Source organism: Amblyraja radiata, chromosome 20 (assembly GCF_010909765.2).
Source record: "Amblyraja radiata isolate CabotCenter1 chromosome 20, sAmbRad1.1.pri, whole genome shotgun sequence".
In the NCBI taxonomy this organism is placed as follows: Eukaryota; Metazoa; Chordata; class Chondrichthyes; order Rajiformes; family Rajidae; genus Amblyraja; species Amblyraja radiata.
In genome coordinates, this window is record NC_045975.1 from 38072498 (window position 1) to 38197332 (window position 124835).

Consider the following 124835-nt stretch of genomic DNA (forward strand, 5'->3'; position numbering starts at 1 on the left):
GACCCGGAGCGGGGCCTTACATCGCCCGGCGCGGCTTTAATGGCTGCGGGACATTCCAGTGCCTGCCGGGGGCTCCAACTTTGTGACATTTAGACCTGGAGCGGGGCCGTACATCGCCCCGCGCGGCTTTGAATGGCCGTGGGACTTACCATCGCCCGCCTGGAGGTTCAACGTCGGGAGAAAAATGGTGCAGGGGAGAGAAAAGACTTTGCCTTCCATCACAGTGAGGAGGAGATTCACTGTGATGGATGTTTGTGTGAATTGAATTATTTGTGTGTCTTGTAGGAATTGTTTTGTTTGTGTGGCTGCAGAAACGGAGTTTCGTTTGAGCCTCACTGAGGTTCAAATGACATGGAATAAATATTTAATTGAATTGAATTGATGACCGATGAAGGCAAGTGTGAATAATTATGTACTTTTATCCTTAGGTCTCCCTGTTCCACAACAACCTCCAGGGCCCTCCCACACACTGTGTAAGTACTGTCATGGTTTAACTTCCCAAAATGTAATACTTTACACTGTTCAACTTGCATTCCTTGGCCCACTTTCCAGATAGTGAGTGTCCCGCTATAATTTTCCAAAATATATAGATTTTGGAAAACATCCTATGATTTGGAGGGGAGCATTATTTAAGAGAGGAGGCAAAGAGAAAACACAGAGAACTCTTGACCTGTTAGCCTTACACCAGTGGTAGAAATAATTACAGATCTAAAGGACAATAGGATTGAGCAGAAACTGCATGAATGTCTTTTCAAGCTGTGTCTAATGAATTCAATAAAGGGGAATCAGTGCTGGTGTATTTGGATCTGTGGAAGATTTCACAGAGAAATGACCAATACATGGAATGGTGGGTACTGTACTTAAATAAATTGGGAATTGGTTATAAAAAGGAAACAATGAAAGGGAATAAATAATCCTCCTCCGGTTACCAGGCTGCGACTCGTGGGGATAAATGCTTGGGCAACAAATACAATTTTTTAATCAATAATTTGGCTGAGGGGACTAAATATCATGTTTCTAATTTTGCTGACCAAGCTAAACCAAGTGGGATTGTGAAAGATGTAGTGGTGTGGGAGCTGATCCATTTTGATGCACGAAACAGAAATGCAAACTATTCAGGAAAACGGTGAAAGATTGGGTGGTGTTGATATTCAAAGGGATCTAGGTTTTCTACACAAGTCACTGCCAGCCAACATGCAGGTGCGGTAGGTGACGGATGATAATTGGCATGTTGGCCTTCATTACAAAAATGGAGTTAAGTACAGGAATAATCTAATGGCCTCAGTATTGTGCATAATAGGTTTCCTTTCTCCATGCTGCTGTGGGAGTGCAGCAAATAATCACTAAATTGTTCTAGGGATGGCGGGTTTCCTGCATGAGGAAAGATTGAGTAGACTGGAACTACACTCAAGAAGTTAGAAGAATGGCAGTAGTTCTCTTTGAAATTTACAAACTCATATACGGTTCACCAGGCTGAATGCAGGGATGGAGTTACCCAATGTCAAGGAGTCTAGAAATAGAGGGCAGAGTCTCAGAATAAGGGATGGGCCATCTCAGGAGATGAAGAGACATTTCTTCACAGAGAGTAGTTGCTCTTTGGCTCTCTCTACCCAGGCGGCTGTGGACGCTCCATCATTAAGTTCAAGTTCAAGTGAGTTTATTGTCATGTGTCCCTGTGTAGGACAATGAAATTCTTGCTTTGCTTCAGCACACAGAACATAGTAGGCATTTACTACAAAACAGATAAGTGTGTCCATATAACATAATATAAATATATACACACATGAATAAATAAACTGATAAAGTGCAGATAATGGGTTATTAATAATCAGAGTTTTGTCCGAGCCAGGTTTAATAGCCTGATGGCTGTGGGGAAGTAGCTATTCCTGAACCTGGTTGTTGCAGTCTTCAGGCTCCTGTACCTTCTACCTGAAGGTAGTAGGGAGATGAGTGTGTGGCCAGGATGGTGTGGGTCTTTGATGATACTGCCAGCCTTTTTGAGGCAGCGACTGCGATAAATCCCCTCGATAGAAGGAAGGTCAGAGCCGATGATGGATTGGGCAGTGTTTACTACTTTTTGTAGTCTTTTCCTCTCCAGGGCGCTCAAATTGCCGAACCAAGCCACGATGCAACCGGTCAGCAAGTTCATTCATTTCTGAATATAGATGGAATAGAGGGGTTGGTGATAGTGGAGGGAAATGGTGCTGCAGTAGAAAATCATCCATTACCTTGCTGAATGCTGGAACGAGCTCAAAGTGCTGGATGGCCGACTCCTACTCCAATTCCCTATGCTCCAACATTCCTGATGGGCAGCAGGTGAAGTGAGGGAGTGCTGCCCAGTACATGCTGCTGCCTCTGCACACGTTATCCCTGTCTTCGTTCTCTGACATGGTTCGGATTCAGATTAACATTGTTTTTTTCCATCCTTACACAATTTGGATAGATCCGAAGTCTGAGCTGACTTCTGTTGGAGATGGGGCCATTTTGAGTATTAGCCTCAGGCTCCCAGGTTTGGGAAGGGGGTAGTCATGCAATGTCAGCTTTCCAGAAAGATCACTCAAGATGGTGGCAACCATAGAGTCATATGAAGCATAGAAATAGGCCCTTCGGCACTGCTTGTCCTTGCCGACCAAGATGTTTCCCTGAGTTAGTCTCATTGGTTGCATTCATACCAAGTCAATAAATAAATGGGGACCTGCTCAATAGAGCAATAGAGCCACTAATAGCAACAAGGATTGCACATGTAATGAGCCTTCACTGTGCATTGCAAGTGTTATTGAACAAAGTTCAACGAGACAGAGGCAATGTTGGGATATGGGGATATTGGGTTAGCCTTGGACAAAGGTAGAGTTAGAAAGGAGGTAGAGGAGCAGAGAGATTGGGAGTGAATTCCAAAGCTTAGGGACATAGCACTAAAAGGACCCACTGCCTATGGTGGAGTGTTAGATGATTAAAATACTGGAACTAGGAAAGTGGATGTTGGGAGAAGAGAGCTGGATGTGATTCTAGAGTCATGGAAGATGAGAGTGTAAGGAATTCAGGAACAATGAAAGCCCACAGTGATCAGAAGCAAGTATTGGATCCAAATACTGAATACTAGACTGGGAGGAGAAGAGGAAAGGGAGGAAAGAGGAAGAGAGGAAAAGGAAAGGGGAAGAATGAGGATGGGGAAAAGGAGGGTACTCAATCTATCCTCAAGATACCAAAATATTATCAGCTTGTCTCTTGCACCACTGGGCAACAGAACACCCTCAACCACTGCCACACATCCATAAAAAATGCCTGCCACTCCATTCCTGGCCACATTTCAGGAACATCTGATCATCTAGCTGTTCTTCTACTCCCTGCTTACAAACAGAGACTGAAGCTGAAAGATCTGGTACAGAAAGTCATTCAATGTTGGTCTGAGGACATGGATGACGTCCTACGCGGGGCTGCTGCTTTGGTCCATTTTGAGGGAATCTGCGGCCAACCTGAATGAGTACGCTACTGCTGTGACAGACTTCATTAGTAGGTGTGTAGAGGAATGCAACCGGAAACCATGGATTAACCGTGAGGTACATTCCCAGGTGAAGGCCAAGACCACTGGCAATCAGGAATGCCAAGACCACTGCCAATCAGGAATGCCAAGAGACAATATCAAGACAAACTTGAGTCCCAGCATAACCACTCAAACACCCGTTGACTATGGCAAGAGTTGAATACTTTAACAGGCTACAAAATGGTCAGGCAGCCTCGCTTTTGATAGTACAGCCCTCTCTGATGAAAAATGCATTCTATGCTCGCCTTGTGTTGGAGGCAAACATGGCGATGACATGAGTCCCGACAGACTCGAGTGTGCCTGTTCCCACAGTCACTGTTGCAGAAGTAAGTTCAACCTTCCTGAGAAAAGCCTCCCATGGAAAGCAATAGGCCCAGATGGAGTCCAAATCCATGTCCTCAGGAACTGCACAGAACAACCAGCAGGAGTGTTCACGGACATATTTAATCTTTGCCCACTCTGTTCTGAGGAACCCAGCTGTGGAAATACCAGGATGATAGAAGACCACTATCAATCTGGTGCCAGTTCTCATGCTTTAATGACTACTGTCCAGTGGCCTTGACATCCACTGTCATAAAATGCTTTGCGAGTTTGGTTATGGCACATTTTAACTCAAGCCTACTAAGCAGCCTTGACCCACTGCAGTTTGCCCACCGTCACAACAGGTCAATGGTTGATGCCATCTCCCTGGCACTTACACTCATCTCTGGAACACATGGATAAGAAGGACACCAACGTCAGACTCCAATTAATCGATTATATCTCTGCTTTCAATACAATTATCCCAACCAAGCTCATCTCCAAACTCATGGAATTTGTAGTCAGCACACCCCTATGCAACTGAATCCTTGGCTTCCTGTCCAACAGACAATCAGTGGAGGTTGGTGTCAAAACATTCTCCATGATAATTCTCAAAACTGGTGTCATGCAAGGTTGTGTTCTCAGCCCTATACTATACCCCTTATGCACTCACGACTGTGCAGTCAAATACCAATTGAACTCAATCTACAAGTTTGCAGATGACACCACCGTAGTGAGCTGGATGTCGCATAATGATGAGGTGGAGTACAAAATGGAGATTGAGAACCTGCATCTTGGTGCCAAGCCAGCAACCTCTCCTTCAATGTCAGCAAGACAAAGGATCTTGTGATTGATTATAGGAAGCGAAACAGTACGCACACAACAGCTTACATTGACCAAAGTAGAGATGGTCGAACGCTTCAAGTCCCTAGGAGTAAATATCACCGGCAATTTGTCCTGGAGCAGCCACCTTAAAGCTACGGCCAAGAAAAAACACCATGCATCTACTTCCTTAGAAGGATTAGGAAGCTTGGCATGTCCCCAACAACCCTCACTAACTTCTACAGATGAGCTGTAGAAAGCGCCTTATTGGGGTCACAACCTAGTTTTGGAACAGCTCCTTCCAAGATTGCAAGAAATTGTAGAGAGCTGTGGACGGTGCTCAGACCATCATACAGACCAACCTCCCTTCCATTGATTGCATCTATACCATGCCATCTCAGCCAAGCTGCCCGAATGATCAAGGACCATTCTCACCCTGGTTCTCACTTCCCTTTCCTATAAGGCAAGAGGTACAGAAGTTTGAAAATGCATACCTTCATATTCAGGAACAGTCTCTTCCCAACTGTTATCAGACAAGTTGAGCACTCCTCTCATTAGTAGGGTACGGTCCTGACCTTCCATCTGCCTTATTGGAGACTTTTGAACTATCTTTAATCGGACTTTATCAGTTTTCAATTTTAGTGGACTTCAATCTGGCACTAAATGTTGTACTCTTTATCCTTAATCACTGCACTGTGGATTGCTTGATTATATTAATGTACTAGACTAAGTGGGACCCGTTGGGTCCCAGCATCACACTGGAGGGCTGGTTACCTACGCAATATTCCACATCTCCACCAATTCCAATTCTGCTCACGTGGGGGGGGGGCTGTCTGTGGCGCTAGTATGGGTGTTGCGGGCCGAAGGTACTGCTTTCCAGAGGGCTAGTATAGACATTGTGGGCCGTATGGATGCTTGGGCAGGCATCCAACTGTTGCAACAATTTTAAAAGCCAAGCCAAGGCAAACAATTGGGCTGCAGATACCCGACAACCAAAATTCATTTTGTGAACACAAACTTGTTAAAAGAGGCGAAGCAAACAATTGGGCTGCAGACACCCGACAACCAAAATTCATTTTGTGAACACAAACTTTAAAAAAAAAGGCGAGGCAAACAATTGGACTGCAGACATCCGACAACCAAAATTCATTTTGTGAACACAAACTTGTTAAAAAAGGCGAGGCAAACAATTGGGCTGCAGACACCTGACAACCAAAATTCATTTTGTGAACACAAACTTTAAAAAAAGGGCTGCAGCCACTTTGCAGCTGCATCGAGGGGACTCACCGTGTAGTAGACGTGCGTTCAGTGTTATTCGCAGCTCAGAGAGCCATGACCCTCTCGCTTCCTGGGTCTGGCAGAGACTGAGTGAGGCACGACACTTCCTGGTTTTATAGTCCCTCCCCCTGCCGCCAGCGGGGGCAGCAGAGAGAATGGGGAATTTTGTAAAAACATTAATATCTCTCTCATTTTTAATCAACGGAAAAAATCCTCTGCACTCATATGGCGGAGGGGGGCTCTGAGCGAGGTGGCCAAAAATGACGGCCGTAGGTGGCGGCGTTCTCTCGGAAATCACAGCACAGTCGGCCAAAAGCGGTCAAGATCATATTTAGTAATATAGTCTTTTCCTTGACTGGATAGAATGCAAACAAAAAGCTTTTCAATGTACCTCAGTTCATGAGAAAATAAACAACTAAACTAAACTAAAAAGTGGAAGTAAAGGAGAGGGGTTTGGGACAAGAGTGGATAAGAATCATGCTTGTGAATTCTTGTTGAACCATAGATAGGGATACTGTGAGACGATAGTTGAAATTTGGTTTGCATCATTGAGGGGTACAGATGGGTTATGGCATTGTGACAGGGACTGGGTAAGGTGATGCAGGACACAAGGGGTTAACAGTGAGGTGATGTGTGCGCAGGTAGAATGCAAATATCTTGGCCACGAGAAGTTGAAGTAAGCTTCTGGGGAAAGGTGATTAAGAGGGAGAGGAACTAAATGCTTTTAATAATCCTGATTTCAGAGAATACAGCTTCTGACAAAGCCACAGGAGCCAGAAACTTCCTGTAAAGTGCAGAACTTGGGGTGTGGGTTTCTGAACAAAGGAGAAGAGCCTGGGAGCTGAGCTGCTCTCAGACAAAGCGGCTGGGAGTGTGGTGAACCTGAAGAATGAGGGACGCAGGAATACACTGCAGTCAGAACACACGCCACCCCAGTCAGGTGTGGGGCCAGGGCTGACATCTTCCCCTGTGCCCCCGCACTGGAGGAACAAGATTACAAGCACCTTAAGTAGGAGGAGGCCATTTGGCCCATCACACCTGTGTCATTCAATAGGATTATGCCTGAACTTTAATCTCACTGCACCTTTTCCTGGACTAACCCTGTAGCCCTGAAAAATCTGTCAATTTGTTGAATATACTATTGATGGGAGTGCCCACAGCCCTTGCAGGCAGTGACTTTAGGACTGAGATGAGAATTGCTTCTCATCTCAATGTTGAATGCCCATTCAACTTAATTTGAGACTGTGACCTCTGATTGTGGATATCCCAGGCCAGGGAAACATCACTGCTATCCTACCCTGACAAGCCAAGAAAGATTTGGCATGTTTTAGAACACCTCTGAACTTCAGAGTTCAGGTGTAGGCTGCTAACCTCACCTCATATGACAACCTCATGGAACTATGACACTTGGTTCCATTCCCAACTATCTGGTCAGGTGAGGGATTGCCAGGAGTACCTTCCTCTTTCCCCACCTACGCTGCTGCCACTGGCATTCCGCAGGATCTACCATTGGTGCCCTTCTCTTTCTCAACACCTTGCCAAACCTTGAGAAGATCATCTGAAAACTTGTCAGTGTTCCTACATTGTCAGACCATGTGCCTGATCTTCAGTACTGGGTCAGCAGTAACTCCATGGAGCTTCATTGACCCTAAATGTCACCCATTCCTTTTCTCCAGAGATGCTGCCTGACCCGCTGAGTTGCTCCAGCATTTTGTGTCTATCTTCGGTGTAAACCAGCATCTGCAGTTCCTTCCTACAAATATTCCAACAGACACCTGTCCAACCTCCTTCTTATTGCTTAAATAAGCTCACCTGTCATTGTTGATCATGTCCCAACTCCCACCACATTCCATCCACCCTCAACTCTGTGTTCCTAGTTGGGCAACCTCCACCACAACCACCCATTTTCAAACCCTGCTACCTTTCCCCTCCATATCCCTGCAACCACCTCCCCGTTTAATATGTTTGCACTCATCCAAACTCTACACACGCTCCTACCCAAAGTTAATCACTCCACCATCAGGTCTAAAACAGGCCATTCAGTCCACCACATCCACATCCACATCCACATTGACCAATCGGCACCCAACCATATTAATACCACCTTCCAGCATTTTGTCCATAGCTTTCTGTACGTGAGTGATTTAAGGTCACATCAGGTAGACAAAAATGCTGGAGAAACTCAGCGGGTGCGGCAGCATCTATGGAGCGAAGTATTAGGCAACGTTTCGGGCTGAAACTCTTCTTCAGAAACCCTTCCATCAGTCTGAAGAAGGGTTTTGGCCTGAAACGTTGCCTATTTCCTTCGCTCCATAGATGCTGCCGCACCCGCTGAGTTTCTCCAGCATTTTTGTCTACCTTCGATTTTCCAGCATCAGCAGTTCCTTCTTGAACATAAGGTCACATCTGGGCACTTCTTAAATGCTGTCAGTGACTGCTTCCATCAGTAGTGTATCCCTGGTACTTACCACTCTCTGTGCGAAAAAGGTCTCCACAGGCCCCTTCTGAATCTCTTACCCCTTCCCCAATATCGATGTCCTTCAGTTTTATCTGCTACGAGCAATAGGTCCCTGTAGTCTATCCTATTTATACCTTCTTAATGTTATATACATCAGTCATGTTCCCTATTAGCTTCCTCTGCTCCAAGCCTGCCTAGTCGCTCCTCATATCTGTAATGTTCCATTGTAGGCAATGTCCTGGTGAATCTCCTCCATGTAGTGTCCATCACTAGGGAATGTGGGTCTAGCTGCCATTGCTCTGTGCCCCAGAATTCCCACCCTACCACCGAACCTCTCTAAACCTACCTCCCCCCCACATCCTTAACACTTGTTACTGACCAAGCTTTTGGCCTGGTTTAATATCTCTTTATGGGATGGGATCTCTGTCTGTTAATTGTGCGGGAACTCTGTCTTGTGTGGGAACATTAATAGAGTGAAGTTGCTAAATACTAGGAAGTTGCTTCTTTTGGGATTCCAATAGTTAAGGGAGCTCACGAACACAACGTAGACATTGAAAATTCTCTGGTTGTGTTTATCAGCTTTTAATGACTGCTCAGGTAAGCACATGTGCAAGCTTACCCAAAGTGACTAAAGCAAACTAAGAACTTCACTCTCATGGAGCTGGGAAGCATTGCATCGTGCCTGACACCTTTCCATGTTCACTCAGAGAATGGCACATTAAGGGTGTAATAGGACAGGTTAGAAGCTTAGCTTTCACATTGGAGAGGCACTTGGCAACAATAGGTAGAGCAGGAATGTCGGGCCTTCTCAAGGTATGGCAGCGATGGCCTGCACTCATCAGCCGCCTTGGGCTCTATCAGTGGCCCGGCATCCAAGACAAATTGCAAGATCGTTACCCCCGCTTTGGACATCTCGTGATCAACAGTGCCACTGGAGGGACTGCGAATTGATCCTATGCTCAAGTGTCTGCCGTCCACAAGGAGGGCTGGGTCCTGAGGATGAGTCAAAGCAAGAAAAGGGCTGTTTCAGGCAATGAGGTGACTAGTTCAATCACAGAAGTGGAGAGTTGGCTGAAGTGGGACATTAGGCCACATGGTGCAGTGGCATAGAAGCAGTGGCAGACATTGAAATGCATGCTTCATGATCCTTAAATTAAAGACAGAATTACTTCAGAATGGGTAACTAATTAAAGAATACTGACCCGAACATTGTCCATTCATTTTCCTCCACAGATGCTGTCTGACCCAAGTTAAAGTTAGTATCAGTTTGAAAGAAAAATCAAAAGAATTGTGGAAAAATCCAGAAAAGTACGAGGAAAATAAAATTGCTAAAGAGGTGAAAATACCATAGGAGTGTGAGAGAACAGAAAGGAAATGCACTCACAGAGGCAGAGTATGAGGAACTGTGAGGAGTGATCATTGCAACATTAACCTGGGACAGAATTGGCAGTCATTTGGATTGACCCAAGGAGACCAGCAAGCACTTGTTGAAGGCAAATCCTGTGGAATTTGTTTTGATGAATCAACAGAGAGAGTCAGTGAGAGAAATGGGGTTGAAGTGGTTTATATGGACTCGAACACCCAGGAATGGAGAAGATTGCAAAAGTGGTGAAAACTGCCCAGTATTTCACGAATACAGACCTCCCCACCATCAAAGGGATCCAAAATCTTGACTTGACTCTCTTGACGCATGGATTTCAAAAAGGCTTTTTATAAGTTGCCAGAGATACCAAAGGTGCCAAAGGCAATGGAACAAAAATGGAAAATAGTCTCAGTAATAACAAACAGTGCAGGATGTTTTGGGATGGGCAGGCAAGTGTGCAACTGGACTTTCACAGGAGGCAGGACCAAAGACCACATATTAATGACAGAGCCAAGTCCAAGAAGGCAGACTCTAACCCTGCACTGAGACAAACCTAGAGGCATCCGAACGTGAGGAGGATAGTGATCATCTTCTAGGGGATAAAGATAAGCAGGTGGGATGGGCAGTTCAGTGGCAGATGCAATTCAACACTGAGACATGTGAAGAGTTATTTTTTGGCAGGAAGAATGAGAATTCTTGAGGTGGCAATTCTGAAAGGGATACAAGAACAGAGGCCTTAAGATACTTTGTTGATGGTGGAGGACAGGATGAGAAAGTGGTTAAAAAGTGAATAGATCCTCAACTTTGTATTTTACTGGACTAAGTGGGACCCATTGGGTCCCAGTCACAAGGGAGGCCTGGTCCCCCAACGCAACCCATTGCCCAATGCAATATTCCGCCACTCACCCATTCCCCCAACGCAATATTCCACCACTCACCCATAGCCCCTAACTGCGCAGACGCGGCTCAAATTGTTTTTGTGTAAATAGAATAACCACCAAACCGGAAGATAACAAGATCAGAGTTTTAGTTATGTATAGATTTACTTTGGACAGTATTTATTGACTATTCCTGATTGCCATATAACCAGTGCTGTTGGGAAGAGACTCCAGGAGCTGGACCCAACCACATTGAAGAAGTGGCAATGTGTTTCAAAAACAGCCTGGTGTGATGGGGTGTTGCAGGTGGTGGAGTTTCCCTGTCTCTGCTGTGCATGTCCTTCTTGGTGTTAAAAGTCATGAGTGTGGAATGTGCAGTTGGGATAGCCTGGGGAGAAACTGCAGTGGTCTATGTAGATGACGTACACCAGCCACTGCACACCTTCCACTGCACAACAGCCACTGCATACCAGCCACTGCACACCTTTCACTGCAATCCAGTGGTGGGTGGAATGAATGTTTAGGGTGGTGGATGGGGTGCCATGCAAGCTAATGCTTTATCATTTGGTCATAAAAAGCTCGAGTAACTCAACGGGTCAGGCGGCATCTCCGGAGAAAAGGAATAGGTGACGTTTCGGGTCACACATTTTGTTCGATGCTACTCATTTTGTCAAGGGTGGTGTTGAGCTTCTTGAGAGCTGTTGCAGCTGCTGCACTCATCCAGCACTGTGGAGGATGCTCGATCACACTCCCGACTTGTAGATTGTGGGGAGACCTTGGGGAGTCAAGGATGTTAGTCACTCCCGACAGGATGCCTAGTCTCTGCTTTGCTCCTATGGCTGAATCAGTTGTGGTTATAAAAAGAGGCACAGGGTAAAAGAGTAAGGATGTCATGATGAACATTCATTTAAACAAATACAAAGTGCTGGAGTAATTAAACCCCAAAGCAGGGTCCTGACCTGAAACACTGACTGTTCATGTTTTCCAGAGATACTGCCAGACACGTTGAGTTACTCCAGCACTTTGCATCTTTTTTTGTAAACCCGCATCTGCATTTCCATGTGAGAATATTCATAAATGTTGTTTTTGGGCCACAGTGGTGGTTTTGTCTTTATTTCCAGGCACTACACCTTGGAAAGGGTGTGAGGACTTTGGAGAGGGCATGGGAGAGTTGATGGCTGTGAAAGAATATAGTCACTGGCTTGTTCTTCAACCCAGGGGGACGTTGCAAGGGTGTTCGATTCAAGTACTTAAATCACGAGGGGTGGAGAGAGATTAAACAGAGTGAAGAGGTCAGTGGTGCAGGACTAACAAAGTTGCTGTTACATAGAACTGGACTAATGTGCGATAGACTCATTGGACCAAACGGCCTCCTGCCTTTTATTGTGATTCTCTGATTCTACAGAAAGAAAGTGAGTGGCAACAGTTAATGTGGGTCCCTTAGAAGCTGAGGTAGGGGAATTAGTGAAGGAAATTGGGAAGACATTAAACAAATATTTTATCTGCCTTTTACAGCACAAGGCAGTAAAAACATACCAAAAATAGCAGGTAACCGAGACACAAACGAGAATGGGGAACTTTAAATCCGATCACATCAGAAAATGTGCTAGGCAAATTAATGGAACCGCGGGCTGACTAAACCCCAGAACTGAGGCTTTGTATCTGGGTTAGAAGGAGTTGGCTGCAGAGAGAGTAGATGCATGTGTTGGCATTTTCCAATATACTTTGATTCTGGAGAATTGCAGCTGATGGAAATGCAGCAAATACAACACTTCCACTGAATAAAGTGCAAAAATATAGGGTCACCTGTTCAAAACAGATGAGGTGTTTTTTTTTCTCTCAAGGTTGTGAAACTCTCTTCCTCCCAGGGTAATGGAAGCAGACTGAATAGTTTTAAGGCAGAGGTAAACACAGGGTGAAAGACTATAAGACTATCACAGTTGAGAGGTTTGCAGGTTAAGGTTAGTATTGGATCACCCATTCTCTTATGAATTAAATGTTGCAACATAAAATTAGTAGTTGGGGAGGGGGGGGGGGGGGGGTTTTGATTTTTTAACAGGCTCTGGTAAAAATGCAAGGTGCTGTCGAAAATCTATCTAACCCTGAATAGAGAAATGTTTATATATTTCCAAGTCTTTTAAAGCCTCTCAGGAAATTTATCTTCTCGTTCTCAATGTTAAACGCCTCCAAATTACATCAGCAGTTCAGAACGAACAAGAATAATTCCCGTTTGCATATGAAGATGTGGAGCAGGTTGTGATTGGAGTCATTGGAGTCTGGAAGAATGAGTGGGGATCTCACTGAAACAAGTAAAACTCTGGTTCTACATTTCAATCTCCTATAAGATGGCGCCGGAGCATGGCCATTCTGCCTGCTGGTCTCAAAAGAAGATCTACAATCATTCACTGCATCTCTCCCACTTTTTATCAGGGTTTCTAAAAGTATTAACAGTATTCTCTTTAATCTGCCTTCAGGTCTGGCAATCTTACGACCTCTGGGATCAAACGATTTCCCGGACCGGCTACTGGATCCAAAAGGACATGACTAGTAGTAAGGCTAGAAATATTAGCAGGTGGAAAACATTTGTGCCTTCCTACCTGTTCCATGTCCAGTAAGATTATGGGTGAACTTTTACCTCAGCTATACTTTCCTGCACAACTTCATATCCCTTTGATTCCCTTAGTATCTAATAATCCACCAATCCCTGCCCTAAACATACTCAGGCACTGAACCTACATGGTCCCCTTGGGCTGAGGATTCCAAAAAGTTACCACATTGTGGATGAAGAAAGTTCTTCTCAAGTCAGTCCTGAAAGGTCAATCCCTCGTTCTGTAATTAGCCTATTCAAACAGTTGAAGATTCCTCAGCCAAGGTACACATCTTCTCTGCTTCTACAGTGCCAAGCCCCAAAAGACTCTTGCATGTTTCAATGTAATCACCTCTCATTCTTCCAAACTCCAGAGAATGGACCCAGGCTGCTTAAATAACTCCCCATTTGACAATCTTACCATCTCAGGAATTAATGTAATGCACTCCCATTATCAATAGCAGTATTTTTAGGTAGGAAAACCAGAGCTGTGCACAAGATCCTAAGCAGCTGTACATCTTTTTCCTTGTACTCAAATCCCTCCACCACATGTATTTGCTTTTTCAATAATTTGCAGTATCTGAGCATTATCTTTCAATAGTTCCAGCACAAACATACCCAGTTCCTCTCAACACCAACAATTGGCAATCCCCAATACTACTGCAATGGTAGTCCACAGTTCTCTGGAAGCTGCACCATCTCTCTTTCAATCTTGCCAGAGAGGATGAAGTTTGAGCCAGAGTGTCAACAACCTCACTTAAATGGAGCAACAGAGGTCAGAAACAGACCCCACAGCACACCTTCCCCACATGACCATCTACGCTGAACTCACTAGTAAATGCAAATCCAAATAAAAACTGCAAGAGATGCATGTTCGAAATGAAAACAAAAAAACATTGCAAAAACTCAGCAGTTCAGGAAGTATCTGCGAGAAGAGAAACGGGTGACGTTCAGGTCAGGAAACCTTCATCAGAACTGGGAAGGAGGGAGAGAAGTAAATGTAACATCAACCATTAGCTCTGTTTCTTTCTCCATACACAGATAGAGCTGCAGGGCATTTTCATCCTTGTTAATGTTGGTTCTGGGGATGGGGTGGGCTGGGGGATTGGCGGGAAGCTGGAATGGGATGGGTTTCAGGATCAGGTGTGGGAGGATGTGCTAGCCACCTTCAGTTGCAGGTGACAAGGAAGGACAGCAGTGGGCTGTGGGCTGCAGAGCAGTGGCCCTATGATGAATAAGGCCATGGGCAGGGCAGGATCTCGATCTGATGGTTTCAGCGAGATGCCAAAGGGCAGGAGTCATGCGATGAGCAACTGCCTCAGTTCCCGTTTCACCCAGTAAGTTGCAGCAGGTTGTGCCATATCTTGGGACAGTGGGTATGGTATGGAACTGCTGAACTAAAATCCACAACAATGCTCGGAGTCCTCACACCAGTCTGGGAAACCACTAAATGCTAGAGTGTATGGAGTGTATTAAGAGTGAGCTGTGCAGTCTCCACAACCTTACTCAAAGCAAAACTTTCAGTTCCCATGTGTGGGATTGGGGAGCGTGTTTTTCACTGGATGAAACTCACCAGCAAAAACTCTCAAGGGCATTCAGCCAGTTTCTTTTTAGGACAAAGGGCTTCTCCTATTCCACTGTTCCTTCAACTTCCTCACCAAAGTCATGTCAAACTGGCGACCATGTTCCAATTTAGACTTCAAGCCCTGCGGAGCTTGCTGGGGGTGTGATGTGAGAGGCTCCATCTCGCTAACTGGACCAGCACAAAGTATCATGAAAACCTGCAGTGAGACTGCAATAGGGTGACTACTATAATACTGGAGCAATAGCACAGAGAGAGTCAGAGTCATATGGCGTGGAAACAGGCCGTCCCGCCCACTTTCCCACGCCGACCAACATGCCCCATCTACACTTATCCCAACTGCCCGTCCTTGGCCCAAATCCCTCTATTCCAGCAGCTGATGGGCAGTTATGGGAAGAGATGTAACACCAGACTAACTGCGATAAAGGAAAGGTTGTATAAAAGGTTGTGTCCATGGGAGGAATAAAAGGAAGATTGCGTTCATCGGATACAGGATTTTAAACTACAGGATTATTAACCAACAAGTACATTGCATCATAATTCTGTTAGCAGGACCATGATTGTTAAAATGTCGAAACCAATTCTAACGGTGCATTAACAGATAGACAATAATACAACAGTAATGTTAAAAGCAGGTAAATGCAGGAGCGTTACAGGTTGAGTACAACAGCAAGAGACTGTGACAAGGCAATGGACAGGTAACTGGCGACTTGTAACAAGCGAATGGGAATCATTTAATCATGATTTCAGCAAGTAAATTGTAGCAGCTCTCATGTCGGGATAATTTTAGTATCAGGAGCACAGTACAGAGATGGTAATAATAACAAAAGTGCAACATAATCAGACGCTGAATGAGTGGGGAAGTGCGACTTTGCTAAACCGCAGCAATTGGTAACCGGAGGGACTTAAATGGGAGGATTAGTGACAACGGTCGTCCGGACTGGTGATGAATAGTTTCGTATGAACAAAGTTACAGTGCGTAGCCTGACGTCCACTGGAAGGCTAGTCAGAGAAATATAACAAGCAGGAACACGGTCACGGGAGGTTATCCAGTATTGGGTTGATGACAATGTGTGGAGAATGATTTCAATAAGGGCCATATTACATTATAGAACACGCTTGGTACAAAAGCCCGCTCCAGCAACGAGGGAATTGTGCAAGTGGAAGGAGTGTTGTGAAAGAAAGTGGCATTGAGACTAGTTTCTGCAGGCAACGTGGTGTGTGTATTTTTGTGATATGGTCAGCATTCGGGGGAGTGTAGTAACGGGGAGAATGACAAGGAGTAACATGGCAGAGAGGGTAATAACGGGTGTAGAGTAACGATGGACAATTACTACACAACAAAGGAAAAGTGTGTGGAACTTTGGTCAGAGAGGAGGCTGTGAGAAGGAGTTGTGGATGATTGGACGTTTGCAGCAACAGTTCCAGGAACACAATGACCAGTTTGTTAAATGAAGCAGTGTAAAGATAAGCCAGTGTAAGGAGCAGTTTTGGTCAGTGTTCCGCTCCAACCACTGGACGAGAGCGATCACTCCGGCGGCATCATTGCCTCGTCAGACCCAATGGAACCATCACATGTCTCCGTCTTCACAGACGCTGCTCGCCCCGCTGAGCATTTCCAACACTTTCTGTTTCAAAACAAAAAAAACCTTCTCTCCCAGAGTGCCACCAAACAATTCTCTCTACATCCACATTTCACAAAGTGTCCTCTTTGCACACATTAGCAGCGCGGTTCCCACAAGCTAAAAGGGAAGGGGTGCATTGCGCTGAATAGTCAGGTACACAGTGAGGACGCGAATAGTGCCACAGAAGCGCAGCATCTTGCCTCGGCCAAAGCTTCTTGACCGTCACCCAACACACTCTTGATGGCACTGGGGGGGGGGGGGGGGGGGGGGGTGGGGGGACAGTGGGAACACCAAACTGTTCCAGCCAGCTCTCCCGGTGCGGACACCCAAGGGACCCCTTGTCCATATGAAGAGGGCTTATGGAGAGGAGGTCACTGTCTCTGGTGACCCTTCCCCCCCCCGCGTTGCCCGCAGCAGGTCCCAGGGTGGACCTCCTCAAGGGCTGGGCTGGGCTGGGCCGGCAGTCACTGCCTCTGAGCCCAGGGGTGGAGTCTGTGGCAGAAGGCCGACCGGGAGGTTCCTGTTTATCTGCCGTCGATGCTGACCCCAGTGTCAGACGCTGATCATCCGTCTCGCCGGCCTGGGCTATCTGTCTCCCAGCCCAACGCGCTGGAATAGGCGTGCGCTCAACCCGACAACGTCCAGGTGTTGGAGGAAGTTGGGTGATGTTAGTGGCGGCCTGAAGGACGTCCCGCTCCGGCCCACATCGCTGCCCCGTCCTGTGACCAGAGGGGGGAGAGCTATGGAGGGCTACCTCATTGCTCCGGTAAGCATCCCCTTGACTTGTCCTGCACGGGTTGGTCCTGGCAAGGTGCTGGTGAGAGGTGACAAGTGAGCCTGTCTCTTTCAATTGCAGTATCCCGAGGAAATGGTCACCTATGACAGCGATGTGTATAGGCAGCCGGAATACTACACCTACCTGAGTAGCGATGGGGAGAGCCATGGTGGTGAGTTGCTGCTTCACTCAGTGCGTGGTCACCTCGCATACCCAGGGGCGTGGGGGGGGGGGGGGGGGGGGGGGGGGGGGTCTGGCGAGGCGATTTCCTGCATGGACACTGACCCCGGGCACGTTTTATTTCTGGAGTATTGTGTACAGTTTTGGTCTCCTAATCTGAGGAAAGACATTCTTGCCATAGAGGGAGTACAGGGAAGGTTCACCAGACTGTTTCCTGGGATGTCAGGACTTTCATATGAAGAAAGACTGGATAGACTCGGCTAGTCCTCGCTAGAATTTAGAAGATTGAGGGGGGATCTTATAGAAACTTACAAAATTCTTAAGGGGTTGGACAGCCTAGATGCAGGAAGATTATTCCCGATGTTAGGGAAGTCCATAACAAGGGGGTCACAGTTTGAGGATAAGGGGGAAGTCTTTTAGGACCGAGATGAGAAAAACATTTTTCACACCGAGAGTGGTGAATCTCTGGAATTCTCTGCCACAGAAGGTAGTTGAGGCCAGTTCATTGGCTATATTTAAGAGGGAGTTAGATGCGGCCCTTGTGGCTAAAGGGATCAGGGGGTATGGAGAGAAGGCAGGTACAGGATACTGAGTTGGATGATCAGCCATGATCATATTGAATGGCGGTGCAGGCTCGAAGGGCCGAATGGCCTACTCCTGTACCTATTTTCTATGTATCTATGTAAATAAGATGTCAGTAGGAACTGGGACCTCAGAATGGTTATTGGGTGAGGGCGAGGAGAATTAACCACGGCGGGAAGAAATGCTATTTAAGTTATAAAAGAAAAGGATGTTTCTGATGTTGAAAGAGAGCACACTTTAATCAGTGAACCCAGGAGTGTGGGACAGGGCGAGGAGTCGGGGGGGGGGGGGGGGGGGGGAGGGGGACTCTTCCACAATCGTCTAGACTTTACAAACCATACCCATGACTTGTCGAGGTTGGCAGTTTCTGTCTGCCATGAGTTGGTGACTAATAATTACCCCGCAATGTAACCACGCTTCTGTGGGCCTGAGTCTGAGGCTGCACAGTCTGAAGAAGGGTCTAGACCCGAAACGTCACCCATCCCTTCTCTCCATAGATGCTGCCTGTCCCGCCGAGTCTTGTCATATGTGGGATCCTATTGCGCACAAACTAAACGCCGCCTTACCCATATAACATGAGGGGTTGGGTTGTCTTGATGTTGCGGCAGATACTACAGGAATATAATCCATCCTCAATAAAATAGATGTGGGGGGGGAGACCATTGGCCCTTCATACCTGTCCCACATTCAGTAACATCAGGGCTGGTCGTTCACCCCGTTTCCTGCACCAACCTCACATTCCTCTGATTCCCTAATATCTAAAGGTCAACAGAGATACCGGTCTGAAGTATTTGGTGGAAAGTTTAGAGGGGAGATGATGGAACATTTCTACACCTACAAGGTGGTGGGGGTCTGAATGTAGATGGAGAGGCGTTAGCTGCAGGGCTGTAGATGGACCCAGCGCTGGAGGGGAGATCAGACCGGAGCTCCCACTGACCCACCCAGACGCAGCAAGTCAAACGGCCTCATTATGTGTAATAGCTTTCCCGTGATTATCGAACTCCTGGTCAAAAATACAAACTAGTCCGAGTTACTGGGATGTAGAGACGTGACAAATATCTCCACATCACATACGGGAAGCCATCTCGAACCTACAAGTCCACGCAGGCTCACACAGCAAACACATTCCCGGGACTGTTCCCAGAATCACCGACACACCGGGGTCAACTCACTGAATGTGTCACTAACTCATGACTCCACAACACAGAAGCGAACGAAAGTGCAAGTGAAGGCTGGGTAAGACAGGCAGGGGCAGAGAAACAGGAAGCAAGCATTGTAAAAAAGGGCAATGTGACAGGGCAACGGAGCAGGAACGGACATGGCCACAAGATGGAAGAGGACAGAATTAACACGGGACATTACAATACGAGCAATACAACAGAGCAGGTAAAGAATTCCAGACAGGTAAGGCCAATACAAGACTGGATTACGGGATAGAACAGAAAAGAAGCATCACATGGGGCAGCAATGTTAAAAATACAGGCCAGGATCTTCTTCTTCTTGCGCATGGCGTGCACAGCCTAACGTTGTGGGTCAACTTGTTCTATTTCATCGTTTGTTTGTGCATGTCGGGTTAATTCCATTCGTCCAAACAGGATGGGCCACGTGAAGGTTGCAATCACCCATCCCAGGCCAGGATAGAGGAAGAACAATAGCCTGGCATAGAAGTCAAGACAAAAATATAGGGCAGAAAAATATTATTGGGCAGTGTAACAAATATAGGGTTGCAACCAGATTGGCAAGTGAACATACAGGGCAGGTTGGTGGTAGGGAGAGTGACCTTAGAGGGGAGGGCTACATTGAAGGGGAATTAATATTATAGAGTCATACTTAGTCATGGAGCTATGTAGCATAGAGATAGACCTTTCAGACCAACTCCCGCAAATCAACCTAGTTGCCGAACAGAGCTAGTCCAACTTGCCAGTGCCTGGCCCATTGTATCCATGTATATATATATAACATATAACAATTACAGCACGGAAACAGGCCATCTCGACCCTTCTATTCCGTGCCGAACACGTACTTTCTTATCCATGTACCTGTCTGTATCTTTTAAACATTGCTACCTGTGTAATTGTTATTATACGTACCTCTAGCCACTTCCTCTGCCAGCTCGTTTCATATATGCACCACCATCTGTGTAAAAAAGTTGCCCCTCAGGTTGCATTGAACATTCTCCCCTCTCACCTTAAGCCGATGCCCTCTAATTATAAACAGTTCTACCCTGGGGAAAAGACTGTGGCTCTTCACATTATCTATGCCGCATCATTTTATAGATCTCTATAAGGTCTCACCTCCGTTTCTTTCGCTACACGGAAAAAGGACCCAGCCCATCTGACCTGTTACACTCAAATCCCCCAGATCTGGTAATGTTCTTGTATATCTTTTCCTGCACCCTTTCCTGTGTAATAACATCCTCCCTGTTGCAGGATGAACACAAATGCACACAATCCTCCACATGTAGTCTCACCATAATCTTGTATAGTTTGAACATAATGTCCCAACTCCTGTACTCATAACCTTGACCGATGAAGGCAAGTGTGCCAAATGTCTTCATCGCCACCCTGTCTTCTTGTGTTGTTACCTTCATGGAACTATGTACCTAACCCCTTATATCTCTCTGTTGCACAATGCTCTCCAGGGTCCTACCATTCACTGTGTAAGTCCTGCCATGATTTTCATGACCAAAATGCAACGCCTCGCATTTATCTGAATCAAACTCCATTTATCATTCCTTGGCCCATTGGCCCAGTTGATCGGGATCCCGTTATAATCTTAGATCATATTCCTCATTGTTCACTATATCACCAATTGCAGTTTCATCAAAACCTACCAACAATGCCACCTATATTGGCATCCAACTCATTAATATAAATAACCAACACCAGTGGACCTAGGACCAATCCCTGTGGAACACCAGTTGTTACAGGCATCCAGTCTGAAAATCAGTCCTCTACCATCATGCTTTGTCTCCTACCTTCAAGCCAATATTGTATACACTTAGCTATCTCGCCCTGGATTCCATATGATCTAACCTTCTAGACCAGCCTGCTACGGTATATTGTGAAAGGCCTTGCTAAAGTCCATGTAGGCAACATTTACTGCCCAGTCCTCATCAAGGCCTCTTCAGAAAACAACCAAATTGGTGAAACACAATTTCCCAGGCACAAAGCTCTGTCTATATCTAATCAGTCCTTCCCTTTCCAAATTCATGTAGATCCTGTCTCTCAGAATTCCCTCCAATAACAACCACCACTGATGTTAGGCTTACCAGTCTGTCATTCCGAGGCTTGTCCTTGCAGCCTTCCTTAAATAGTGGTGAACATTGGCTATTGAAGATACAAATATCTCTGCCAGGAACCTTATCATTTCTTTGTGAGCTTCCCACAACATCTGAGGATACACCGATCAGGTCCTGGGGATTTATCTACTTATTTTAAACCTCCATCATCTCCTCCTCTGTAATGTCCATTCTTTACAAAACATCACAATTAACCTCCCCGAGTTCCATAGCATGGATGTTATTTTCAGTGGTAAAAGTGGATGAGAAATATTCATTTCACTTCTTGCCTGTGCTTCCACACATCAATATCCATGTTGAACCTTTTCAAATCAGACAAACATCCTCCACCACTTCCCTCTGCCTCCTCTCACATAGACAGTTTTTGAAACAATCAGCCAGCTTGCATTGGATCTCATGTGCCTTCTGTACCACCCTACCATGCAGGATAGTGTTAGATGCCTTACCCACATCCATGCCCTCATCAATCATCTTGCTTACCTCCGCAAAAACCTCAATCAAATTAACAGGTTTCATTTCTCTGATCAGCCCTTGCTTTTCCAAATGTACATATCCCTAGAATTTACCCCAACAATTTCCGCCACTAATGTAAGACTTGTCCTTGCTGCCTGCTGCCCTTCTTAAATAAAGGAACGAAGATGGAGAAATCAGTGAGGGCCCCAACTATCTTCCCCTTGCTTCTTACAGTGTCCTGGGAGAGACCTCATCTGGGCCCATATCCATTCTGTGACATCCAGCAACTCCCTCTGCTTATCATTAAGGAGAGGGCAACAGTATGGGGTGGGGAGGGGGCGGGAGTGCTACATTACAGGATGCTAAGGGTATATGCTAGCAAAAAACATTCGGCCATAATAGGACCGGCCAATATGGGAGTAGAACGATATAAGTGGGACATCAGTGTCAGGCAGAAAAACAGTATAGGTCAGAACAGCAGTGTAAGGTTGGGCAGGGCTGGAAATGGTGTAAGGTTGGATGACAGTGTAAGCAACAATGTCAGGTAGGACAAAGTCTAGGGCAGGACAAAATCCAGGCTACCTTTTTGCCCATCAACACAGATAGATAGATAGATAGATAGATAGATAGATAGATAGATAGATAGATAGATAGATAGATAGATAGATAGATAGATAGATAGATAGATAGATAGATAGATAGATAGATAGATAGATAGATAGATAGATAGATAGATAGATAGATAGATAGATAGATAGATAGATAGATAGATAGATAGATAGATAGATAGATAGATAGATAGATAGATAGATAGATAGATAGATAGATAGATAGATAGATAGATAGCCTTTATTGTCATTCAGACCGAAGTCTGAACGAAATTTCAGCAGTCATACATACAATACAATAAAAACAACAATAAACACATATTAACATCCACCACAGTGAGTCCACCCAGCATCTCCTCACTGTGATGGAGGCAAAAGTCTTAGGTCTGCAGTCTCTTTCCTCCTCTTCTCCCTCTGCGCTGAGGCGATACCCCCCGGGCGATGTTACAAATCAGTCCCGCGGCTCAAACACCCGGGGTGGTCGAAGCTGCCGCCCACCAGTCCTGCAGACGGTGGGCGGCATTAGCTTGCATTCAGTCAGCACCCTTCACTGCCTTGCTTATGTTGTGTCTGTCTGTTGTGTTGCGGCTGTCCAAATAACTGAAGCCTTACACCCTGATAAAGATCCAAAGACTTTATTGACGACATAGCCCAGGTAACTCCATGCTAGCACGTTTTTCTAATAATGCCGGAACCAGGCAGGGAGGGTTACTGTAAAGCTAGTGGGCGTAACTACAAAAGCATGATTCAAAACATGAGTGACACTGACCTACACCGTCTAAATACTTTTTCAACCTAGTCACTGTTTCCAATGCATGCAAGTTCCAGATATCATTCACTTTCATTATAAAAAGCTTACCCTTCAGATTCCTCTTAAAATTCATTGCTTTCACTTTAAACCTATTTCCTCTTTAAACCTATTTAATCGTGACTTTTTTGCATATCTTTCATTCATTGTTTTTTATCTCTCTACATCATCATCTATATCTCTTGTTTCCCTTATCCCTAATTAGTCTGAAGAAGGGTCTCGACCTGAAGTGTTACCCATTCCTTCTCTCCAGATATGCTGCCTGTCCCACTGAATTACTCCAGCATTTTGTGTCTATCTTCGGTTAAAACCAGCGTCTGCAGTTCCTTCCTACACATATGATTTAATGTGTTTGGCTCAGTCTATGTACCTATAGTCTGCTGCAAGCATGATTTTCCTCACAGCACTTGTGCCCATGACACTAAACTTGTCTTCACTTGACTTGTCTAGATTTGAGAAAGAGAGAGAAAGCAAGAAGGGGGAAGCATTTTTAGAAGGGACACATAAAGAAGACATAAGGGCAGGAACTAACAGGAGCACAGGAACACAGGACAAGAGCACACCTTCGGCAGGGCAGGTAGGACAAGGGACCACCAAACCTGACAGGACAGCGAGTTATTTAGGAAAAGATGGCAAAGCTGGGGTTTGGAAGGACATTGGACAAAAATGCAGGACAAAATGGCACAAGAATGTAAGACAAGGACATGAGATTGGAATTCCATATCAAACCAAATGTTATAAAAAAATACAGGAAGAGGCAACAATAGGGGGTAGGTCAAGAATTCTCCACCCAACATGACCTTTGGGAAGGTCTTCAATACAAGATACAAACAGGATCGAATACAAGCACACAACTTTCAAAACCCAATGTAGGCCAAATTGAAAGGCAAACGTCGCAAGTCAGGATAAAATACAGGACAGCACGAGATAGCAACACAAGCAGGAGCAACAATGTGCTGGATATGGAACAGCACTTCAATTTAGCACAAGGAAAGGCCAAAGGGGTTTACATGGAGGAAGGAACTGCAGATGCTGGTTGACACCGAAGGTAGACACAAAATGCTGGAGTAACTCGGCATCACTGGAGAAAAGGAAATAGTGATGTTTCAGGTCAGGCAGAGGTTTATTCTCAATCATCGGCAAAGTGGATAATCGATGATGCTATCAAGCTTCACCTGTTCACAGAAGCTCAAAGTCATTCATTATAACCTCACTATGGCCCATTATGGCCTTAGCCCAAACATGGATATTAGAACTGAAGCCCAGAGATGAAGTGAGAAGTACTGCTCTTGACATAAAGGCTGCATTTGATCAAGTATGGCCTCAAGAAGCCCTGGTTCAACTGGAGTCTATGGGAATTGGTGAGGGATGAGGGGGGAATCCTCCATTGGTTGGAATCACACCTGGCATAAAGGAAGATAGTTATGGCGGTCGCAGGTCAATCATTCCTGCCCCAGGACATCTCTGTAGGAGTTCCTCAGGATAGTGTGCTGGGGTAACCATCTTCAGTTGCATCAACAATGGCCTTCCTCCAGTCACGACAGAAGCTGGGTTGTTCGCTGATGATTGCACAATGTTCTGTGCTACTCATGACTCCTCAGATAATGAAGCAGTCCACATCCAAACACTACAAGACCTGGACAATATTCACGTCTGGGTGGATCGGCAACAAGTGACATTCATGTTATACAGCGCGGAAATAGGTCCTTCAGCCCACCGAGTCCACACCGACCAGCGATCCCTGCACACTAACACTATCCTACACACGCAAGACAATTTACATTTATACCAAACCAATGAACCTACAAACCTGTATGTCTTTGTGGTGTGGGAGGAAACCGAAGATCTCAGAGAAAACCCACACAGTTCACGGCGAGAATGTACAAACACCATACAGACAAGCACCCATAGTCAGGATCTGGCGCTGTAAGGCAGTAGCTCTACCGCTATGCCACCATGCTCCCCCCAACAATATCCAACAAGAGAAAATCCAGCTATCACCCTCTGACATTCAATAATAATAATAATAATACATTTTATTTGTATAGCGCTTTTCAAGGACTCAAACGCTTTACATGGTGAGTCAAGAACAAAACAAAATAGAGCAGTAAGAGAGATGCAAAGGGGAGGGGGACATGGGACTAAGGGTATGCAGAGGTGAAGAGATGGGTCTTGAGGCGGGACTTAAAGATGGTGAGGGACTCAGAAGTTCGGATCAATTGTGGGAGGGAGTTCCAGAGCCTGGGAGCTGCCCTGGAGAAGGCTCTGTCTCCAAAAGTGCAGAGGTTGGATTTCAGAATGGAGAGGAGACCGGCTGAAATGGATCTGAGGGACCATGAGGGTTGGTAGGGGGAGAGGAGGTCAGTGAGATAAGGGGGGGCCAAGTGGTTGACGGCTTTGTAGGTGAGGACCAGGATTTTGTAGATGATCCGGTGGGAAATGGGAAGCCAGTGAAGTTCTTTGAGGACTGGGGTGATGTGGTGCCAGGATTTGGTGTGGGTAATGAGTCGGGCGGCTGCATTCTGGACCAGTTGGAGTCGGTTGATGCTGCTGGAATTAATGCCAAAGAGAAGAGAGTTACAGTAGTCCAGTCGGGAGGAGATGAAGGCATGGATGAGTCTTTCAGCAGCGGGGGGTGTGAGAGAGATGACACTACCATCACTGAATTCCCCTCTGTCAATATCCTGGCCTCATCATTGACCAGAAACTGAATAGGAGTAGCCATATACACAATGTGGCTACAACAGCAGGTGAGATGCTAGGAATCTAGTGAGTAATTCCCTAGAAAAATACTCAGGGGGGGTCAGACAGCATCTCTGGAGAAAAGGAATAGGTGACGTTTTGAGTTGAGACCCTTCTTCAGACTGAGCGTCAGGGGAAAAATTCAGGTGAGTAAATCCCTTCTAAACGCCCCAAAGCCTGTCCACCATGCACAAGGCGATGGAATACCCCTCCTTGTGATGGAATACTCTCCACAGATGTTGCCTGACCCACTAGTTTCTCCAGTTTGTTTTATGCCCATAACGTAGCTGCCGTCCTCACCAGTAGAAGTTGTGATCACTGTAATACACAGCATTGTAAGGAATGATGATAAAGCACACACACCCAAATCCTATACTTCCAGCGGCGGAAGTCCGCAGGAAATGGAGGACAGAGATGTGTGGTGCACCCATCACTGTTCCCACTGGAAACCAGCACCACTGCGTTGCTAATGTTTTCAACGATGATGAATGAATGCAGCAGCTCACCAAGACTCCTTAAGCCCCTGTCCCACTTAGGAAACCTGAACGGAAACCTGGTGACTTTGCGCCCCACCCAAGGTTTCAGTGCGGTTCCCGGAGGTTGCAGGTGGTTGCCGGAGGTTGCAGGTAGTGGAAGCAGGTAGGGAGACTGACAAAAACCTCCAGGAACCTCCAGGGACCGCAGGGAAACCTTGGGTGGGGGGGGGCGCAAAGTCTCCGGAGGTTTCCGTTCAGGTTTCCTAAGTGGGACAGGGGCATTAGACACCACCTTCCAAACCCATAACCTCTCCCAGCTAGAAGGACAGGAGCAGCAAAATCCTCAGGATATCACCACCTGGAATTTGTACCTGTACTGCTAGATCCTTCATTCTACTATATCCCCCAAGGCTCTACCATTCACTGTGAAAGCCCTACCCTGATTCAACTTCTCAAAATGCAACACCTTACACTTTCGGAATTAAACTCATTTGCCATTAGACAAATTACTGATCCAGCTGATCTAGATCCTGCTATATTTCTCGATAACTTCTTCACTGTCTAATATACCAACTATTTTAGTAGCATCTGCAAACTTACCAATCAGGGCTTGCACATTCTCATCCAAATCATTGATATAGATGACAAACAACAATAGGCCTGGCACCAATCCCTGAGACACACCACGAGACATAGGCCTCTAGTTTGAAACACTGCTTCCTGTTAGCTAGCTCTACTTAGATCCTGTGTGATCTAACCTTCCAGAGCAATCTACCTTGCAGAACATTCTCAAATGTATGAGGTTCTGTGGGGTGAGGAGGTCGATACTGTGAAGACTTTTCCATGGGTTGGAGAATCCAGAAGGAAGGGGCATTTCTCAAGATAAAAGGTTACTCATTTCAGACTGGGATGAGGAGGATTTTTTATTGTTCGAGTTGAAATGTCTGGAAGGCAGTTATGATGCTGTCACTAAGCAAATCGAGGATGGGGTGGATAGACAATTGACAATAGACAATAGGTGCAGGAGCAGGCCATTCAGCCCTTCGAACCAGCACCGCCATTCAATGTGATCATGGCTGATCATCACCAATCAGTACCACGTTACTGCCGCCTCCCCATATCCCCTGCTTCCGCTATTTTTAAGAGCCCTATCTAGCTCTCTCTTGAAAGCATCCAGAGAACCTGCCTCCACCACCCTCTGAGGCAGAGAATTCCACAGACTCACCACTCTGAGAAAAAGTGTTTCCTCGTCTCCGTTCTAAATGGCTTACTCCTTATTCTTAAACTGTGGCCCCTGGTTCTGGATTCCCCCAACATCGGGAACATGTTTCCTGCCTCTATTGTGTCCAAGCCTGTTTCCTGCCTCTAGTGTGTCCAAGCCTGTTTCCTGCCTCTAGTGTGTCCAAACCACACACTAGGGGGAACAAAGGTCAAATACATCAGTTGGAAACACCTAGTTGATGCCAGATATCAGATTGGCCATGATCTTATTTAAAGGTGGGCAGGTTCAAAGGTCTGAATGGTCAAATATGCTTCTATTTATTCCATCCTTGTATAATGCAGAACATGAAACCAGCAAAGAACAAAATGAAGAGCAAACCAGATAAGATAATGACAGAGCACCTAAACAGGGGCAGAGAGAACATAGTGGTGACTTGACTGGTAGCCAGAGATATGTTCAGCACTCACTGTGGAATTTAAATTGCTAATTAAATAAATCAGTCAATAAGACAGTTGCATCTTATTCCTCTTAAGATGTAGCAGTAGTCGTTAATTTGATCTTATTTCTCTCTCTTTCTCTCTCTCTCTGCATTGTATCGATCTCTCCTAATCTCTCTCGATTTTCCTGCATTGATCCCTCCACTCCCTTCCACTTTCTCTCTCTCTTCCGCGACTCTCTCTCTCACTCCCCACCAACATTCTCTCCCAGCTCTCACTCTCTCTTCATCTCACACCCCAGCATGGCCATTCTGTCTAATCCTTGAGTCCTTTTCGGTTCCCACATTGCAAAAGTGACCACACTGAGTTATTTCTTTGACGGGGTGTTTTGGGACTTCCTGTTGCGATGAAAGATAACATGTATGCTTGAGGGTTTCTTTACTTTTGCCTCTCCCTTTCCCTTCCCACCTAGTTTCACCCCTTCTTTGTCCCTCTTCCTCTATTTCCCTCTTTGTTTACAGCATTCATTTTGACACACTCTGCTTTTCCTCCTCTCTCTATCGTTCTTCATCACCCTCTCTCCGCCATTCTCAGTTTTCAAGCCTCCCCCCCTGACACTCCCACTATCTCATTCTTTCTCTCCCTTGATCTTTTTACCACTTTCACACCTTATTGTCCCATCTCCTGCAGTTGCCCACCTCTCTCAATATGTACTGTAGGTAAACACAACATGCTGGAGTAACTCAGGCAGCATCTCTGGAGAGGAATAGGTGACGTTTCGGGGTCGAGACCTTCCTCAGACTGAATCCTCAGAGATGCTCGGATCTCGTCCTCTCTCAATATTGTAATCAGTGTTATTTCTCTGCCTCTCTCCTCTTCCAGTAGCGGACCATTTCTGGGATGACTCTGGCAACCACTTCTACAGGGACCTGGAGCCCTTCTCGGACAGTCACTTGACAGAGCTGCAGAGTGTGCAACCCCCACAGCTGCAACAGTTGTACCGCCACATGGAGATCCAACAACTGCACAACCTGGAGTCGCTGCCCATCGCAGGCAACCGCATTAGCGCGGCTGCTCATTACACCAAAACACAGCCGTCAGCAACCACCAGCTTCACCGCACCCCAGGTAGGACGAGGGCTGTTCTGGCGTAGTCAGTATCGAGAATAAGCTGCCCCTCTCTCAGTGCTGTGACTGAATGCCCCTACCCGTGGTACTGAGTGTATCCCTCAAGTAAAGGGCCTGTCCCACGAGCATGCGACTGCATGCGGCAAGCACGACCAAACCGGAAGTGGGGGCCGCGCGGAGGTCGAGTGATCCCGTACGAGTTGACGTGAAGTTTGAGCGAAGTCCGCGGGAAGTTCGCGTACGCGTCAAGATGCTGCGTACGGCGTTGAGACGTTGCGCACGCCCGTCGAGGCGGTGCGTACGGCCTCAATGCGGCCGCGGGCCGGCAGGCCGTTGCCGCGCGGAAATTTTGGACAGTGTCAGTTTTTCGGAGCCCCGCGCAATGTCGGGACCAGCTCCGCACAACTCCATACGGCTCCGGCGATCGAAGTGGGACCGGCCCCGCGAGGCCGTATGGCTCAAGCGACCACGTTAGGTCGCGCTTGCCGCATGCAGTCGCATGCTCATGGGACAGGTCCTTTAAGCCATGTTTTGTCATGTTTGAAGCGTAGCAGGAATAGTTCCAGCTGCTGGAGTCTCTCAGTGGTGTGTGTTGTGAGAGGCAGGAGTGGTGGGATTGAGAGGGCAGGCGTTTCCTTCAGCAACCGTCGGTTGCCCAAGGTCAGGAAGTGTTGCAGCCCAGACTCAGCTCAGGACATTGCAGAGCCCAGGAAGTGCTCACCAACGGTAAAAATATTTCCTCGGCTCGAATGTTTGGAACATGTCTGTGAAATACCAACATTGTGACACAACTCAGGCCAAATCGTCCTTCACCATCCCCGGAAACAAGCTGTTTAATCACATCTCACGTCTCCTTAGCTATTCAATAGTTTTTTTTTTAAATCACATCACACCTATCATTTCAGTTTGCTGTTCATCAGGACAAGGCTCCATTTCCAAAGCTTTCCATTTTTGCTTCACTACGCCAGACTGCATCTTTAGTGATTCTGCCCCTGACGTCACTCTCAGTCAAAGAGGACTGCAGCACGGAAACCAGTCCTTCGGCCCACTGTCCACACTGATCATCAAGCCCCCATTTACACCAATCCCACACTGATCCTATTTCATTATTTCCCATCAAATCTGCTTCCCCCCACCCCACAGATTTACACAACCATTACCTGTAGGTGCATTTTCCAATTATCCCACCAACCCTACATCTCTGGGATGTGTGAGGAAACCGGGACACCCGGAAGAATCCCACACAGTCACATGGAGAAGGTGCAAATGCCACACACACAGACAGGACAGGAGGTCAGCACTGGAGCTGGGAGGTCAGAGCCCCACTAGATGTGCCACTGAGCCACTCTTTTAACAAAAGGAGCCCAGTGAGCTGAATTGTTTTATACAGTTTCACTAATTTGGCGTGTTTTCAAAAATCTGCATCACAAAATAAATGTAACTTTTTTCCAGCTTCATTGGTCCTGCCCAACCTGCCGCACAAATCCCTAGATCCACCCCCAAAACAGAGTTTCCTCTTGTCGCCCACTTTGTTAATGTATTGCCTGAAGTAGAATTGGGTCAATTCTTAGCCAACTCCTTTGCCTTGTTCAGATCCTTTTTCCAGACTTTTTGGTCTTCTGGATAAATATCCATGTACCAAATGATGTAACCAGCTGCTAGACTGAACACAAGAAGTGAGTGAGCCCTGAAGTGATCCCCGTGAAACACGTTGTACACACTTCCACTCACTCTGACCAGTTGCCTGTAACACGCAGATTCCTCCTCGCTGCAGTTTCTGGTTGCCCATCTCATTCCACAGGCCTTATCTAGGAACTTTGTATCTGCCAATTTGTCAAAAGCCATTTGAAAGTCGGGACACTCTCCACCCAGTGCATTCCCTCGCCTCCTGCGTACACTGAAACATGGCCGTTCATGTCGCAACATCTTCCATTCATCCTTAATCGAACATCGCTCCTCCAATGTTTAGAGGGATTCCTGTGCTACTTTGTCATTGCTATCAACGTGGCCCCTTGAAGGAACTCTGACACACATCCATCTATAGTGCCACGCAGAACATCAGTAACATTGTCACAGAGGACTCCAGGATGTTTACCAGCCCTGTTGCCTTGTCTTCCTTTAACATCATAAACTTAAATAGGACACAATTCCAAGACACAAGAGACTGCAGATGCTGTAAACCTGATCAAAAAGCGAACTGCTGGAGTTCCTAGCAGGCAGTATCGGGCAGTCCTGTTATTCCCAAACATTGGCATTTTCAGTTTCTGGATGAACAAAACTTGGGTGAACGATACATACCTCACCCTGGCTGCACACAGCCGGCCCCAGTGCAGCTCCCCTTCAGCGCAGCTCTCCCAGTGCTGCCATCCCTCAGGTGTTACCCCCACCTCCCAGCCTTCTCTTTGGCTAAGTATCAGCAGCACACTAATGCCTCATGCCCACCCTTATCTGCACAGTACACATTCACAATGGTCCCTGCCCCTAACAATGCTCTCTGCCTTTGCAGAGGGCAGATTGGTGCCAGTCAGACTTACTTAGCCTGGTGTAGCGTGCCCTGGCCCAGTCCTGGTGAAGCCAGCCCCGGCCTGTCCCAGTTTAGCCAGCCCCATGCAGTCCTGGTGTAGCCTGCACCAGCCGTGGTGTAGCCAGCCCCATACTATCTCTTTAATCATCTTCAGCCCAGTAGCCTCATATAGTAGAACATGAATTCTTGATTTTGAGTATTTCTTGAGTATTTCCAGTATTTCTCTTTGTGTATTTTGAGTATATACTTATAATTTTGAGTATTTCTTGAGTACTTCTTGATTAGTACGGGAGTCAGAGGTTATGGGGGGGAAGGAAGGAGAATGGGGTTAAGAGGGAGAGATAGATCAGCCATGATTGAATGGCGGAGTGGACTTGATGGGCTGAATGGCCTAATTCTACTCATATTCCTTAGGTCCTTAAAATAGAAACAAGGCGCAGGGGTGTAGGCCATTCAGCCCTTTACACTGTTCCCTCACTGTGGCCAATCATCTAACTCTACATTGTTCCACTCTCTCCCTCACACTTCTTTTGTGTTAGCAAAACTCTCTACCTCCTCCTTAAGTAGATCCATTAATGGCCTCTGCGTCCCTCTGTAGCTGAGAATTTACCCTCCGAGTAAAGAAATATTTCTTCATCACAGTCATCAATGTCTTAACTGGTATCTTGGGACCGGTTTTAAACCTGCCAGCAAGACAAAGTATTCTCCTTGCTCTCCTGTGTTGAGCTTCGTAAGAATGTTGTAATTTTCAATGAAATTTCCTCTCTTAATCTCTTTGTGCTTAGGCCTAGCTGATCAACAGGCCCTTTAGTTTATAATGTCTGTGCAAAAACATGATGTCTAATTGAACTAACCTCCTCTGCCTACATTTGATCCATATCCCTCCATTCTCTGCATACCCTTGTGCCTAAAAGCCTCTTGAGCACAGCTATTGTTTCCTCTTTTACCGCCATCCCTGGCAAAGCATTCCAGACTCTCTATTAAACATTCCCCATCTCACCGTAAAGTTATGCCCTCTAGTATTTGGCATTCCCACCCTGCGAAAAAAAGTTCTAATTATTTACTCTGTAGGAAAGAACTGCAGACGCTGGTTTAAATCGGAGATAGGTCTACCTTCCAATTGTCTATCCTATCTATGTCTTTCATAATTATATAATTGTATCAATCCTCTGCCTTTCAGTTTTCCTACGTGTGAATAACTTCACATTTATCTGCCAAGTAGTGACCACACATTTGACTTCCTTAAACCTCCACCTTTCTCACGACTCACAAACCCACCCAGGTGTCTTTCAGCCTTCACACCCAAACCACGGCCTTGCACTGTGAACAGCTATGTCCCCAGCACTGGTGTTTGCAGTACCGCACTGATCTCTGCAGTACCATGCAACGCTGCACTGGTCTCTGCAGTACCCCACTGGTCTCTGCAGTACCCCACTGGTCATTGCAGTACCCCACTGGTCTCTGTGCTGCCTTGCCGTTTATTTCCTCTCCAATCTCCATGCTCTTCCAAATCTGGCTTATGCTCACCTCTGATTTCGAGGTCTTTGCCGTTTTGTCCCGGGGCTCTAGGTTTCTCATTAAACATGTCCCTTTCTCCACTTCCTTCAATGCTCCTTCAGCCTGGCACTTGACCTGCTGCCTGTGTGGCTTCCTGTCTACGCATTGCTTCAACTCCACTTTCAGAAGTGTTCCTACATTGGACGTGTTCATTCCATGTGGGCCATTGGTCTGACACTGGAATACAGGCCACATTCAGCGGCAAGGTGATGTTTTGAGGTGATCTCCTTGCAATGACTGCCCTCTCTGCCCCAGGTGCCCTATGTGCCGCACTGGTGCCCACAGTACACACACTCGGCTGAGCGCAGTTCCGATGAGGAGGACCTGGAGAGGCACAGTCCACCGCTGGAGGTGTCCGACGGAGAGACAGAAGCAACCGAGCACTCTGCTCAGATGGTTGGCGCAGACACAGGCAAGTACAAGATAGCACGGTGGAGCGGTAAGTGTGAGGGGTGAAGCAAGCAGGAATACTGCCACCCCAGGATTAGGAGGGGGGACAGCTGCAGGAAGGCTGTGTTGGTGGGAGGTGGGCAGTGGTGATGTTGATGTTGCATGGTGCATCCAGCATTATGACCAGTGTGGCCACAAAGCACAGGGTCGCGTTGGCTTTCCAGCGGCTCACTCCACTTGTACAAGGGCAGCAAGGTGACACAGCTGGTGGAGCCGCTGCCTCCAGTGATAGGAGCAGAATTAGGCCGTTTGGCCCATCAGGTTTACTCCAACATTCAATCATGGTTGATCTATCTTCCCCTCTCAACCCCATTCTCTGGCCTACTCCCCATAACCCCTGACACCCATACCAATCAAGAATCTATCTATCTCTGCCTTAAAAAATCTCCATTGACAGCGTCCTGTGGCAATGAATTCCACAGATTCACCACCCTCTGATTAAAGAAATTCTTCCTCATCTCCTTTCTAAAGGAATGCCTTTTTATTCTGAGGCTATGATCTCTGGTTCTAGATTCTCCCAATAGTGGAAACATCCTCTCCACATCCACTCTATCCAGGCTTTTCACTTTTCGGCATGTTTCAATGAGTTTCCCCCTCATCCTTCTAAACTGCCGTGAGTAAAGGCCCAGTTCATCATCCTGGAAACATCCTAATACTCATCCTAATATGAGAAGTCTTCACCATACTCTGCTTCCCGAGCCAGTGTGGGAGCCAGTGTGGGAGCCAGACTGTCTCTATCCCATTTAAAGCCAGGCAATTTAATTTTGCTCTATAGTCAAGTGTCACCATGTTAAATGTATGAAAGACCACATGCACAATAACAACATTTATCAATCGCGACTGCCATCACTTCACCAAATAGCATAACCATATAAGCAAGTTCAGTATTCCGACTGCGCATGGCCAGGTCATATGTCACCGGAGATAAACATTCTCAGCAGCTGAGCTGCTGCGTGTATACAGACCTGCGTTTCATCTGTAGTCAGGATCGAACCGGGCCTCTGGCACTGCAAGCGTTGATGAATAGTAATATTAAATGAGAATGAGAACTTACCAGTTTGAAGTTTGATCTTTATTTTATGAGGAGTAACGATGAGGGATTATGTGAAGAGCCCGCCAGCCCGCATGCGCGTCAATCTTCAAAGCAGTGGTGTGAAATCACAGATAACAGTTGTTGAACTGAATATAGGAAGATTCGAGAAACTAGAACTACAAGCTGACCTTTATGAGAGAGGGTTGGGAGCGGAGGGCACGTAATCCCTCATCGTAACTCCTCATAAAATAAAGATCAAACGTCAAACTGGTAAGTTCTCGTTTAATCTTACTATTTTACTTCGGAGTCACGTGAGTGACTACGTGAAGATTTCAAAGCTCTGTGATTTCATGCCGTGAACACGAGTCCATGCGTCACACACTGCATTAGTTGACCAAGGATGAGTGAAATGTAATAATGCATTCAGACATGACATAGATTTAAAACATCCTGATGCTTTTTAATGACCAAATGATAATAATAGTGATCCCACTCATCCGGGAGGAATTATAAAACAGAACCTAAAATAGAGTTGGCAAATACCCCTGGTCTGACAATGGGTTTGTTATAAAACATTTGGAAGTTCGCTCGTTTGACCATCCTGCAGCTGCTAGGATGTGGTCCAGCGGAACATCCATAACCCTCGCTGCTGATGTTGTTGCAGCCCTGGTGGAGTGAGATTTGATAACATCAGTGTTCACTCCTGCACAAGCCAAAACCCGTTTTAACCACCTGGAGATGGTCTGTACTGATACCTTCTTATGAGGTTTTTTGTAACTAACAAACATTGCTAGTTCAGAGCCTCTAAGGCTCTAGGTGACCTTAATGTACTGTTGTAGATGTGTGACCACACACAACCAAAGGTCCATGGGGTATGCCATGAAAACTAGTTTGAGACCTGACGCCCCCGGTCTTATTCTGCTAGACTAAGTCATAGGCACCGTTTCGGGCCGAAACCCTTCCTCAGACTGGACTACAATGAAAGCTTATTTGAAAGGGATGGAGTGCATGAGTTGCGATCCTTGTTGCAACTGTCCGGGATTTTGGTGAGACCACACCTGGAGCATTGTGTACAGCTCAGAAACTGTGGTATTTGAGGGGTTGCAGGAGGAATGGGGGAACGAGGGTATTGCAGAAGTGAGGTGAATGGTGTTGGGGGAAGGTGTGTTTTTAGTTTTTAGTTTTTAGTTTAGTTTAGAGCTACAGCACGGAACACAGAAACAAACCCTTTGGCCCACCGAGTCCGTATCGACCAGCGATCCCAGCACATTAACACTACCCTACACACACGAGGGACAATTTACACTTATACCAAGCCAATTAACCTACAAACCTGTACATCTTTGGAGTGTGGGAGGAAACCGAAGATCTCGGAGTAAATCCATGCAGTCACGGGGAGAATGTACAAACTCTGTACAGACAGCACCCATAGTCGGGATCAAACCCGGGTCTTTGGCACTGCAATGCTGTAAGGCAGTGCCACCCCTGCCGCCGTGTCATATGGTTATAGAGTCATCGGGCACAGAAACAGGCCCTTTGGCCCAACTCATCCATGCCAACCAAAATGCCCCCTCTAAACAAGTCACATTGGCATGTGTTTGGCCCTTTTTTCTCCAAGGGATGATTAACACCTTGGATACTGCAGCAAAGGTATCGTGCGATGACTCCTAGGATGAAGGATGGTCCGATATGTAGAAAGGGCCAGTTTTCTCTGGGGTTTAGAGGAATGAGTGGTGAACTGGTGAAAACACGTGAGATCCTGAGGATGCTACGTTTATGTTGCTCCTAATCAGAGGTCAGTTTCAGACTTCATGTATTAGTTCAGATGGACATGAGGAGGAATTTCTTCTGTCAGAGGATGATGAGTCTCTGGAATATCCCCCCCCCCCTACATAGCTGTTAACTCTCTGTTAATGAATATATTCAAGGTGAAGGTTGACAGTTTTTTGACTGCAGGGTCAGCAGGGGCTTGGGGCAGGAAGTGCAGAAAAAGCTACGATCTGATCAAGCTGAATGAGAGAGAAGGTTGGGCCAAGCTGGATGGTCCCAATGGCTAATACTCACTCTTTCTCAGATGTTCTACTATCTTGCCTAATTAAAACAGAGTAGTGTTACATATGCAACCCACTCTCCTGGAAAGCACTAATATTCAAGGTACGACTCTGATCTAACCCTCTGCAATTTCAACCCTCTTCTTGAATTTTTTTAAGAGGTTACTCGGGAAATTGATGAGGGTAAAGCAGTGGATGTTGTATATATGGACTTCAGTAAGGCCTTTGACAAGGTTCCTCATGGAAGGTTGGTTAAGAAGGTTCAATGGTTGGGTATTAATGGTGGAGTAGCAAGATGGATTCAACAGTGGCTGAATGGGAGATGCCAGAGAGTAATGGTGGATGGTTGTTTGTCAGGTTGGAGGCCAGTGACTAGTGCGGTGCCACAGGGATCTGTGTTGGGTCCACTGTTGTTTGTCATGTACATCAATGATCTGGATGATGGTGTGGTAAATTGGATTAGTAAGTATGCAGATGATACTAAGATAGGTGGGGTTGTGGATAATGAAGTAGATTTTCAAAGTCTACAGAGAGATTTATGCCAGTTGGAAGAGTGGACTGAAAGATGGCAGATGGAGTTTAATGCTGATAAGTGTGAGGTGCTACATCTTGGCAGGACAAATCAAAATAGGACGTACATGGTAAATGGTAGGGAATTGAAGAATGCAGGTGAACAGAGGGATCTGGGAATAACTGTGCACAGTTCCCTGAAAGTGGAATCTCATGTAGATAGGGTGGTAAAGAAAGCTTTTGGTGTGCTGGCCTTTATAAATCAGAGCATTGAGTATAGAAGTTGGGATGTAATGTTAAAATTGTACAAGGCATTGGTGAGGCCAATTCTGGAGTATGGGGTACAATTTTGGTCGCCTAATTATAGGAAGGATGTCAACAAAATAGAGAGAGTACAGAGGAGATTTACTAGAATGTTGCCTGGGTTTCAGCAACTAAGTTACAGAGAAAGGTTGAACAAGTTAGGGCTTTATTCTTTGGAGCGCAGAAGGTTAAGGGGGGACTTGATAGAGGTCTTTAAAATGATGAGAGGGATAGACAGAGTTGACGTGGATAAGCTTTTCCCACTGAGAGCAGGGAAGATTCAAACAAGGGGACATGACTTGAGAATTAAGGGACAGAAGTTTAGGGGTAACATGAGGGGGAACTCTTTACTCAGAGAGTGGTGGCTGTGTGGAATGAGCTTCCAGTGAAGGTGGTGGAGGCAGGTTCGTTTTTATTATTTAAAAATAAATTGGATAGTTATATGGACGGGAAAGGAATGGAGGGTTATGGTCTGAGCGCAGGTATATGGGACTAGGGGAGAATACGTGTTCGGCACGGACTAGAAGGGTCGAGATGGCCTGTTTCCGTGCTGTAATTGTTATATGGTTATATGGTTATAGGCGAGGAAGATTCTATCCGGTCCAGATGACCTTTCTTCTTTGAGGACAGCTGAACTTTAAAGCACTTCCTGTTTTTCACATCCCCATCCTTTATACTATATTGACAACATCTCCTTCTCTGGTTGAATATTATATTTTTAGCACAGCTTCAAAGTGCTTTACAAGAGTGATCAATGGCAACATTGAACTGGTGACCACAAGAGGAACTATTAGGACAAGTGAATAACAGCTTGGGGAATCGGTAGGTTCTGGCGGAGAGAGGAAAAGTGAGAAGGTCAGTGTTTGGGGAGGGAGGTCAGGAACCTAGGGTTTGGCAGCTGAAGATAGGGTTGGCAGTGGTGGAACATAAGATACTCCCTATAAGTTGTAGAAGTGAATGACAACAGAGATGAGAATCAAAAAAAGATATTGCAGATGCTGGAAAAAATGGAATAAAAGGAAAAAGAAATCTGAGAATGTCAATGTCAGGCAACATCTGTGGATCTTTGCTAGAATGTTCTGAAGAGGTGCCATCGATCTGAAAGATTAGGCGTGTCGAAGAACTATGAAAGGACATTAAAGTTCTGTTGTTCTCTCGACCAATGTATGAGTTGTTTGAGGCACATCACGCCATGCTTAGTGTCACAAGGGGTTGGTTTCCCTTCATTGTCCGCGCTCTGCGCTGGGCTCATTCATTGCCCACTCCTTTTGGCTGTGTTCCTGAGCCAGTCGAGGTCCTGTTTAGTGTTATGTGGAGGCCCTTCTTGGCCACATTAGCAGATAGTTTAGGATACACTGCTGCTCCTGTCATATCCTCATTTCTCAATCCCAAGCTGGAAAGGGTACAGAGAAGATTTACAAGGATGTTGCCAGGACTAGAAGATCTGAGCTATAGAGAGAGAGGTTGAGTAGGCTAGGTCTCTATTTCTTGGGGCGCAGGAGGATGAGGGGTGATCTTTTAGAGGTGTATAAAATCATGAAAGGAATAGATCGGGTAGATGCACAGTCTCTTGCCCAGAGTAGGTGAATCGATGACCAGATGACATATGTTTAAGGTGAAGGGGAAAAGATTTAACAGGAATCTGAAGGGTAACATTTTCACACAAAGGGTGGTGGGTGTATGGAACAAGCTGCCAGATGAGGTAGTTCAGGCTGGGACTATCCCAGGGGTGGGGAATCTTTTCATGTTCGAATGCCGCATTAAGTTAGCTGTAATCTAATAAGGCCGCATCCAAGAAACTTCAATTAGACATGTACATTATTTTGTTAATGTTAACCGTTATAATGGGTGACTTCAATCTACATATAGATTGGGTGAATCAAATTGGCAGGGGTGCTGAGGAAGAGGATTTCTTGGAATGTATGCGGGATAGTTATCTAAATCAACATGTAGAGGAACCAACGAGAGAGCAGGCTATTTTAGACTGGGTATTGAGTAATGAGGAAGGGTTAGTTAGCAGTCTTGTTGTACGTGCCCCCTTGGGCAAGAGTGACCATAATATGGTTGAGTTCTTCATTAGGATGGAGAGTGACATTGTTAATTCAGAAACAATGGTTCTGAACTTAAAGAAAGGTAACTTTGAGGGTATGAGACGTGAATTGGCCAAGATTGACTGGCAATTAATTCTAAAAGGGTTGACGGTGGATATGCAATGGAAGACATTTAAAGACTGCATGGATGAACTACAAAAATTGTTCATCCCAGTTTGGCAAAAGAATAATTCAGGGAAGGTAGTACATCCGTGGATAACAAGGGAAATCAGGGATAGTATCAAAGCGAAGGATGATGCGTACAAATTAGCCAGAAAAAGCAGCATACCGGAGGACTGGGAGAAATTCAGAGACCAGCAGAGGAGGACAAAGGGCTTAATTAGGAAAGGAAAAATAGATTATGAAAGAAAACTGGCAGGGAACATAAAAACTGATTGCAAAAGTTTTTATAGATATGTGAAAAGAAAGAGATTAGTTAAAACAAATGTAGGTCCCTTGCAGTCAGAAACAGGTGAGTTGATCATGGGGAACAAGGATATGGCGGACCAATTGAATAACTACTTTGGTTCCGTCTTCACTAAGGAAGACATAAATAATCTGCCGGAAATAGCAGGGGACCGCGGGTCAAAGGAGTTGGAGGAATTGAGTGAAATCCAGGTTAGCCGGGAAGTGGTGTTGGGTAAATTGAATGGATTAAAGGCCGATAAATCCCCAGGGCCAGATAGGCTGCATCCCAGAGTACTTAAGGAAGTAGCTCCAGAAATAGTGGATGCAATAGTAATAATCTTTCAAAACTCTTTAGATTCTGGAGTAGTTCCTGAGGATTGGCGGGTAGCAAACGTAACCCCACTTTTTAAGAAGGGAGGGAGAGAGAAAACGGGGAATTACAGACCAGTTAGTCTAACATCGGTAGTGGGGAAACTGCTAGAGTCAGTTATTAAAGATGGGATAGCAGCACATTTGGAAAGTGGTGAAATCATTGGACAAAGTCAGCATGGATTTACAAAAGGTAAATCATGTCTGACGAATCTTATAGAATTTTTCGAGGATGTAACTAGTAGCGTGGATAGGGGAGAACCAGTGGATGTGGTGTATCTGGACTTCCAGAAGGCTTTCGACAAGGTCCCACATAAGAGATTAGTATACAAACTTAAAGCACACGGCATTGGGGGTTCAGTATTGATGTGGATAGAGAACTGGCTGGCAAACAGGAAGCAAAGAGTAGGAGTAAACGGGTCCTTTTCACAATGGCAGGCAGTGACTAGTGGGGTACCGCAAGGCTCAGTGCTGGGACCCCAGCTATTTACAATATATATTAATGATCTGGATGAGGGAATTGAAGGCAATATCTCCAAGTTTGCGGATGACACTAAGCTGGGGGGCAGTGTTAGCTGTGAGGAGGATGCTAGGAGACTGCAAGGTGACTTGGATAGGCTGGGTGAGTGGGCAAATGTTTGGCAGATGCAGTATAATGTGGATAAATGTGAGGTTATCCATTTTGGTGGCAAAAACAGGAAAGCAGACTATTATCTAAATGGTGGCCGACTAGGAAAAGGGGAGATGCAGCGAGACCTGGGTGTCATGGTACACCAGTCATTGAAAGTGGGCATGCAGGTGCAGCAAGCAGTGAAGAAAGCGAATGGTATGTTAGCTTTCATAGCAAAAGGATTTGAGTATAGGAGCAGGGAGGTTCTACTGCAGTTGTACAGGGTCTTGGTGAGACCACACCTGGAGTATTGCGTACAGTTTTGGTCTCCAAATCTGAGGAAGGACATTATTGCCATAGAGGGAGTGCGGAGAAGGTTCACCAGACTGATTCCTGGGATGTCAGGACTGTCTTATGAAGAAAGACTGGATAGACTTGGTTTATACTCTCTAGAATTTAGGAGATTGAGAGGGGATCTTATAGAAACTTACAAAATTCTTAAGGGGTTGGACAGGCTAGATGCAGGAAGATTGCTCCCGATGTTGGGGAAGTCCAGGACAAGGGGTCACAGCTTAAGGATAAGGGGGAAATCCTTTAAAACCGAGATGAGAAGAACTTTTTTCACACAGAGAGTGGTGAATCTCTGGAACTCTCTGCCACAGAGGGTAGTCGAGGCCAGTTCATTGGCTATATTTAAGAGGGAGTTAGATGTGGCCCTTGTGGCTAAGGGGATCAGAGGGTATGGAGAGAAGGCAGGTACGGGATACTGAGTTGGATGATCAGCCATGGTCATATTGAATGGCGGTGCAGGCTCGAAGGGCCGAATGGCCTACTCCTGCACCTAATTTCTATGTTTCTATGTTTCTATGTTAAAATAGCCCTCATGACTTACTTTTTTTTATTGTGGCCGTCAGTTGGGGAGGATTATTTTGTTGAATCTTCTTTTAGTCTTTAGTATTTTAAATACGTTCATTTTAACATTAAAATAAAAAAGAATATAGAACAAACAAAAACATACTAATAAAAATAAAAGGATTTGTTCTACAAAATTTGGATTCATTCAAAAGGCCGCACTAAATGGTGTTAAGGCCGCAGGTTCCCCACCCCTGGACTATCCCAACCTTTAAGAAACAATAGACAATAGACAATAGGTGCAGGAGTAGGCCATTTGGCCTTTGAGGCAGCACCGCCATTCACTGCGATCATGGCTGATCATCCACAATCAGTACCCCGTTCCTGCCTTCTCCCCATATCCCCTGACTCCACTATTTTTCAGAGCCCTATCTAGCTCTCTCTTGAAAGCATCCAGAGAACCTGCCTCCACTGCCCTCTGAGGCAGAGAATTCCACAGACTCACCACTCTGTGAGAAAAAGTGTTTCCTAGTTAGACAGTTAGACAGGTGCATGGATAGGACAGGTTTGAAGGGATACGGGCCAAACGCTGGCTGGTGGGACTAGTGTAGCTGGGACATGTTGGCTGGTGTGGGCAAGTTGAGCCGAAGGGCCTGTTTCCATGCTGTATCACTCTATGACTCTATGAATCTGTCTCTACCCTGCCTCGTTCCGCAGTAGGAGTCAAGAAGAAGATCAGACTTTATCAGTTCCTGTTGGACCTGCTCCGGAGTGGCGAGATGAAGGACAGCATCTGGTGGGTGGACAAGGACAAGGGCGCCTTCCAGTTCTCCTCCAAACACAAAGAGGTGCTGGCGCACCGCTGGGGAGTGCAGAAGGGCAACCGGAAGAAAATGACCTACCAGAAAATGGCCAGGGCTCTGCGGAATTACGGCAAGACGGGCGAGGTGCGGAAGATCAAGAAGAAGCTGACCTACCAGTTCAGCGGAGAGGTGATGGGGAGAGGAGAGTGGAAACATTACACCCACTGAAGAGAGCCCGCCCACCACCTCCATCTCACAACCCTTCCTCTCTCATGCAGGACTAACCTGGCGCCCCTCCCTGTCCCCAACACAAAGCACGTCTACGTGAGCCCATGCAGAGTCAGTGGGGAGAGTCACAGGCTGGGCAAGGGGAAATACTCGTCCAGACCACCAGTTCATTATGCCCTCCTCCCCCTCTGCCCTCTCCTCCTCAGCCCTATCCCTCACCCTTCTCTTCCCTTCATCAGCCCAATATACACCATGGTCTTCCTGCTCTGTCCTCCCCCTAGCCCTGCCTGCTTCATCCTCTTCACCCCAGCCCATCTTTCCTCCCTCACCCTTCACCAGTCCCATCCTGCCCCCTTCAACACGTGCCCCATATCCGCACCCTCCTCTGCCCCTTTCCGTCCTCCCCATCACCCACCTAATTATCTCCCCTCTCCTCCTCCCCCTTCTGTGTTCTCCCGTTCCCCTTTGACCAGCCTGTGACGAGGCAGATGCTCCCGACTGTCACCCAAAGCACAGCTAACTCTTCTTGCTGGCACACGTCGGTGATGTGTGGAGTGGGATTGGTCTGTGTGCGGTAACGCATGGGACTGAGCCTGGGTCATGAGTGAGGGTGTGGATGGATTGTGTGGACCATGTGTTGGGGGTGGATTGCTTGGGGTTGTGTAAGGGGACATGAGTAGGGCTGTGTGTGAGGGTGTGTCGGGCTCTGCCTGGGGTTACGGATGGGTGCGGGCTGACTTCAGGTTTATGGTGGGGATGTGGGCTGATGGGTGGGGTGGGGTGGGGGGTGGTGAATAGTGCCTGGGGTTGTGCAGGGAGTTGTATGTAACAGAAACTGAGAGGTAGTGGGTGGGTGGATTTGGTGAAGTGCACAATGTGTGCAGGAGTGGATTGTGAGGGGTATTAGGACCTATTTGTGTGTATGTGTGTGTGTGTGTGCGTGGGTAGGTGTGTGTATATGAGTGTGTATTTGTCTATGTGTGTGTGTGGGGGGGGGGGGGGGGGATGAGGTGTAGATTGAGTGAGGGCCTGTGGTCATGTGTGTGATGGATGGGTGAATCCTGTGTTAGTGTGTGTCTGAGTTGCTTGGGTGAGTGATGGGTGGATTGTGTGTGGTCTCTTGAACTGTATGGGGTCTGTCCATTCCCTTGTTGCCTTCTGGCTGGTGCTGGGTTGGTGGGATCTCTGCTAACTTACGGTGTCTGGCAGTTTTTATGTGGAACAAAGCCCTTCCCCTGCATTGTAGATCCACCAACCAGTCACCTCCCACTCCCCCCGGCACTGTTCCACCTCTTGGGCCTGGGCTGGCATCTATCCTGGGCTACAGCTGGAGAGGGGCCCGGGCAGGGTCTCTCCTCCAGCTCGATGCAACCCAGCGCAGTGCCGGGGCTGAGTCCACCGCTCCTGATGGGACACCCACACCCCGAGGGTCCCTGCCTCACCCTCACTCTGCTGCGTGCGTCCTGCAGACTCTGCAGAGGGGCCACGGTCCCTGCCTATTTCAGCCCCTCCAAGCAGTAATCCTCCCCTCCCTCCCCAGCTCCGTTGGACAGAAGCTGCCAGCTGTTGCCGTCCAAAGCCCACCGGTTGAGGGTCTGGTGGGTGAGATGGTTCTGTGTGCAAGCTGGGATCCTTGCCATTCACCGAGAGCTCTGTTTAGCTTGTTTTCAATGTATTTATGGACACTTTCTGTTTTGAATAAACTATAGTTAACCGATGTGACCAAGGTGTGTCTATCTCAGGGTGGCAGGGGGTGAAATATTAACCTCCTGCCCCAGTGATATGTGATTAATGTACAACAAACAGCAACACCCCGTCAACAGCTCAGCCGGAAATAAATCCCCATAAGGTGCAGGAAGATGGAAGTGAAAAATAATAAATATACTGCTGTCCGTCGAGCATCTTTGGGGCTGCTCTCCTCCTGATTCTGCAAAGCTGTGATGGTGAGACAAGAGATTTGGCCGATGGTTCAGGTGATGTACTGACACAGTCTGGGAGAATATCAGAGCGTGGGACAGAGTGTGTACTCTAAACATGGCCATTGAATTTCTGAATGCACACAGTACCTCTGGCCTGTCAGGGAAAGAGCTTTTACATAAGGGCAGCACAGTGGCACAGGTTGGGCTGCAACCACACAGCTCCCGAGACCCGGGTTCACTCATGATCTCCGGTGCTGTCTGTGAGGAGTTGGCACGTTTTCCGTGTGACTGGGTGGATTCCTCTGGGTGCTTTAGTTTCTTCTCACATCTCAAAGATGTGCAGGGTCTGTAGGTCAATCAGCTGCAATCAGTGAATTGACCCTGGTATATGGGCGACTGGTAGAATCTGGGGCCGTTTACTGGGAGTTAAGGGGAGAATAAAATAGGATTAGTGTAAGTGGATGGTTAATGTGTGGCACAGGCTTGGTGGGCTGAAGGGCCTGTTTCCATGCCGTGTCTCTCTCATGACTCCAGAAGCAGCAAGACACTAGTCTGTGACCCTACCTCACATATCCTTTGCAATGGCTCCACTGAGCTTCAGAGTGTCCCTTAGTGCGGACAGCCAGGAATGTACCAGCGGGCACCACTCCACCCTCCTGCACGAGAGTCTTTTAGCTGATGGGCCAGTGGAAGATTCATTTTGTTTGTTTTCTTTTCCATCCCTCCCCCACCCGTCTCTGCGTGCGGCTGAGATCTTTCCTTCCCCTGGTTTTGGAATGAGCGGGGAGTTCCTCTTTCACAGGTCAGTCTCACTGAGCAAGGGCCTTGCAGAGTCAAAGGAAAAGTTTCTGAACAGCCATCTGAGAATTGTTCACTCACTTCCTTCTAAAGTGTGGAGTCTTCAAAATTCAGCAACATGCAGGCACAGCTATTTCAGTACTGCCAGATTTAGCTCACTTCCATACCAAAAAAGGCTGAGAGATGATCTGTGCGATTAAAAATGTTTCACAAGCAGCGAGCATAAATCGGTCAGGTCATAGGCAGGAGACAAACCCCAGGGTGTGCTGCAGACTAGAATATGATCAGTTTTTTGACTGACTTCTGTAGAGATCCACGTGTTTTCCCCCCCCCCCCCCCCCCCCTAAGATGTAGCAGTAGTCATGGGACGAGGAGGAGGAGGGAGGTCAGGCAATGAACAGCGGAACTGAAGGCTCCTGCTTGTCCTCACCAGTGCCAGGTCAGCCCATCCAAGCACCATTCTGGATGCACTCCCCCTTCTCCACATCAATACATCTTGTGATGAGCTTGATGCCCTCGTCTGGTGTCTGCTGTCTCAAAGCTTGGGAGCTGGAGTCTGAGTGCAGGTCTAGTGACCGGTGTCTGTGTCTGGTCCTGGGACTAGAGACTATTGTCTCCATCTGGTGTCTAGTGACTGTGGCTGGTCTTGGAGCCTACACTCTATGTCGACTAGACATTGGTGTCTTTGTTTGATCCTGGAGCCTAGGCTCTGTGTCTACTTCTGTTGACCGGTGTCTCAGACTCTATGTTTATGTCTGGTGACCTGTCTGTGTCTGGTACCGATGGCAGGTGTGTGTTGTCACTGTGTGGAGAATGGTGTCTAGGTCTGGTCACTGGTGTCTGCGTCTGGTTCTGGAGCCTAGGTTCTATGTCCACATTTGGCCACTGGTGTCTGTGTCTGTGTCTGTGTCTGGTATCTGGACTCTGTCTAGTGTCTGTGTCTGGGTTCTGGTAGCTGTTCTCCACTGCCCCCTTGTGGGAGAGGCTGGTTGTCCCTCCTGCTACCTGTGAGGTGGACGTCTGCTGCCGTTGTCTATGTCTGGTTCTGTTGACTGATGTCTGCATCTGTGTCTGTCCCTGGAGCCTAGATTTGGTCTTCTCCTGGTCGCCGTCTTGGTGCAGGAATTAGCCATGGGAGCGGTGGGAAGGAGACACTCGGGAATGTCAGAGATGGATAGAAGCATATAAAATGATGAGAGGCAGAGATAGGGCAGACAATCAGAGCCATTCTCCCAGAATGGAGATGTCGAAGACTAGAGGGCATATACCTTTAAGGTGAGAGGAAAATTGTGCTGGGGAAGACGTTTACTCCGAGAGTGGTGGGCACCTGAATGCACTGGTCGTGGAGGCAAGTGCAATGGTGCCATTTAGAAGACATTTAGATAGGCACATGGATATACAGGCAATGAATGAATATGGATCATGTGCAGGCAGAGGAGATTAGTTTAACTTGGCTTCATGTTTGACACACATTGTGGGGCCTGTTCCTATGCTGCACTGTACATAGAACATAGAACTATATACATGTGTATCCACGTATGTACTACATGATATACACGTCGATCTATGTATGTCCCATGAGACTCTTCTGGGAGCTCACCGTAACAGAACAGGAGGTGCAAATGAACTGAGGAAGAAATGCTCCTTTTACATTCTTGTTTTAGTTTGCACCCTCAATGTGGAGTTAACATTGGGAGCCGCACTGCCCGCTGAATGGTGGCGCACACTTAGTTTTAGTTTAGTTTAGAGATACAGCGTGGAAACAGGCTTCTCGGCCCACGCCAACCACGATCGCCCGTACGCTAGTTCGATCCTACACATCAGGGATAATTTACAGAAGACAATTAACCTACAAACCTGCACGTCTTCGGGATGTTGGACTAAACACAGGACACCTGGAGGAAACCCACGGGGTCACAGGGAGAATGTACAATCTCCATACAGACAGCACCCGTAGTCAGGATCGAACCCGGGCGCTGTAAGGCAGCAACTCTACCGCTGCGCCACCATGCTGTCCATGCTTGGTGAAGCCATTGACAGTCGGCCTGTCTCCCAGAGAGGAACAGGGTTAAGTTACAGAACGTTTATACAGGAGTCCCTCAACCCCAGGCAGTGAAGACCGGGAACCCGACGGGGCAGTGAATGATCAGGCGGAGTCTCGGGAACTCAGGACAATCCTTCACTATTGGGGGGAATTCCAGAATGATGGATGTGAGGATGAGGAGCATGGAGGGATGGGAAAACAGGAACAATGGGCTGTACAGTGAGCTGCATGTGGACAGGGGTCTGTGTCAAGGTAGCTGGTTGGATGATGGGCAAAGATATTGACTGGTTTGTTCGGTTGCTGTGCAGAATAGGGATGGAATCATCATCGACTCAATGGTTCATTGCAAGCTCACACATCGCATGCCGCCTCTCATATCAAGCAGGGAGCAGGGACCAGTCCGCACCAGCAGGGGGCAGCGCTAGCAGGTTCTTGGACAACACCAGCAGCGACCACACCAACACTAGCAGGGGATGGTCTACACCAGCAGGGGACAGCACCAGCAGGGGGCAGCACCAGCAGGGGACAGCACCAGCAGGGGACACCACCAACAGGGGCCAGTCCGCACCAGCAGGGGGCAGCACCAGCAGGGGACAGTACCAGCAGGGGACAGCACCAGCAGGGGGCAGCACTAGCAGGGTCTGGGACAACACCAGCAGCGACCACACCTACACTAGCAGGGGATGGTCTACACCAGCAGGGGTCCACGCGGCAGAGACCAACTCACAGGGGGGTGAGCAGGTGCTGGGACCACACCAGCAGAAGCTTGGACCACACCAGTGAGGTTACCCCTTTTAATGGGGGCTGGACACTCTCTGGGTGATGCTGTTGGAGTGGGTACCCTGGGTGCGGAGGGGGACGGGGCTTTTGGGTCGTGACCCTCAATCAGATTCCGGGGGTGCCTGCGCACCGCGGGCCCTGGGGGCGCCTCTTGATTTTTTCCCCCAAACCCAGTTGTAGGGGGCGGTGGGAGAGTACAGGAGCCTGGCCATTCACTGGCCGGCTCATCGCTGTCAGAGGTATCGGGACCCTCCCTCGACATTGACCCCGGGGGTAGGATCACGCTGGAGGAGGGGAAGTGTGATGTAGCCAGCTTGCGCAGTGGGACGAGCGAGTTGGCAGCCGGCTGCAGGCCTCCGAACTCAGACGAAGACCTTGAATGTAGTGAGGGGGAAGATGTTGCTTCAGGTGCCAGTGGGTTGGCAGAATGCCCGGATTCCAGTGCTGTGTCTCGAGGGACCGGTCTCTGGGAGATTCGGGAATTCCTGAAAGAATCCAAGGGCAGTAGGATTAAAGTCCAGTTAGCTGTCAAAAGGTGGCCGGGCCTGTCGGGACTTATCCGGACACTTGAGGCTTTCCTTCGCAGTAAGGATGGTGGTCTTCTGGGGTTTGAGAAGTGTTAGTTCGGGGACTTTTTAAAACTCCTAAGAGAGATGCGACCCCACTCCTATGAGGAGTGTGAGGAAAAAAGCCTAGTGTGTCTTCAACATGAAGATTACAGTTGCTAGCCTAAACATAAATGGTGGAAGGGGGGACCTTCGTAGATTTCACCATCTATCAGTCCTCAGAGAGGGGGAGTATGCAGTGAGCTTCCTGCAAGAGATGCATACAGTTGTCAGTGATGATCCCACCTGGTGACTGGAGTGGGAAGGGGGGGTCTACATGAGCCACCTCAGCACAAATTCGAGTGCGGTGGCCTTCCTGTTGGCCCCGACTTTTCAGCCAGAGATCCTGAAGTTGCAGGAAGTTGTGCCAGGCCATTTGCTCCATCTGGCCAGGAGCCTGGATGGCGTGCCATTACATTTCATTAACGTGTACACCCCCAGCACAGGCACGATGCAGGCCTGCCTACTTCAGGAGATGGCTGCTTTGCTGAACACTATTGATTGCGGAGAGTGTGTCTTCCTTGAGGGGGATTTCAATTGCACACTTGAGGTGCGAGATCGCTCTGGTTCTCAGTGTGCCCCTGCTGTAGCGAAGAAGTTGAGATGTTTGATTGATTCCTTTGAGCTGGTTGATGCGGTGGTGGAATCTAAACCCTGAGAGGTCTGAGTGGTTTCCGAATCGATCGCATGTACATCTCCGGAGCGTTTGTCTCTCATGTCTCGGCGGCCTCTATGCAGCCGGTGCTGTGCTCGGACCACTGCCTGGTGTGAGTGGATTTTATCCCAGCGTGCACAGGGGCAGGGTCCGCGTACTGGCACACTTAACCGGCTGCTGGAGGATCGCCGATTCCAGGATTCATTCAAATTTTTTGGGGGTGAAGTGGAGAGAGAGGAAGGGAAGGCTTCCCTTCCCTTAGGCAGTGGTGAGATGTGGGGAAAGGCTTGCATCCATCTCTTTTGTCTGGAGTATACGCGGGGGTCGACCAGAAGGCGGGACGTGCCGGTCGAGAGACTCGCGAGGGAGTTACTCGACGCAGAGTCTCGCTTGGGTCGGATTGGTGAGGACTCCTGTGAGTGGGGAGAGTATCAGGAGAGGAAGGAAACACTGAGGGACCTGCAGCTTGAGCGGTCCCGAGGCGCTTATGTGAGGTCGCGCGTCCAGATTCTGCATGATCTGGACCGAGGTTCACCTTTCTTTTTCTCTCTGGAGAAAAGGCTGATGATGGCTCCTCTGTCACTGATCCGGAGAGGATTAGTGCTTTAGCCCGGTCCTTTTATGGGTCCCTGTTCTCTGCAGATGGTTTCAATGGGGAGGCTCAGCGGGTCCTGTGGGAGGGTCTATCGACTGTAGATAGAAGGTGTTTGAACTCTTGATGACCGCTCATCACTGGAGGAGTTGACTGGTGCCCTGCACCAGCTCAGGAGGGGCAAGTCCCCTGGGCTGGATGTGCTGACGGTAGAGTTTGTTAGAGCCTTCTGCGATGTCCTGGGGGGTGACTATGGGAAGGTCCTGGGGGAGAGCCTGGCGACCAGGGAGATGCCCCTCTCGTGGCTTAGGCCAGTTATTGTCCTGCTGCCCAAGAAGGGTGAACTCCGCCTGTTGAAAAACTGCCGCCCGATGTCGCTCCTCTGTACAGAGTATAAAGTTTTTGCATGGGCGATGGAAATCGCCTGTACTCCGTGCTGTCCCAACTGATCCACCCAGACCAGTCCAGTACAGTCCCTGGCCAGTCTAGTCAAAATAATATCCACCTGGTTTCGGGTAGAGACCCTTCTTCAGACAATCACAAGTACTCTCACCGATGAGAGTTCAGTTCACTGAAGGGTCTCGACCCGATACGTCACCCATTCCTTCTCTCCAGAGATAATGCCTGTCCCACTGAGTTACTCCAGCATTTTGTGTCTATTTGTCAGTGTGAACCAGCATCTGCAATTCCTTCCCACATCGGATGCGAGGTCTGGACCAATCGCTGACAAGCCCCGCCCCCCCGGCGACATCATGTCCGTTATTTGGCTTTTTGGTGTTGTTTCCGTTCGGTTATTTGGCTTTTAGGCATCTCGCCCTTTCGGTTATTTGGCTTTTCAGCATCGTTTCCGTTCGGTTATTTGGCTTCCACTTGTTCTCTTCGGTATCTCGTGCTTAGACGTCATGTCCGGGTAACGGTATTCCTACCTCAGGGATCAGTCTGATGAACCTTTGCTGCACTCCCTTCACAACAAGAACATTCATCCTTGGATAAGGAGCCCAAAACAGCTATAATACTAAAAGAACAATCTCACCTAGGCCCTGTATAATTGCAGCTAGACGTCCCATCTTCAAAACTGAAATCATCTTCCTATGATGGCACATATCAAGTCCCATCTTGATCATCTGCTCCACCTGCACGTTTATCTTCAGCGATTGGTGCATTGGGTGGCGTGGTACGTCATCGGGTGGCACCGCGATCGCGGAGCCTGGGATCCTTTGCCGGGGATCGCGAGAAGGAGTGCTCCGATCACTGGCCCGTGGTCTTTAACATCATAAAGCCATGGTCTCCGGTAAGAAGCGGCCGATTCGGGAACTCCAAAGCGTGTGTTCTGATCCATCCCGATGGCGGAGTTTCGATCATCCCGACGAGATGGCTTGTACATCGGGCTGTCCGTAGCGGTGACTGCGAAGGGTTCAATTCCCGACCACGGATGAACAAATGGAGGAAGATTGACTGAACTTTATTGCCTTCCATCACAGTGAGGAACGTTGATTCCACTGTGGTGGATGTTTATGTTAATCTCTGTCGTGTGTTGTGTTCTATTTACTGGTTTGGCTGTACAGTAACTCAAATATCACTGGACCTTAATTGGTGCATGTGACAATAAATGTGAATGAACAAGGACACAGATTTTACGCATTTTACCTTTTGCCAACCTATTTTTGTTCAGATAATGAATTCCATTTCTGTTGCCACCAAAGTGGATCATCTCACATTCATCCACGTTACACTGCATCTGCCATGTATCTGCCCACTGCCTCAACCTCCCTCAACCTTGAGCTTCTCTGCATCCATCCCAGTGGTCTCCCTCCCATCCAGATTGGTGTTGTCTGCAAAGTTGGAGATATTATACTGAATATCCTCATCCAAATCATTAATCGATCCCATGGAGAGATGCGATCCCAACACTAATCCTTATGGCTGCCACACAGAAAAAGGCAGTGGTAGTCTACCCTTTGTTTCCTGTTGGCCAACTAGTTTTCTGTCCTTATTCTGCATTTTACTACCAACCACACATATATTAAGTTTGCATACTAATCTGTTCGATGGAACTTCATCAAAAATACCTCCCGAATGCAGGTACTTCAGAGCCACGTAACACAAGTCAAAAACCAGGTTCAGGTTCAAAAAAACAGTTTTAATAATTCATTGGAACACAAAACTCAAACCTGATTTAAACAACCCAGTCAGGGATATGGATAAACCGACAAACAATTTAACAATGCTCCAGCCAGCCACACCATGGGCCGTCGAACCGGAGATTCCAAAACCTGCCCAAAGAGATACAACCCTGAAACCAAAATACACAAAACTCTAAGGTCAGCCCTTATCCGTCCCAATACAATATCTGATAACACGGAATGGTGAAAATACACAAAGTTCTATGCCATGTGGTCCGGCTGCCTCGGCCCCCACCAACAGACTGCTCATCAGTCAGAGTCTACGACGAAGAGATGAATTCTGGGAAGCTCTGGTCTTTATACTCCAGATGAGTCACCCGTCACCTGACGCAGCTGGGCCAATCGGGTACAGGAGCCTTTAACCCCTCGATTCCAGACTCACAGCCACGAGGCCTGTACTTGGGATAGAAACAGAGAAGTAAGTACATAGCATTCACCAGGGGGGGGGGAAGCGCCTAACACCCCCACCCAAAGATACTGAATAAGTTTCTGAAAATGAACAAAAAAAACACCACCAAATTTCAGCAACTATTCAGTAACACAGACATCACTGGCGCGACAATGCATCAGCCAATACATCATCCTTGCCACGGATATGCCAGTCAAATGAGACAACCGCAAGGGAAGCGTCTCCAAAGCCTCAGAGTTACTCAGCTTTCCCTGCGTTACTGCCACAGACAACCGTGCCTCCCCCACATCACCACCCGTGTCAGGGGGCAGCACCACTGCAGCCAAAACATGCTTAGAAGGACTTAGCTCCGACCCATCAACCTCCACAGGCTCCTTCCTGTCGAACCAGTCCTTCATCCTAGACTGAGCAGAGGCAAGATTACCCATTGCCAGTTCGCATGCCCTCCTCAGTCTAGAGCGAAAAGTACAGACGTGGTCTAAAATACTTCGTTTTGTATCCTCCTGCAACCATTTCTCCTTCAGGACCCTCAACGGACCACGTACAGTATGCGCGAACACCAGGTCAGCAGGACTGAACCCTAAAGACTCCTGCACGACCTCACGCACCGCAAACATAACTGGATGAACCCCCTCATCCCAGTCTTTTTCAAACTCCAGGCAGTAAGTCCTCCACATAGATTTCAAAGTCTGGTGAAACCTCTCGAGAGCTCCCTGGCTCTCAGGATGATACGCACTGGAGTAACAATGCTCAATATCTAACAACTTCATTACCTGACTAAAAACCTTCGACATGAAGTTGGTACCTTGGTCACTTTGCACAACCTTGGGCAAACCGAACAACGAAAAAAACTTAGTGAGAGACTTAACAATAGCAGGGGCAGTAATTCTACGCAAAGGGACCACCTCCGGAAAGCGGGTAGTCGCACACATAATTGTTAATAAAAACTTGTTGCCCACCCTTGTCCGAGGTAGAGGGCCCACACAATCAACTAGAATCCGCTCAAACGGCTCACCGACCACAGGGATTGGATATAAAGGTGCAGGAACAATCGATTGGTTCGGCTTTCCTGCCACCTGGCAAATGTGACAACACCTGCAGTGCTGTTTCACGTCCTTTTTCAACCCTGGCCAAAAAAAATTCCGTAAGATGCGGTCATACGTCTTATTGACCCCCAAATGTCCACCCAGAGGACCATCATGAGCCAAACAGAGTATCTCGTCCCTATACCGACGAGGCATCACAATCTGATCAACCACGCTCCAATCATCATGCCCAGATATATCCAAGGGAGACCACTTTCGCATCAGTAAGCCATCCCTTAGAAAATACCCCTTTGCTGTGGACTCCATATCCCCCTCAGGCACTGCGCAGTCGCACAGATCAGATAAACCTGGATCACTCTTTTGCTCCTCAACCAGCCGGTCACGTGACAGTGACACCGGCACATTTCCAGACACTATCCCATCTTGAGATGGAGAAACACCCTTCACCACACAGGATCTATCATCCTGATCCCCAAAAATGCTCTCACTCAGGTCCACCACATCCTCAAACTTCGCCTGGCTCTTAGCCATAGCCCTCGTGACAGCACAAGCTGCGAAGACCTTTGGATGCTGCATAGCCAATCTATCAGGACTCTGCACCATCGGAACAGCCGTCACCTCAGGAGTGACTAAAACTCTACCTCCTGCCAAGTCATTCCCCAAAATCACAGAAACTCCCCCAACGGGAAAACACGGCCGTAACCCAACAGTTACCCGGCCTGAAACCAACTCGGACTCGAGACGCACGGTATGCAAAGGCACTACCATGTCATCCATCCCGAATCCTACCACTGGGACACTTGACCCAACCGATGATTCCCCAGAAAACGGCAGTACACCATCCAATATAAAGGACTGAGTAGCACCAGTATCACGCAAGATGGATACTGGAACTTTATCACCCCCATCCTCTAGAGAAACAAAACCATTCATGATGAACGCAGAATAATTCCTACACTCATCAGACTCAGGCACCTCAGGTACGACAGGTGCCTTCTGTGCACCCACCAAAGCCACAGGCTTTGCATTTTTCTGCTTCAGAACGGGACACGACTTTAACATGTGCCCTCTCCTTCTACAATAGTAGCACACAGGACCTTCATCAGTCCTTACATTTCCGTCAACCTTATCAGCTCGGACCTCCCCCTGTATCAACGTGCTGCATTTTGCAGGCACAGAAACAGCTTTGACACTGCCACCGGCGACACCACCACGATCAACCGGCCGTGCACCAATACTATAGGATCGCCCAACAAAATCAGATTTATGAGTCAATACATACTCATCTGCCAACACCGCAGCCTTAGACACCTCATTCACCTTCTGCTCATTAAGGTAAGTAGTAACCCTCTCAGGGAGACAGTTCTTAAAGTCTTCCATAATTATCAAGGCCCGCAGTAGCTCAAAATCCTTCACTCCTTGAGAAGCGCACCACCTGTCAAAAAGTGCCTCCTTCTCCCTAGCAAACTCCACATAAGTCTGACTATCAAACTTCCTAAAGCGCCGGAACTTCTGCCGGTACGCCTCTGGAACTAATTCATAAGCCCTTAATACTGTAGACTTCACACACTCATAGTCCAGACTGCTTTCAACAGATAAAGACGAGTACACCTCCCGTGCTTTACCCACAAAGACACACTGCAATAGCAAGGTCCACACGTCCCTAGGCCACTTCAAGGACAAAGCCACCCGTTCAAACACTGTGAAATACTTGTCCACATCCTCCTCACGAAATGGGGGAACCAGGCGGATGTTCTTGCTCATATCAAACTCCCGTTCCCTAGAAGAAACCCGGGAATTATCTATTTCTTTTGCCCGCAACTGAAATTCAGCCCTTTTGGTTTCCTCCTCAAGCCGTTTCATTTCAAGAACATGCATGAGCTCTTTCTCTTTTAACAAAGAGGCAATTCTCTGTGACTCAAGCTCCATCTCCTTCAGTTTAATGATGGCCTCCATGTTCTGAACTGGCTGAACAGAAGGTGGGGGACTGTCTGCACCACCAGGCAAAACCCCAGCCTCCACCAACGCAGCCCACAACTCCGATCTAATGGAGTGTTTCTTTGAATGCTTGTCAATAGGCACGGCATAGTTCTCAGCCAGCAAAATCAAATGCTCTTTCGTACATCTATCAAACAACTCCCGACTAGGAGCCTCAACAAATTCTTTCACCTTAAATTCCATTCTAAAGTAGCCCTAAACCACCAGCTAAAACCTGGGCACTAATGCTACCACAAACAGGGAAGAAAAAATTCCCTTTCAACACACAGACTTCCTCAGTCCAGAAGCCTACCAAAAATACCCCCTAAAAACGTCTAGGGTCCTCAAAACTTAGGACGAGCCCCCATTTTGTTACGACTCCCGAATGCAGGTACTTCAGAGCCACGTAACACAAGTCAAAAACCAGGTTCAGGTTCAAAAAAACAGTTTTAATAATTCATTGGAACACAAAACTCAAACCTGATTTAAACAACCCAGTCAGGGATATGGATAAACCGACAAACAATTTAACAATGCTCCAGCCAGCCACACCATGGGCCGTCGAACCGGAGATTCCAAAACCTGCCCAAAGAGATACAACCCTGAAACCAAAATACACAAAACTCTAAGGTCAGCCCTTATCCGTCCCAATACAATATCTGATAACACGGAATGGTGAAAATACACAAAGTTCTATGCCATGTGGTCCGGCTGCCTCGGCCCCCACCAACAGACTGCTCATCAGTCAGAGTCTACGACGAAGAGATGAATTCTGGGAAGCTCTGGTCTTTATACTCCAGATGAGTCACCCGTCACCTGACGCAGCTGGGCCAATCGGGTACAGGAGCCTTTAACCCCTCGATTCCAGACTCACAGCCACGAGGCCTGTACTTGGGATAGAAACAGAGAAGTAAGTACATAGCATTCACCAGGGGGGGAAGCGCCTAACAACCAACCACACATATATTAAGTTTGCATACTAATCTGTTCGATGGAACTTCATCAAAAGTTTTCCGAGTGTCCAAATACACCAAAGAGCATCGTAGAACAGTGCTGCACAAGCCTACCAAGTATGTGCCACCCTAAACTAATCCCATCTGCCTGCACAGAGTACTATCCCTCTATTCCCAGCTTATTTATGTGCTTTTCTAATGCCTCTTAAATGTTACCATCGTATCAGCTTCCACCGCCTCCCTCGGCAGTGAATTCCATGCATCTACCATTATCTATTTAAAAAAACTTGCTTCACAAATCTCCTTTGGACTATCCCCCTCGCATCATAATCCTATGCCCTTTAGCGTTTGTGATTTCCATCATTAGAGAAAGATTCCGATTGGCTACCCTGTCTCTGCTCCTCATAATTTGATCTATTTCTGTTAGGCCTTTGATGCTCCACAGAAAACAATCCAAGTTTGTCCACACTTTCCTGATGGGCGAGCGCTCTAATCCAGGCAACAACCTTTTCCGCAACCTCTCCAAAGCCTCGATACTCTTTTTGTAATGGGATAACCAGAACTGAACACAATACTCCAAATGCGACCTGTCCAAACGTTTGTACTTCTGCCTCTTCCAATCAATGCTCAATTGATGAAGACAAGCATTGCGTCCAGTTTATTTACCAGACCTTTGTTACATGGCGGCACAGTGGGGCAGTGGTAGAGCTGCTGCCTCATAGTGCCACAGCCCTGGGTTCGATCCTGAGCTTAGGTACTATCACCACCATTTCAAGAACACATTCCAGCTCATGGCAACTGACTGCTAAACTTGGTCCTTATCTCATTGTTCCTTGTGCTGGTTTTAAATTTCCACTCTCTCATTATTAATCCTATTAGAATCCCTTACTATGAAACTCCTCAACCCAGGGCAACACAGTGGTGCAGCTGCTAGAACTCCTGTCTGAAAGGTCAAGCAACTCGGGTTCAGTTATAACCTCCAGTTCTGACTGTGTGAAATTTGCATGTTCTCACGGTGAACGCATGTGTTTCCCCCGGGTGCTCCGGTTTCATCCGACATCACAAACACGTACGTACTTGAAGGTTAATTAGTGTGAATGGGTGATCAATGGTGAATGTGTACTTGGTGGGCTGAAGGGTCCTTTTCCATGCTTCACCTCTAAACTAAACTCAAGGGGCTGTCCCACTTGGGTGACCTAATCCGCGAGTTCTGGCGAGTTTGCCCTCGACTCATACTCGCAGCATGGTCGACACAAGGTCGTAGGAGGTCTTCGTAACTCTTCTTCATGCTCGAGAGTGGTCTCCACGTACTCGAGGCCTCAGCTAAGTCGCAGCGTTTTTTTCAATATGTTAAAAAATGCCCGCGAATAAAAAAAGGTCGCCATGGAAAAAATCGATACATTTTTTACTCCTAGGTTCAGTCGTAGTAGGTCGTAGTAGGTCAGCATGTTAGTCGTAGGTAATCGAGGGTAGTCGAAGGTAGTTGTAGATAGTCTTCATCATGGTTGAAGGGAGGTCGAAGGGAGGTCGTCTTCACTCTCCACTATTCGTGACTAATTTTCCCGAAGTTAGTCGTAGCTAGTCGAAGCTGGTCTTCAACATAGTCGAAGGAGGCCTTCTACAGTTGAAGGAGGTCTTCAACATATCATTTTTTCAAACTCTTCCAAACTCGCCAATTAGGTAGCCCAAGTGGGACAGCCCCTTCCTTCTTTACCATTCTATCCACTTGTGTTTCTACTTTCAGAGAAGTTTGTACATCAATGCTCTTGAGGGTCCTGCTTTACTTCCCTCTTAAATTTGACCTTCCAAAGTGCAACACCTCACACTTGTCTAGAGGAAACTATCTTTTATTTCTTTGCCTAAATTGCATTTATCCTTCGACAAGCTTCTTCACTATCCTCAACACCACCAGTTTGTCTGCAGATCCATGTTCTCCAGAGATGCTGCTTGACCCACTGAGCCACCAGCACCTCTGTGCCTTTCCTCCCCCCCACCAATTTCACATCATCTAAAACAGTGGCGCAGCGGTAGAGTTGCTGCCTTATAGCGCTGGAGACCCGAGTTCAATCCCAACTACGGGTGCTGTCTGTATGGAGTTTGTACGTCCTCCCCGTGACCACGTGGGTTTTCTCCGAGACATCCAGTTTTCTCTCACACTCCAAAGACGCACAGGTTTGCAGGTTAATTTGCTTGGTATCATTGTAAATGGACCCTAGTGTGTGTAGGATAGCGAACTCGGTGGGCTAAAGGGCCTGTATCCGCCCTGTATATCTAAACTATACTAAAACTAATCATAAACTACCTGTAAGACCCCCTACATTTTCATCAGTTATTTACATATCATAAACAGTAGAGTTCCCAACACAGATCCTCTGATTACAGTCTTCCAGTCAAGAAAACACCAAAACACCCTCTAGCAGTACCTTGTCTTTTATGGCCAGGCACATTTGGATCTAACAACTGGTTAAATAATCATTCCATGTGACATAATCTTCTGAAGCTTTTTACCATGAGGGACCTTGTCAAATGATTTATTAAAATCCATGGATGCAAATCTACTAATCTAACATCATCAAACATCTTGGTCACCTCAAAATACTTAATCAAATTTGTTAGACAGGTCATCCCCATCTCGAAGCCATGCTGACAATCTCTAATGTCAGTACTTTCCCAAATGCGAGTAAATTCTGTCCTGAAGAATCTTCCCCTATATTCTGCTATATTGTGTATCTCTGCTCTGCAAGTGTCCGTGTATCTCTACAGGTTATCTCTACAGGTTATCTCTCTCTCGCTCTCTCCGCCAGTTGATGTGACTATTTCTGTCTCAGTGTTCACCGCCCCTCCTTTTATCTGTGCCTGCCTGCAATGTATCTCTGGTTTGCTGATGTATGGTGACGCATGGAGCTTGTACTTCAAATGTCCGCGAGTCAGATGCCCAAGGTTATTGTGCTGGGAGACGGTGAAAGGCGAGCGAGGCCCCGGACCTCTGTACAGTGGACAGCGGACATTGGAAATCTGGACATCAGGAGTTTGGACACCAGACTCTGCGCACTGGGACACGGGCTACAGGACATCTTAGCATCAAACTCCCAAGGCAGCGGGTATCAAAGACCGGGCACTCATTGTAGAAACCCGGGACATCTGGACACAAGAGCCCGGTGTGGAACAAGTGCAGGATGCCCGAACCTGCGAGGAAGTCTGGTGAGAGACAGTGTGTGTGTTGGTGTGTTGGTGTGTGTGTTGGTGTGTGTGTGTGTGGTGTGTGTTGGTGTGTGTGTGTGTGTTGGTGTGTGTGTGTGTGTGTGTTGGTGTGTGTGTGTGTGTGTGTGTGTGTGTGTGTGTGTGTGTGTATGTGGGTTGTGTGTATGTGTATGTGTTGGTGTGTGTGTGTGTGTGTGTGTGTGTATGTGTTGGTGTGTGTGTGTGTGTGTGTGTGTGTATGTGTGTGTGTGTGTGTGTGTTTCTCTGTGTGTCTGTGTTGGTGTGTGTGTGTTTCTCTGTGTGTCTGTGTTGGTGTGTGTGTGTATGTGTGTGTGTATGTGTCTGTGTGTGTGTGTGTGTGTGTATATGTGTGTGTGTGTGTGTGTGTGTGTATATGTGTTGGTGTGTGTGTGTGTGTATATGTGTTGGTGTGTGTGTGTGTGTATGTGTATGTGTTGGTGTGTGTGTGTGTGTGTGTATATGTGTTGGTGTGTGTGTGTGTGTATATGTGTTGGTGTGTGTGTGTGTATGTGTGTGTGTGTGTGTGTGTGTGTGTGGGGGGGGGGGGGGGGGTGTAGGTCAGCGTGTGTGGCTGAGGGTGGCCGTGTGGTGTAGGGTTTGTGTCCAAGTGGGCAATTGAGTGTGAGGATGTGTGTGTGAGTAGCGATGTTTGTGAGTGAGTGTGTGTGTGTGAAGGTGTGGGTGGAGGTGGATGTGGAAGCGTGTGTCGGGGTATTTGTGTGAGTGGAGGCTGTGCGTGTGTGCGGGGCAGGTGGAGCTGAAATAACAGAAGACAGACACAAAATGCTGGAGTAACTCAGCGGGACAGGCAGCAGCATCTCTGGGTCGAGACCCCCAGAGTGTGAAGAAGGGTCTCGATCCGAAACAACATTTTGTGTCTACGATTTAAAGCAGCTTCTGCAGTTCCTCCCACCCGTTGACGATGCAACAAAGCGGGGTCAGGAAAGCTGCTGTCCGGGATGGGAAGGGTGGTCCCGGGAACACAGGGAATGTTTTGGGGGAGTGGGAGAAGGAAGGATAGAGCTCGCCCACCCCCTCCTCCTGATCTCTGGGCTCCCCAGCTCCCCCACACCCCGGATCTCCGTGCTGTCCTGCCCGGTGCTGGCAGTGACCCCAGCCGGTGGGAGGGGAGGGGGCTCCAGAGCTACCCGGCGGGACAGACAGTGGGAGAGGTCACCAGACCAGTGGATGGGCGGCACTGGGCTGAGGGTGGGAGATAGAGAGGGTGGGCTTGGGTGGAGCAGGAAGGTGGAGGTGAGTGAGGTGTGTGGGTGCAGGTTGAGGTGGGTGGGTGGTGGGGGAGTGGGTGGGGGAGTGGGTGGTGGGAGGTGATGTTGGGGATGAGTGTATGAGGCAGGTGTGGGTGGCAGGGTATGGCTGGGTACATGGGTGGGCTGAGGTGTGTGTAAGGGTGGGTAGGAATGTGCTTGGGGTGGGGGTGGGTGCAGAGTGAGGTGCTGTAGGCTGTGGGCGAGGATTGGTAACTGGGTGTGGGTGAGGGTGAGTTGAGTTGGGTCGGTGTGATGTGGGGCAGGTGAGATACGGCAGGCTGGGGTTGAGGATGTGTGTGTGAGTGGGTGGGGGTGAGACGCAGTATGGTGGGGTGGGGTGGGTGGGTTTGATGGGATTGTGTGGGATTGAGATGGGATGGATGGATGGATGGGGCGGTGTTGGGTGGTGGAGCACTGGGGTGAAGGTGGGTGGGTTGTCACTGTACATCGGAGGGTGGTCCCACCCTCGGACCCCTCACCGTGCCTCCTGCCCTCCTCTGCAGGCTCCTCATTCACCAAGAAACCCCGCAGTGCGGTGGTGACCCCGAACAGCGATGCCACCTTTGTGGCGGAGACGGAGAAGGGGGGGATCAAGGTGAGATGGCAGCGCGACGGGGTGGACATGGGTTCCAGCGACCAGTGGACCATCACGGCCGAGGGGACCAGGCACACGCTGACGATACACAAGGTCTCCAGCGCGGACGCCAAGAGCTATGCGGTGATCGCGGGCAGCTCCAAGGTCAAGTTTGAGCTGAAGGTGAACGATACAGGTAGGTGGAGGAGAGGGGAGGGGAGGGTGGTCTCACTGGGAAGGGCAGGACGTGATCTTGCCCTGACCACCTACTTTGCCAGGTGTAGTCCCAGTGCTGGACCCCACCAGCGGGGGCTCACAGCAGGCCAGTCACGGGACATGTCATTACACAAGAGCTCGAGTCCACACCTTCACTTCAGCTGTTTAAGATTCGGTGACAAGTTGATCAGATTCTTTCAAAAATTGTGTCTGATATTGTTTCACTGATATTACATTGGGATGAACCTTGTTCCAGGAACGTGGCAAGGGAGGGGAGATTCACTTTGTGTCAGCCCCTGTCTACCCTTGTCTGAGAGACGTGGAGGCTCAGAGATCAATGCAATTTCTGTCCACACCTGAACTCCATCCACCTGCTCAACTCCAGCGGGGCAGGTGGGCTCCTCCATCTTGTTTCAGGAAGTCACAGACTGAAGGATGGGACACAATGTTATGGCAGTACAGGTGTGGGGGTAGATGGAATCGCCCCTCCTCTCCCTCCTGCCCCTGCAACATACACACACACTCTCTCTCTCTTTGTCTCTCTCTTTCTCTCTCCCCCTCTCTCCCCCTCTCTCCCCCTCTCTCCCCCTCTCTCCCCCTCTCTCTCCCTCCCTCTTTCCCCCTCTTTGTCCATCTCTCTCCGTTTCTCTCCGTCTCTCTCCCTCTCCCCCTCTACCCCTCTACCCCCCCCCCCCCCATTCCTTCTGAATGCCCAGCCAGAATCCAGCAGTGACCAGGATCAATAGGCACACTGTACACAGTAAATGTGTGGGGTTTGGCAGGTGGCTGGACAAAGGGAAGAATGAGGGAACATTCCATTGTCAGAGGAGTTCCAGCTACAAAGAGAGAGGTGAGAACTACTCTGGACAAAAGGTCACCAGATGGGGTATGAAACAGAGTGCAGCATGTTGCAGAATTATGGCCGGGCATTGGTTGGAGATTCATTTCAAGGCTTGAGTGAAGAGACTGAAAGTAGTGGTGGGATGCAACTCTTTAGCCACATGAGCGATGTGACTAACAACATGCATACAGGCCCTTCGGCCCACTTACCCCATGCCGCCAATAATACTAATCTTACATCACTCCGCATTTTCATCAACTTCCTCCTGACCTATCCCTCACCCCTCACCCCACACACCATGGGCAATTTACATTGGCCAAGTAACCCACTGGCATACCCGGAAATGGGATGAGGGAGGAAGCTGGAACATCGGGGTGGGGGGAACCCCACTCTGTCACAAAGAGGCAGCACTGGAGGTCAGGATTGAACCTGGGTCGTTGTTACTGTGAGGCTCTTTAATTCCTCTGCAGAAGCAGAAGAAGGTGTACTCCATATGGCCCCTTCAGCCTGCTTTGCCATGTGTCAATATCTTGGCTGATATTACACTTCAGTACCACTCTCCTGTCCTGCTCCACCTTTTGTCAATGCTCTGATCTCCAGCTTTCATTTTTGCTTCAAACCCAGTCGTGGAACTGATCAAAATGAGGTCTAGGCCATAGACTGGACTAGCATCGTGACGATTTCTACCTGCAAACCACAGTCGTGAGGTACGGAGACAGGCCCTTCAGCCCACTGAATCCATGCCCACCATTTACACTAACCCTACACCACTCTTACACCCCTGGGTCTCTGTTCCTGAACCCATTTACCCAACTGAACTGTATGACGTGACATGCCTATCTGTTCAAACTCATTCACCACATGCCTCCCATTCCACCAGCCTGTCTACACACATTCCCATCAATTCCACACACAGTCTACATGCAACTACACTAATAACAATTTTCATTGGCAAATAACCAAACGATCTTCAGGTCTTTAGGGGCGGGGGTGGAAACCGGAGCACCTGGAGGAGACCGAAGCGGTCACAGGGAGAACATGCAAACTCCATACAGACAGAACTGGAGGTCAGGACTGAACCTGAATCGCTGAGACTGTGAGGCAGGAGCTCTACTAGTTGCATCACAATGTTCCCCTATGTTAAGGGATTTCGTAGTAAGGGATTCTGATGGGATTAATAAGCAGAGTTGGTGCAGTTACATGGAATTGGGATTTATACGAAACGAAAAGAGCAGTGAGATAAGGAGCCAGGTTTTGTACAGTCAGTTGATGTGAGCTGGGATGTGTTCCCGAAAAGGTGTCGAAAGCAGATTCAATAATAACTTCCAAAAGATTAACTGGAGACTGAAGGAATGGGGACAACGTTGGGAGGGGGGGGGGGAAATAAGCAACTGGAATGTGTGGCTGTTCTGAGAAGTTGAGAGGGTTCTTGACAAGAGAATGACGATGAACAGCATCTGTGAGAGTGCAGCTGCAGTTATTCATAGATCAAACAATGGCCGTTAATAGCTCGGAAACTCACATTGGGGGATGGGGAGGGAGGGAGGGACAGATGGCCAATTCACTCTGCGACTCCAAGATTTCTTGCCCCACTTACAGTCGCCAAACAAAGGTTAAGAGGATGCAAGTATTTCCAGGGGAGGTTCCAGCTATCTGCCTCACTCCTAACATGGGTTAAGTTAAAATGACACGGGATCTTTGCTTCAGGACTTTACCTGGAGCTGGGGCTTGGCTGGTATCTGCTCATGGGCACCATATCTGAGGAAGGATGTGCTGGCGTTGGAGGGGATCCAGAGGAGGTTTATAAGATTGATCCCAGGAATGAGTGGGTTAACATATGATGAGCGTTTGACAGCACTGGGCCTGTACACGCTGGAGTTTAGAAGGATGAGGGAGAACCTCATTGAAACTTAAGGGCCTGTCCCACTGTACGAGCTAATTCAAGAGTTCTCTTGAGTTTCCCCTAATTCGAACTCGGAGAATTACAGTAACAGCCGCTTGTAGGTACTCGGGGCTCTCGTGGACATTTTTCAACATGTTGAAAAATCTTCACGAGTCTTCACGAGTTTACCTCGTTTCCCACGCACCTGCCGTTAGCGCTACCCGCTACGTACATTCTACGTGCTTACCACGAGTTTGATTTTTTTTAAACTCGGGAGAGCTCTTGAATTACCTCGTACAGTGGGACAGCCCCTTAACCGAATAGTGAAAGGCTTGGATCGAGTGGATGTGGAGAGGATGTTTCCACTAGCGGGAGTCTAGGACCAGAGGTCATAGCCTCAGAATTAGACCTTTAGGAAGGAGATGAGGAATTTCTTTAGTCAGTGGGTGGTGAATCTGTGGAATTCTTTGCCACAGAAGGCTGTGGAGGCCTTGCGTGTGTGAACGGTCATTGTAACTGTTTACAAGTTGGAGTTCTTGTTAATCGAGGATCAAGCAGGGAGCAGAGAAGGGTGGAGAACAGCTGGTTGTCAAAAGGCAGTGACATCGCAGGGACAAGGCTGGGACCATTGCCCTTTTTGAGATGAGATGTTAATGATCTGGACCAGGGCTATATTTCAATGCTCACAGGTGCTGTGGACGTTGGGATTGAGTGTGGACAGTAACAACAGGCTGATGGAATGGGAGGCATGTGGTGATTGACATGGAACAGATAGGCGTGTCACGTCATACAGTTCAGGAACAGAGATGGAATTCACAGATCTTTAAAGCTACCAGGACAAGTTGAGGAGGCTGTTTAAACATAAACCCTGGCCTCTCTGAGCAACAAGTTTCAATGTTATTGTTGCAAAAATACTCGGCTGAGTTTTCCTTATTGACCCACATTAAACTCATCTGCTGCATCCCAGCCCATACACATATCCTGTCTATATCCTCCACAACCTCCCTGCATCTCCTCACATCCCGCACTTTGTTAGTGATGGCTTACACCTATGATCACAGGTTCAAGGCGTTCCCACCTGGGAAATATCTTCTCCTTGATTAATGGATTAAACTAATCTTGAGGCACTCAGCCAGGTTACTGGCTGGTCTCCTAATCTGAGGAAAGACATTCTTGCCATAGAGGGAGTACAGAGAAGGTTCACCAGGCTGATTCCTGGGATGGCAGGACTTTCATATGAAGAAAGACTGGATAGACTCGGCTTGTACTCGCTAGAATTTAGAAGATTGAGGGGGGATCTTATAGAAACTTACAAAATTCTTAAGGGGTTGGACAGGCTAGATGCAGGAAGATTGTTCCCGATGTTGGGGAAGTCCAGAACAAGGGGTCACAGTTTAAGGATAAGGGGGAAGTCTTTTAGGACCGAGATTAGAAAAACATTTTTCACACAGAGAGTGGTGAATCTGTGGAATTCTCTGCCACAGAAGGTAGTTGAGGCCACTTCATTGGCTATATTTAAGAAGGAGTTAGATGTGGCCCTTGTGGCTAAAGGGATCAGGGGGTATGGAGAGAAGGCAGGTACAGGATACTGAGTTGGATGATCAGCCATGATCGTATCGAATGGCGGTGCAGGCTCGAAGGGCCGAATGGCCTACTCCTGCACCTATTTTCTATGTTTCTATGTTTCTATGAGATGAGATCTCTGGAGTGTCCAATCCTTTCTGCATGTTGACTTGCTGGAGTGAGAGTGAGAGCCCAGTGGAAGGAACTGCAACTCTTCCGTTTCTCCCGACAGCTGACATTGCAGAGAACGATCCTGGAGACGGCAATGGGCAGAATGTGGCTGCAGCAGCCAACGGCGAGGTGGCACCAGGAGAGCCCACGGGAGTAAACCTTCCGGATGCCCAGAGTGCCGGGGAAGGTGCGGGAGAAACGGGCACGCCGCAGATTTCCGCAACCGCGGGCAATGGCACAGCCCAAGCGACTGAGAATGAAGGGGTCAGCGCGGCAGCTGCTGATGGCTTGTTCCTGGAGAGGCCCCAGTCTGGGACAGTGATGGTCGGTAGGGAATTCCACCATTCTAGCAACCACTGCCCCACTTAAATCACCCCTCAAACATCGCTCACATCCGGCTGAGGCACAGTGGTGGAGAGAAGTCATTGCTGCCACTGACTGCCTGTGTTTTGTGCTTGCTCTCTTCAGGTTCCGATATCACTTTTGTCACCAGGGTACCAGGTCCCAACATCCTGAGGAAACCCAACATCAGATGGTTCAAAGGCAAATGGATGGATCTCGCCAGTAAAACAGGAGCACACCTACAGCTCAAAGAGATGTATGATCGCCACACAAAGGTATCAACATTGGCCGCCCTAGTCAGTGGGAAACACTCACACCTTCCCCTGGTCACTGGGAACCAGTGTCATCCAGCTCTAGAGGCTAGTGGAATCAAGGGATATGGGGAAAAGGCAGGCACGGGTTATTGATTGGGGACGATCAGCCATGATCACAATGAATGGCGGTGCTGGCTCGAAGGGCCGAATGGTCTCCTCCTGCACCTATTTTCTATGTATCTATGTATCTATGGTCACTGGGAACCAGTTTCACCCTCCACTGTCAGTAGGAACCAGTGTCATTGTCCACTGGTCAGTGGGGATCTGTGTCCACTGGCCAGTGGGAATCTGTGTCCACTGGTCAGTGGGGATCTGTGTCCACTGGTCAGTGGGGATCTGTGTCCACTGGTCAGTGGGGATCTGTGTCCACTGGTCAGTGGGGATCTGTGTCCACTGGTCAGTGGGGATCTGTGTCCATTGGTCAGTGGGGATCTGTGTCCACTGGTCAGTGGGAATCTGTGTCCACTGGTCAGTGGGAATCTGTGTCCACTGGCCAGTGGGGATCTGTGTCCACTGTCAGTAGGAACCAGTGTCACTGGTCAGTGGGGATCTGTGTCCACTGGTCAGTGGGGATCTGTGTCCACTGGCCAGTGGGGATCTGTGTCCACTGGTCAGTGGGGATCTGTGTCCACTGGCCAGTGGGGATCTGTGTCCACTGGTCAGTGGGGATCTGTGTCCACTGGTCAGTGCGGATCTGTGTCCACTGGCCAGTGGGGATCTGTGTCCACTGTCAGTAGGAACCAGTGTCACTGGTCAGTGGGGATATGTGTCCACTGGTCAGTGGGAATCTGTGTCCACTGGTCAGTGGGAATCTGTGTCCACTGTCAGTAGGAACCAGTGTCACTGGTCAGTGGGGATCTGTGTCCACTGGTCAGTGGGAATCTGTGTCCACTGGTCAGTGGGAATCTGTGTCCACTGTCAGTAGGAACCAGTGTCACTGGTCAGTGGGGATCTGTGTCCACTGTCAGTAGGAACCAGTGTCACTGGTCAGTGGGGATCTGTGTCCACTGGTCAGTGGGGATCTGTGTTCACTGGTCAGTGGGGATCTGTGTCCACTGGCCAGTGGGGGCTAATCCTGCATTTGTCTTCATCCACCAGTAAGTGTGGATGTTTTATTCCCACTATAGCAACCAGTCGTGATCTGCAGTCGCATTTCGAAAACAGTGAACCATATCTGCTCCCCTAACATGTCACTTCCTTGGCTGAGAATTACGCATCATGTATCCCCTCCCTCACTCCCTCCTGGTCCATGTCGAATGATGGGCAGTTCCATCTGCCCAGCGCGGCCACTCCCCGGTTGTGCCGTCTCCGCCAGGCCCAATGTTGGGCAGTGATGGCCAGCTTGGGCCTGCATGGTGCAGGATGACCACCACCAGGCTTGTATTCACTGGAGTTTAGAAGGATGAAGGGGCCTATACTTCCTCAGACAGCTCAAAAAGTTCAGAGTCCACAAACACCTCCTGGTCCGTTTCTATCAATCCATTATCGAAAGCATCATCACTTCCTCAATCACAGTCTGGTACGGAAACACTGACAGTCACTCACTACACAGAATACAGCGCATTGTCTCCAAGGCCTCCAGGACCATCAACTCCCCCCTCCCCTCAATCCATTCCATTTACCTCCAACGTACCTCAAAACGGGCAATAAAGATCACCTCGGACCCCTCCCATCCAGCTTTTCCTGTCTCTCCCTTCAGGGAGGCGCCTCAGGTCACTTGCCACAAAATCCACCTGTTTTAAAAACAGCTTCTTCCCCTCAGCAATAAGAACACTCAATTCCCTCCAATAACAGACAACACTAAGGACTCTTGATGTATATAGCGTCTTGTCTATGGTCTTTGTCTGTTCTTTTGCACTATGTTCTATTGGTGAGATTTGTGATTTGTGATGTGGTATGGATGCACTTTATTACTATGATCTGTGTTGTTATATGTGTTAATGTGACTAAAGCAGTGTACCATCATGTACCGAACCCAAATACCACCAACCCTGGTTGCGTGGCAAATAACGATTCTATTCTATTCTATTCTATCATATGAAATTATATATAAATTATATATAAATTATATATAGAAACATATAAAATTATAAAAGGACTGGACAAGCTGGATGCAGGAAAACTTTTACTAATGTTGGCCTCTTAGAATAAAGGGGAGCCCATTTAAGACTGAGGTGGGAAAAAACTTTTTAACCCAGAGAGTTGTGAATTTATGGAATTCCCTGCCACAGAGGGCAGTGGAGGCCAAGTCACTGGATGGATTTAAGAGAGAGTTAGATAGAGCTTTAGGGGCTAGTGGAGTCAAGGGATATGGGGAGAAGGCAGGCACGGGTTTTTGATAGGGACGATCAGCCATGATCACAATGAATGGCGGTGCTGGCTCAGGCCGAATGGCCACCTCCTGCACCTATTTTCTATGTTTCTATGTCTATGACACAGGTGTACAAGCTTCACCTCACACAAGCCAGCATGTGATGGTGGGACTGAAGTGATGGCTGCCTCTGGGTGGAGCCAGTCTCCTGTCCCTCTGGTTCTCCAGGTTGGGTGATGGAGCTGCCCTTCCACTGTGTAAGCCTCACACTGCTCTCTCCCCCACAGGTCTACACGTTTGAGATGCACATCATGCAAGCCAAGCTCAATGACGCAGGAGGGTACCGCTGTGAAGTAAACGACAAAGACAAGTTTGATTGCTGCAACTTTGAGCTGACCATTCAAGGTGAGAACAAGCAACATCTCTTCAAAAACTGCTCCCCTTCTACAGAAGGGGCTTGCCAGGACCTCCACACTGGCCTGAGCTCAATACTACTCCATTATAGACCGAATGGGCTTCTAATCTCAACCTGTGCCTGGTTGAGAACAAGACTATTTTAGCCAAGCAAATTCAGAAGCAGATTATTAGTAACGGAAATAAAAGTGATTAAAAAAATAGCTCAGTAGATCAGTCAGCCGATGCAGTGAGAGTATCAATTATCATATTCTAAAGAAGGGTCTCGACCCGAAACATCACCCATTCCTTCTATCCAGAGATGCTGCCTGTCCCGCTGAGTTACTCCAGCATTTTGTATCTATCTTCGGTGTAAACCAGCATTTGCAGTTCCTTCCAACACATTATTTCAGATGAGTTACATAGAAAATAGGCGCAGGAGGAGGCCATTTGGCCCTTCGAGCCAGCACTGCCATTCATTGTGATCATGGCTGATCATTGGGAAATATGCCAGTGAATATCTACTGCACCCTCATCAAAACCTCTGCATCTTACTTGTAGTTGAGAGCCCAGAGGCAGAGAAAAGCGTGAGAGGAACAAAAAGGAGTTAGCTGCTCACAGATTCACATGTACAATAGGTAGGTATGTTGCAAAGCCTACCTGAAGCGTCGCTGAATATCTGCCGCTGAGGTTGTGCGCGATTTTGGTGCCGTTTAGAGGAGGCGGGTTTAAAACGCGATTTTCTCTAAGCTGTTCCAATCGAAAATGTTCAGCCTAGTTAATTATTAACGAAAAATCGCTGATAGACCCCGTCGCAAAAGCTATTATTAGGTTTAAAGGCCTTGAATAATAGTTATAGTAGTTTAAAAATCAAACTTTAAACCCGCGACCGTCAGCAACCGCAGGGTCTCATAAAGAAAATAGCAGAAGGTAGGTTGTATATTTTTACATTCAAAAGGGCTTCTAAAGATCCCTTTATACAAAGTTTAATATTGTGAGGAGCTCATTTTGGGCCCATTATATCGCGCAGTATTTTTCTCGGCATTTGAGGCACAAAACTACCGCAATGTGAACGTTCTAAACCAGCGCGTTCCACAGGGACCCACTGGAAAGCTGATTTAAATGGGCATTTATTTACAGCAATTGAACACTGAATTCCTTCCATTTGGCCTATAAATTAATGTAAATGAGATTTAAAAATCATGTTTTATTGTGAATTATTTGTGAATATTATTTGGACATTTAGGCTATTTAAAAATGTTAATCATTTATTAAGAAATGGATAGATGTTTAGATCTAGTAATTGAAGTCTGAAATTAGCTACAATTAGGTAACTAACTAATTATATGCTTTAATTTCAGGTCATCCAAGTAAGATTATTTTATATTTGTTTCAGAATGCTTCAATCTATGATAACTGAAAATTTCATTCAGTTCTCTTAATTTTTAAGAAAGTTATGGGCTTTTGACTGTTCACGATCACAACTTTTTTGTTATGTCCATAGAAAATCAATAGGGAACAAGATGCTCATTTCCGAGTATGAAAATGGCCATAACATTTTAAATACTTGAGATATGAAAGTGAATTAGATGTCAAATTAAACTTATTTTTATGCTTTATCTGATGGGATAAATTACAGACTTGATTTTTAAAATCTCAACATTTTGTAACATTACTACAATAGGGGCGATTGACAGTGAGAAAGTACTTACCATCCCGTACATTTTTTTGTTATGTGGGAGGAAACTGGAACATCCAAAGGAAGCTCACGCTGCCACAGGGGGAACATGCAAACTCCACGCACACAGTATCGGAGGTCAGGATCGAACCAGGGCGCTGGTGATGCGAGGCAGCATTTCTACTGACTGTGTGACCCATTTGCCCAATCCATTTGTTGAGTACTGGAGGAGTCTAAGGAGGTGTGACGGGCAAGGCCTCTAGAATGTCTAGAAGGATGGGCTTTGTATTTCACCCCACGGTACAATTTGTATGTGCTCAAAGCAGAATTGTAAATGTTTTCTATAAAAGTAGTCTGAAGTCTGAAGAAGGGTCTCGACCCGAAAGGTCGCCCATTCCTTCTCTCCAGAGATGCTGCCTGTCCCGCTGAGTTACTCCAGCGTTTTGTGTTGATCTTCTGTAAAAATTAACTTTGGCTTGTTCTAATCCTAGAGGCCGCAGTGCACGAGGAAATAAACATTCTGTCTCAATTCAGACGCACGTAAGTGTTTCGACGTTGATCATAATTGTGAAACGTGTTTTAACAAAGTGGAATCATTGAAGCTGACCCTGACTCCCCCTCCCTCACACAGGTGTAGCCCACTGGGAGGGCTCAGACAATGCTGACCATTGCCTGACCATCTGAGGGCCATCTGTCCCAGTCCCCAGGGATGTCTGCACCGTCTGGCCTCAGCCCATGTCCCCGTACAGTGGGTGCTGTCTCAGTGTCATTGTGACAGTCCCACCCAGACTGGGCAGATGACTCCAACATGGGAAGCTTGATGGTCTAACAGGTCAGCCAGTGCCTGTCTATTCAGTGCCAGCCCCTTGGTCAAACATGGCAGCACATGGTTCAAAGTGGCAGTCTACTGGTTCCCGTTTGCCTGTAACAGCCCCTTCTCACCCACCTGTGGGTGAGTTGAGAGTCTTAAGGGCCTGTCCCACTTAGGCGACTCTTTAGGCGGCTGCCAGGGACTAGTTTTAATGGAATTCACCTACGACACCTGGCGACAACCTACAACAACACCTACGTCAACCTACGACAGCAAAAATTGTCGCCACTGTCGCCGAACATTTTTGAACATGTTGAAAATTTTGCGGCAGTCGCCTGTGGTCGCCCAAAACATCGCCTAGGTGGGACAGGCCCTTTAGAGTTGTACAGGACAGAAACAGGCCTTCTGGCCCAAGTCCCCAACTCATTGTGGTGACATAGATAGCCATTCAAGCTTGTCCCGTTTGTCCGCACCTAGGCTACAGGTCTCTAAACCTTTCTATCCATGTACCCATTCAAATGCCTTTTCAATGTTGTAACTGTACCTGCCTCAACTCCTTCATCAGATTTTTTCTTCCACAAAACCATCTTTGAAAAGGTGCCTCTCGGGTTCCTATTAGATATTTCCCCACTCACCTCAAACTATGCCCTCTAGTTCTCGATTCCTGGACCCTGGGGTTAAAGAGTCTTTGCATTCACCCTATCTATTTCCCTTCACGATTTTATCCTCTATGAGATGTACCATCAATCTCCAATGTTCCAAGTGATAAAATCCTCGCCTACCGGCCTTAAGGATCAGACCCTCAAGTCCTGGCAACATCCTCGTAAATCTTTGCCCACTTTCCAGCTTACTAGCGTTTTACCTGTAGCAATGTGACCAACACTGAACATAATATTCCAAGTGTGGCTTCACTAATGTCTTGTGCCACTCTACAATATCTTGAACATCGAGTCCCATGTTCCCCAAGTGTTTAGTTCCTGACTGTTTGGGGCTTGATCGAGTCCACTTGTGATCCGTAACGGGCACAGAGGTAAGGGCCTGTCCCACTTGGCCGTCATTTGCGCGTAATTTACGCCACATCATTTACGCAACACAACGCACGACACGCGCGTCATGACACGTACGTGATGCGCGCATAGGCGCATTACGCGCGTATGGGGCGTGATGACATAGGCAGTGACGCAGGGCCGCGTGCGGCGTCGCAGGATTTTGTGATGTACAAAATCTCCGCACGCCATCTACGTGACGCGCAAATGACAGCCAAGTGGGACAGGCCCTTGACTGGGTTGGATACATGGGTGTTGTGTTCGCCCCTGGGCTCTTTCCATGTCCCTGCCTTGTGTGCACGGAGCTGTTTTAACCTGTGCTTCAAACCATCATCTAGGAGCCTGTCACCAGTGGGACAGCGGCAGCGGAAGACCAGCAGCAGGTAGTACTGTTTGCAGCAGTGCTCAGAAGCCCGTTTAAGCGGGGCACAGGCACAGGCACAGGCAGGGGGCTTGGCTCCACAGCGAGCCATCAGCCAGCTGGGCGGCCAACAGTGAACGCATCCACTGGCCTCTTGCTCTTTGCCGTGCCTGTGGCCTCTGTAACAAACTGTGGCTCTGAGCTGCTCAAACAGCGATCCCAGAATCTTTCCCATCTCCCAGAGCCCGCGGGAAAGGGTTGGATTCTGGGGATGCCAGAATGCTCACAATGATCGCACAGTCACTGTCGTTTCTAACGTACCTGCCTGGGACCGTGTGTCACCTGCCCTCTCACCCACCCCAACACGTCCTCACCTTCCTGCTCCCCGAACCTCTTCCCCACTTCTACTCCCCCCTCCTTGCCACCATTACCCCCTCTTCATCCCAGGTTCTTAACATGCTAACACACAGTCATCCATCATGATCACTGCTTTGTTAGCAAAGGACCTCCCCACCCCGACCCAGATCTGTTCCTTCGTAAAACCGCGTGGCATGTCCAAGCATTGACCTCAGTGGAGGAGTTCGAGCTGCCCCAGGGTCTGTAGGTGAAGCAGGGGCCTGACTGACCGCTTGAGTAGTGTACCTTGGTGTGTGTGCTTGATTATGGATCCACGCTGCTCCAAGGGGACTGTTATTGATCACAGAACAACACGTTTTACTAGAAGACAGCCAGGTATTCGAGGGGTAAACACTCCAACCTCTCTCCAGGCTGCTCATGTCCACCTCTCCCCTCCCCATCCCATCTCTTCTTTTTTCCCCTCTCCTCATCTCCTTGCTCACCCTTCCTCTTCTCTGCTCCTTCTCCTCTCCTGCCCATCCTCCCCCCACTCTCCTCTATTTTCTCATTCCCTCCTTCTCCACTCCCCTCCCCTCCTCAGTACAGGATACTGAGTTGGATGATCAGCCATGATCATATTGAATGGCGGTGCAGGCTCTAAGGGCCGAAAGGCCTACTCCTGCACCTATTTTCTATGTTTCTACTTTCTCTCTGCCTCCTTGCCTTTCCCTTCCCCCTCCCCGTCACCAGCGATGTGAATGCAACAGCAGTCATTGACCTTGCGGTCGTGCCATGCCAGAGGTCGGGTGTCAAGATGGCGCAGGCTCTGGGCTGATTTATTAATCTCTGTAGACTCATTAACACCAGCACCTGCGTCCTGTGCCTGGGCTTTACTACAAGGGATTAACACTTCAGCGCCAGCCATCCGTCAAGGGCTTGGGCCACAGCGCAGGGAGACAAGCTCACACCGTGACCCAAACAAACACGGCAGCAGCAGGGAAACACTGGGGGACCCTCGGTGCCCACTGTCATCTGTGGAGAGAAACAGAGTTGTCATTTTGGGTGGAAAATCCTGCATCAGAACTGAGAAGTGTTAGGAAGGAGTGCGCCTTTGAAATTACAGTGAGCGGAGGGAGGAGAATGTCCAAACTTACCCTGAGGCAGATATTCACACCCGCCAAGCTCCCCATGCAGTGTGCGGCAATGGTATATATTTCCAGTCTGTGTTTGGCAAGTCAGTAGGTATTGTGGAGGCAAGACACAATGAGTGATTGCAACATGTGCCCTGGTCTCTGTCCCATCACACACTCCCCCAGGCAAGGGCAGTGTGGGGGGGGGTTCATTCTGTGTCTACCCCTTGCCTGGGGAGTGTGTGACAGGACAATACAGTGAGAACTTTGCCCAGTTTCGACCCCTGATTGTCCTGCCTTGGGCCACCGTAGGGAGACCTGGTCTGACAGGCCTATGCGGGAGCTTTGTAGATGCAGGTATTTTAGGCATTAAAGAGAGAAGATTCATGGATCTAGAGCACACTTGCCAGATGCTGAGCAAAAAAATAACTGCTGGAAGAACTCAGTCAGCATCTGTGGAGGGAAATGGTCAGGCAATGGTTCAGATCAGGCCCTTCATTAGATCGATTCTTCCGACTGAAGAAGGGTCCCGACCCAAAACTTCATCGGTCCTGTTCCTTCCACTGAAGCTGCCTGACCTTCTGATTTCCTCCAGCAATTTGTTTTATTGATCGATTCCAGCATCTGCAGTCTCTCGTGTCTCTACCTGCCCGATGTTTCTGACTTTGTGAGTCTAAGATTCGGAAAGTTAAGCCAACTCCGCTGTGCAGAGGAGAGTGGTGTTGAGGGTCAGGGTGTGAGCGAGCAGTGCTGAGACCTCACTCGGACTGAGACGGCCACTGCCCAGGGGATGAGGGGACCTGTGTCAACGCCAAACCCCAGCTTCAACCACTTCCTCTCTCCCTACAGTAGCACGGACGTGGGCAAGGAGACTGGAGAGCTGGACTTCAGCGGCCTGCTGAAGAAGAGGTGAGCCCGTGGATATTCTCCCTGACTGGGTCGTGTGTGTGGCGATTCGGACCTTGTGTAGAGGCTGGGTGGGTGCTGCTCTGGATGAACTGGTGGGACATTTTGCATGGATTCTAGACCAGTGACTGCTGAGAGAAGAGCCTTCACCTTCCTTACACTGTGTGTGCCTGCACTTCATGACCTAGTGCCGATGATGCTTTTAACGGGGTGGCACGGTGGCGCAGCGGTAGAGTTGCTGCCCCTTGCAGCGCCAGAGACCCGGGTCCGATCCTCACTACGGGTGCTGTCTGTACGGAGTTTGCACGTTCTCCCGATGATCTGCGTGGGTTTTCTCCCAGATCTTCGGTTTCCTCATGCACTCCAAAGACGTACAGGCCTGTAGGATAATTGTCTTGGTGTATGTGTAAATTGTCCCTAGTGTGTGTAGGATAGTGTGAGTGTGTGGGGATCTCTGGTCGGCATGGACTCGGTGGGCCGAAGGGCCTGCATCCGCGCTATATCTCTACATTAAACTAAACTAGATCATCGTGGGGGGAAGGAGCAGGGGGTGTTGCTATGGTGAGTGCCTTTAACCCTCTGTACAGTGGGACTGGTGCCTGTGTTCTGGTCTGAGAGTCAGGCTGCTCCCCTGTAATACAGTGCAGGCCCTGATTTACCTCGATTCTCCCACTGGGAATTTCCCCCTGTAAGATTGTTTTTCAGGCTATTGCGGTTTTTCTTGTGGTGGGGAGGGGGAGAGATTGCGGGCAATGATAATGAGTGACAATAGGCAATAGGTGTCGGGGCAGGCCATTCGGCTCTTCGATGTTCAATGTGATCATGGCTGATCATCCAGTGGTCATTACTGGCTCCACCGGTCACCATGAGGTGGAACCTGTGAGTGGTGGTGTTCTCTTGCTTCGTAATCACTTGAATGAATTAGGAACTAACAATTTTCTGCTTCCCTCCGGAACTGGTGCCGGGACCTCCCTGACGTTCGCCCTCTCGCCATTCTTGCACCCATTATCGCCTGGTCTGGAACTAACATCAGAGGGTAAGCCTCCACTCTCAGCCCTCTTCCTCTCCTCGCCTTACCTCCATCGCTGTCACCATCTCTTCACTCCTCGTCTCTTCCCAAACTCTCCCCTCCTTCACCATCCCCTCCCATCTCACCTCTTGCCCTCCTCCTTTCCATCGACTCCCTTGCCCTCCACTCTCACACCCTTCACACTTGTATTCTCTTCTTTCACATAACTAACGTTCCCACTATGTTCCTATTATACCTCTTTCACCCCATCCTCCGACCCCCCCACCCTCCATCCTGCCCTTACCATCCCCACTCTCCCTCCCTCTCATTCATACTCTTTCTCGCTCTCCCCGATTCCCCCTCCCACTCTGCCTGTTACCCCCAAACTCTCATCCCCCACTTCCCCACTCTCTCTTACCCACCCACTCCCTCCATCTCTTACCCCCCCCCCCCACACTCTCTCTCCCTCCCTCCCCCGCACTCTCCCCTCTCTCGCTCCCCCTGAACTCTCCCTCTTTCTCTATACCCGCACTCTCCCTCCTCTCGCCACATGCTCGCCCAACATCTCCCACCTTCTCCTCCTGCTCTCCCTCCCGTTCTCTTCCCCGTAATCCCCCTTCTTCAATCCCCCCCGCACTCTCCCTCCCTCTGTGTACCCTGCCCTCTCCCCACATCTCCCCCCTGCATTCTCCCTCCCTCTGTGTACCCTGCCCTCTCCCTCCATCTCCCCACATCTCTCCCCCGCACTCTCCCTCCCTCTCTTGACCCAACTGGAGACGGCGGGGCGGTTTCAATGGTCCTTGATTATGTGGGCTGCTTTAGACGGGGTCAATGGCAGGTTTGTGGATGGACTGGACTGAATACACAACTCTGCAATTCCTTACAGTCTGGGGCAGAGCAGTTCCCAAGCCCAGTACACACCACTCTCTGATTGGCAGCGGGGAATAGTGGTCTAGTGTTTAGATGTTAAAATGTTAATACGTATCTCATTTGGCCAAGATTATTGGCATTTCTAGAGATTATGCTGGAATGTGGTGGCTCTGTGCTTCCCAGAAGAGGATTTGTATTATCCATTAGACCTGTTACATGCCCTACTCATGTACAGTAAATTTGACAGGGTAGCATGCAGAATATGTATCTCGGGTAGCATGAATCACGGTTTACATGACAATAGTTGTCAACTAAGTTAAACAGTTTTCCCACTGCCTTCCCCTGGGCTTTGGTACGGCTGCTTCAGTGTGTAGACCGACTCAGTACTCAAGGGGGCCGTGAACCGAAGTGTTGCAAAAGGCCGAGGCCCAAACTTTGGGAAGGATTCAGCCACAGGCTCAATACCCCGAGCACTGGGTCAGGGCGACAAGGGGCCCAGGCCAGGGCTCAGTGTGTGGGCAGAGGGAGTTCCAGCGGACCACCCCGTCACTGATCCGCCAATGGTCGCGCTCTCGCTGTATGCCCACCCCACTCTCTGTCCCCATCTCACTCACCCTCTCCGCCCCTCAAGCACTCTCTGCTCCCTCAGTGATTCTCCGCCCTCTCTCTCTGCTCTCTTCCTCTCACTCTGATGCCCTTTGTCTCACCCTCTGCCTCCTTACTATCTCTCTGCCCATGTCCTATTCCTGCTACTCTCCCTCTCTCTCTGCCCCATCACTCTTTCTCTGCCTCCCCTTTCTCAGCCCCCTCTCTCTGCTCCTCTCTCTGCCCCCCCTCTCTCTGCACCCTCTGTGCCCCCATCTCTCTGCTTCTCTCTGCCCCCCATCTCAATGCCCCCCCCTCTCTGTGCGCCCCTCGCTCTCTATGCTCCCCTCTCTGCCTCCCCTCTCTGACCCCATCTCTATACCCCTCCTCTTTCTGCCCCCATCTCTATGCCCCCCCTCTCTCTCTCTCTCTGCTCCCTCCTCACTTTCAATCTCTCTCCACCCCCCCCCTCTCTTTCTCTGCGCTCCACCCTCTCTCTCTGTCTCTGCTGTGTCTCTATTTCATTAACCCACCTCACTCCTCCTCTGCCTCCACTCTCTCCGCTCTCTATCCGTCCTCCTGTCTGTGCCCCGCTGTTCTCCTGTGTGAGTGACGGTGTGCGTCCGGCTGTCCCACAGAGAGGTGAAGTTGCAGTCCCAGCCCGAGGTCGATGTGTGGGACATCCTGCAGAAAGCTCCAGCCTCGCAGTATGAGAAGATTGCATTCCAGTACGGGATCACGGACCTGCGCGGGATGCTCAAACGCCTCAAAGGCATGAAGAAGGAGGAGAAGAAAAGCACAGGTGAGAAGCAGTGTGTGTACACGACAGTGTGTGTACACGGCAGTGTGTGTACACGGCAGTGTGTGTACACGGCAGTGTGTGTACACGGCAGTGTGTGTAGACGGCAGTGTGTGTACACGGCAGTGTGTGTACACGGCAGTGTGTGTACACGGCAGTGTGTGTACACGACAGTGTGTGTACACGGCAGTGTGTGTACACGGCAGTGTGTGTACACGGCAGTGTGTGTACACGACAGTGTGTGTACACGACAGTGTGTGTACACGGCAGTGTGTGTAGACGACAGTGTGTGTACACGACAGTGTGTGTACACGGCAGTGTGTGTAGACGACAGTGTGTGTAGACGACAGTGTGTGTACACGACAGTGTGTGTACACGGCAGTGTGTGTAGACGACAGTGTGTGTAGACGACAGTGTGTGTACACGACAGTGTGTGTACACGGCAGTGTGTGTAGACGACAGTGTGTGTACACGACAGTGTGTGTACACCATGTGCGGACGTGGCATCGAAGGATGAGAAGCCGAAGCAAAGAAGTCAAAGCCAAATAGCCGAATGGAAATGAAGCCGAAACGCCAATGAACCGAGAGGGCGGGACGACGAAAGCCACCTAACCGAAAGTCTGCGTCGCCTACAAGCCAACTCACCGAATGGCCACTCTGCCGAAAAGTCAAATAATAGCTTGTGTGGGAAAATGACCCCCACCCTCCCGTCTCCACCGGCCAGTGATGTGATGGACGCGGGGGTCTGGAACAATCGCTGACAAGTCCCGCCCCCCAGCGACGTCATGTCCATTATTTGAGTTTTCGGTTCGTTGGCTTGTAGGCGACGCAGACTTTCGGTTCGTTGGCGTTTCGGATTTGTTTCCATTCGGCTATTTGGCTTTGACTTCTTTGCTTTGGCTTCTCGTGCTTTGATGCCACGTCCGGGTACCTGTGTACACAGTGTGTGATAGGCAGTGTGTGTGGGGAGGTGGGGGAGGGGGGCGGTTGTATGGGGGGTGGTGTCAGTGATCCGGCTGGTTTCCAGCGAGTGTTTTCACCTGCAGCCTTCCTGAGGAAGCTGGAGCCAGCGTATCAGGTGGACAAGGGGCAGAGGATGAAGCTGGTGGTGGAGGTGGCCGACCCTGACGCGGAGGTGAAGTGGATGAAGAATGGGCAGGAGATCAAGGTCAGCGGCAGGTGAGACGCTGGCACCCGCCGGGCTGCCCCTGGGGACAATGGGCAGGGCAGGGTAGAGCATGGGGTGGCAGGGTGAAGCAAGCAGGGAGCAATGGGCAGGGCAGACTGGCATTGGAGGGTGATTGGGAGATGAGGTGTAGCAATGGGAAGGGGGTGTGTGGAGGGGGTATAGGTTGTCATGTGGAGGGTGGAGGGGGCGTCGGTTGTTACGGGGAGGGTGGAGGGTGCATGTAGTCACAGGGAGTGTGGGAAGTGAATGACAGTGCTGGGGAGAGGGGAGTGTGTTATCAAAAGTGTGAGAGAGTGATTGGGGTACAGTAGGTTGGATTTTGATGAGCTGGGCATGGCAAGGTTGAAGGGCAGTGCCAGCCTGAAATTGGGTAAGGGCTGAGGTTGTACAGCATTGTGCCATCTCCTAATGACAATTCTCTCTCTCTCTCTCTCTCTCTCTCTCTCTCTCTCTCTCTCTCTATCCCCGCCAACCTGCATTTGACCATTTACATCTGACTGGCTCCAATCCAACCACCAATACAGCAAGTACGTATCTCCCACCTGTTTATTAGCTTTGTGTACATTGGCTCAACTAACATACCATTTCCCCCTCCATCCACACCTCTCCCTTCCCTCTGCCTTCTCTCTCTCCTTCCCTCCATCCCCTACTTCCCACTCCCCCCCCCTCCCCACTTCCACTCTGTCACGAGGCCATTCCTAGTCCCTGGGGGTGAGGGTGTACTGTCTTCATTCCCTGCACTCTGTCCTCTGTGGAGGGAATGCTCTTCTCCTCCCCCACCACGCACTGGATCGTGTAGGTTTAGGCGGATTGAGCGGAGGTGTTCAGCAAAACGATCGGCGAGCCTGCGCTTGGTCTCGCTGTTATATAAGAGTCCACACCTGGAACAGTGGATACAGGAGATGAGGTTGGAGGAGGTGCAAGTGAACCTCTGCATCACCTGAAAGGACTGTCAGCAGAATGTAATTGTGGAATGTGTAGGAAGGAACTGCAGGTGTTGGTTTACACCGAGGATAGACACAGAATGCTGGAGTAACTCAACGGGACAGGCAGCATCTCTGGATCGAAGGAATGGGAGACGTTTCAGGTTGAGGCCCTTCTTTAGACAGAGAGTCAGGGGAGAGGGAGACTAGAAGGATCTGGAAGGATGCAAAGTAGGTTAGGTGTGAAAAGGACAGATCAAAGGAGATGCTGCTCAAGGAAATGCACAATGGTTTATTGATGGCTGAGGGTAAGTAGACAACGAGGCATACAAACAGTAAAATTAAACAGGAGGACAGGGAAACTGGTCAGATAACTAGGATGTGGGAGGGATGGAGAGAGAGGGAAAGCAAGGGTTACTTATAGTTAGAGAAATCAATATCATACCACTGAGTTAGAAGCTGCCCAAGCGAAATATGAGGTGCTGTTCCTCCAATTTGCGTTTGGCCTCACTCTGACAGTGGAGGAGGCCCAGGACAGAAAGGTCAGCGTGGGAATGTGAGAGGCAGTTAAAGTGTTGAGCAACCGGGAGATCGTGTAGGTTTAGGCGGATTGAGCGGAGGTGTTCAGCAAAACGATCGGCGAGCCTGCGCTTGGTCTCGCTGTTATATAAGAGTCCACACCTGGAACAGTGGATACAGGAGATGAGGTTGGAGGAGGTGCAAGTGAACCTCTGCATCACCTGAAAGGACTGTCAGGGTCCTTGTACGGAGTTGAGGGAGGAGGTACAGGGACGGGCACTTGTGGAAGATTGTGTGAATGAGCAGCATTGTTGAAGGCTGCTGTACCATCTGATCAGGCTCGTCGTTCACTGAACGCATCATTAGCTAGTGGTGAGGAAGGCCAATGCTGGGCTAGATTTTATTGCAAAGACCACAGGCCATGAAAGTTGTAAAACTCCAGTGCAACTTTCCCAGCTGCTGACAAGATGCATCTTCAGTGCTACTCATAGGTTTGCTGCTGTTGTTGTTCAAGGAAGGCAGTGCAGAGAAGGTTTGTCTGATTTGGTTCCTGGGTTGAATGGGCTACTGTATGGAGAGAGATTGAACAGGTTATGGTTTTACTCAGAAGATAGACACAAAGTGCTTGAGTAACTCAGAGAGTTGGGCAGCATGTCTTGAGAAAAAGAATGGGTGATGTTTCAGGTCGAGACCCTTCTTCAGGTTCCCACCTTTTAGTGGCTTGACTCACTGGGGTAACAAGAATGAAAAGTGACCACAGTGACAAGGCAACATTGTGAGGGCCATTGGCGGAGTGGTGCTGGGAGGCTGTTTCCCTAGTGGGGACATTTAGAAATGGGCACTTTCAGAATAACCGGTCAGCTATTCCACTCAGAGATGAGGAGGAATTTCTTCACTCCGGCTCTGGAATTCTCACCCAGAGAGAGCTGAGGAGATGGGGCCAGGGAGTATGTTCACGACAGAGGCTGGTGGATTTGAATGGCAGTTAGAGTCAAGGGGTTTGGTGCAGGAGAGAGGAGCTGAGGCCAAGATTGGATCTGCCATGTTCTTATTCAAAACCAGAGGCTCAATGGTATCTCCCTGTCCCTACTCCCTGCCTTCTTATGAAGAGAGGAGTGTGGTCCCTGTATTGACAGGCCTGAGTCCAGGCTGATCAAACGACACACTCTGCAATTGAGTTTGACTGTTTGTGTGTGTTAGTGGCTGTGTGTGTGTGTTTGACTGTTTGTGTGTGTGTGTTGCTGTGTGTGTCCATGTGTGTGTTATGATACAATATGTGTGGGTCGCGTATGTCGTTCTACGTTTAGAGTGTGTTTCGGTGCGTCAGTGTACATACAGTGTGTGGAGTGTTTGTGAGCTACTTGCCTCACTCGCCCATCTTGTTTCATTCTGCCAGGTTTATCTTTGAGAACATTGGGAACAAGCGAGTTCTGACCATCAACAACTGCTCACTGGCGGACGATGCAGCCTACCAGTGCGTGGTGGGGGAGGAGAAGAGCATCACTGAGCTCTTTGTACGAGGTGAGGAGGGACCCCAACCACAACCCAATGCTCACAACCATCTGAAGCTGGGCCCTGCGGGGACAGCAGCGCATGGGGGGGGTGGGGGTGGGGGTGGGGGTGGGGAGGAGACTGCGGGGTGGGGGGGGGGGAGGGGCAGGGTATGTGGGAGGGGTGGAGTCTGTGCAAAGGCAGGGTGTACAGGGAAGGGGTCTGTGCATGGGGCAGGTCTATGGGGGAGGTTGGGACAGTAGGGAAGGGGAAGGGGTCGAGGTTGTGTGGGAGGGGTCGGGGGAGGGTACGGGTCAGCAGGGGGGAGGGGAGTGGTCAACGGGAGGGTCAGGGGAGGGGTCAGCAGGGGAGAGGTGGGGTCGGGGGGGATGGGAGGGGTCAGCGGGGGAGTGGAGTGGTTAGCGGGGGTCAGGGGGGTGGGAGGGGTCAGTGGGGCTGGCGGGATCTGGGGGAGGGGAGGGGGAGTGGTCTGGGGAGGGGAGGGGTCAGGGGGAGATGGGTCGGGAGGAGGGGAGGGGTCGGGAGGAGGGGAGGGGGTGGGGAGTCGTTAGGGGGAGGGGAGGGGTTAGAGGAAGGGGAGGGTTCGCGGGGAGCGGAGGGGTTAGAGGGAGGGGAGTGGTTAGCGGCGGTCAGGGGGGTGGGATCTGGGAGGAGGGGTCAGGGGTCAGGGTTCAGGGAGGGGAGTGGTCGGGGGGAGGGGAAGGGTCGGCAGGAGGGGAGGGGTCCGGGGAGGTGAGGGGTTGAGGGGGGTGAGGGATGGGAGTCAAGCAGAGGACCGCGGGCCTGTGTTGCTGGTAACACATCTGGGCATTAGGGGTTTCTGTGAGAGTGGGTGCGGTTGGGGCAGCTGTTGTACCAGTACTGACCCTGGTCCTTCCCCTCACAGAGCCCCCAGTGCTGATCACCCATCCGCTGGAGGATCAGGCAGTGATGGTGGACGAGAGGGTGGAGTTTGAGCTGGAAGTGTCGGAGGAAGGGGCGCTGGTCAAATGGTAAGAGCTGCCACAGACTTGGCCATTACACATGCGTTACACTGCAGCAAAACTGAGCAGATCAATATTACAAACTCGTCACGTTGCTGCTTCTCCCATACAGCTTGCTATTACAAGTCTGTCAAGTACAGCGGTATTACAGGCTTCGCAGCAAACTGTTCTCTTCCATTGGATGCTTCCAAGATGTCACCCAACCCAGGCGACTATTTGCGTTCTAGCTACAGAAGCAGATCTACAATAATCATTACAATCGTCCCAAACTCTTAAATCTCTATTCCTAATCTACACACTGTAAATGGCTCGATTGTAATCATGTGTTGTCTTTCCACTGACTGGATGGCATGCAACAAAAGCTTTTCACTGTACCTCGGTACACGTGGCAATAAACTAAACTAAACTAAAATAAACTATCCCACAATGTACTGTTCCATACACAAACCACCAATCTGCCCTGGGTTTGTCTTGCAGGATGTTGGAAACATCACTCCTTAGAGTCCATTACAATCTGACATTACAGTAAATAGACACAAAAAGCTGGAGCAACTCAGCGGGACAGGCAGCATCTCTGGAGAGAAGGAATGGGTGACGTTTTGTGGCGAGACCCATCTTCAGACTGGTTAGGGATAAGGGAAACGAGATATAGATGGTGATGTGGAGAGATAAAGAATAATGAATGAAATATATGCAAAAAAGTAACAATGATAAAGGAAACAGGTCATTGTTAGCTGTTTGTTGGGTGAAAATGAGAATCTAGTGTGACTTGGGTGGGGGAGGGATAGAGAGAGAGGGAATGCCGGGGCTACCTGAAGTGAGAGAAATCAATATTCATACCACTGGGCTGTAAGCTGCTCAAGCGAAGACATGGGCGGTCACGGATGTACAGCGGTAGAGTTGCTGCCTTACAGTGAATGCAACGCCAGAGACCCGGGTTCGATCCTGACTACGGGTGCTGTCTGTACGGAGTTTGTACGTTCTCCCCGTGACCTGCGTGAGTTTCCTCCCACACTCCTAAGACGTACAGGTTTGTAGGTTAATTGACTTGGTATATGTAAAAAATGTCCCTAGTGGGTGCAGGATAGTGTTAATGTGCGGGGATTACTGGCCAGAGCAGACCCGGTGGGCTGAAGGGCCTGTTTCCACGCTGTATCTCTAAACTAAAATGACGGTCTTCTCACAGGAATAAGCAGAGTTACATATTACAAGCCCACCACACTGACATGCTTTGTCCATTTGCCAATACAAGCCAATCACTCTGCAATGAATGTAGAAACAAGCAACTGCAGATGCTGGTTTACACAAAATGACATAAAATGACACAAAGTGCTGGTAACTCAGCAGGTTAAGCCGGATGTGTAGGAAGGAGCTGCAGATGCTGGTTTAAACCAAAGGTAGACACAAAAAGGCTGGAGTAACTCAGCGCGACAGGCAGCATCTCTGGAGAGAAGGAATGGGTGATTTTTCTGGTCGAGACCCTTCTTCAGTATCTCTGGAGGACATGTAAGTCTGAAGAAGGGTCCCGGCCTGGAACGTCACCTATTCATTTTCTCCAGGGATGCGGTTTGACCCGCTGAGTTACTCCAGTACTTTATGCCCTACTCTGCAATGAACACTGCTACATGAGATATTACAAATCTATCACATTGCATTAAGTGCTGGGTTTGTATTACAAACTTGGATTAAATTGACCTCTATGCTGCTCTTTATTACAAATCAGTCACTGTAGCAAGTGGCTTGCAGTCAGATGTTGCAAACTTCATTCTGTAGCGATTGTATAAACTGATATTACAAACCTGTAATGTTCCAACTGCTGTACATTCTAACTTCGTTACGCTTGCTTTCCCTCTCTCTCCGTCCCTCCCCCGACTAGTTTCACTGTCCCCCTGATTAATTTTACTGATATTTTACTGATTGTATCCCTCGTTGTCTCCTTCCCCTCAGCTAACATGAACTATTCTATATTTCCTTTACCATCGTCTGCAATGCTCTGTCGTTTTCACACCGCACCCTTCCATGTCTCTAGTCTCCCTCTCCCCTGGCTCTCAGCCTGAAGAAGGGTCTCGACCCGAAATGTCACCCATTCCTTCTCTTCAGAGATGCTGCCTGTCCCCGCTGAGTTACTCCAGCATTTTGTGTATCTCCAGAGAATGCTATACAGTCCAATATTACATATTCATCACTCAGTAACAAATGATGTGCAGACTGATAACAAACTTGTCACACTGCAGACTGTTCTAAAGTCAGACATAACACCACAGTGAGTGCTGCACAGTGAGTTTTAACATAGCCCATGTCCCTCACTCATGCTAGCCATCCTAAACTAAACCTAACACCTTGGTAACTGCTGGATGTTTCTCCTTTTCCAAAACACACATTGAGTTTAATCATGTTGTTATTGTGATTGTGTTACAAGATATGGTATTAGTAGTCGGTTCATTAGACCAGCCTTGTTACTACATGTGATATCACCTAGCTCTTCTTGCTTGGAGGGCAATCTTTCCAAAAAACACTCTTGTCCCTATGCACCAAAAATTATATTTGTCCAAATCGCTCATTAAAACCACTTTATTTTTACTACACATTTATCCAGCCTTTATATATATGTATCTAATCACTACACAGTGTCCATACAATATTCCCTGCTCCTATATTATATATTTCTCTTAAGTCCAAGGTAGGATTGTGTGTGAGTGGAGGGGAAACCTGCAGGTGGTGGTATGTGTTTTGTTGTGACCCTCCCTTTAAAAGTGACTTGCATCGAGCGGTATCCACCCTACAAAGCTGCCAGCATCATCAAGGATCCACACCATCCTGGCCACTCACTCATCTCCCCGCTGCCTTCAGGTAGAAGGTACAGGAGCCTGACATCTGCAACATCCAGGTTCAGGAATAGCTACTTCCCCACAGCCATCAGGCTATTAAACTCAACTCAAACAAAACTCTGAACATTAATAGCCCACTGCACTTTATCTGCTCATTTATGTGTGTATATATATATATTCAATGGTATATAGTCACACTGATCTGTTCTGTATTTATTTATGCCTACTATATTCTGTTGTGCTGAAGCAAAGCAAGAATTTCATTGTCCTATCTGGGACACATGACAATAAACTCTCTTGAATCTTGAATCTTGTGTGGTAGGGAGGGAGGGAGAGGGAGGGAGAGGGAGGGAGGAGTGATGGTCAGTACCTCGGTGTTTACTCCCTGGTTCTCTCGTGTGTAGGGAGCGGAATGGCCAAGAGCTGACAAGGGAGGAGACTTTCAAGTATCGCTTTAAGAAGGACGGCAAGAAGCACACACTCTTCATCAACAACGCTACCAAAGAGGATGCAGGACATTACACCGCCAAGACTAACGGCGGTCAGTCGGTGGCTGAACTCCTGGTGCAAGGTGAGCTTGATCCTCCCACTCCCCCTCCCTCCCTGAAACCTGTGGCCTCCCCATCAGGAGCGATGGACCTCACACCCCACACAAGCACATTCCCTCATGTTTTGTCCAAGCTCTGCCCTCACCCCTTGTCTCTCAGCATCATCCGCAGGCTCAGCTAGTGAGCAGGAGGGGAGTAGAGTCCGGAACCACAATGGAGACCATCCCCAGCTGACGGAGAGCCAGTTGCTGATGGCCGCCACATTTCTCAACCAACTGATGCGGGTGTAGGTTTAATTCCGACTGTGGTTGGTGAGGATTTAAATGCTTATAGCTCGAGCAGTGAAACGACTAGATTGTTACAGAATCCACCGGATGTGGGGACCCCCGCAGTTATCAGACTGCTGAATGATGCTCTCATTAACTAAGGATAAATTCCCCATCTTCCAACCTATCTCATGGCCGACCATGCACTTTTTCTTAATCTGCACTTTCTCTGTGACTGTAACGTTATAAACTGTAACACTACTGCATATTCTGCACTCGGGTATAGTTCGCATTGTATCAGTTGTACCTGTGTCATTGTTTTTTATGACTGTAAATTAATCTCCTTCCTGGGATAAATGGTTATATCCTATCGTATGTGTAGTGTGATATGCTGGATAGCTGTAGTACCAAGTTTTTCACCATCTCTATACTTATGACTATAATATACCAATAGCGGGTTGCAGTGCAATCTGAAGATGTGCAAAAAAGAAAAAAACTAATGTGCAATAAAAAAATAACCAATGAAGTAGAGCTAAGAGAAGGTACAGTGTAGGAAGGAGCAGCAGATGCTGGTTTACACCGAAGATGGACACAAAATGCTGGAGAAACCAGCAGCACATGGGTGATGCAACCAGCAGGACAGGCATGGGTGATGTTTTGGATCGAGATCCTTCTACAGACCTTGTGTCCTGACTGCTGCGATTGTTATAATCAGGGCCTGCAACTCACCATGGCCCCCTTCCCCTCACCCCCCCCCCCCCCCCCCCCCCCCCGCTTCAGGCTCTCCGATTGTGTCTTCAGGTGATTGCTTTGTCTCAGACTCCATTCTGCCACCTTTTTCCCTGCTGCCCCCCCCCCCCCCACCCCACCCCTCTTGACCTGACCCACCTGCAGAGAAACAGCTGGAGGTGTACCAGACCATTGCCGACCTGACGGTCAAAGCCAAGGAGGAGGCGATCTTCAAGTGCGAGGTGTCCGATGAGAAGGTGAAGGGGACTTGGTTCAAGAACGGAGTGAAGGTGGTGCCCAGCGACCATGTACAAATCTCACACATCGGCAGGTGAACGGGGGCAGGCAGGGCGGGCGAGCGAGCAGCGGTGGGGCGGGTGGGCATGTGTTTTTTTTTTACCAAAAATAATTAAAATCAAATATTTACAAGAATAATATTTACAATACAAAACAATACCCACCACCATAGTAGCAATGTTACAAAATTTTGAGATTTAAAAAATCAAGTCTGCAATTTATCCCATCAGATAAAGCATAAAAATAAGTTTAATTTGGCACCTAATTCACTTTCATATCTTCAGTATTAAAAAAGTTATGGCCATTTTCATACTCGGAAATTAGCATCTTGTTCCCTATTGCTTTTGCATTGACTTAACACAAAAGCTGTGATCGAGGACAGTCAAAAGCCTATAACTTTCTTAAAATTAAGAGAACTGAAAGAAATTTTCAGTTATTATAGATTGAAGCATTCTGAAACTAATATGAAATAATCTTACTTGTATGACCTGAAATTTAAGCATATAATTAGTTAATTACCCAATTGTAGCTAATTACATAATTCAATTACTAGATCTAAACATCTATCCATTTCTTAAGAAAAGATCAACATTTTTAAATAGCCTAAGTGTCCAAATAACATACAAGAATTCACAATATAACATGATTTTTAAATCTCATTGTCATGGATTTATAGGCCAAATGGAAGGAATTTAGTGTTTAATACCTGCAAATTAATGACCATTTAAATCATCTTGCGAGTGGGTTTTTCTGGAACGCAATCATTTGGAACGTTGCGGTTGCCGTGAATTTAAACCCCATATCGGCAGGAAAAACACTGCCGGTTCGTATAGGGGGAAAAAATCAACGTAAAATGTGAATTAAAGGCATCTTAAGGAACACTTTTATACATAAAATAAATGGCTTTCCTTTACCTGTCCCGTATGTGAAATCCGTCCCCGTTGTTGGCGTTCACGGCCTTTAGAAGCTGATTTTTAAATTACTCCAGCGCTGAACTAGTCGGGCGATTAAAAAGAAAAATTCACAGAACGCCCGGTGGAACAATTTTTCAGCAAAAGCTTGCACCCCGAGAAAATATAATCCAGGACAGGTAGGTGAAAACCGCATTTTAACCCCGCCCGCCCCTCAAACGCGCCAAAATCGTGCACACGGCCAGTGGCAGAACTGCAGCGCTGCTGAAGGTAAGTTTTGTAACATACCTAACCATAGTACAAAGTAAAACAAATATTCAACTATATTACAATCCTTGTCAAGGATGCATTCCACCCCCCGTGGTGGCCAATGGTCCTGGAAATGCCCCAGGGCTCCCATGGACAGCGTGTAGTCCCTCTCTAATACCAAGGGCGCAGACGTAACCGTGGATAAGGGGCAACGGGATGGCAGTTGTGGGATCAGTGAGGGGGAGCGGTGTCTGCCCTCGGACGTGCCTGTGGAGCGCTCTGGGTGTGAGAGGGACCTCCTGGCTGGGTGGCTGGTTGGCTCAAGAAATTGCAGCGAATTGTGGGCGCAGCCCACACAAACATCACACAAACCAACCTCCCGACCATTGAGTCCATTGAAACCTCACGCTGCCTTGGCAAGGCTAACTGCATAATCAAGGACGAGTCACACCCTGGACACTCCCTCCTCTCCACTCTCCCATCAGGTAAAACCTATTGAAGCGTGAAAACGCACTCCTCCAGATTCAGGGACAGTTGTTATCAGGCAACTGAACCATGAACCATCCTACTACAACCAGAGAGCGGTGCTGAACTACTATCGACCTCATCAGGGACCCTCGGACTATCCTTGATCGGACTTTGCTGGCTTTACCTTGCACTGAATGTTATTCCCTTATCATGTATCTACACAATGGCTCGATTGTAATCATGTGTTGTCTTTCTGCTGACTAGTTAGCACACAATCAAAGCTTTTCACTGTACCTCAGTACACGTGACAATGAAATAAACTGTACTGAACTGATCTGATCCTGGTGGTGGGTTGGGAAGCTCATGGGAGAAGCTCATATCAGAGGGCGAACGGCCGAGGATCACTGCTGTCCGAAAGGAATCCAACATCACCCCAGACAGCCAACCCCAAAAACTCTTCACATACTGGTTATCAATCTCAGGACAGGCTGACTACAGCCAGATATGCTGTAACAACCTGCTCATTTCTGTCCTTTTATCACTGTTACAGCCTGTTGTATTACTATTACAATTAAACTAAATGAGATACAGAGTGTACAGCACCCAGCTTTACTACCAGACACACATTATTAAACACAGTATTTCGCCCACAGTGCCCACCTAAACCCACAAACACAGCCTGATCCACAGATATCATTCAGGCTCACTTTGTTAAGGACCTGTCCCACCAGCATGCGGCGAGCGCGACCTAACGTGGAGGCTTGACCAGCCCCGCACAACTCCATACGGCTCCGGCGATCGAAGTGGGACCGGCCCCGCGAGGCCGTACGCCTCAAGCGACCACGTGTGGTTGCTAAACGCATGCAATCGTATGCTGGTGGGACAGGCCCTTAATACTCACACTGTTACAGTCAAGTACACACCACTGCACCACACTGTATGACTCTCCAACACAGGCTCTTGCAGTATGCTGTAACAGATACTGTAGCAGCTGATTGTTTAATTGTCAGGCACATTCCTGTGGGACCCACACTGATACAACCTTCTATTTTACTGTCAGGCACACTTTCTAGCTGATGTATTACAGTCAGACAAAGATGATTAAACTTCACGGTATGCACAGTTGTCACCTATTGTATTACAGTCAGACACAGACTGTTACAACCCACTGTATTGCTAACAGGGGCGCACTCTTACAGCCTGTTAATTTACATTCAGATGCTAAAGGGGCTGTCCCACTCTACGAGGTAATTCAAGAGCTCTCCCGAGTTTAAAAAACACAAACCCGTGGTAAGTACGTAGAATGTATGTAGCGGGTACGTCGGAGCTTGGGACGTCTCTTAGCGGCTCGTAACGCTAACGGCAGGTACTCGGGAAACGCGGTAAGCTGGTGAAGATTTTTCAACATGTTCATGAAAAATGTCCACGAGAGCCCCGAGTACCTACGAGCGGCTGTTTCCGTAATTCTCCGAGTTTGAATCGGGGGAAACTCGGGAGAACTCTTGAATTACCTCGTACAGTGGGACAGGCCCTTAACTGTTAAGCCTGATGTTAGCATCTGATGTTCATGTCTGTGTTTGTGCTTTGCAGGATCCACAAGCTTGTAATTGACCACGTGCGTCCGGAGGACGAGGGGGATTACACGTTTGTACCCGATGGCTTTGCCTTTAACCTCTCAGCCAAGCTGAACTTCCTGGGTGAGGCGCTGAGATTGAGGGGGGTGGCGCTGGGAGCTGGTGTGGAGGAGCGGGGCTGTGTAACAGTCTGCACAGCAGTATTGTGGAGTGTGGGGACAGGCTAGGATCACTCTTCCAACAGTACATGTCGTATGGTCGCATAACTTGGACATCTCTAGTCCAGAGATCTGGTCTTGTGCGCATCCACTGGAATGTTTTGAGGACATTGTCATCATTAATATGAGGGAGAACCTGTGGATGAGGTGTAATTGGACCTTCGGGAAGCTTTGGATAAATCTCACTAAAACTTAATGTACATGTAGTTGGGGGCAAGGCGCTGATATGGATAGAGGACTGGTCGACCGAGGAAATAAACTGGTCTTATTCTGAATGGCAGTGATGAGTGGTGTAGAGTAGGGATCCTCAGTGTGCTGGGACCCTCAGCTTTGCACGGGATGTATTAATTACATGGATGAGGATATTTATGGTAACGTCTCCATGTCTGCAGAGAACACAAAGCTGGATGAGAGGAAGAGACTTGAGGAGGATGCCTTCTATTCACCAGACGTTAGAAGATTGAGAGGGGATCTTTTTAAAGCTTGTAACATCTGGTGGAACTGGACTGACTGGTTATAAGATGTTCCTGGTGGTGGTGGCATCTAGGGCCAGGGTCACAGCCCAAGGATAATATTGAGGACAGAGATGAGGGGAAGTTTCTTCTCCACGGAGAGTAGGGAACGTATGATTCTCTACTGTAGAGAGCAGTTGCAGCCCAATCATAAAATGTATTTACAAAGGAGTTCGACATTGTTGGGGTTTAAGTGTTGGGGAGAAAGTTGGAACAGAGTTGTGAATGTTTATCCGTGATGACATGGGATGGTGGGGCAGACTCGAGTGGCCAGGACCTCCTGCTGCTCATGTTATGATGTTTCTGCACTTGTATGAATTGGATTTAGAGCCTTCTGTTGCGGTTGTGAGTCAGTGGGATGTTGATGGTGGGTTGTCTTGTGAACTTTAGCTTTATTCTCATGGTGTATTCATTCTCTCTCTCCCTCTCGCTGCCTTCCACAGAAGTGAAAATCGACTACGTCCCCCGACAAGGTACAGTCTTGATATTTCCTACAGCTTTCCCAGTTTTAACCCATTGCGTGGCTGTGCAAGTACCTGCCTGCTTCTCGTGCCGCGCTAATGGAGATGTTTCCGCTCCCTGCAGATCCTCCCAAAATTCACCTGGACTGCCTGGGCCGCATCCCCGATGCCACCATCGTGGTTGTGGCCGGGAACAAACTGCGGTTGGACGTGCCCATCAGCGGCGAGCCGGTTCCCATGGTGGTTTGGACCAAGGCCGACAAGGTAAGCTGGGATAGAGGGGCGTCATGCTTCCCACCTGTGACCTTACCCCTTGGGCTGGAGATCACTGGTAGCTCACAGCTCACCTGCAACAGTAATACAACAGAACTGCAGATACTAGTTTACACCAAAGATAGACTCAGATGCTGAAGTAACTCAGGCAGCACCTCTGCAGAAAGACACAAAATGCTGGAGTAACTCAGCGGGTCAGGCAGCATCTCTGGAGAAAAGGAATAGGTGACCACAGTTTAAGAATAAGGAGTAAGCCATTTAGAACGGAGACGAGGAAACATTTTTTTTCACAGAGTGGTGAGTCTGTGGAATCCTCTGCCTCAGAGGGTGGTGGAGGCTGGATGCTTTCAAGAGAGAGCTAGATAGGGGTCTTAAAAATAGCAGAGTCAGGGGATATGGGGAGAAGGCAGGAACGGGGAACTGATTGGGGATGATCAGCCATGATCACATTGAATGGCGGTGCTGGCTCGAAGGGCCAAATGGCCTACTCCTGTACCTATTGTCTATTGTCTATTGTGACTTTTTCAGGTCGAGGCCCTTCTTCAAACTAAAATGTATAGATGAGAATCGGTGATCATTACACCAAACACTTGCGCTCGTTCCGCCAAGGCCTACAGAGTCTCCCGCTTGCGAACCACCTGAACTCCCCTTCCCATTCCCATAGTGACCTTTCTGCCCTCGGCCTCCTCCATTGCCAGAGAGAGGCCACGAGCAAATTGGAGGAACAGCACCTTGTATTTCGCCTGGGTAGCTCACAACCCAGCGGTATGATGGTTGATTCCTCCAATTGTAGGTGACTTCTACAATCACCTGTCTTCCTCGCCCTTCCTTCCATCCTGCCCCCCCCCCCCCCCCACTAAAAGTCCATTAACCAGTTCCACAGTTCACAGTGATGTATCCCCCTTGGGCTCACACCATCTCTAGCCAACAATTGGCTGATCAAGGAACCTCCTTCCTTGAGTTTAGCTGTTGCAAGCCTCTGTTTGTCCTGTTTTTTCCTCGCATTCCAGTTTCCCCTCCCCTCACCCCCACTGCAATCAGTCTGAAGAAGGGTCCCGACCCGAAACGTCACCTATCCATTTTCTCCAGAGATGCTGCCTGACCTGCTGAGTTATTGTCTCTCCCTCCACCTCCCTCCACCTCCCCTCCCCCCCTCTCTCATACTGGGTTTTGGTCTGATTGATTAAATGAGCACCTTTTAGAGTACAGATACAGGCCTTTCTGCCCATCGAGTCCATGCCAACTATCAAGCATCAATCCCATTATATTTTGTTGCTGTTCCAGACCTGGCACGATTCACATTTTTTCAGCCATCGCCTCTTCCCCTGACCCCGGGCCCTGGTGGAGGGATATCCTGGACTCCATCAGAGGCGGGTGGAGGGGTGGCTGTAACTTGGGTGGAGGGGCGGGGGACAGGAGTAGCTCTGACTCTCTTGCTGTGTACAGGTGATCACGGAGATGGTGGGCCGGGTCCATGTGGAGAATCATCCTGATCACTGCGTCCTCATCGTGGAGGGAGCGGAGCACTCGGACCAGGGGGTCTACACCGTGCTGGTTCACAACCCGGCTGGGGAGGACAGGGCCGACATCACCGTCAAAGTGGTCGGTGAGTATATGTTTCCCAGCCATGGTGCAAAGGAGCTGGTTCCTGCCCCCCGGCATCTTATACAACTGGATGGTGAGGGTGGTGTTTACAGGGGTGCCTCAGGAATCTCAAACCCAGCTATTGGGAGCATTTGGCAGAAGGATGGCAGCAGCCACAAACTATCCATCCCCTCCCACCCCCTCCCCACCATCCCCCACCCCTTCCCAACAACCACCCCTCCCCCACCATCCCCCACCCCTCCCCAACACCCACCCCCTCCCCACCCTCCACCCCCCTCCCCACCATCTCCCACCCCTCCCCACCATCCACCCCCCTCCCCACCATCCACCCCTCCCCACCATCCACCCCTCCCCCACCCCTCCCCCGCCATCCCCCCCATCCCCACCATCCACCCCCCTCCCCACCATCCACCCCTCCCCCACCCCTCCCCCACCATCCACCCCATCCCCACCATCCCCCACCCCTCCCCAACAACCACCCCTCCCCCACCCCTCCCCAACAACCACCCCTCCCCAACAACCACCCCTCCCCCACCCCTCCCCAACAACCACCCCTCCGCCACCATCCCCCACCCCTCCACACACCCACCCCCCTCCCCACCATCCACCCCTCCCCCACCATCCCCCACCCCTCCCCAACCCCCACCCCTCCCCACCTTCCCCCACCCCTCCCCACCATCCACCCCTCCCCCACCATCCCCACCCCTCCCCACCATCCCCCACCCCTCCCCAACACCCACCCCCTCCCCACCATCCATCCCTCTCCCACCCTCTCCCCCCTCCCCCACCATCTCCCACCCCCCTCCCCACCATCCACCCCTCCCCCAACATCCACCCTCTCCCTATCATCTCCCACCCCCCTCCCCACCATCCACCCCTCCCCCAACATCCACCCCCTCCCCACCATCCACCCCCCTCCCCAACATCCACCCCCTCCCCACCATCTCCCACCCCCCTCCCCCACCATCCCCCCCTCCCCCAACATCCACCCCCTCCCCACCATCTCCCACCCCCCTCCCCAACATCCCCCACCATCCGCCCCCCTTCCGTCAGCATCCCTTCAACCCACCACACCCCCCCTCCCCAGCCCCTCCTTGCCTGCTGCAGGCCGACCCACTGACCTCCACTGTTGCCTTTGCCAGATGTCCCCGACCCCCCAGAGGCGCCGCGGATCTTGAGCGTTGGAGAGGATTGTTGTACCATCGAGTGGGAACCGCCGGCATTCGATGGGGGCCAGCCCGTGCTCGGTAAGAGGATGAATGTGCCAGCGTTCCATGGCAGGAGGGGAAGCATGTCCTCCCTCGGTTTTTCCCATTTGTCCCTCCTCTTCTCTCCCCTCCACCTGCTCCCTCGACCATCTGCCCCCCTCCTCTGCTCCCCCCCCTCCCATCCCCCCCAACCCCATCTCTCCTGTCCCTTCAACCACTGACATTTCAGCCCCTTCGCCCTCTGGCCAATGCCCTCTCTTCTTCATGTTTCCTCTGCCCATTCCCCTCTCTCCACCTCCTATCTCACACTCCCACTCTCCCACTCTAACTCTCTCACTCTCTCTCACACTCTCTTCCACTCTCCCTCCCCCTCCCTCTTTCTCTTTCTCTCACTCTCTCTCTCTCCGGTAGGTTACGTACTGGAGAGGAAGAAGAAGAAGAGCCATCGCTGGATGCGGCTGAACTTTGACCTCTGGAAGGAGACGAGGTTTGAGGCCAAGCAGATGATTGAAGGCGTTCTCTATGAGATGCGAGTCTACGCTGTCAATGTGATTGGCATGTCTCGTCACAGCCCTGCTTCTAAGCCCTTCGTACCCATTGGTGAGTGCGGCCACTCAGGGGAGAGGCAAGGTGGTGGGTCTGAAAGGGCAATGTGGTGGGGCTGCCCTCTCCAGAGACAAGACTTGTAACCCTTCAAGGGAAGGAATTGGAGATGAAGAATGTGATCTGTGTATAGTCACAGAGTTGCTCAGCGATGAAGCAGGCCCTTCAGCCCACCAAGTCTGTGTTGAGCATCAACCACCTATTTTCACATTTCCAAGAAGGGTCTCGACCCGAAACATCTCCCATTCCTTTTCTCCATTGATGCTGCCTGTCCCATTGAATTACTCCAGCTTTTTGTGTCTATCTTCGATTTACACCAGCATCTTCAGTTTCATCCTACCTATTCTCACCAATCCCACTTTATTCTCCCCACGCTTGTATCGTCCCCCGTATTCTCCTGTACAGAGTGCACCTGTACACAGTCCACCTGTACACATTCCACCTGTACACAGTGCACCTGTACAGAGTGCACCTGTACACAGTCCACCTGTACACTTTGCACCTGTACAGAGTCCACCTGTACAGAGTCCACCTGTACAGAGTCCACCTGTACACAGTGCACCTGTACACAGTCCACCTCTATACAGTGCACCTGTACACTTTGCACCTGTACACAGGCTGCAGTTTACAGACGCCACTTAACCCACTAACCCAAATATGTTTGGGACTTGGGAGGATATCAGCCTATGTGGCCCCAGGGAGGGCATGCAAACTCCACACAGACAGCACCACACAAACTCCGCACTAGAGGTTAGGATTGAACCCCTATCACTTGAGGCAAGGCAGTGGTGGAATCGATGTTATTGGCCCCACCTGCCAGTCTCCGGGGTGTAGCACGATGCGTAGTGTCTGCCATTCCTGGTTCCCGGGAGGACGGCTTGGGTCCACCGGGTGATGAGCAGGAGGTGGGTTCGCTGCCCCAGCCTGGTCTTAATGGCTGTGTTTCACCGCAGCTCCGACCAGTGCCCCCACCTACCTGACGGTGGACGATGTGACGGACAGCACCATTGTCCTGAAGTGGAGAATCCCAGAGAAGGTTGGAGCGGCTGGGCTGGACGGGTACCTGGTGGAATACTGCATGGATGGAGGTGAGTGGCAGCACACACTGCCCACCCACTGTGTGCACACACACACACACACGAGCACACACTCACCCGCACACACATGCACACCCGCACACGTGCACACCCCTGCGGCATTACACACACACACCCGCATGCACACACACACCCGCACACACTCACACGCACGCATTCACCCGCACACACTCACCCACACACACATGATTACATGCACACAGGCACAGCCCTGAGGCAGTACACATACACACGCACGCACATGCACACACATGTGCACCCACATACACATGCATACATGCACATACATGCACACCCACATACACATGCATACATGCACACACATGCACACCCGCACACACTGTATACATGCACATAAGCACAGCCCTGAGGCAGTTCACTCACACACACACCTAGGCACACATGCATTCACACACACGAGCATAGCCCTGAGGTGGTACACACACGCCCGCACACACACACACGCACACACACACACATGCATACACGCACACAAGCACAATCCGGAGGCAGGGTCCAGGAGGTGGCATTCTCTGGGCAGGGCAGAGGTGTACACTACAGCTTGTTGCTGAGCTCTCAATGCCCACTCTACTCACCAGTTTAACTCACCAGTTAGACTGGCTTTTAAGGAATTTGATTTACCTTCTCATGCTGCTCAGTATTATACAGAGTCCAATGTATTAATGTAGATCATATGATGCTCATGTTATTACAAAGATGAGATTTCACTGTAAATACTGTCATATCGTTCATAGTTTGACCAGTTATCAGTTACCACAAACTTACACTGTTTAGTTTTAGATCAGTCACCAGTTGTCACTCAAAGGTTGTGGACATATTTGTAAATTATTCATTTTCACATCTGCCCTGAGGTATTGTACAGAGCACATGTGTATACACACAATCTCATTCTCCCACACTCACATACTGATGCACTCATGCACCCTCATAATCACACACTCACACAAAGATCACTATCAGGCCATAAGGAATAGTCGGTGTGTACTCGAGTTTAGTTGAGTTTAGAGATACAGTGCGGAAACAGGCCCTTTGGCCCATTGTCCGTGCCGACCAGCGAATCCCGCACGCTAACACTATCCTACACACTAGGGGCAATTTACACTTTTACCAAAGCCAATTAACCCACAAACCTGTATGTCTTTGGAGTGTGGGAGGAAACCAGAGCACCCCGGAGAAAACCCAGGTGGTCACAGGGAGAACGTACAAACTCCGTACAGACAGTACCCCTAGTCAGGATCCAACCTGGGTCTGTGCCCCTTGAAGGCAGCAACTCTACCACTGCGCCACCGTGCTACCCCTAATTTTCAGAAGAAAGGGTCTCGACCTGAAATGTTACCTATCTACGCTCTCCAGAGGCGCATCATTAGACTCCATGATGGTGAGTTGCACAGCGCTAGGATAGACTAGTGAAAGGATATATCTGCTCACAAGCTGCTCACTAATCCGCTGGGTGGTAATGTACAAGTCTCTGCTCACATTATGGGATATAGTCCATTATGAGATAATGAAAGGTTTGGCAGCTCCCACATGTTGAGGTTTGATGGATTAGCATTATCTAAATCTGTGGACACACAAGCTGGCATAAATCATAAAAGGGTTTGTGTACACTAATAGTGGTGGGATTGGCACGTTCACAGTTGATTATCGTCTAATAGTAAGGCATGAAAATATTATGCAGGGCGATAATATAGATCACTGTCAGATGAGCTGGTGTCATGCATTGATGTAGCTTAGCCTAAGATGGGTGATGTTATACACGACAGTCTCTGCACTGGGCATGTTGCACATTAGCAGCTGGGCTTCAGTGAGAATTGTCTTACTAACGGCAGCTCAGCAGTGCCAAGTAGAATGGGCAGATAGTACTATACCCAGGATGGTCAAGATACAGTGTTTTTACACACATATTTACACAAGTACAAACTTATTTATGCAGTGCTGCTCTGTAACAATGCACAACAGAAGCAGCTGTCCATTGTAAGAGTCTGTCACAATTGTCACCAGCAGTCTGTATGTATGTGAGTACATCCAACATGAGGTGTGGGCATGTCCTCTTGTACTTGCATCTGATTACGCCACAAAACATTGGTTGGGCGGCACAGAGTACAGTGGGCAGTTCTGGTCACCACTACAAAGACTACAAAAAGTAGTAAACACTGCCCAGCCCATCATCGGCTCTGACCTCCCTACCATCGAGGGGATCTATCGCAGTCGCTGCCTCAAAAAGGCTGGCAGCATCATCAAGGACCCGCACCATCCTGGCCACACACTCATCTCCCCGCTACCTTCAGGTAGAAGGTACAGGAGCCTGAAGACTGCAACGTCCAGGTTCAGAAACAGCTTCTTCCCTACAGCCATCAGGCTATTCAACTCAATTCAAACAAAACTCTGAACATTAATAGCCCATTATCTGTTTATTTGCACTTTATCTGTTTTATTTATCGATGTGTGTATATATTTATACAATGGTTTATGGACACACTGATCTGTTCTGTATTCATGCCTTCTATCTGTTGTGCTGAAGCAAAGCAAGAATGTAATTGTCCTATCTGGGACACATGACAATAAACTCTCTTGAATCTTGAATCACTCACAAGGAGATTGTGCTGTCGGGAGGGGGGGAGGGGGGGGAGGGCAGAGAAGATTCACCACAAGCTTTGCTTCATTGGAGGGAATTAGTTCTGGTATAATTTCTTGAATGGCCCTCTGTCTTCCTTCCTCTTGCCTGTCTGTCTGCCTGCATGCCTCGCTTTGACCTTGTCTTTCTCTCTCCCACACCTATGTCTCCTTCCCTCTATCCCATCCCAGCGGATGAGTGGGTTCCAGCTCATCAAGGGTTAACTGAACGCAACAGCATCATGATCCGCAACCTGCCAACGGGAGAGAAGCTGCATTTCCGGGTGAGAGCGGTAAACATGGCGGGACCAAGCGAGCCCGCAACTCTGGCCCAGCCCGTTACCATCAGAGAGATTGTTCGTGAGTATCTGTCCCGGCCATGCCCCTCACCCAGCAACGCCTCTCATCCGGCAACACCCCCCTCACCTGGCAACATCCCATCACCTGGCAACACCCCCCCCCACTCATTCATCGGAATGGTCAGATCCACTAAATGAGGAAGCTGCAGATGCTGGAAATCTGAGATAAAAACAGAAAATACTGGAGATACTGCAAACAAGCATGTAGGGAGTTTCTGTGGAGGGGTGATAGTTAGCAATTCAAGTCAGTGGTTAAAATACAACTTTTTAGAAAACTCCTTGATCACCCTTGTGACCAAACAATGAATTGGAACATAATGTTAATGCATTTCCCTCTCTACAGATGTTACTTGACCTGCTGATAGTGTCCAGTTACCTGTTTCTTTGCTGCTCCTATGTGATGTGTTGGAGGGTGAAGAGAGTCTAATTCTTATATGTATCACAACTGAACTGTGAGATTCAGGTCTGCTGCAGCATTTACAGGCACATTAATGGAATACAATAACACAATAAATAACAGGTATATTCAGTAACCAGAGCATAATAGTGCAAGCCAAAGTATAGTGTGCAATCCATAAACAAAGTCCATAGTACTTTAGTGCTGAGGTAAAGGTAGTGTTGTGGCTAAGCTTGTTCAGTATGGTTCAAGAACCTAATGGTTAATGGGGAGATGCTGTCCTGGTCCTGTATTTTCTCCCCAGTGTTGGTAGCAAGATGAGAACGTAGTCTGGGTGGTGTGGATCTTTGCTGATATTAGCTGCTTGCTGACGCAGTGCTTCCTGTGATGGTGGGAAAGTCAGTACTCATGATGAACCGAACACTGTGCACTACTTTCTGCAGCCTCCTTTGTTCTTGGGTGTTTGAATCAAAGATCCTATAGCGAGCAAGATAGATCACGCGACGAAAAAGACGTAGTACGGCCATGGGTAATTTTCAGCCCTATTTCCGTAACCGGCTTCCGTCTCCGCACCAAAGATCGCATAGGATACTAGTGCGGAGACGGAAGCCGGTTACGGAAACATCTTCGTAAAAATCAAAGTTCTTTGGTAAAAATCTTCTCTTCATTTTCAAAACTATAATTTATTAACACAAACTGTTCCCCCGCAACGTTGATTACACTGCGAGTCGGGTCGGGTCGGGTCGGGTTACTGAAATGGATGAAAAAAAGTCCCACATTCCGCTCCATTGCATACTACACGTCAGCCCATTGCATTTAGCAGGAGTGGTCTATCTTGCTCCGCTATAGAATCTTTGGTTTGAATCACTGCTCCACCCAGTCAGTGTACTTTTCACCGCACACCTGTCGAAGAGCGATAGAGTATTTGGCAATTTGCCAAATGTTCTCAAAACATCTGAGGAAGTAGAGGGAGCACAGACTGGCATCTGACTTAAGGGGCTGTCCCACTTTTCCGAGTTATTCACAAATTCTTCTGAGTTATTCACGAATTCTCCCGAGTTTTCAAACTCGCAGAATGTTCGTAACAAGTCCGTAGGAGTCCGTGGATATATCGTAGCGGCTCGTTATGTCAGCCGTAGGTACTCAGGGCATCACGTAAGTCGGGACGTTTTTCCAGCCTGATGAAAAATGTCCACGAGTAAAAAAATAGCCCCGAGTACCTACGACCTCTCTGCATCTCTCCCGAATTCAACTTAAAAAGGTCTAGAGGCACCAAAGATTTTGACTGTGGTTTAAGCAACAGTATCAGCAGGATCTTTCCTGTAACTCACCATCTCCCAGCAACAGCTGATGTTACTGGAGAGCTCCTGGTGAACTTCTTGCAGCTGCTGGCACTCGGCTGCAGCCTCACCCGCCAGTCCTTAAAGGGACTGTCAGCATTCTCCCAGCTACTGGAGACTGATGGTCCTTTCAGCGGCGAATCCAAGGGCAGGGAGCTCCACCCCACAGTCACCGACTGAAGCGGTGACAGTGAATGGCAGTGAAGAAAGCTAATGGCATGTTGGCCTTCATAACAAGAGAAGTTGAGTATAGGAGCAAAGAGGGCCTTCTGCAGTTGTATCGGGCCCTAGTAAGACCACACCTGGAGTATTGTGTGCAGTTTTGGTCTTCCAATTTCGGGGAAGGACATTCTTGCTTTTGAGGGAGTGCAGCGTAGATTAATTACCAGGACTGTCATATGTTGAAAGAATGGAGCGACTGGGCTTGTATACACTGGAATTTAGAAAGATGAGAGGGGATCTTATTGAAACATATAAGATTATTAAGGGATTGGACATGCTAGAGTCGTGAAACATGTTCCCGATGTTGGGGGAATCCAGAACTAGGAGCCACAATTTAAGAATAAAGGGTAGGCCATTTAGAATGGAGATGAGGAAAAACGTTTTCACCCAGAGAGTTGTGAATCTGTGGAATTCTCTGCCTCAGGAGGCGGTGGAGGCCAATTCTCTGAATGCTTTCAAGAGCGAGTTAGATAGAGATAGGGATATGGGGTGAAGGCAGGAACGGGGTACTGAATGTGGATGATTAGCCATGATCACAGTGAATGGCATTGCTGGCTTGAAGGGCCGAATGGCCTCCTCCTGCACCTATTGTCTATTGTCTATTGCCAGGAGCGGTTGGTGGATTGCTGGACAGACACCCTGCGCCCAGGATCAAGCCACAGAGACTAGGGTCGCGGTCAATGCCCTTCAGCCCAACTCAAGGGTAGCTTAGTTTAGTTTAATTTAGAGATACAGCACGGAAACAGGCCCTTCGGCCCACCAAGTCTGCACCAACCAGTGATCCCCGCACATAAACACTATCCTACACACACTAGGTACCATTTTACATTTATACCAAGCCAATTAATCTACAAACTTGTACATCTTTGGAGTGTGGGAGGAAACCGAAGATCTTGGATAAAACCCACGCAGGCCACGTGGAGACCGTATAAACTCAGTACAGACAAGCACCTATAGCCAGGATTGAACCCGGGTATCTGGCGCTGTAAGGCAGTAGCTCTACCACTGCACCACCGAGCCGCCTGTAGCTGTTGAGAAATTAATTAATAGTACTAAGGGGCTTTCGACGAGACTTTCTCTTCCTGCCTCTCGTGAGGGGGCAGCGATGGGTGAGCTTAAGAGTGAGATCAGTGCTGGCATGTTTTACAATTCATGGTGAGGTTGCCTGGGGAATGTTTTCTGGGCAAGGGGACAGCAGCCCTCATGTCCCGTCCCCACCCCCTCCTTGCATTCATTGCTCCAGTTCACCAGAGGTACAAGCACTGGTTCCTTCACCCCAGGTATAAGACACACCTGAGCCTGGCCTGAGGGTTTCTAGATCTGAATAGAGACATTAATCCTCACGATTTACAGTGGGCAGTGCTGGAGACAGTTGGCAGGTTAGGCAACGTCTGTGGAAAAAGAAGCAGTGTGTTTCAAGGTGGAATATCCTTCATCAGATTGATAGGTAGACCTGGAACAATGATTACTTCTCATTCCACGGTTGCTGCCTGACCTGCAAATGTTTCCAGTGCTCTCTGTGTTTATATGCACAAATAGCTGACTCAGCGGGTCAGACAGCATCTTTCTTCAGACCGAGAGTCAGTCCCCTTTCCCCTGACTCGCAGTCTGAAGCAGTGTCTCGACCCGAAACGTCACCTATTCCTTCTCTGGAGATGCCGTCTGACCCGCTGAGTTACTCCAGCTTTTTGAGTCGATCTTCGATTTCAACCATCATCTGCAGTTCCTTCCGACACTCTCTGTCTTTATGTCGGGTTTCCAGTGGCTGCAGCGTTCCTCCTGGGCAAGTTTTAACCCGTCTCTTCCTTCCAGAGCGGCCCAAGATCTGTCTCCCCCGAGCTCTACGACAGAAGCTGGTGAAGGTGGTGGGAGAGACCATCAACCTCATGATCCCCTTTCAGGTGAGTGAGGAGAGGGTGCTGAGAGAGGAGGCAACGTGTGGGAGCGGAGAGGAGGAGGGTGGATGGAGGGGGGGAGGTGGAAGGAGTGGGTAATCTTGTTACATGGGGTGGGAGAAGGTTAGTATGGGGAGGAGCAGCATGGGGAAGAGTGGGCAAGTTAGTGATGTGCGGACATTGGCCCTGGAAACCTGCCCCACACTGCATCCCATCTGCAGCCCAGGGATTTCCGTGAGACACAGTCCGTGTTTACTGCCCAGTAGGACCAGCACCAGGTTTATGTCTGCAAGCTTCCACTGATCTACACTCTTCGCTGTGCACAGTAAGCGACAGAGATAGCTGCCTTAAAACCCTGTCCCACTGTACGAGTTCATTCAAGAGTTCTCCCGAGTTTGCCCTGATTCGAACTCGGAGATTTGCCGTAATAGCTGCTCGTAGGTACTCGGGGCTCTCGTGGACATTTTTCAACATATTGAAAAATCTTCACGAGTCTTCCCGAGCTTACTTCGTTTCCCGATTACCTGCCGTTAGCGTTACGAGTTGCTAAGAGACGTCCCCGAGCTCCGACGTACCCGCTACGTTCATTCTACGTGCTTCCACGAGTCTGATTGTTTTTTGAAACTCGGGAGAGCTCTTGAATGAACACGTACAGTGTGACAGGGCTATTACCCTCGGGACTGCCTGCTTCCCCAGCACCTGGAGCATGGCAGAGTCCAGTGCGGCTGTGGACGAGAGGTGTCCAGGGCCAGGGAACACCCTCTGCTGAGTGAAGGTGGGCAGACGTGTTGCAGTGCACTTAGAGAAGAGTGAGGAAGGAGTGCCGTACTGTTTTTTTATTTTATTTTTATTTTTTAAAATTATACAAATAACTTTTATTCAAAAAATAAAAATAAACATACAGAGTATTAACACAATCAAAGACTGCCTATGTTGACAGTTTGCAAACAAACGATCATCAAATGAACATAACGCCAACTTTATCAACAAAACACTCAAGCTCCCGCGGCGACCAGCGTTCGCGGAAGGCCTCCAAAGTCCCCGTGGACACCGTGTGTTCCCTTTCCAGGGACACGCGGGCACGGACGTAGGCCCGGGAAAGGGGCAGCAGTCAACCCTGGTGCGGCCGTTGACGACCCGTGAATGGCCATCTTGGCCAGGCCCTGGAGCAAACTGAAAGGGAGATCCACCCCCTCCCTCCTGAACTTCTCCCCTCTGTACCGGGTGCCCAAAAATCAGGAGTGTGGGGCTAAAATGTAGCCAAAACTCGAGGAACAGCCCCTTCAGATGCTCGAACAGAGGCTGTAACCTCTCACACTGCAAGTACAAATGGAACACAGTCTCTTCCTCGCCGCAGAAGTGACAGGCGGCTGGTGAGTCCGTGAACCGGCTCAAGTATCTGTTACAGGCCACAGCCATGTGCAGCATTCTCCACCCCAGGTCCTCGATGTAAAGGGGGAGGACCCCCTGATAGAGAGACCTCCACTGAGGACCACCCCCGCCGTCAGGTGGTAACACGGAGGGGCCGCACTGTGGAAAAGTGGGAGAAGGTGAAGTCTTGCTGGTCGTTGAGTGAATGGAAGGGAGCAGAATGTGTGAAATTGTGAGGATATCCACTCGGATGAACACAACGGACAAGCAGAGTAATTGTGAAATGAGTAATTTGGAAGCATTGCGGTTGGGAATGTGGACATGGATACATTGTGATTAGGAGGACAAATTATATGTTAGCCTTTATCACGGGAGAGTTTGGCAGGGAAAGCTGAATGTAGTATTGGGTCTTTCTGAGGCCGCAGGTGAGTATTATACACGGCTGTTATTTCCACTATGAAGATACAATGCGCATGGTAGGTGTCACACCTGGACTCGCATCCATTCCCCTCCTCCCCTTCCACCTATATTCCCTCCTTTTCCATCTTTCTTTCACACCTTCTGCCTTTTCATCTCTAGCCTTTGTCCAACCAGCTGCTTATCGAAAACCTCCCCCACCTGTATCCACCTATCACTTGCCAGTTATGCATGAGCTTTCTCACCTCCACCCCGGTCAGTCTGACGAAGAGTCTGGCCCAAAACATCACCTATCCACATTCTCCAGAGATGCTGCCTGACCCGCTGAGTTACTTCAGTACTTTGTCTTTTTTTTGTAAACCAGCATCTACAGTTCCTTGTGCCTACAGTGACAATTCACTAAATTGGTTTCTGGGATGGCAAATGTGCAGTGTGAGAAATGGAATACTCTGGAATTGTATTCATGAGGTTTTAGAAGCTGGAGAGAAGGTCTCCTTAAAATGTATAAGATTGTTAAAAGGCTGAACTGGGTAAAATGCAAAGAGGATGTTTCCACTGACTGAGGAACATAGAAGCAAGAGGCAGAGTTTGAGAGAAAGCTGCAGGTGTTGGGGAAATTCTTTGACTCGGAGTGATGAAGGTTTGGAATTTTCAGCCTAGAGGAGTGCAAAGGCTCTAGACTTAAAGATTGATGGATGTCTAAATATTGAAGGAATCTAGGAATCTATGGTGATTGCGCTAGAAATTGGTGTTGAGGTTGGAGATCAACATGTAATCCTGATGAGTGATGGTGCAGGTTCAGATTGAGTGGATCTCTCCTAAAGCCAGAGGATGTGGAAAGTATGTATCCGGTGGTATTGGATCCTGTTGGTATGCAGCTATGTTTCTATACTGCTCGTCCGCTTCTGCCTCTCTCTCTGCAGACTCAGTGAGTTTCCATGGCTGAAGATAGACCCACAAAGCTCGATTAAGCCCCTGTCCCACTTAGGAAACCTGAACGGAAACCTCTGGAGACTTTGCGCCCCACCCAAGGTTTCCGTGCGGTTCCCGGAGGTTTTTGTCAGTCTCCCTACCTGCTTCCACTACCTGCAACCTCCGGCAACCACCTGCAACCTCCGGGAACCGCACAGAAACCTTGGGTGGGGCGCAAAGTCTCCAGAGGTTTCCGTTCAGGTTTCCTAAGTGGGACAGGGGCATAACTCAGCGGGACAGGCAGCATTTCTGGAGAGAAGGAATGGGTGGCGTTTCGGGTCGGGACCCTTCTTAAGGAAGGGACATGACCCAAAATGTCACCCATTCCTTCTTGAAGAAGGGTCTAGACCGGAAACATCACCCATTCCCTCTCTCCAGAGATGTTGCCTGTCCTGCAGAGTTACTTCAACATTTTGTGTCTACCTTTAGTGTAAACCCGCATTTGCAGTTCCATCCTATGTCATTTTCATGGCCCCCTGGTTTACAGACTGGAATTTGAAGCTCTAACAATGACTTGTCTACTTGCAGGGCAAGCCCAGGCCAAAGGTCACGTGGCTGAAGGATGAGCAGCCTCTGGACTCCCAGACCATCAGCCTCCGCAACAGCGACAGCGACACTGTCCTGTTTGTCCGCATGGCTCAGCGCCAACACTCGGGCACCTACCAGCTGGAGGTACAGATCGAAAACTCCCAGGACAGAGCCAGCATCCAGATCCAGGTCATAGGTACGTGAGTACTGATGCTCCTTCCACTGATCGTTTCCCTTCAAACACCAGGACCAGTAGCCAGCCCGTGACTGTCTGACCTCTCTCCTTATTCCAGGGCACCAGCCTTCCACTCACTACCCCTTACAAATGGAGCAAATGGTCTCCTTTTCTGCGCCACGCAACTTTACCTCTTGCTCTGTCCTCTCCACGACCCATGTACATGGAACCCATATTCAACAGCAATTTGTGACAGATGTCAAACGTGGACATCTAGTCCAGCACACGCTGCAGCCAGGCTTCACCTTACTATGTGATATCTGACAGTAATCATCTTCAGGCAATCCCCTCCGGTCCTAGACTCTCCGACCATGGCTCCCTATCTTTCCATCGACCTACACTCCATGGAATGCCATCCCTGCTTTGCATAACCTCGTCTTGTTATTCTACCCCTGGGGCCCAGCGTCAATTCAGAAATCCACACCAGGCTTTGTCAAGGTCCATCTGTCCACCCTGAGGGACGTAGGTGCTCCAGGTGTGTACTCACCAGGGCAGTGCAGAGCCCAGTACATATCAGTCTGGATGGAAAGGGCAAACTTCCATCAGCTGTTTTGATCATTTCCTCCAGCTGTTTTCAGTGGGTTGGCATACACACAATGGGCCGAATGGCCTGCTTTCTGTGTCATACATTTCCAAAATATTTTCTTTGACTCTCCGTAATCCATGCACATGGAACTCTTGTCCCTTAACTTTCCCAGTTTCCCAGTGTCTATATCCTGCAGAAGGATCTCTGTTGTAAATCACAACCAGATGTTCCTCGGCACTTCCTGGGATTTTCTGGGGGCAAGGATGCCTAGGTCTAGGTGGAGATCTCAGTGTCCCGGGAGATGTCCCTACCATGGGGAGAGCAGTTTTCATCCTGCAGTGTAAGAGGGGCGATCTCTACCTTTCGAGCTTCCTCAGCCTTGACTACAAGATCTTTCCCCAGCCCTGTCCACCTGGCTGAGCTCTTTGCTGGCTCTAGTGATGCACCCTGACCAACCCTTATAGCCCAAGCCAGTCTATTCACAACAACATCCAGCTGATCCTGGGCCTAATCCAACGTTCTCAAAGGGCTGTGTAGGAAGGAACTACAAATGCTGGTCTACACTGAAGATAGACAAAATGTTGAAGTAACTCAGTGGGACAGGCAGCATCACTGGAGAGAAGGAATGGGTGACATTTTGGGTCGAGACCCTTCTTCAGACTGAGTCAGGGGAGAGGGAAACTGGAGATATGGATGGGTACAAAGAAAATGTAAGGTGTGAAAATGACAGATCAAAGCAGACGATGATGAAGGAAGTGTAGAATGGTTCACCGTTGGTTGAGGGGAAAGTGACAATGAGGCATACAAACAGTGAAATTAATCAGGAGGACAGTGAAACTAGGGTGTGGAGGGATGGACAGAGAAGGAAAGCAAGGGTTACTTGTAGTTAGATCAATCAAAACTCATACCTGGGTTGTAAACTGGCTGGTGTGTCGGTTGCCTTACCTCTCTTGAACAGGAGAAGGTGCTCATCAGGATGGAACGCAAATGTCTTTATGGGATTTTGTGCACATTAAGACTGGCTGCATTTCCTGGCTTGGATCCGGCTTTTGTACACTGCTCCAGGGTGCATGGTGAAAATGGATAGGCACTTGATGTCATCCCTTGGCTTTGGGATAGGAGAGCATCAGAAGTACATCTGCATGGGGCCGTTCCTGCATCTTTGGAAGGAGGAGGATAATGGGTCCGGGTCTGTGTGGACCAAGCATGGAAGTCAGCCTCTCAGCTTGACAACATGCTCATAGATCCCATTAATCCACGGAAGATGTCCCATTGGGTTTTTTTTGGCCACATGGGTGAATTCTCCCCAAGTGGGAGAATTGCTCTGGACTCCTGCTGGGGCTGCAATCCTTGCCAGGGGCGGGATCCTTGCCAGGGGTGATGAGCCTGTTCAAATGTAGCACCGTGCCTCTCCTCCATCTGGGAATCTATCCCTGCTTTTGCTGCAAACATCCAGAAGAAGCTGGTGTCAAGAGGAAACACTGTGGTTCCGAGTCTCAGCAGCCCCTTGCATTTGCAACCTCCCTTCTCTGCTGTTCTCTCCCCAGATAAGCCAGGACCCCCTGTGAACGTCAAGGTGGTCGAGGTGTGGGGGTTGAATGTTGCACTAGTCTGGCAACCTCCCAGTGACAGCGGCAACAGTGAAGTCACTGGCTACACCATTCAGAAGGCGGACAAGAAGACAATGGTACGTATGTATGCTGGTGAACAAGGGGGCACGTAAGTGTTTGGGCTGTGAAGCAGCAGAGTCCGCCCCTTGCTCTGGGACTCCTCTCCTCAGGCAAGGCTCGATCTGAGTTAAAGGCGCTCCGATTAAAGGCAGATTGGCCTTACTCTGGGGCTCCCGTCAAGGAATAGATAGAATGACCAGAAGAGCGAGAATAGGACAGAAGAATGAGCAGAAAGGAAGGAGGGACAAAGAGGGGGACAGAGAGAGAGACAGGAAAGGGGTGAGAGGAGGAGAGAGTGTGGATAAAGAGATAAAGGTAAAGAGTGAGAGAGAAAGAGGAAAGGAGTGTTTGAAAAGAGTGAACCGAGAAGAAAGGAGGATAAGAATAAAAGTATAAAGTATCCTTTATTGTCATTCAAACTTTTGGTTGAACGAAATTACATGCCTTGCAGTCATGACAGAGAATAAAATAACAGAACACACAATGAACACAGTTTACCATCCACCACAGTGAGTCTACCAGGCACCTCCTCACTGTGATGGAAGGCAAGAGTCTTGAAGTCCTTGTCTCTTCCTTCCTTGTTCTCCCTCTGCGTTGAGGCGATCCAGGCTTTCGATGTTGGGTGATGGTAAGTCCCGCGGCGGAATCCGAGCTCCGCGAACGGGCCGGTTCAAACTCCGCGGCCCGGGGCGGACAAAGCTGCCACCCTCCAGTCCAATGGACGAAGCTGTTGTTGCGGGAGCTCCCGAGAATCGGTCGCCAACCTGGGACCTGCGAGCTCCCGACGTTGCCGTCCAAAGCCTCCGAGTCTCCGAAGTCGGCCAACTTCGCGATGGTGAGTCCTGGCTCTACCTCCGGAGCCTCGAGGTCGGCCCCAGTCGGAGGCCGCCAGCTCCGTGATTAGGCCTCAGCGGAGACGGAGACGAAGATACAACAAAGAAGAGGTCGCATCCCCCCCGAAGGAAGAGACTAAAACAAGTTTCCCCCGCCCCCCACACATACACAACTAAAAATAAACTAAAACATATGTCCAACAAGACAAATGAAAAAGACAGACGGACTGCAGGCGAGCCGCAGCTGCTTGGGCAGCGCCGCCACTTCCGGAACGAGGGGGAGGAAAGGATGAAGCGTGAGAGAGAGAGAGAGAATTGAGCACACTAGCCACGAGCATTTATCTACCTGAGTCACTGTTCTTGCTGGAGCTCAGCAGATCAGGCAGCAACAGATTGAGTCTTGATCCAAAACATCGTCTGTCCACTAAGCCCCCACAGATGCTGCCTGACCTGCAGAGTTCTGGCTGTATCACTATGACTGATAGCTTGAGGCAGCCTTGCAGGGCACGGCTCAGGGGGAAGGAAGGGACCCAGGTGCAGTAGAGCAGTGTACTATAGTCCAATATGATCTCTGCTGTAAAATCTGCAGAAAGCCCATTGTGAATAAATAAGATGTTATCAGTATTGTGCAGAGCTGGTGCAGGGAGACACTGAGTGGAAGATATGGCTTTAACCTTTACCCTGCACGGAAACGTCTCTGTTGCTGGTTTTGCAAAGAGTTAAATATGGAAATCTCCTTTATAAGTTTCTCTTTCTCTGCCTTTGTCACCTCCCTCTCCCTGTCTGTTTCTCTGTTGCCCTTTGTCTCCTCTGCCTGTCCCTTGAACTGCCTCCCACCCTCCTCCCTTCTCCCTCAACCTCACTCCTGCGTCGATGTCCGCCACGCTCCAGGAATGGTTCACAGTCCACGAGCACTATCGTCGACTGCAGTGCTCGGTGTCAGAGCTGGTCGTGGGGAACGAGTACTTCTTCAGGGTTTACACTGAGAATCTGTGTGGCCTGAGTGAGGATGCCGGCATGTGCCCAAAGAGCGTGTACATCCAGAAGCCAGGTAACCCACTGAGCCTCAACAAATGCATCCCTCCACCAACAACACTTCCACTCAGTCATGGGCTCCATCACCTGGAGAACTCAGCACGGCTTGTAGTCATAGAAACGGGCCTTATAGTTTCCAAATGCCGGGCTCCCTTTATCCCCATCCCACTTAACTGCATTAATTTGGTTTAGTTTAGAGATACAGCGTGGAAACAGGATCTTCGGCCTACTGAGTCTGTGCCGGACAGTGATCACCCCATACATTAACACTATCCTACACACACTAGGGGGGGGGGGGGTTGCTGGAGATCCCGCAGAGAACCCAATCAGTGAGAAGGTACAAAGTCTGTACTGACAGCATTCGTAGTCAGGATCAAACCCGGGTCTCTGGAGCTGTAAGGCAGCAGCTCTACCACTGCGCCACCGAACCACCCCATTTAGTTCATAGTCTTCCCTGCCTTAGTGATTCGTGCTTGTGCAGCTGATTCTTGGATGTCGTGAGTGTCTCTCCTTCCACCATCACCCCAGGCAGTGTGTTCCAGATTCCAACCACTGGGTAGAGAATCCCCCTGCGGATCCCGCCAAACCTCTTATCTCTTGGCTTAAACGTATGCTTTCTTATCTTAATCACCTCATATATGGGGAAAAAAGGTTCTTAATATCGACCTGACTGATCCTCTTCCAAAGGTTATAGACATCTATCAGTTCATGCCTAAGCCTCTTACACTACAGGGAAACTAAACCCAAGCCTGTCTGATCCAAGCAACATGCTGGCGAATCTCCTTTGCACCCTCTGCAGGGCATTCACATACTTCCTATAGTGTGATGAACAGACTACACATTGCTCCAGCTGTGGCCCAACCAGTGTTTTCTAAAGTTGTACCAAAGCTCCCTACTCATAAATTCTGTGAGCCAATGTTAATGAAGTCCAGCATGCCACAAGCCTTCTTTATTACTGGATCCATCTGCGCCAACAATTCTAGTGATATATGATGTACTCCAAGGCCCTGCCGTTTATATTGTATGCCCTTTATCATTATTTTACCTTCCAAAATGCATCACATTGGACTTTTAGGAATAAATTCCTGTCAATGCTCTGCCCAAATTTTCATGCGATCTATATCCTGCTCTTGCCTTAGACAATCTTCCTCAATGTGTACAACTCCACCAATGTCCATGTCATCTACAAATGTACTAATCTACTCCTGGATTCACATCACAAGTTGCTAATATACACCACAAACAACAGGAATCCCAGTATCAATCCTTGTCGTACAGCACTGGCCATAGGATAGGCATCAGCTCACTTCACCACCCTCTGTGACCCATCATCAGGACAGATTTGGATACTATTTACTAGGCTCCAGGGGCTCTGACCTTTTATACCAGCCAAACAGGCGGGACCTTGTCAAAGGCCTTACTAAAGACCCTTTGCCCTCCTAATATTCTTTTTAAGTGTTCTCCTGACACTCTGCACTCCTCGAGGGTGTCTCCTGTTTTCAGTTCTCTATGTGTAGGAAGGAACTACAGATGCTTGTTTAAACCGAAGATAGACACAAAAAGCTGGAGTAACTCAGCGGGACAGGCAGCATCTCTGGAGAAAGGGAATACGTTTCGGGTCGATACCCTTCTTCAGAGTTCTCTATACCCGTCATATGCTTCATTTTCTTTCTTCATCAAAACCTCTAAATCCTTTGTCACAGAGGGCTCCCCAGTCTCACCATCTGTGCCTTTCACCCTTAGGAGAACACATGGACCTTGAACCCACCACAACCTTTTAAAAAAATAACCACTTGTTGATGTTCGATATACAAACCGCGGCTCCTAGTCTATTTTTGTTACATCCTCCATGATGTAATTTGAAAGTTGCCTTCCCCCCCAGTTTAGGACCATATTTTCCAGACCATCTTTATCCCTTTCCACAACCACCTTGAAACTTAAAGAATTATGATACTATCCCCAAAATGGTCCCCACTGACATTTTCACCAATTGCCCATTCACATTTCCCCAAATTTGGTCCAATACAACCTTCTCTTCATGAGGACTATCTACAGATTGTCTCAAAAGATTCCCCTGATCGCCCCCTCCCAATAAAGCAATACTAAGGAGGTTAGAATCCTCCACCACTATAACCATTTTAATCTTACACCTCGCAGTGATTTCTCTATCTGCTCCTCGATCTCCCATTGACTATTTTTAGCTTGTAGTGTAGCGTTTCTCTTTTCTTATTTCTAAGTTGTGCAGAAAAGCTTTCCAGGATATTCCCCCTGGATTCTACCATGTCATCCTCCCTAACCATCAATGTGATGCCCCCCTCCTCTTTTACCCCCTCTTTATCTCCCTGAAATCTCTCTACCCCAAGACATTGAGCTACTTTTCCTTTCAACCATTTTTGCGATTTATATTGAATGCTCATGTGCAGATCAATGCTCCAAGCTAATCAGATGCCTTGCATTAAAATGAATGCTGTTCAGCCGACCAGCCCTTATTCCATCCCAATCACAGAGCTGTTCAAGAAGGAACTGCAGATGCTGGAAGATTGAAGGTACACAAAAATGCTGGAGAAACTCAGCGGGTGCAGCAGCATCTATGGAGCGAAGGAAATAGGTGACGTTTCGGGCCGAAACCCTTCTTCAGACTGATGGGGGGTGGGGGGGAGAAGGAAGGAAAAAGGGAGGAGGAGGAGCCCGAGGGCGGGGGGATGGCACTCCATTGCCAGAGTGAGCAACACCGGAAATTGGAGGAACAGCACCTCATATTCCGCCTGGGTTGCTTGCGTCCGGATGGCATGAACATTGAATTCTCCCAATTTTGCTAGCCCTTGCTGTCTCCTCCCCTTCCTTAACCCTCGAGCTGTCTCCTCCCATCCCCCCGCCCTCGGGCTCCTCCTCCTCCCTTTTTCCTTCCTTCTCCCCCCCACCCCCCATCAGTCTGAAGAAGGGTTTCGGCCCGAAACGTCACCTATTATCCTTCGCTCCATAGATGCTGCTGCACCCGCTGAGTTTCTCCAGCATTTTTGTGTACCTCCAATCACAGAGCTGTTATGGTGTGTATATAATTTTAAAAATGCAGATGCTGGAAGCCCGAAACAAAAACAGAAAATGCAAGAAATACGCAGCAGGTCAGGCAGGGTGTGTGGACAGAAGGCCGATGGAATGTATCTGGTCAATAGCCCTTCTTCAGATTGTACTGACATTGTACAGTTGGGGCCAGAGTCATTGTTCAGCGAGGTTAGAGGAAGGGCTGGATAAGGGACCTGAACCCAACAATCAGGCACAGTTCATCCCATCTTTATGTTACTGCCAATATAAATTCCCATCTCAACAATTATAATGGGGATCGCCGTGCAAATGTAATACTGTTTCTTCGTGTCTCTGGTTGGAATAATGAAGATTGCCCCAGCAGTGATATGTAATGCAGTAATCCAGTTTCCTGCTTCTCTCCTCGCCTTCCCTTATGCCTGGGTTTGGGTTTTGCAGGTTATTGAGCTGCGGTTTGGTGGGGGGAATCTCTGTGAGACTCTAACTGCACCTCTTCCTTGCTTTCTTCTGCAGGAACTGAATACAAGCCACCCAGCTACAGGCAGCACGACTTCAACGAAGCGCCCAAGTTCACCCGCTCCCTGGTGAATCGCTCTGTGATCTGTGGGTACAATGCCACCCTGAGCTGTGCCCTGCGAGGGAGCCCCAAGGTACTTGACCACCCGGGCAAACAGTGCTACGCCCGACCCACCACAACACTGCAGTTAACATGGCCAGTGTACCAAACTCTCTCTCTCACTCACACTTCCCATATGACCCTCTCGCTTTCTCTTTCTCTCCTTCCCTCTCTCCACCTCTTTCCCTTCCTCTCTTTTTCTCTCTCCCTCTCCTGTTTTCTCCTTCTCATTTTTCTTTCCTATTTCCTACTTATTCATTTTTTCATTCTCCCTTCCTCTCTCATTCTCTCCCTCTCCTTCCCACTCGCTTTTTTCCCCTTTCCTTTCTTTTCCCCTCCCTCTCACTCCTTTCCTCCTTCGTGCATGTTTTCCTGTCCCTCTCTCTCTTTCCATTACCCTCTCTATCTCTCCCTCTTTCTTGCTTTCTTCCTGTCCAGCCCTCTTGCTACTTTCCCTCTCTCTCTCTTCCTCTATCCCTCTCATCACGTTTCCCCATCGCCTCCCTCTCCATGTTGCATGCTTTCCCCTGCTCCGTCTCTCGGTTCCCCCTCATAGTCATTGCTCTCCTCTCTTGCCCTGTCTGCTGCGGCCCCAGCCCAAGGTGATGTGGTACAAGAACCAGATGGATCTGTCGACTGACGCCCGCTTCAGGATGTTCAGCAACCACGGGGTGCTGACACTGGAGATTCGGAAGCCCTGTGCCTTTGACGCTGGGACCTACAGCTGCCGAGCCGCCAACACCCTGGGTGAGGCCGAGAGTGAGTGCAAGCTGGAGGTCCGAGGTAAGGACACACTCACTGGCACGGCAGGGCTCCAGAGCAAGGTGCAGTCTGCCTGAAAGGGGAGAGAAGAACCGTGTTCACGCTCACAATGTCCCCCAGTGCTGCCCACTGTAATAGCTGAGTCTCCCGTTGCGAGTTGACACAAGAGGTACCCCGAGTTAAAACTCGTGGTAATAACGTACGATTAACGTACGGAACTCGTGGACGCAACTTAGAGACTCGTTGCGCTAACGGCAGGTACTCGTGAAACTTGTCAACTCTTGCAAAAAATCAAACATGTTTAAAATTTTCCACGAGTCAATTTTACTCTTGTGGTTAAGAATTGAAACATTTTAACTCGTTGTAAGAACGTAGTGGCCCGTGCGTTTACCTTAGTGTATCGTGAGTCTACCGTGGGAACTCTTTAACTTAGCGGGCAGGCAGCAGCAGATTGTCGCTCCCTTCAGTTTCCCAGCGACAATCACCTGCCATAACGCGAGAGAGCTCATGCACTGTTGTAGGTCTCCTTTGCACGTCGGTGTTTCTGTCTTTCTCCACTCATTGTTGGCCCTATCTGTCACCGCCCCCACCTACACCCCTCTGCTCCCCGGCCATGTGTGTGACCCCTTCCCTCCCCTCTCCAACTCACGCCTGGGCACCAAAGCTTTTCACTCTCTTCACGTCGGCGATGCCAGCAGGACGGTGCCAGTCGCCCCGGGTCAGTCGCTCCCTTCAGTTTCCCAGGGGGTCGGGACGGGACTGCATATGGGAGGGAAAGGTGGGGGGGGGGGGAGGATGGGTGGGTTAGGTGAGCAGGAGAGTGGGGTTGTTTGCAGTTGCAGAGGGAGGGGGAAAGGGCGGTACAGTTCCCAGTCTCAGCTCCTGTCCAGGGGGTGGCCGGAGACGTCAGGACCAACGGGACACCGACCCCCAGGCCCACCAGGCCCACTGCAAGCACGGAGAACCCAGAGACCCACAGCCAACAGCAACTCCAGCCCAGCCCCGCTCCAACTCCAGAGGAACTCGCTCCCCGATGGGCCGCTACGGCGACAAGTGGCAGTTCACCCACAGCCCGAGCTGCGCCCCCTCATCTCGGGCTGTGGGCGAACTGCCACACTTGTCTCCCGCACGAAGATCATCCCGCAGAGAATGATCCCAGCCTAACCCAAGAGCCATGTCACTCCAGACAGATTAATGACGCCCCCCCCCCCCCCACCCCACCCCCCCCAACCTCTCTCCACCTCAACTCACGCCTGGGCACCAAAGCAGCTCAGGAGGCGAACCCTGAGCTCCGTCTCACAACAATCTGATGTGCACATCCGTCTCCCCGCAGATTTAATCTCCCGTCTCCCCGCAGTGTGTAGACATGGCAGTAAATTCAATTAAAACATATCAAACCTGTGTGTTTCAAACAAATCATAAGTATAACTGCTCTGGCACTGGATGGCGCGCATTTTCCCTTTGTAGGTCACATCAATAGATGCGGCCGCGCTGAATTCTATCTTTAAAACAAAGCCACAGGATGGAGAGGTCTTCTTTAACACTGTTGCTTATTAAAACAAACCTTCAATCAGGATTGGCTCAAGAGTAACTCGGGAGACGAACTTGGAACATCGCAGAAATGACAAGTAAACGGCAAACTTGTCATACCCGTGGGAACTCGGTTAAACTCTTGATCATACACTTGGAATCTCGTACACAACCACGAGTCTTTCACTCGGGGTACCTCTTGTGTCAACTCGCAACGTGAGACTCAGCTTTAACACGGTTATCAGGTCAATTACTTTGTGTACAGTCAGCTCACACTGTGAGCTGCGCAGCCCTGCTGGGCACTGTTGGCTGAGCATCACAGAGTGGTCAGGGTACAGGGCAGGCCCCCTCGCACTGTCTCAATGGTGGGAGACCACCTGCATCTGGAGGAGACAGTTCCTCAGCACTGACCCACTGACATGTGGCGTTCCCCCATTACTGCCCCTCCCACAGTGTGGCATACCCTTGTCATTGCCCCTCCCACAGGAGGGCATACCCTCGTCATTGCCCCCCCACCCCTCTTACCATGCAGCACTCTCTCAGTACTGCCCCTCTGTCAGTGCAGCACGACCTCAATGTTGCAGAATGTGTCGGGCTGGGCCAGACTCAGGTGCCTGGTGGTTTGAACCCCAGATCTTTATCTCAGTCAGTCATACAGGAAGTGGAGAGTAGTGACAATGTTATTGAATGGCAGTCAGCTGGAGAGGCTGAAGCCCCTTTATGTGAAGTCGCACGTGTGTGTCCACTTGATCCTGTACTGCCACCCAGTTCAACGATTTATGAATCTGTCTCCCACCAGTCCCCATCTTCCTTGTTCTCCAAGGTTTTCAACATTTCCCCAATCCTCTGAATTAAAATCATTCCTTTCTCAGTCTTAAAAACATTCAGTGACCATGTCCTTAGTTCGAACCAGAGAACACAGTTCTCAAAATTTACCGTCTTCGAATCGCAAATTGTTGAAAGTACTTCTCATTGCTCTGAACTCCTTTCATTGCCGGCCCATCCTCCCCAATCCCTCCTCATCAGATAACCCGCTACTGCGACGATTCTATTGAAAGGACCTTCACCTCATGCCTTCAAACTGGTACATTATGCCACCTACAAGGGCTTTTATTTTGTGTCATCTGTTCCGTTATAAATGGGTGAATTTCACAGTGGCGCAGCGGTTACAGCTGTTGCCTTTCAGTGTCAGAGACCCGGGTTTGATCCTAATCTCGGCTGCTTTCTGTTTGGAGTTTGGGATCGCTGTGGTCTAATTACGGAAATGTGTGGCTGAAGGATGCCCAAAGCTGACAACTTGAGGACATTAGGCATTGGGGGCAACGAGGAAACAAAGCATTTATATTTTGGTATGATAACCAAATGATAGTCATAATATTGGGCTCAATAGGAAATTAAAAGTGCAGGGGCTAAACATAAATTATACAGAGCTTTAATCTACATGTGGACTGGAAAGTCACATTATCTGTGATAAGGTGGGGCATGAAGTGTGTAGGAAGAAAATGCAGATGCTGGTTTACACCGAAGATAGACACTAAATGCTGGAGTAACTCTGCAGAATAGGGAGCATCTCTGGATGGAAGGAATGGGTGACGTTTCAGGTCGAGACCCTTCTATGAATGTTTCCAACGTCCCCAGACCAAAGAGTGGAGGAACCCAGTGGGGAAAAGGTTATTTCAGATCTTGCTTTGTGGAATGAGAAAGGGTTGATGGACAGTGTAGGGAGGAGGAGTGATCATGACGTGATAGAAAGTTGCACTGAGTTTGAATATATGATAGAGTACATGTGCGAACCAGGACAAGAAGCTGAGAAAGGAAGGGAAGATAAAAGGTGAGTACCCTGACAGTGTAAGAGCAAAGACTAGAGAAGGGAAATGTAGGCCCCTTGCAATGGAATTTATAATGAGGAATAAGGAAGAAATGTCTTCATGGAGGAAATAACAACAATAGTAAAATAATCTGAATCTCCCTCTCGCTCCAGTTGTCCACATTCTGAATGCCAATCACTAACCAGTGCCCTGTTCTGTCTTCCCACAGGGATGTAGAATCCTCGTCGGTGCTTTGCCAGAGGTAAGAGTCAGTGGAATGAGGGAACGTCTGGAGAGGGAGTGAGAGAGGGGTAAGGTGGGCCTGGGCAGTTTGAAAGGGGACAGTGAAGAAGCCAGATAATCACCTTGAGTTCTCAGTAACAATTCAGGGGGAAGGCTGGAAGTTGTTGGCAAATGGGGATGCAATTGAAACGGACTGTAATTCCGGCCGCTAAGGCTGTCCACTGATTCTGTTTCTGTTCGTAGCCGCAGAGTGGAGCGAGGTGGCGAGGTCCGAAGAGCTGAAGACCAGCGTCACACTGAGCCTTAGTCCAGGGCTCAGGTTGCCTGACCAGTGTTGAGTTGGTTCTTCTCACCTCTAGTTTAGTCACGGAGACTTTGTGGACATATGTGTGTTTTCTGTCATCCACTTCAATGTTCGACCCCCCCGGAATGGTGATACTGGCCCAGCTCTGCTGCTTCTGATCACTTGTATCACATTTTATTCTGATGTGCACATGAACGTGTGTTTGTAATTGGTGGGAGGTGAGGGGAGAACATGTTCTTGCTGCGGAGACTGTAGTGATTGTAGCATGATTTGGCTGTGGGAGGAACACTGTGTCAGAGCAGCTCTCCTTTGTTCAGAGTTGTGTGTTACATTAGGAGTCCGATTGTGATGTACTGGACACCTCTGCACACAGAAATAAACCCTTCCACCACTTGATTTACTGAAAAACACAGCTCACTTTCTGTTACAACTTGCCGTTACTTTTCTATGACTCTCTTCAATCAAGGAATGTTTTAATTAGAAGCTTCTCTGAGTAGGCAGTCTACAAGACCGGTTTGGAGGGATATGGGCCAAACACAGGCAGGTGGGACTAGTGTAGCTGGGACATGTTGGCTGGTGTGGGCCAAGTTGGGCTGAAGGGCCTGTTTCCATGCTGTATCACTCTATGACTACTGGTAATCGACAAAGAAGGGAGGTTTGACAAAAGGAGCTTTTTCCCCCATCAGTCCCCGTGTAAGGCAGGCTTTTGTGCTCCTCCTCACCCCCCCCCCCCCCCCACCCCCCCCCCACCCCCCCCACAGTTGTAGCAGGTGAGGTATCAAGGGAGGAACAGGTTTGGCAATGATACTAATGGAGCACCAGCGACTATCCCCAGACTCGCTCACATCTTGCAGGGACCGTCAGCAACACCCTGTGGTCTGCAGAACCCTTTCATCTTTCTATCTATATATTACTAAAACTTTCATCTTGTTTGTTTGGATGTCTGCGTGTGAGTGAGATCCTGAAATTACGCCAAAATGGTACACGATAGCGCTACAATTTTTGCACCACCTTACTCACAATTGTCTTGTGGTGTGTTTTCATCCAGTTTCGTGGGGGTGGAAGATTGCAACCTTCACGTGGTCCGCCCTATTTCGACGAATGCAATCAACCCGGCGTGCACAATCAAATAAGATCAAATAGAACAAGTTGTCCTACAACTTTAGGATGTGCACGCCATATGCAAGAAGAAGAAGATCCAGTTTAGTTCAGATTGATGTTATATTTTACGTTATTCACATTTTTAACTACAAAATCTAGTTTGAGAAAGAATGACTTGAACACTGCAGTGGCAGTTGCAGTGGCAGTTACAGTGGCAGTTACAGCTATGACATCACAATGGGATCTCATTTACATTAAAAAAACAAAATTTAACTTCTCACTGTAATAAAGAATCCAATTCAAACTGAGTCCTGTCCTTCACACTGAGTCCTGTCATTTGAAACATTGTAACGGGCAGGGGCAGGACAAGGGAATTGGATTTTTTTAAATTTTAAAAGAGGGAGGCTGTAGAGGAGGGGTGGGAGAGCTGGGGGATGAGGGGAAATGAACTGCCAGCGCAGTTGGGGGCTATGGGTGAGTGGTGGAATATTGCGTTGGGGAACGGGACCAGGCCTCCCATGTGATGGGTCTAGTATATTTGGTCTAGTATACTTGGTCTAGTATATTTATGAAGGCTCCAAGCTCTGCGGATGAGTGTTTGACTAGGTCTCCACCACGTTAGAGCCGTGGGATTGGGTGGAGTGAGGAGCTACAGAGAATGAACTTGGTTTCAGTACTGGTTAACACTGAGGGTTAGAGTAGACTATATCTGGGATGGCAAAGTCAACTTGTGTCAGGGGATTAAGTTGAACATATTCACGGATCTGTGGATAATTTGTGGTGTGTTGTCTCAGTCTATGTGCCTGTGATGCTGCTGTAAGAAAGGTTTTCATCATACCAGTACCTCACTTGTGTATATAACAATATACTCGACTTGACTGTGTACATCAGAGGAGGAGCAATACAGGAGATTTGGAAAGGAGCCATTGGTTCCTGCTAGTTGGAGTGACTGCCAGCAGAGCGGCCATTTTGGCGTGGCCATCTTCCGGAGTTGTTCTTCTTGAGGTCCAGATTCCGTGAATGAGGGTGGGTGGTGGGGCTTTGACCTGAGAAGCAAAGATGAAGAAGCTCCGTGGAGGTGTAAAGTAGCATAACGTCTTTTACAAAAAAAACAAACTGCTGTCGGAGCTCAGTGGGTCAGACAGCATCTGTGGGGGAAACAGACATTGTTAGCCGGGCCCCTTTAATTTAGTTCCATTTAGATCATTATCGTAACATGTACCGAGGTACAGTGAAAAGCTTTTGTTTGCCTGCTATCCAGTCAAAGAAAAGACTATACTTGTTATAGACTTTTTTTAGAAATACTGCACAGAAACAGGCCCTTCAGCACATCGAGTCCACACCGACCAAGGATCACCCCATACACCAACACTATCCGACACCTTGACATTAGGGACAATGTACAATTTCACCAAAGCCAAGTAACCTACAAACCTGTGCGGCTTTGGGGTGTGGGAGGAAACCGGAGGACCCGAAGTACACCCACGTGGTCACAGGGAGAACATACAAACTCCGTACAGACAACATCCATAGTCAGGATCGAACCCAGGTCTCTGGCGCTGCAGGGCAGAAGCTCTACCTCTATGCTGACCTTATACATGGGTACAATAAAGCTGTCCACAGTTCACATTTACAGGTACAACATTTAGTGCAAGGTTTAGTGTAGTCCAAATAGGTCTGATTAAAGATAGTTCAAAGGTCTCTAATGAGGTAGATGGGAGGTCTGGACCACACTCTTGCTGATGAGAGGATCGTTCAGTTGTCAGCTGTGAAGAAACTGTCCCTAATCTGGAGATGTGTATTTCCACACTTCTGTACCTCTTGCCTGATGGGCGAGGAGTGATCGAGGTGAAACTGGCCCTTGATTATGCTGGCGGCCTTGCCGAGGCAGTGTGAAGTGTAGATGGAGTTGATGGAAGGGAGGTTGGTTTGTGTGATGGGCTGGGCTTCATCCACAACTCTCTGCAATTTTTAATAGTCTTGGATGGAGCTGTTCCCAAACCAGCCTGTGATACATCTCAATAGAATGCTTATTACAGCACATCTGTTGAAGCTGGTGAGGATTGCTGGGGACATGCTGAACATCCTCATAGCCCTGTCCCACAGTACGAGTTCATTCCAAGAGCTCTCCCGAGATTAAAAAAAAATCAAACTCGTGGTAAGCACAGAGAATGAACGTAGCGGGTACGTCGGAGCTCGGGGACGTCTCTTAGCGGCTTGTAACGCTAATGGCAGGTACTCGGGAAGACTCGCTAATGGCAGGTAAGCACGGGAAGACTCGTGAAGATTTTTCAACTTGTTGAAAAATGTCCACGAGAGCCCCGAGTACCGACGAGTGGCCATTACCGTAAATCTCCGAGTTCGAATCAGGACAAACTCGGGAGAGCTCTTGGAATGAACTCGTACCGTGGGACAGGGCTTTAAGCCTTCAAAGAAAGTAAAGGCATTGGTGTGCATTCTAATGGGCCTGTCCCAGGCGAATTTTCAGCGGATTGCC

The 124835-nt window shown here is 48.8% G+C and overlaps 2 protein-coding genes and 1 long non-coding RNA gene across 4 annotated transcripts in view; 2 read left to right on the top strand and 1 right to left on the bottom strand.

The window, feature by feature from the left end:
- Positions 1 to 7359, bottom strand: part of LOC116984321 — a 16054-nt gene extending 8695 nt beyond the window's left edge. The window contains exons 1-3 of the long non-coding RNA XR_004414964.1: positions 7349 to 7359; positions 7010 to 7015; positions 671 to 678 (exon numbers count right to left, since the gene is read on the bottom strand). This is a non-coding gene — a long non-coding RNA (uncharacterized LOC116984321). The remainder of the gene's footprint in view (positions 1 to 670; positions 679 to 7009; positions 7016 to 7348) is intronic.
- A 7073-nt stretch (positions 7360 to 14432) lies between these two features.
- spi1 (Spi-1 proto-oncogene) lies at positions 14433 to 43691 on the top strand. 2 transcript variants are annotated; one of them, XM_033038448.1, is made up of 5 exons: positions 14433 to 14564; positions 17291 to 17381; positions 28901 to 29145; positions 33482 to 33638; positions 42623 to 43691. In XM_033038448.1, exons 2-5 carry the CDS (start codon positions 17303 to 17305, stop codon positions 42931 to 42933), a joined length of 792 nt encoding a protein of 263 aa, XP_032894339.1. In that variant the 5' UTR covers positions 14433 to 14564; positions 17291 to 17302; the 3' UTR covers positions 42934 to 43691. The 2 variants fall into 2 exon arrangements, with proteins under 2 accessions (XP_032894339.1, XP_032894338.1); XM_033038447.1 differs by lacking the exon at positions 14433 to 14564 and adding an exon at positions 16968 to 17200.
- A 16081-nt stretch (positions 43692 to 59772) lies between these two features.
- On the top strand, positions 59773 to 121645 carry mybpc3 (myosin binding protein C3). Its single transcript, XM_033038449.1, has 31 exons — positions 59773 to 60095; positions 61891 to 62157; positions 66696 to 66962; positions 67103 to 67251; positions 69889 to 70006; positions 72164 to 72212; positions 76206 to 76265; positions 77296 to 77298; positions 79365 to 79528; positions 80572 to 80704; positions 81239 to 81241; positions 83553 to 83677; positions 84555 to 84660; positions 87884 to 88050; positions 89188 to 89353; positions 92538 to 92644; positions 93695 to 93724; positions 93837 to 93976; positions 95432 to 95591; positions 96733 to 96837; positions 97210 to 97398; positions 98355 to 98489; positions 101325 to 101492; positions 105263 to 105351; positions 108634 to 108829; positions 110942 to 111081; positions 112789 to 112948; positions 116488 to 116624; positions 117187 to 117373; positions 120920 to 120952; positions 121177 to 121645. Exons 1-30 carry the CDS (start codon positions 60071 to 60073, stop codon positions 120925 to 120927), a joined length of 3753 nt encoding a protein of 1250 aa, XP_032894340.1. The 5' UTR covers positions 59773 to 60070; the 3' UTR covers positions 120928 to 120952; positions 121177 to 121645.
- Positions 121646 to 124835: the final 3190 nt, after the last annotated feature.

Excerpts from the sequence above, each read along its gene's own strand:
- spi1 (XM_033038447.1), top strand. The coding sequence starts at position 17,177 with ATGGAGGGCTACCTCATTGCTCCG. Across the intron at positions 17,201-17,290 it reads AGGGCTACCTCATTGCTCCG|TATCCCGAGGAAATGGTCAC; the intron begins GTAAGCATCCCC and ends TTTCAATTGCAG. Across the intron at positions 17,382-28,900 it reads CGATGGGGAGAGCCATGGTG|TAGCGGACCATTTCTGGGAT; the intron begins GTGAGTTGCTGC and ends CTCCTCTTCCAG.
- mybpc3 (XM_033038449.1), top strand. The coding sequence starts at position 60,071 with ATGCCCGAACCTGCGAGGAAGTCTG. Across the intron at positions 84,661-87,883 it reads GAAGGGGCGCTGGTCAAATG|GGAGCGGAATGGCCAAGAGC; the intron begins GTAAGAGCTGCC and ends TCTCGTGTGTAG. Across the intron at positions 93,977-95,431 it reads TTTGGACCAAGGCCGACAAG|GTGATCACGGAGATGGTGGG; the intron begins GTAAGCTGGGAT and ends TGCTGTGTACAG.